This window comes from Schistocerca americana, chromosome 9 (assembly GCF_021461395.2).
Source record: "Schistocerca americana isolate TAMUIC-IGC-003095 chromosome 9, iqSchAmer2.1, whole genome shotgun sequence".
Taxonomy (NCBI): Eukaryota; Metazoa; Arthropoda; class Insecta; order Orthoptera; family Acrididae; genus Schistocerca; species Schistocerca americana.
The window spans coordinates 23,528,153-23,672,331 of record NC_060127.1 but is presented as its reverse complement, the minus strand read 5'-3'; the positions used below and the strand labels follow the sequence as shown (position 1 = coordinate 23,672,331).

Here is a 144,179-nt window from a genome sequence, read left to right as displayed (position 1 = left end):
TTCCTGTAGGCAGTATCTATCTTACCTCTAGTGAGATAAGCCTCTACATCCTTACATTTATCCTCTAGCCATCCCTGCTTAGCCATTTTGCACTTCCTATCGACCTCATTTTTGAGACGTTTGTATTCTTTTTTGCCTGCTTCATTTACTGCATTTTTATATTTTCTCCTTTCATCAATTAAATTCAATATTTCTTCTGTTACCCAAGGGTTTCTACTAGCCCTCGTCTTTTTACCTACTTGATCCTCTGCTGCCTTCACTACTTCATCCTTCAAAGCTACCCATTCTTCTTCTACTGTATTTCTTTCCCCCATTCCTGCCATTTGTTCCCTTACGCTCTCCCTGAAACACTGTACAACCTCTGGTTTAGTCAGTTTATCCAGGTCCCATATCCTTAAATTCCCACCCTTTTGAGACATAGCCTAACACAAATACACACTTAAGAGTAAAAAAAAAAACTGGTACACCTGCCTAATATCGTGTAGAGACCCCGCGAGCACGCAGATGTGCCACAACACGACGTGGCATGCACTTGACTTGTCTGAAGTAGTGCTTGATGGAATTGACACCATGGATCCTGCAGGGCTGTCCATTAGCCCGTAAGAGTAAGAGGGGGTGGACACCCCTTCTGAACAGCACGTTGCAAGGCATCCCATATATGCTCAATAATGTTCATGTCTTGGAAGTTTGATGGTCAGTGAAAGTTTTTAAACTCAGAAGAGTGTTCATAGAGCCACTCTAGTAATTCTGGACGTGTGGGGTGTCTCATTTACCTACTGGAACTCCCCAAGTGTGTCACAATGTACAGTAGACATGAATAGATGCAGGTAATCAGACAGGATGCTTACGTACGTGTCATCTGACAGAGTCGTATCTAGATCAGGGGTTCCATATCACTCTAACTGCACACGCCCCACACCATTACAGAGCGTCCACCAGCTTGAACAGTCTCCTGCTGACATGCAGGTTGCATGATTCATGAGGTTGTCTCCATACCGCTACAAGTCCACCCGCTCGATACAATTTGAAACGAGGCTCGACAGACCAGGTAATATATTTCCTGTCATCAACAGTCCAATGTCGGTGCTGACGGGCCCAGGCGAGGAGTAGAGCTTTGTATAGTGCAGTCATCAGCGGTACACGAGTGGGACTTCGGCTCCGAAATCCCGTATCGATGATGTTTCGTTGAATGGTTCGCATACTGACACTTGTTGGTGTCCCATCGTTGAATTTGTGGAAGGGTTGCACTTCTGTCACGTTGAACGATTCTCGTCAGTCGTCGGTTGTCCCGTTATTGGAAAATCTTTTTCCGGCCGCAGCGATGTCGGGGATTTGATATTTTACCGAATTCCTGATATTCACGGTACACTCGTGAAATGGTCGTACGGGAAAATCCACTCTTCATCACTACCTCGGAGATGCTATGTCCCATCGCTCGTGCGCCGACTGTAACACCATGTTCAAACTCAGCTAAATCTTGATAACCTGCGATTGTAGCAGATTGTAACCGATCTAACTGCTGCGCCCGACACTTGTTGTCTTATATGGACGTTGCCTACCGCAGCGCAGCATTCTGTCTGTTTACATATGTCTGTATTTGAATACGTATGGCTATGCTAGTTTCTTTTGCGCTTCAGTGTGGTTTCCTTACAATAAGAGATGTAGCCACTCAAAATGAAGATACTGAAAATTAAGAACATTCTAAATTTTGTGGTGTGGACGGCACAGATTTAGTTCCGTTTCCTCTTAGACCAAAACAAGTGGAAAAATGACGCTAATAAAAACGTTTGTTGCCCCCGGTGACTTCATTATTAAGTTTCGTTTTCCACTGTACAGCATCAACGACGAAGGAGTTGCGACATTGTAGCTGCCCGATGCAACATTTAAACATGAAGGTCTCTAGAATTCAGCCTTACGAAGTGTTGTTACTTCCGTGTGTCGTTTCTACCATAAAGCAGCCGATCGTTAGGCGTACAATAAGTTTGTTGCAATGTCAGAGACAAAGGAAAATCTTTTCTCATTTGTGTATTTACTTCTTTTTACCTCTCTTTTGTGCGCATCTACGGTAAATTTCGTTTCTAATTGTAGAAGTTTCATTAGTCTCCTTGTATAATTAATTTTAAAACTCGGTATCGTACTTCCATTTTCGATGCTCACGTATTAATATTATGATCGTTGAATAAGACAGATGCATTATCATTATGAATGTTCACATTGCTATTACTTCCTCTATACAAAAATTGTGGGTCTAGCTCAGCATCTTTCACTCTGACCCTTTAGCATTCTCCTTTCAGGTATCCCATAATACAAATATAGTTTCCACATAATAAAGAACGTCATAAATCGTAGTTATTCAAAATGTAGAAATTAAAAATTAGGAACTTACTTCAAATTTTCTGGTAGCGCCAGAAAATGACCATACAGTTACACCAGCAGAAAAATAAGCAAAATAAGGACGCCAATATACAAAGTTATTTACAGACTTCGTAACTTCGATATGTTGATTTTCACTGCTGACAACATCGTCGAAGTAGCGCTTGTCGCATTGTACCTATCCGGTATGCATGTTTCACAGCAAGTGAACCATGTAAACATGAAAGCCACTAGAATGCGATCTCAAGAAATGTTACTTTAGTATGTAATTTATATCATAGTACCTAATCGATGCGCAGGGCAGAGGTTGGTAGCTCTTTAATTTTCGATGTTCAGGTATTGGAGATCATGGGAAGACTTTGGAAACAGGTTGGAGACTATGGGTCAAGCTGCTGGAAAACCATTCTGGAGTGTAATTAGCAGTCTTCGAAAGGGAGGTAAGAAGGAAATGACAAGTATTTTGGACAGGTCAGGAAAACTGCTGGTGAATCCTGTGGATGCCTTGGGCATATGGAGGGAATATTTTGAAGAGTTGCTCAATGTAGGTGAAAATGCGATCAGTAATGTTTCAGATTTCGAGGTAGAATGGGATAGGAATGATGATGGAAATAGGATTACATTTGAGGAAGTGGAAAAAATGGTCAATAGATTGCAGTGCAATAAAGCGGCTGGGGTGGATGAAATTAAGTCGGAACTCATCAAATACAGTGGAATGTCAGGTCTTAAATGGCTACACAGGATAATTGAAATGGCCTGGGAGTCGGGACAGGTTCCATCAGACTGGACAAAAGCAGTAATCACACCAATATTTAAACATGGAAACAGAAAAGATTGTAACAACTACAGAGGTATCTCTTTAATCAGCGTTGTGGGTAAAATCTTCTCAGGTATTGTTGAAAGGAAAGTGCGAGTATTAGTTGAGGACCATTTGGATGAAAATCAGTGTGGGTTTAGGCCTCTTAGAGGCTGTCAGGACCAAATCTTTAGCTTACGGCAAATAATGGAGAAGTGTTATGAGTGGAACAGGGAATTGTATCTATGCTTTATAGATCTAGAAAAGGCATATGACCGGGTTCCTAGGAGGAAGTTATTGTCTGTTCTACAAGATTATGGAATAGGAGGCAAACTTTTGCAAGCAATTAAAGGTCTTTACATGGATAGTCAGGCAGCAGTTAGAGTTGACGGTAAATTGAGTTCATGGTTCAGAGTAGTTTCAGGGGTAAGACAAGGCTGCAACCTGTCTCCACTGTTGTTCATATTATTTATGGATCATATGTTGAAAACAATAGACTGGCTGGGTGACATTAAGATATGTGAACACAAAATAAGCAGTCTTGCATATGCAGATGACTTAGTTGTGATGGCAGATTCGATTGAAAGTTTGCAAAGTAATATTTCAGAACTAGATCAGAAATGTAAGGACTATGGTATGAAGATTAGCATCTTCAAAACGAAAGTAATGTCAGTGGGAAAGAAATATAAACGGATTGAGTGCCAACCAGGAGGAACAAAGTTAGAACAGGTGGACGGTTTCAAGCCCTTAGGATGCATATTCTCACAGGATGGCAACATAGAGAAGGAAGTGGAAGCGAGGTGTAGCAAAGCTAATGCAGTGAGCGCTCAGCTACGCTCTACTCTCTTCTGCAAGAAGGAAGTCAGTACCAAGACTAAGTTATCTGTGCACCGTTCAATCTTTCGACCAACTTTGTTGTATGGGAGCAAAAGCTGGGTGGATTCAGGTTACCTTATCAACAAGGTTGAAGTTACGGATATGAAAGTAGCTAGGATGATTGCAGGTACTAGTAGATGGGAACAATGGCAGGAGGGTGTCCACAATGAGGAAATCAAAGAAAAACTGGGAATGAACTCTATAGATGTAGCAGTCAGGGCGAACAGGCTTAGATGGTGGGGTCATGTTACACGCATGGGAGAAGCAAGGTTACCCAAGAGACTCATGGATTCAGCAGTAGAGGGTAAGAGGAGTCGGGGCAGACCGAGGAGAAGTTACCTGGATTCGGTTATGAATGAATTTGAAGTAATAGGTTTAACATCAGAAGAGGCACCAATTTTAGCACTGAATAGGGATCATGGGGGAACTGTATAAGGGGGCTATGCTCCAGACTGAACGCTGAAAGGCATAATCAGTCTTAAATGATGATGATGATGATGATGATGATGATGAGGTATTGGAGATTTTAATGCGAGATAGAGAATGTGACATCAGCGTTATGAATGCGAAAGCTTCTACTTCCTTTTACCACTCTTAATGGCTACATACACACATTATTTTTTCTTTGTGTACATCTATGGCAAAGGTCCTGTCGAATTATACAAGGATCATTGGCTTTCTTGCTCAATTAATATTAAAAACCGTGTTCACGTGCAAATATTATGATACCAGCCACCTAACGCATAACGCGGCCATAAACACATCGAGTAAACATGTATATTTACATATATACTCGGCAAACCTTTGTGGAGTGCATGGCGGAGAGTATGTTTCACTGTACTACACTCATGCTCATAAAATAAGGATAATTACAGAATGTGGTGCCACACAACGTGGCACTACACAGAACTGGCGCTAATAGCATAGGCACATAGGGAACACACAGGACACAGATCTGTAAGTCCACGGTATTGGTGATAACTTGAGAAAACCGTCATGAAACACATGTGCTACAAAACGCACATGTACACAGGCCGAACAACGGGTTGGCATACTCTGGATCAGGTGGTCGAGCAGCTGCTGGGGTATAGCCTTCCATTCTCGCACCAGTGCCTGTCGGAGTTCCTCAAGTGTCCTAGGGGTTTGAAGACGTGCAGCGATACGTCGACCGAGAGCATCCCAGACGTGCTCGATGGGGTTTAGATCTGGAGGACAGGCAGGCCACTCCATTCGCCTGATATTTTCTGTTTCACGGTACTCCTCCACGATGGCAACTCGGTGGGGCCGTACATTATCATCCATCAGGAGGCAGATGGGACCCACTGCACCCCTGAAAAGTCGGATATACTGGTGCAAAATGACGTCCTCATACACCTGACCTGTTACAGTTCTTCTGTCAAAGACATGCAGGGGTGTACGTGCACCAATCACAATCCCACTCCACACCATCAAACCACAACCTCCACACAGGTCCCTTTCAAGGAAATTAAGGGGTTGGTATCTGGTTCCTGGTTCACGCCAGATGAAAACCCGGCGAGAATCACTTTTCAGACTATAGCTGGACTCGTCCGTGAACATAACCTGGGACCACTGTTCCAATGACCATGGGCTGTTTTCTTGACACCAGGCTTTAGGGTCTCTCCTGTGACCAGGAGTCAGTGGAATGTACCTTGCAGGTCTCCGGGCGAATAAACCATGTCTGCAGCGCCTGGACACGTTTCCTGTCTGCTGTAATCGTTGCCATAATCTTGAGATCACACTTTGTGGCACGCGGAGGGCCAGTGCTACGACCTGCTGTGTTTGACCAGCCTCCAGTCGCCCTAGTATTCTACCCCTCATACCATCGTCAATATGTGTTCTCTGAGCCATTTTCAACCCACAGTCACCATTAGCACGTCTGAAAACGTCTGCACACTTGCTCGCTGCACCGCACTCTGACATGCACCAACACACCTCTGCGTAGTGGACTGCTGCCAGCGCCACCATGCGACAACCGTAGGTCAAATGCACCTCATGGTCATACCCCGAGGTGATTTAAACCTGCAAACCGCCCACCAGAGCGTTGTTTCACCATCTATGAGCATTATCCTAAATTCATGAGCATGAATGTAGTTATCGGAGGCTCCTCCCGTTCCATTCACGTAAGGGTGGTGGGGAAAATGATTGCTTAAACACTTCTGTGGGTGCTGTAACTAGTCTTTCTGTCCCTACGAGACTCATACGTAGGAGGTTGTAACGTGTTCCTAATCACTTAAATTTCGTTCTAGAAACTTTCTAAATATGTTTTCACGGGATAGTTTGCGTTTATGTAGAAGTATCTTCCAGTTCAGTTGTTTCAGCATTTCCCTTGGGTCGAATAAACAAGTGACCGTCTATGCTGCCCTTCCCTGTGCCGTTCAATATCCCCTGTTGGTTCTATTTGGCGTGGGTCCCACCCACACTTGAGAAATAATCTAAGATGAGCTGCACGAGCGTTTTGTATGCAGTCTCCTTTGTGGACAGATTTCATTTCTGTAGCACCCTTTAAATGAACCAAATGTGCCACCTGGTTTACCAAAGAATGAATCGTTGCGATCGTTCCATTTGATGTCCCTACAAATTGTTATACCCTGTATTTGTATGAGTTGACTGATTCTGCAACTCACTGATGTTACCGTAATACGACGTTCCGCTTTGTGAAGTGCACACTATTACATTTCTGAACATTTTTTGCACTACTTTGAATTCTTATCGAGGCCTGACGGAACATTTGCGCGGATTCTTTCAGACAACACTTCATTACAGATATCTGCACCATTTGTAAAAAGTCTGTTGTTACTATTAATATTGTCTGCAAGGGCATTAATACACGACGTGAGCAGTTATGGTTCCCACACACGTCCCTGGGGCACAGCTGAAGTTACTGTCACATCTGTCGATGACTCTCTATCCTAGATAACGTGCTGGCTCCACCCTACCATTAAATCTTCAATCCAGTCAGAAATTTCACTTGCTACCCGCTACGATCGTACTTTTGATATTAAGCGTAAACGTGGCACTGTGTCAAATGATTTTTGGAAATAGAAGGATAATGCATTTACCTGACCGCCTTGATACACAGTTTTCAGTACGGTGCGTCACGTGAGAAACGTGCAAGTTGGTCTTCACATCATCTATTTTTCGCAATTCAAGCTGCTTGGCTTGGATGAGATAATTCAGTTCGAAATACCTCATTACGTTTTACCTCAGAATAAGTTCTAAGAATACTAAATTCAACACCTTCCTCTATCAAAATACTAAATTAATTAATATTATTCCATGACATAAAAAATATTTTAACCGTATGGTCCTTTCGTACTAATATGGGTTAATGGAAATGCCGTGTGAGTAGGGCCTTCCGTCGGGTAGACCGTCCACCTGGTGCGAGTCTTTCGAGGTGAAGCCACTTCGGTGACTTGCGTGTCGATGGGTATGAAATGATGATGATTAGGACAACATAACACCCAGTCCATGAGCGGAGAAAATGTCCGACACAGCTGGAAATCAAACCCGGGACGTTAGGTATGACATTCCGTCGCGCTGACCACTCAGCTGCCAGGGGCAGACACACGGGTCTGGGATAGAAACCGACCTGGCTCATGCCGGTCTGAACTCAGACCATGTAAGAATTTAAAGGTCGAACAGACCCAATCATTGAGCTCCTGCACCCAAAATTTTTCTTAATCCAACATCGAGGTCCCAATCTGCTTTGTCGATATGAGCTCTCGAAAACAATTACGCTGTTATCCCTGAGGTAATTTAATCTTATGATCATAAATTATGGATCAAAACAACAAACATAAATCAATGATATATTAATATTCAACTGTGTGTGAGTTCCTAAGGGACCAAACTGCTTAGGTCATCGGTCCCTAGACATACACACTACTTAAACTAACTTATTCTAAAGACAACACACAGCCATGCCCGTGTAATAATGAAGAGTTTATTTATTCTTCATTGCACCCCAATAAAACATTATCATTAAATATAGAAATACCAACAAAAAGCTATACAAAAGTGGAATGTTAGGCTCTATAGGGCCTCGTCCTAAAGATAAATTTAAGCCTTTTGACTTAAAAGTTAAATTCAAAAATTTATTAAGAGACAGTTGATTTTTTGTCAAGCCATTTATTCCAGCCACTAATTAAAAGAATAATGACTGTGCTACATTTGCACGGTCAAAATATCGCAGATCTTTAAAAATTCGCTCAGTGAGCAGGCCAGACCTCAAAATATTTTCAAGAGGACATGTTCTTAATCAACAGGCGGAAATCAATTTTGCCTAGTTTCTTATAATAAGTTAACAAGGTAAAATTTTTATACAAATAAATATACTAATTTTATCATTATTACAAAGATTATTAAATTAAATCAAGAATCTTAATATAAAACCTAAAATTATTATAAAATCAAAATACAAAATAATGAACTAAAACATAATCTTAATGATATCTGGTTTAAACCTACTATTATATTTCAAAAAGCAAATTATAGGTTAATAAAAAATTAATTCTACCACGGATGGGTCTCAAGGATATTGAACGGTAGTTTTGTGGATCTCTTCTGTTACCCTTCTTGTAGACAGGTGTGACCTGCGTCAGTATCCCCAAAAGTATATGTTTAATTTTGAACAAAGTTTTCACAACATACTTTCTTTCACTGCCCGCGTTCTGTTTACTGCACAAACTTCCTATAGCGGCCCTAAACTGAGTGCGCAACAGGCAGTGACGTCACAGCCACAGTCTCGGCGGAGACGGCTCATTGAGCAGTCGGCTGCGTGTCTAAAAACTACAATGAAGTGAAAGAAGTCAGGGATAGCGATAAGCACATATACAAGTGGCGGTAGTATTACGTACACAAGCTATAAAGGGGCAGTGCGTTGGCAAAGCTCTTTGTACTCTGACAAGGTTTCCTACGTGATTAGGCCAACATGTCTGGAATTAACCGACTTTGAACGAAGAATGGTAGTTGGAGCTAAACGCATAGGACATTTAGTTTCGGAAATCGTTAGGTAATTCAATATTACGAGATCCACAGTGTCAAGAGCGTCCCGAGAATACCAAATTCCCGCATTACTTCTCAACATTGATATTAAAATCCATCGAGAATAACACTGTAATTCTGTCAGAGACAGCAAAGGACTTGGAAAAGCAGTTGAACGGAATGGACAGTGTCTTGAAAGGAGGGTATAAGATGAATATCAACAAATGCAAAACGAGGATAATGGAATGTATTCGAAATAAGTCGGGTGATGCTGAGGGGATTAGATTAGGAAATGAGACACTTAAAGTAGTAAAGGAGTTTTGCTATTTGGGGAGCAAAATAAGTGATGATGGTCGGATATAAAAGTAGACTGGCAATGGCAAGGAAAGCGTTTATGAAGAAGAGAAATTTGTTAACATCAAGTCTAGATTTATGTGTCAGGAAGTCGTTTCTGAAAGTATTTGTATGGAGCGTAGCCATGTATGGAAGTGAAACGTTTCAGATTTTTACTTCAAGTGGCAAATGTGAACACCATGAGCTTTAATTGACGATCGACGCTAGTATTACGCAAAAATGGGGTGTAACAGATGAGACTTCTGCAGTTCTGAGTGAAGCTTTATGCGCTGTTATGCGGCATCGCGTGCGTTCATTACCTGGTCGGTGTTCGTCGGGGGGCGCCGGGCAGCACAGCTCCGCTCACCTCGCCGTCTCGGAAGCAACTCTCTCCTAACTTCTCCTTACTACAATTTACCGCAGTTGCTTTAAAAAAACTATCTGGCTGTATTTTCGTCTGACCAATCAGGGTCTCAATGTTAACCTTAAGATCCGCCTACAAAAATTCTGTCTATCCAATGAGAAACGTTATACTTTTTGTGGTGGGGCAATGTTTTTAAAGATTGCAACGTAACGGAGACGTGAAAAAGTCTCACGCTAAAACTTGCGGCTAGGGTGGCCCTTTTTGTGTTATCGTAAGATCTATACTGTTCTTCTGGAGGGCTCTAGCTTTTAACATGGGCTGGGGGGTGGTCCTAGCGGTTAACTGGCGACGTGGGTGTCCGTTCCTTATTGTAGGGCCTTCTCACTCAACACGGTTCTGCTCTCGGCTTCTGTTCTCGTTTCTCCCCTCGGAACCGCGTCTGTCTAACGGTGGGAAGGTATGACATGCATTTAGGCATTCTTGTGTTAGTCTGTGGTATTCCATTTGCTCACTCGTTACTCCTATTACTTTGGTTGATTTAATGTCACGATTTATTCGGACCTATGTGACATACTACTGATTTGCTTATCATTTCAGGGTTTTCATGGAAGGTGTTGGATTTGCCTGACACCTTACATATCACCACTCTTCGAACTTAATTTTTGCACTGAAGTTAGGAAATAATTGAATCGTTGTCTAAGTCAGTCAAAAATTATTCTGTTATCTAAATTTTGTTGCCTACTGTTCAGCCACGTTACTCTGGTTCTATGCTAGTTTGTATCACTAATTTATATTTTTATATTCTTCCACATTATTCTCAAAAATGACAAGAGAAGAATATTTTTATGCTATTGTTAATTTTTAATTATTTTCTTTCTTTATTTAAGTGTGAAGTTTTTTTTTTTTTTGAAAAGTTTCTTATCGAAAGTGAGGAGTCTTTCACATCGGTTTTCTTAGAAATATATTTTTTATAAATGTAGTAATTAAGTAAAATCTATTCCTAACACATTTTCTAAATATCATGTACAAGTAAAATGTTTTTGGTTCTAGACACTCATTTCAACATTGTTACACTAACAAATCAGAATTATTTCCAAGAACTGCTTTGACAAAGAAATATACATACACAAGTATTGAGATATTATCCTAACAAATGGTACAAATGTCAAAAAAAAGGGGGAAACATCCAACAAGATAATTTTTTATTCTTTGTTTTTATAAGGAGAAAACAAGTAAAATATAGTTATTCTTTTATTTTTATGAGGAGAAATTAAGTGGCATATAGTTTTAGTGTTTATTATGCCTTACTTTTGTTCTTTATATACTGTTCATTTCAGAACTAGTGACTTATTTTTATCGATAGTCTATTTTTTACTTAAGTCCATAGTCAATGACTGTTATTTTGTAGTTTATTAGCTGTCTGGTGTGCTTAACTTATTTAGTTTTTCACACGTTTCTTTTGCACAATTCCTACATCACATAATTTGATTTCGCACATTCACACAATCCTATGAATGTTTAAGCATGAGGTTGGCGAATGTTTTTTGCATGAAGGTGATGGACTTGAGCGAGATGGATGTGGGCAAGTGTTTGATGTACAGCTTCGTTCGTCGTTCCTTGTTGGCTTTGCGAGTGTGTGTTGCTGTTGTGGAGGTCCCATAATGGAATGGAGCTGTGAGTGCAGAATCTCGTGGTTTACTGGCTTTGTATGCGTGAAGGCCATCGTTATGTGTCGCTGAAAGCAGTCGTTTTTCGTTGTAATACTTTGCAGACGACTAGTTTACAATAGCATAGGGATTTGGGAAGGTATGTTGCCTATTCTTCACCCATCTTCTTTCTTGGTCTCAATCTTGCGAATCTTCAACTTCTCCTCCTCCAGCTTTTTCTCTGCTTCTTACTTGCTTCTTGGTTCTTCTCTGGGCAGGATATGGAAATATTTATTGATTATTAGTCGCTTTGAAGTTCTCCTCTTAGTAACAGTTTGATAAATGGTTTGGACATGTCATTTCTACTTTGTGGACGTTTTCTTCAGTTTCGTGCATCAGCTTGCTGTTTAATAGCAGTAGTGTGACTTTTACACATTTTTTTTTTTTTTTTGCCAGTGGTGGCTTGCAGAAGCGGTCTTCTCGTCAAGTCGTTTTTTGCTCGATCCGCCCAGTCAGGGCGCTCGGAGGCTTACGAGCGGTGAAAGTCCGGTGATTGCTTGTCAGTCCCTACACCGTTCCCTTCTGGCATTTGGTGTCCTGTCGTGTCTCTGCAGGATTCCGTGTTCTGTCCCAGCAGATAAACAGCCCACTTCAGCTACAAGGGCCTTCTGTTGGTCTCACTGCCCTTTCCCTTCTCTCGACGCTTCTGCCTTGTAGTAATCGTGTCTTGCTAATTACGTCCTTTTCTTTCCTGATACTTCTCACGTTGCAACTTGTGGGTCGTTGCATCTCGTCCTTGCTGGAGTTTTTACAATGGTTCTTACAAAAAGTTTTACTTATAATCATCTAACATATGTCTAGCACCTACATTCTTTTACTCCTTCTTAAAAAGCTTTACAAATTTCGGCGCCCTTTCCATGTTACAATTCTAAGATATTTTGAGTCTTAACTTCATATGAAACCCCAAATTCGTTTTTTATTTTTGTGTAGTGTTGTGGTGTATAGCATTTTAGTATTTCATGCTGTTAGACTATCTACGTTTTACCCCTTCACCTTTATCTATGGTACTATTGGTGTTATTTTTGTTTTTGTTTTTATTGAAACTACTTTCTTTTTCCCACCTTCCTCTCTCTTCATTCTTCTTTCTCCTGACGATCTTATGTGCAACATAATCTTGAAATATTGTGCTGATTATTTACCAGTAATAAAATTAATCTTCAAACTTGTACTGAAAGTGTTTAATACTGCAAGTCTTAGGTAAAAATACCTCCGCTTTATCTCGTAAAAAACCCTCTAATCCTCTTTTACTGTGTTCTGAAATCCTCCACTGAATCATACATTAGCCTTTTTAGGAACGTCCCTTGTGAATTCGAACTTTCTGTAGGATAAGCTTCGACTGCTACTTCTGTCTCTTTTATTTCCTCTTCTCTATTTCTTCCTTCATTTACACTTTCTTCAACATCCTCTACTTTTTCCTCATCCTCGTCTATCTTCTCCTTCTTCGTCGCTACTTCCACATAATCGCATCTAAATGCTCCAATTATCGCTTCATAACTTCCTTCATTATATACGTTGGGTTGTGTGCCCACTCGTAACTTATTTTCAACTTCTGTCGACTGTGCATTATCCTCACTGAATTCGCTTTTCCTGGTTTCCATCTCAAATAGCTCTGCAATACTCATTACTTCGTCCTTTACTCCTACATTCGTTGTGCATGCCTCTGGTAATTCATCTTCCTCGTCAGTATTCACCCAATTAATTTTGTCCCAACACGATATTGTTATTTTCTTGTCTTTGTTTTCATCTGGTCCCTGCGGATTTGTTTCTTCCTTCTTCTCTTCTCGTGATAAGGTATTTACTTCTCTGTTCAAGGTGCTGCAATTGTCCTGGGTCGGTACGTCATTCTCTTTGGCATGGGCGCTTAGCTGTCAATTCGAACGTTTATCGGGTTTTGGTGGTCTTACCTCCAACTCTTCTATCTGTATTCTTTTTTCTTGTTCAGCTTGTTGATAGTGGTTTCTTTGTTGATAATTTGTCGGTCTATTGGTTCTCCAGTACCCGTTCCGGTTGTCGTTATTTCCTCTGTAATAGTTGTTGCCGTTCCTGGGTGAATTATAGTTATTGCCATATTCTCTTCTAAATCCATAACCGGTTCTGTGTTGAAATCTATTGTCGTTTCTTGGTGCGAAGTTATCACATGGTTCGTAATTATTGTTTCTTCGTACTGTGTCTTGTGGATTCCACAGCTTTTTGCTTTCGTTTTCACGTGCGCTTCGTCTTTTTCTTGCATCATCTTTCGAAAATATGAACTCTAGTTCCATTAGAATACCTTTAAATGCTTCGACGTCATTGCCTCCGCGACCTACTAATGATTGCTGGTATTTCAATGGTAGCTTCATCGCGCATAATTTAATCAACTCTCCGTCACTGTATGGTACATCCAAGCATTGAACCATACCCTAAGCGACAGATGGAAAAAAGTACGCAAACTGTTATTTCAAAGTAACTGCCATAGCATAACATTTATCCCACTGTGTGACAAGACGGCTGATGTGTGTCTGGGAAAACGTGTTAGGTTTCCTACGGAACCACGGTTGTACCTAGGCAGGCACCTCTTCGTCCCGACCAAATCGTCGGCCACGAATGTCTTTCTTCAGGGCTCCAAAATATAGAAATCGGATTGGGGAGGGGGGGGCGGGGGGGATCGGGACCGTATGGATAACGTGTAAGGGCTTCCCAGCGAAACTTCTGCGGCCCAGTCGAAACAACCTCGGTCACATTGTCCTTCAACAGATGAATGACAATAACAAATACATCAATTTTAGAAATTCAGTAAATGGGTAATGCAGACCGTGCAACAAAATGTCATTCAGAATTTACTAATCCATTGAAGAGCTATGTAGAAACTTTTTCTAAACTAATTGAACTACTATAAAAGCCTATTCTATAAATCTGGTGTCTTCATATTCTATCGTGTTGATGTTGCTCGTTCCGGCGGTTCCTGTGGCCTTATTTCGAGCTGTTTCCGCAGCAGCCGAGCGTAAGTTTTTATTTAGACTTCTGCGACGGCCGGCCGGGGTGGCCGAGAGGTTCTACTCGCTATAGTCAGGAACAGCGCACCTGCTACGGACGCAGGTTCGAATCCTGCCTCGGGCATGGATGTGTGTGATGTCCTTAGGTTAGTTATGTTTAAGGAGTTCTAAGTTCTAGGGGACTGATGACCTCAGAAGTTAAGTCCCATACTGCTCAGAGCCATTTGAACCACTTTGAACTTCTACGACGTTTCCCCTGTGAAGGGTTGAGTGGCCTAGGCTGGATGTGATTATCGTGTTGGTTTTGTTGCTAACATCGACTGTTGTTCTCCCAGTTGTTTCTTTCCTACTGTGGTTCTCCAGTATCCCTCTAGAACTGCTTTGGATTTCGTTTTTCGCTCCAGTTCCCATTTTACCATTCGATGTAATTATCGCTGTAATTTGCTCCTCTATTTCTCTTCTCTCGCGGTGACTGGCTACTCCCTCTATAGTTCGAGTTGTTTTCCCAGTGATCTATAATTTCCCCCATTTCGTCTGCTCATTCCTTTCTGACGACCCTTGCCAACTGCGTTCATTGTTTCTGTTTCTCTCTCTTGCGTTTTGTATTTCTTTGAAATAGTCCAATCATGATTCAATGGAGTCGTTGCACCTTCCGATGAGGAGCCGTTGGTAGCGCAGAGCTAGTTTGACGCAAAATGGCTCATAATTTCCTCGAGACTTTACGTCTTGCCCGAAAACCAATTCTTCTTAACCAGCGACTCAAAGAGCTTCCCCGGACAACGGAATCCTGACACTTCTAGAGCCTTGTCCGGCATAAGCTCCCGCCTGATACTTTACTGCATGTCTTGCGGCCAGTATGTGTTGAGGAACGTGTCTCTGAACTCTTTATATGAGCGACGGTTCTCAGCAACATTGCGCGTATGTCCCTCGTTCGACCCCTGTAAAAGTCCGCAGCTAAATGGCAGCTTGTATTTCTGTGGCCATGATTCCGGTAGCACTGTATCGTACTGAGCTATCCAACTTTTTGGATGTAATGTATTGTTATTCTCTTTGTACACTCGCAAATTTTGAATGGATAACCATTGTACTACAACCTCCGGCGTAGAGGTAGCATTTTTGATTGACAACGATATATGTACACTACTGGCCATTAAAATTGCTACACCACGAAGATGACGTGCTACAGACGCGAAATTTAACCGACAGGAAGAAGATGCTGTGATATGCAAATGATTAGCTTTTTAGAGCATTCACACAAGGTTGGCGCCGGTGGCGACACCTACAACTTGCTGACATGAGGAAAGTTTCCAACCGATTTCTCATACACAAACAGCAGTTGACCGGCGTTACCTGGTGAAACGTTGTTGTGATGCCTCGTGTAAGGAGGAGAAATGCGATCATGTTTCCGACTTTCATAATGGTCGGATTCTAGCCCATCGCGATTGCGGTTTATAGTATCGCGACATTGCTGCTCGGGTTGGTCGAGATCCAATGACTCTTAGCAGAATATGGAATTGGTGGGTTCAGAAGGGTAATACGGAACGCCGTGCTGGATACCAACGGCCTCGTATCGCTAGCAGTCGAGATGACAAGTATTTTATCTGCATGACTGTAACGGATCGTGGAGCCACGTCTCGATCCCTGAGTCAACAGATGGGGACGTTTGCAAGACAACAACCATCTACACGAACAGTTTGATGACGTTTGCAGCAGCATGGACTATCAGCTCGGAGACCGTGGCTGTGGTTACCCTTGACGCTGCATCACAGAAAGGAGCGCCTCAACGACGAACCTGGGTGCACGAATGGCAAAACGTCATTTTTTCGGATGAATCCAGGCTCTGTTTACAGCATCATGATGGTCACATCCGTGTTTGGGGACATCGCGGTGAACGCACATTGGAAGCGTGTATTCGTCATCGCCATACTGGCGTACCACCCGGCGTGATGGTATGGGGTGCCATTGGCTACACGTCTCGGTCACCTCTCATTCACATTGACGGCACTTTGAACAGTGGACGTTACATTTCAGATGTGTTACGACGCATGGATCTACCCTTCATTCGATCCGTGCGAAACCCCACATTTCAGCAGGATAATGCACGACCGCGTGTTGCAGGTCCTGTACAGGACTTTCTGGATACAGAAAATGTTCGACTGCTGCCCTGGCCAGCACATTCTCCAGATCTCTCAGCAACTGAAAACGTCTGGTCACTGGTGGCCGAGCAACTAGCTCGTCACAATACGCCCGTCACTACTCTTGATGAACTGTTGTATCGTGTTGAAGCTGCATGGGCAGCTGTACCTGTACACGCCATCCAAGCTCTGTTTGTTCAATGCCCATGCGTATCAAGGCCGTTTTTACGGCCAGAGGTGGTTGTTCTGGGTTCTGATTTCTGAGAAGTTTCCACAGTGTCGCTTCAACAACATGTGCAGAGGCAACTGCGAGAGAAGTCTGAAACAGTATTCCATTAAGTGACGAACTGAGGAAAACTAAAGTCAGTAGCTTATGAAAAAACACATCCTCGGTGTAAAAAAACGTGTAATGACTTCACTTATGTTGTTCCAAGACCCGCAACTCGTTTCACCATCTATCGGTGGCCCTTAAAAATTACATTATTTCATCGGAAAAGCCTGTAGTTAGCGGAATAACACATTAGATAATGAAGTTTTGCATAATAACCATACAGAAAAATATTCTCCTCTTTGCGTGCTATCATTTGCCAAAATCTCATTTCGATATCTCGAACTGTTTTTGAAATATGAGGAATATTGTGGATATTTCACTCTGGCCTTATCACTGGCGCGGTGCGATCGCAAATGAATGCGCTACGTTAGATCATTTTTTTCGAGACTGGTGACAGATACAGGCCTCCAACCAAGTCTAAAGAAACATTCGGTATAAATTTCATATCCAGCAACATATTATGTAATATGCACCAGACGCAAAATCATAGTGACCTCAACTTCCGTTTGTAATTTTTTTCGAATTTCGCGAAGTATCTTCCTTCCATGCAAATATCCCAGTAACCATGACCGTTAACGAAATCTACATCTACATCTACATGGATACTCCGCAAATCACATTTAAGTGCCTGACAGTGGGTTCATCGAACCACCTTCACATTTCTCTATTACTCCAATCTCGTATAGCCCGTGAAAAGAATGAACACCTATATCTTTCCGTACGAGCTCTGATTTTAGTATTTTATCGTGGTGATCGTTCCTCCCTATGTAGGTCAGTGTCAACAAAATATTTTCACATTCGGAGGAGAAAGTTGGTGATTGGAATTTCGTGAGAAGATTGCGTCGCAACGAAAAACGCCTTTCTTTTAATGATGTCCAGCCCAAATCCTGTATCATTTCTGTGACACTCTCTCCCATATTTCCCGATAATACAAAACGTGCTGCCTTTCTTTGAACTTTTTCCAATTACTCCGTCAGTCCTATCTGGTAAAGATCCCACACCGCGCAGCGGTATTCTACAAGAGGACGGCCGAGCGTAGTGTAGGCAGTCTCCTTAGTAGGTCTGTTACATTTTCTAAGTGTCCTGCCAAAGAAACGCAGTCTTTGGTTAGCCTTCCCCACAAAATTTTCTGTGTGTTCCTTCCAGTTTAAAATGTTCGTAATTGTAATACCTAGGTATTTAGTTAAATTTACGGCTTTTAGATTAGACTGATTTATCGTGTAACCGAAGTTTAATGAATTCCTTTTAGCACTCATGTGGATGACGTCTCACTTTTCGTTATTTAGGGTCAACTGCCACTTTTCGCACCATTCAGATATCTTTCCTAAATCGCTTTGCAGTTTGTTTTGATCTTCTGATGACTTTATTAGTCGATAAACGACAGCAAAGAACCGAAGACGGCTGCTCAGATTGTCTCCCATATCGTTTATATAGATAAGGAACAGCAAAGGGCCTATACCACTACCTTGGGGAACGCCAGAAATCACTTCTGTTTTACTCGATAACTTTCCGTCAGTTACTACGAATTGTGACCTCTCTGACAGGAAATCACAGATCCAGTCAGATAACTGAGGCGATATTCGATGAGCACGCAATTTCACTAGGAGCCGCTTGTGTGGTACAGTGTCAAAAGCCTTCCGTAAATCCAGAAATACGTAATCGATCTGAAATCCCTTGTCAATAGCACTCAACACTTCATGTGAATAAAGACCTAGTTGTGTTTCACAGGAACGATGTTTTCTAAACCCATGACTGTGTGTCAATAGATCGTTTTCTTCTAGGTAATTCATAATGTTCGAACACAATATATGTTCCAAAATCTTGCTGCATATCGACGTTAACGATATGGGCCTGTAATTTAGTGGATTACTCCTACTAACTTTCTTGAATATTGGTGTGACCTGTGCAACTTTCCAGTCTTTGGGTACTAATCTTTCGTCGAGCGAACGTTTGTATATGATTATTAAGTATGGAGTTAATGCATCAGCATACTCCGAAACGAATCTAATTTGTATACAGCCTGGATTTAAGTTGCTTCACTACTCCGAGGATATTTACTTCTACGTTACTCATGTTGGCAGCTGTTCTCGATTCGAATTCTGGAATATTTACTTCGTCTTCTTTTGTGAAGGCTTTTCGAAATGCTGTGTTTAGTAACTCTGCTTTGGCAGCACTGTCTTCGATAGTATCTCCATTGCTAGCGCGCAGAGAGGGCATTGATTGTTTTTTGGCGCTAACATACTTCACATGCGATCAGAATCTCTTTGGATTTTCTGCCAGGTTTCGAGACAAAGTTTCGTTGTGGAAACTGTTGCAAGCATCTCGCATTGAAGTCCGTGCTAAATTTGGAGCTTCTGTAAAAGATCGCCAATCTTGGGGATTTTGCGTCTATTTAAATTTGGCATGTTTGTTTCGTTGTTTCTGCAACAGTGTTCTAACCCGTTTTGTGTACCAAGGAGGATCAGCTTCTAATGATTATAAAGAAACCGCCTCGACTGCAAACAGAAACCGGAGGCGGATTCTTTATAATCATTAAATTATTCACGATTGCTGACGCGCTGCAATAAAGTTCTCAGGATCAGCTTCCTTCGTTTGTTAATCTATTTGGTATAAATCTCTCAATTGCTGCCGATACTATTTCTTTCAATCGAAGCCACATCTGGCCTACTCTTATATTATTAATTTGGAATGAGTGGAGATTGTCTCTCAGGAAGGCGTCAAGTGAATTTTTATCTGCTTTTTACGTAGGTATATTTTTCGCTTATTTTTGGAGGATTTGGGGATTACAATATTCAATCTCGCTACGACAACCCTGTGTTCACTAATCCCGGAATCGGTTTTGACGCTCGTTATTAACTCAGGATTATTTGTTGCTAAGAGGTCTAAAGGGTCAAGAGGTCGAGTGATCGTCAGGTCATAATGAACCTGACATATAAAGCTACAAGTAACGCAAAAATGATCTTTTCTACCGAATCGTTTCTGTAAAATCCTGCGCGTCGATTCTGTCATCGCCGACCGGCCGATAGGCGGCAAACGGTTGTTGGGCTCCCCTTCTGAACAAACGAATGAGCTCGCCCAGTTCTTTGGACGAAAACTTGTCTCTCCACATCGGCCACCTTATCGTGCGCGACCTATTACCAACAATTGTTCGCTCGCTACCACTCGCGATAATAATATCTCGGACTCAGAGTTTATGACTGCACGCGACAACAGAATCAGTGGTCAACTTTCCAAAAAAAGAGTATGAATGTCCGACTTTCAAGTCTTGTGTGGTAAGGATCCCACACAGCGCAGCATACTCCAGAAAAGAACGGAAAAGCGTAGTTCAAGCAATCTCTTTAGTAGGTTTACTGCCTGTTTTAATTTTTCTGCTGGGCACACGCAGTCTTTGGTTCGCCTTCCCCAAAACGATTTCTTTATGACGGTTCCTGTTTAAGCAGTTTCTAATTGTAATCCACCACAACATGACTCCAGAGCCTGCTTTATACCAGTTCCTCAGCCACCCCGCTGGGTTTGTGCATAAAACGAGTTGGGAGGGCCGTGTGTATGTGCTCTGAACCCACCTCCTGAGTGTTGAGCCGACTCTTCGAACTACACTCATGCTCATAAATTAAGGATAATGCTGATACATGGTGAAACAACGCTCTGGTGAGCGGTCTGCGGGTTTAAATCACCTCGGGGTATTACCATGCGGCGCATTTGACCTGCGGTCGTCGCACGGTGGCGGTGGGAGCAGTCCGCATACGCAGCGGTGTGTTGGTGCATGTCAGAGTACGGTGCAGCGAGTAAGTGTGCAGACGTTTTCAGACGTGCTAATGTGACTGTGTGTTGAAAATGGCTAAAGAACACATATTGATGACGTTATAAGGGGTAGAGTACTAGGGCGACTGGAGGCTGGTCAAACACAGCACGGGCCATCCGTGTGCCACAAAGTGTGATCTCAAGAGTATGGCAACGATTCCAGCAGACAGGAAACTTGTCCAGGCGCTACAGTACGGAACGTCCAAAGTGTACAACACAACGAGAAGACAGATATCTCACCATCAGTGCCCGCAGACGGCCACGGAGTACTGCAGGTAGCCTTGCTCGGGACCTTACTGCAGACACTGAAACAGTTGTCTCCGGAGACACAGACTGAACAGACATGGTCTATTCACCCAGACACCTGCAAGGTGCATTTCAATGACCCCTGGTGACAAAAGAGCCCGTAAAGCCTGGTGTCAAGAACACAGTACATGGTCATTGGAACAGTGGTCTCAGGTTATGTTCACAGATGAGTCCAGGTATAGTCTGAACAGGAGTTTTCATCTGGCGTGAACTAGGAACCAGATACCAACCACTTAACGTCCTTGAAAGGGACCTGTTTGGAGGTTGTGGTTTGATGGTGTGGGGTGGGATTATGATTGGTGCAGGTACAACCCTGCATGTCTTTGACAGAGGAACTGTAACAGAACAGGTGTATGAGGACGTCATTTTGCACCAGTATGTCCACCTTTTCATGGGTGCAGTCGGTCGCACCTTCCTCCTGATGGATGATAATGTACGGCCCCACCGAGTTGCCATCGTGGAGGAGTACCGTGAAACAGAAGATATCGGGCGAATGGAGTGGCCTGCCTGTCCTCCAGATCTAAACCCCATCGAGCACGTTTGGGATACTCTGGGTCGACGTATCGCTGCACAACCCCTAGGACACTTGAGGAACTCCGAGAGGCACTGGTGCAAGAATGGAAGGCTATACCCCAGCAGCTGCTCGACCACCTGATCCAGAGTATGCCAACCCGTTGTGCGGCCTGTGTACATGTGGACGGTGATCATATCCCATATTGATGTCAGGGTACATGCTCAGGAAACAGTGGCGTTTTGTAGTGTTTCACGACGGTTTTCTCAACTTATCACCAATACCGCGGACTTACAGATCTGTGTCGTGTGTGTTCCCTATGTGCCTACGGTATTAGTGCCAGTTTTGTGTAGTGCCACGTTGTGTGGTACCACATTCCGCAATTACCCTTAATTTATGAGCATGAGTGTAGTACGGCGACACGCGCCAGTGGCCGCTCCCTGCGGTTTGCCTGAGGGCAGTCGGAGCGGGACATTTCGATGAAAGCCTGTCGATGTGAGGACGGTGCGATGCCTTCAGCGAGGAACGGTATCACGGCTGCTCAGACAATCAGTTCTTCACGTGCAACGAGTCTCGAACTCCGAACACTGGTCTGAAGCAAAACGACTCCAACGACTCGGTCCACCATTCTCTTTATTAACGGAAGAGAGGATAAAAAAATTACGAGGAACGCGAGCTGAAAATTTCTCAGTTTCTCAACTTAAAATAGTGCTATCGGGCGAAAATTTCCTCATTTTTCAACGTAGTCACCTTTAAGGTCAATTCACCCTGTCCACAGTTTTTTCAGTGAGTAAATGACATACTCGAAGCTTTCGATCAAGGCAACCAGGTAGACGCAGTGTTCCTTGATTTCCGAAAAGTATTTGACTCAGTACCACACCAATGCTTATTGTCAAAAGTACGATTATACGGGGTATCAACTGAAATTTGTGACTTTTTGGTAGGGAGGACACAGCTTGTTATTTTTGATGGTGAGTCATTGTCAGATGTAGATGTAACTTCGAGTGTGCCCCAGAGAAGTGTGTTCGGACTCTTGTGGTCATGTTGTGTACTAATGAGCTTGCAGACAATAGCAACAGCAAAATCGGGCTTTTTGCAGATGATGCGGTTGTCTATAATGAAGTACTATCTGAGAGAAGCTGCATAAATATTCAGTCAGATCCTGATACGATTTCAACGTGGTCAGAGATTGCCAACTTGGTCTACATGTTCAGAAACGTAAAATTTTACACCTCACAAAATGAAAAGTGTAGTATCCTGTGACTATAATATCAATGAGTCACTGTTGGAATACCGAGCGAGGTGGCGCAGTGGTTAGACACTGGACTCGGATTCGGGAGGACGACGGTTCAATCCCGCGTCCGGCCATCCTGATTTAGGTTTTCCGTGATTTCCCTAAATCGCTCCAGGCAAATGCCGGGATGGTTCCTTTCAAGGGGCACGGCCGATTTCCTTCCCCGTCCTTCCCTAATCCGATGAGACCGTTGACCTCGCTGCCTGGTCTCCTTCCCCAAAACAACCAACCAACCAACTGTTGGAATCGGCCAATTCATACAAGTACTTGAGTGTAACACGTTGTAGGTATATGAAATGGAATGATCACATAGGTTCAGTGCTGGGTAAAGAATGTGGTAGACCGGTTTATTGGTAGAATACTGGGAAAGTGCACAAAAGAGATTGCCTACATGTCACTCGTGCGACCCATCTTAGAATATTGCTCAAGTATGTGAAACCCATACCAGATAGGACTAACAGGGGATATTGAACGTCTACAGAGAAGGGCAGCACGAATGCTCACAGATTTGTTTAATCCGTTGGAGAGTGTCACAGAAATATTGAAGCAACTGAACTGGCAGACTATTGAAGACGGACGTAAACAATCCCGAGAAAGTCTTTTAACAAAGTTTCAAGAACCGTCTTTAAAAGATTACTCTAGGGATATACTACAGCCCCCTACGTATCGCTCACAGGGGGATCGTGAGAATAAGACTTATATAATTATTGCACGCACAGAGGCATTCAAACAATCATTCTCCCGCGCTCCATACGTGAATGGAACAGGAAGAAACCCTAATAACTGGTAAAATGGGACGTATTCTTTGCTGTGCACCTCTCGGAGGTTTGCAGAGTGTAGATGTAGATCCGCTCCTGAGGCGACAACAGATCACAAGTAAAGGGTGAAACGCGCTTCAGTGTAACTGTAGTTTCGTTCAATCTTTTCCATGCCCCTTGGTCCATAACTGCGACCTCTCGCTATAAAGTTGAACTTCTCTGAATTACGGTATTGTATTACAGTTTTTTAGTCTAAAAAATATGCCTGCACACGACCATTTACACGATTAGCTACTTGTTTCTAGTTTTCACATGATTAATATTGAAATATGTTCAGTCTCTCTCTCTCTCTCTCTCTCTCTCTCTCTCTCTCTCTCTCTTAAAAAACAACAGATACGAGTCCAGGGAGACGGTACGAGCGGCGAGGTTCATTGGGGTCATCATGGACCCTTCAGAGCCCCCCCCCCCTACATTTATTATTTAAACAAATAATACACTGAAGCGCCAAAGAAACTGGTTGTTGTTGTTGTTGTTGTGGTCTTCAGTCCAGAGACTGATTTCATGCAGCTCTCCATGCTACTCTATCCTGTGCAAGCTTCTTCATCTCCCAGTACTTACTGCAACCTACATCCTTCTGAATCTGCTTAGTGTATTCATCTCTTGGTCTCCCTCTATGATTTTTACTCTCCACTCTTCCCTCCAGTACTAACTTTGTGATCCCTTGATGCCTCAGAACGTGTCCTTCCAACTGATCCCTTCTTCTAGTCAAGTTGTGCCACAAACTCCTCTTCTCCCCAATTCTATTCAATACCTCTTCATTAATTATGTGAACTACCCATCTAATCTTCAGCATTCTTCTGTAGCACCACATTTCGAAAGCTTCTATTCTTTTCTTGTCTAAACTATTTGTCGTCCATGCTTCGCTTCCATACATGGATACACTCCATATAACACTTTCAGAAAAGACTCCCAGACACTTAAATCTATAATCGATGTTAACAAATTTCTCTTCTTCAGAAAGGTTTTACTTGCCAGAGCCACTCTACATTTTATATCCTCTCTACTTCGACCATCATCAGTTATTTTGCTTCCCATATAGCAAAACTCCTTTACTACTTTAAGTGTCTCATTTCCTAATCTAATACCCTCAACATCACCCGACTTAATTCGACTACATTCCATTATCCTCGTTTTGCTTTTGTTGATGTTCATCTCATATCCTCCTTTCAAGACACTGTACATTCAGTTCAACTGCTCTTCCAAGTCCTTTCCCGTCTCTGACAGTACTACAATGTAATCGGCAAACCTCACATTTTTTATTTTTTCTCCGTGAATTTTAATTCCTATATCAATTTTTTCTTTTGCTTTCTTTGCTGCTTGCTCAATATACAGATTGAAAAACATCAGGGATAGGGTACAACCCTGTCTCATTTCCTTTTCAATCACCCTTTCATACCCCTCGACTTTTATAACTACCATCTGGTTTCTGTACAAGTTGTAAATAGCCTTCCGCTCCCTGTATTTTACCCTCGTCACCTTCAGAATTAGAAAGAGAGTATTCCAGTGAACATTGTCAAAAGCTTTCTCTAAGTCTACAAATGCTAGAAACGTAGGTTTGCGTTTCCTTAATCTATCTTCTGAGATAAGTCAGTATTGTGTCGCGTGTTCCAACATTTCTACGAAGTCCAAACTGATCTTCCCCGAGGTTGGCTTCTACCAGTTTTTCCATTCGTCTGCAAAGAATTCGCGTAAGAATTTTGCAGCCATGACTTATTAAGCTGATAGTTCTGTAATTTTCACACCTGTCGACACCTGCTTTCTTTGGGATTGGAATTATTATATTCTTCTTGAAGTCTGAGGGTATTTCATCTGTCTCATACATCTTGCTCACTAGATGGTGGAGTTTTGTCATGGCTGGCACTCCCAAGGCTACTCCCGCGGCATTTTTTTGTTTTATATCTTTCAGCGCTCTTCCAAATTCTTCACGCATTATCATATCTCCTATTTCATCTTCATCTACGTCCTCTTCTATTTCCAAAACATCGTCCTCAAGTACATTACCCTCGTATAGACAGACCATCTATATACTCCTTCCACCTTTCTGCTTTCCTTCTTTGCAGATGTCCAATGCGTGTTCAGCTGGCCAGCGATCTGCTGATCTTGCTGGCCAGGACAGTTATGGTGTGATCCCCGGTCATGATGGGATTTCGGGAAATGAACGATCTGACCATTTGGCCAAGCTGGCAAACAGTATGCTGATTCTGGAAAAGGGCCCACAGAACTAGACCTTCAGTCGTTTATACGCCATCGATTGCTGAAGTCTGGAACTCAAAATTTTCCATCTGCGGTCATGATACTCATACAGGTGGTTCTCTTTTCTCCAAACTTATCTTTAATTTCCTATAGGCAGTATCTATCTTATCCCTAGTGATATATGCCTCTACAAACTTATATTTGTCTTCTAGCCATCCTTTGTTAGCTATTTTGCATTTCCCAACGATCTCGTTTTTAGGACGTTTTTATTCCTTTTCGCCTGCTTCATTTACTGAATTTTTGTATTTTCTCCTTTCATCAACTAAATTCTCTTCTGTTACCCAAGGATTCCTACTAGCCCTCGTCTTTTTACCTACTTGATCCTCTGCTGTCTTCGCTATTTTATCTTACAAAGCTACCCAGTCTTCTTCTATTGTATTCCTTTCCCCTGTATTTCTCAATCGTTTCCTAATGCTCTCTCCGAAACACTCTACAACCTCCGATTCTTTCAGTTTATCCAGGTACCATCTTCTTAAATTCCTGCCTTTTTGCAGTTTCTTCGGTTTTAATCTACAGTTCATAACCAATAAATTGTGGTCAGAGTCCGCATCTGCCCCTGGAAATGTCTTACAATTTAAAACCTGGTTCCTAGTGGTGAGACAAGCTATGTTCTGGTCCATTTGTTGAGGCATGTTGCCTCCATCAGGGGCAAGTATGCACTCAGGGGCAAACCTATTGTTCTCCTTTGATTGACAGGTATGCAACCTGTTGTTCTCCTTTGATTGACAGGTCCTTAACGCATTGTTCTGCTAAAAGGTTCCTTCATTTTCATTGAAAGGCACTTAATCTATTGTTCCCCACCCCGTCACACTCCCCTCCCCCCTCAGAAATCTCCCCACTCACTGCTACAGGTACACTTTCAGGTCTGAGTTATTGGAATAACTCCTCTCACTCTTATCAATTTGATTGAATACTTAATGAAATTGAGCGATTAATTAACCTCTCCCCCCTCTGGTAAATCCCATCCCCTCCCCCCTCCCCTCCCCTCCCTTAGAAAATGGTGGAAGTTCAAATTCCATCAGGAGAATGCAATGCACCACGGCTACCTTCACTAACTTAAGAAAATGGGGGAAAGAGGGCACTTGGGATACCTCCACTAACCTAAGTCACCCTACCACCACCTCTTCCTAGGAACTGGCTGGAGGAGGACTCAGGCTGTGCTGGACATAAGTGTTAATTTTCAGTCTTTATTTAAACAATTAAAGGCAGCACCACCATCAAGTGTGTCCAACTGACCTAGTACACAGTACTGCCACCAGAGGGCGCTTTTGTCCCTTCTATGACATAATCCAAGAAGGCAATCTGGCGGTGGAGGGGAAGGTTCTCACAACAGGAAATTCAAGGATATATAGTTTATTTATAAAAAATTCAGTTTGTGGGGGTTGGATTTCTCTTGCTCATCATTCTCTGTAGTTTGGAAACATGTAGCTCTTGTAAGAAGTAATTACATGTGGCAAACATGTTGAATAACCTAATGTTGGGCACTGTACTCTGGGTGTCTTAATCTAATGTTTGGCTCTTTGTTGGCACTTAACCTATTGTTCTATTAAGTGGTTTCCCATGTCACCCCCATTTCCTTAAACTATTGTACCGCCTTTGATACCAAATTAGGTAATTATTTATTTCCTTCTACCATTTTCTGGTACACTTTTGGAATTTCACATGCTTTTGAACGCCATTTCTGGTGGATTCTTCTTCGTCACCCACCCCCCTTAAACTACTGTACTGCATATTAAATAAAAATTCTGCAAATTAACCTAGTGTTTTGCACTTAACCTGCTGGTCTGCTCTATGTCACTCACTTACACCCACGCACCCCTTAACTATTTTACTGCTAACACCATGTTGATATAACAAATTTATGCAAATTAATTAATTTGATATTGTTCACATGTATGGGCTAGTTTCTTTTTAATTTGCAGATGCCTATTGGTCGGTGAAATAGATGTAATGTACTTTAAAAACAAAGATCGCTAATAAAAAACACATCGTGCCACTCGACCCCAAATGCGAACGCCACCAACTCCTCACATGCCCCCAGGAGTTGGGATGCACTGGCAGTCCTTGCGAAGTGATGACGTGGCCGTAAGCCGCCAAACAGCGTGTAGGTGTCAGTTCAGGCCCTGCAAGGATGAGGTAGTGGCATCTCTTTCATACATGACACCCAAGAAATACGTGTCAAAACATTTGTTCAGCTAGGCAGCGTTGCTGGTGCCATGACGCATAGCTGCGATGCGGGTCCAGTGCCAAGAGAGACGTTGCAGTGTGCTTCCCAGAATAGCACAGGCTGCATTCTTCCTAGCAATCTTAATGGGACACACCATTCATCACTGAGTTTATCCATCAAACTGCTGCTTTTGCCAGTGTGGGAGCACTGCCTGGCCTTTTTCTTTCTGCAGGCGATTCTTTCAGCAGCAAAAAACTATTTTATACACATCGCCATATTATGATGTTTTCTTGGAGCCACGCTTGAATGCTAACTCAGGTCTACAGCACCCCAACTCTGCAGGCACGTGCGGAGTCGGCGGTGTCAGCTGTCGGGTGGTGGGATGTGTTTTTTACTAGCGATATTTTGTCTAAACTATATTTCATCGATTTTACCAACAAATAGGATGCTGCAAATTAAAGAAACTACCCCATACATGTGAAGAATATCGATTTAATTAATTTTCATAAATTTTGTTTATCAACATGGTGTTAGTGGTACAATAGTTGAGGGGGGGGGGGGGTGATTGGGTGACATGAAGCAGAACAGCAGGTAGTGCAGAATACTAGGTTAATTTGCATAATTTTTATGTAAAACACAGTGCATTAGTTTAAGGTGGTGGGTGACAAAGAAGAATGCAGCAGAAATGGCGTTCAAAAGCATGTGAAATTCGAAAAGAGTACTAGAAAATGGTGGGAGGACATAACTAATTACTTAATTTGGTATCAAAGGCGGTACGATAGTTTAAGGAAATGGGGGTGACATGGAAAACCACTTAACAGAACAATAGGTTAGGTGCCAACAAAGGGCCGAACATTAGCTTAAGACGCCCAGAGTACAGTGCCCAACAGCAGATTATGCAACATGTTTGCCCCATGTAATTACTTCTTACAACACCTACATGTTTCCAATCAGCACAGAATGATGAGCAAGAGAAATCCAACCCCCACAAAGTGAATTTTTTATAAATAAACAATGTACCCTAGAATTTCCTGTTATGAGATTCTTCCACTCCACCAAGGAGCCACCAATTTCTATATATTCCATACAGTGCCTTGAACCCCAAAATTGTTTAAATAAACTGTATTACACACCTTGTCTAAATTGTTTAAACAATATTCCATACATAGCAATCGATTTCCAGACAAATTCTTTAACGAATAAATAAACTATATTCCATACACTGTCATAAATAATTAAATAATATTCTATACATTGTCTGCAACCGAATTCCCTCCAAATGACCAATCAACTGAGTCTTTTTCCTACCAATTGCCAGGATGGATGGTGGTAGGTGAAGGGGTTCACCAGAGGGGGAGAGGTTAATTAATTGATCAATTTAATGAAATAGTCAATCAAATTGATAAGAGTGAGAGGGGCTATTAAAATGACTCAGACCTGAAAGTGTACCTGTAGCTGTGAGGGGGGAGGTTTCCTGAGGGGTGGGGGGATGGAGAGGGGGCAGGGGAACAGTAGGTTAAGTGGCTGTCAATCAAAAGGAATGATACTTTTAGCAGAACAATAGGTTAGGTAACTGTCAATCAAAGGAGATCAATAGGTTAAGTGTACACCCTTGGTAGCTGAGTGGTCAGCACGATGGAATGTCATACCTAAAGGCCCGGGTTCGATTCCCGGCTGGGTCAGAGATTTTCTCCACTCAGGGACTGGATGTTGTGTTGGCCTTATCATCGTCATTTCATCCCCATCGACACGAAAGTCACCGAAATGGCATTAACTCGAAAGACTTGCACCAGGCGAACAGTCTACCAGACAGGAGACCCTAGCCACACGGCATTTCCATTTCCAATAGGTTACGTATCTGTCAATCAAAGGAGAACAATAGGTTAAATATCTGTCAATCAAAGGACAACAGTAGGTTTGCCCCTGAGTACATACCTGCCCCTGATGTGGGCAACCCACAGCACCAAAATAGGCCAGTTCTCTCTTTGGTCTACTATTAATGATCGCAGGACATCTCTGAGATTCATTTACTGTTTCTGTTTGGATAAATTCAAATCGTGGATATAGTCTTGGACGGAATGAAACCATTCGATTAACTGTAACAAACTTCATTACTTTTTTCTTAACAAAAGACATAGTACAATAGGTGCACAGCAAATCGAAACAGATAAAAGCATTAGATATGTTGCGATTTTTAGTTCACAGATAGTTTTGAGTATATGCTGTGATAAAAAAAGTGATTTTTCGTCGTTTTATGTATTGTGCATTTTCTCTGAATCAGTAGTTTCGTCCTCACAGTACTTTTTGCATATAAAATAACCGCAAGGCAGAAATAAGCACCGCGTGAGTTGCAAGTGCACCTCTTCCTTCTGACGCTGTCTGCATTTCTTCATCAAATTTTCAACTTTTTGATTGGTTGCACTAGTGCCGATTTCCCTCCTTTCCCCATCAGTTTTTATAATTTCCCCAAGGCTAGAGGACAAAGATAAAGGAATACCTGGGTTTACAATTTACCTTCTAACAGTATTATCCAGTCAGTCATTAATTTATAATGTTTTTGCTTTTAAAGAGTAATACGCAAAGATTATTTGGAAAGTATGATACATGTGATGTTAGAATGCTTTGCTAACGTCTGTTTGTAACTTGTGTAAAGAAATATGTGAAATGTACAATTTACTCAATAATATTTTGATATGGATTAATGAAGTGAAAGCGTTCGTGTATGTAATTTTATATATTTGGCAAGTTGTCATTTGTATCAAATGGTGCACGCTTAGGGATGTGTAGGATGTGTGATATGTAAAAGATGGTGTGCTTTTGTACTGTACAGGAATTCCTGTGGGAAGCGTAAATCGTGATTTAGGTTTTGGTGCGCTACCTATAGAGCGAGAGGGGACTAGAAGGCACAGTCTCTAGGCAGCAGAGAAAGAGAAATCACTCGGACTGAGCAGGTAATGCCTTGCCTGGAAATTATTGCACAGTAGCCTCAGATGGCGACTACTGAGTTATTACGGCGTTGGTACTAATTGTTGGGCTAAGTTATGGACGTTAAAACGACGCTCAGAATAATTAATTAGTCCCTACTTCGTAACATGTGTAGTTTAACCGCCACTAGTACCCTCCACACCCGACGCCTACAGCCAACAGGTTACGAACTGTGTGATTAGAATTAACCAATAATTCAAAGGCAACTTTTTTAGAATAATTATTGTGTTAAACAACCAGTGAAGGAAATAAAAGAAAAATTCGGAGTAGGTATTAAAATCCATGGAGAAGAAATAAAAACTTTGAGGTTCGCCGATGACATTGTAATTCTGTCAAAGACAGCAAAGGACTTGGAAGAGTAGTTGAACGGGGTGGACAGTGTCTTGAAAGGAGGGTATAAGATGAACATCAACAAAAGCAAAACGAGGATAATGGAATGTAGTAGAATTAAGTCGGGTGATGTTGAGGGTATTAGATTAGGAAATGAGACACTTAAAGTTGTAAAGGAGTTTTGCTATTTGGGGAGCAAAATAACTGATGATGGTCGAAGCAGAGAGGATATATAATGTAGACTGGCAATGGGAAGGAAAGCGTTTCTGAAGAAGAGAAAGTTGTTAACATCGAGTATAGATTTAAGTGTCAGGAAGTCGTTTCTGAAAGTATTTGTATGGAGTGTAGCCATGTATGGAACATGGACGATAAATAGTTTAGACAAGAAGGGAATAGAAGCTTTCGAAATGTGGTGCTACAGAAGAATGCTGAAGATTAGATGGGTAGATCAAATAACTAATGAGGAGGTTTTGAATAGGATTGGGGAGAAGAGAAGTTTGTGGTACAACTTGACTAGAAGAAGGGATCGGTTGGTAAAAGAAGGGATTACCAATTTAGTATTAGAGGGCAGCGTGGAGGGTAAAAATCGTAGAGGGAGACCAAGAGATGAATACACCAAGCAGATTCAGAAGGATGTAGGTTGCAGTAGGTACTGGGAGATGAAGAGCTTGCGCAGGATAGAGTAGCTAGGTGGCTTAGCTTTACGCAGTATCCTGGCTGTTTCCATCCTAACTTCATCAGCAGTGTGTGATGGTAACAGCCGAATCCCCGCCTCTATATTAGCTACAATATCCTCCGTTGGAATCTTCGGTGGAGTAACTGCAAAATTACCTCCTTTCGAGAGAACAGAAGTTTCTTCCCTGGATAACTCTTTTCCGGACAAATTTATAACCGTTCGAGAATTGTCTATTACCGGTTATCCAGGGAAGAAACTTCTGTTCTCTCGAAAGGAGGTAATTTTGCAATTACTCCACCGAAGATTCCAACGGAGGATATTGTAGCTAATATAGAGGCGGGGATTCGGCTGTTACCATCACACACTGCTGATGAAGTTAGGATGGAAACAGCCAGGATACTGCGTAAAGCTAAGCCACCTAGCAGTAATCTGTCTCAAGGAGAAAAGAAAGCATTACGGGAGATTAATGCGGACAAGAGTATTATTGTACTTTCTGCTGACAAGGGAAATGCTACCGTGGTGATGAAGAGTGAAGACTACCACAAGAAGATCAGTGACCTTTTGGATCTTACCACTTATAAAAAGTTGAAAAAGGATCCTACAACGAAAGTGTTGACAGTTACCAATCAATTAATAAAAAAGTCTTCTATTCCTTCAGAGGATAAAAAAGATCTTTGTAAAACGGAAGCTTATCCTCCTAGATTATGTGGGCTACCTAAGGTGCATAAACCTAATGTCCCACTTAGACCGATAGTAAGTGCTATTGGATCCCCTACTCAAGAGCTGGCTAGACATCTTGCCACCTTGTTACAACCGTTCATTGGAAAAACTGATCATCATATTAAAAACTCTATGCACTTCATCGAAAAATTGAAGGAGATTACCGTCAGCCCCAGTGATATTCTTGTCAGCTTTGATGTGGTGTCTCTGTTCACCATGGTTCCTGTCAACGAAGCTCTTGCTTGCATATCTGACATATTTCCGACTGGTATAGTAGCTTTGTTTAGACATTGTCTTTCCACGACTTATTTTCAGTATAATAATGAGTTCTATGAACAAATTAATGGAGTGGCAATGGGTAGCCCTCTAAGTCCAGCCGTTGCTAATATTTTTATGGAATTTTTTGAACAGCAAGCACTGCAGTCAGCCAGAAAAAGGCCTTTGAAGTGGTATCGGTATGTGGACGACACTTTTGTCGTATGGAATCACGGTGAAGAAGAACTGAACCGTTTTTTGAAGCATTTGAATAGCATCAATTCAAAAATACAATTTACTATGGAGACAGAAAGTAATGGACAGATAAATTTTTTGGACGTCTCAGTAATTAAACGAGCAGATGGGACTCTGGGTCACAAAGTCTACAGAAAAGATACGCATACCGATCGTTATCTTCATAAGCATTCAAACCATCATCCCAGGCAGAAGAGAGGCATCATCAAGACATTGGTGGACAGGGCTAATAAAATCTGTGAGCCAGCTTATTTGCAAGAGGAACTAAACCACTTGCGAACCGCTTTCCAGAAAAATGGGTACGCTGACAAGGAGATAGATAGAGCACTCCATCCCAGAAGAAAAATGTCCGAAAACGTGCAACAACAACAACCATCGGTGGGGAAAGTTTTTCTTCCATTCATCCACAATATTACGGACCGTATCGGGAAAGTGCTGGCCAAGTTCAGAGTTGATACAATCTTCAGACCCACCAAGAAAATTAGTGAATGCTTAAGATCGGCGAAAGATGCACGACACCCTTTAGCTACTCCTGGTGTCTATAAGATTCCCTGTAGTTGTGGGAAGGTTTACATTGGAACCACGAAAAGAAGTATCAATACTCGCCTAACTGAACATAAAAGGAACTGTCGACTGGGACACACGGACAAATCGGCTGTAGCGGAACATGTTTTTGAAACGGGTGACCATGAAATTAAATTTAGTGAGACGAGCGTGCTAGCTAAGACATCGCATTATTATGCACGTATGTATAGAGAGGCTGTAGAGATTTTTAAACACCACAATAATTTTAACAGGAAAGAAGAAGGCTTGAAGCTAGATAAGATATGGCGATCGACTCTGTACCAAAGATGTGACAATCGATTACCTTCGATCGAGAGTAATGACGCCAGCCAGAGATAGTTTTACTGTTGACAACACGTGACGAGTGGTGGCGCCCTCTACGCGCTCTATATAAACAGGACCTCCACGGCCTAGCAGCCAGTCGTAGACTCACCTCAGATGATGTTGCCCGCAGCTGGCAACGAAACGTCAGGGAGAAGTATTTCTACTATTGGACCACGGCCTCTTAGCCCGGAAGTTTTAATTACTGAAGACGCCGGCCGTGAAAGCCTACACGCTATGAATATTCTTAAGAATTTATTTTATTTACTAGCGATTCATCAAGAACATTAACAAATTTAATCACACTATGAAAGCATGGAAGTAGTTGCCAGGGAGTAGCTGATGAAATCATAACCTAATTCCCTTTAACAAATGAGAATTTTATTTACTCTAATAGTGCCTAAAAGCCTTTTTTAAAAGAAACAGATTTAAAATTATAGTCAGAAAGCACCCTCTAAATATCAAAGTTACAATTTATTCAGAGGTAGAAAGAAACAAGTTTTGACTGTATGAGCTTTTGGGCAGAGAACCTTGCCGCTCCCTTTTGACACGGCCGCAGTTACGACCGCTCACAACAGCCTCTGAACGACTACACTGGTGCAAAGCTGCAACGCACCAGATTAAATTAAGAGTTTTAACAGTTTGCACAAGCACACAAACTATGCACCCCCCAATAGGAGGGATGGAAATGGTACAAAACACTAACAATTAAAATGTTAACCTTGCCACCGAAGGTGCCACTTGATTTTAACTTCTAAGAAAAGTCTTACAGCGTAAAGGTGACAACTTTATATACTAAAATGATCATTTAAATAAAAGCCCATGAAATGCAATCTTATATAAAATTCTACAGGGTTAGCCAAACAATAGTTAAGATGCTCTACAGTACACAGATACCGCCTCTCAAGATCGTGGGCAATAATATCAAAGTTTCCAAAGATCAAAACATATTTCAGGTATTAGGCCATTGCACTCCAGGCAATAAATTCGTTAACACACCAAATCCGACAAACATGACAGAGGCAGCTACTAACGTACGGTAGATTGATAGGGAGATTACCGAACAACCCGAACCGCAGGTTGCTCTAACCCGCCCCTACTCCACAAGGGAAAAACAGACCACCCAATTTATAAACACGCACCTTCCCGCGGGTGGGAAAACGGAGAAGAATGGTGGGACGACCCCAAAGCAAAACGGCTGGTGACCTCATCAAGAAAACAAGTAGAAGTTAACAAGAGTAAATCAAACAACGTATCACCAATCACTTAACTTCTAATAAACTGCGATTTCTCGATAAGACCTGGCGCAGACCCCCAAATCGCTCTCCTGAACCGTCCGCTGCCAGCCGCTTCAACGGCCGCAGGAAGGCGCGCCGATCTCCCGTCTCACGGCGTCGCACCTCGCACCGGCCAGACTGATGTTGTGGGTTGACTCCTGTTGCTCTCGTGTCGACCGCGAAGTCACTACCGCTCGCTATACGCCGAGGCCCACTGGACTCAAGTGGCGACCCCACATGCGCCGAGGCTCAAGAGTCAAGACAGACAAGTCATCTTGTGTCTCAGTGCGCGACCGACCAACCGATTGACCCAACCGCCAATGACCACTACCTGAGGAAATTCGAGCAGACTGGCGGCCTAACGCGCAGACTCAGATGCAGGAACTAAGCCCCGACCGGGCGACCACTCGCTGAGTTCTCTTACTGGCAGAGTGGAAAGACTCTCATTTTGCCGGCTTTAAAGGTTAGTCCGAACGACAGACATACTAGCACTCTGAACGACAGACAGACTCTAACTGCCTAACAAATTCGGACGAGAGACAGACTAGGAAGATGGGGACGAGAAACTGACCCAGACTGACCCACTGACGATCTCATAGCGCCCCTTAAATGCACGTGAACAGGCAACCTTTCCCCTTTCCCACCAGAGGGAGACACCAAAGCTGCGATTGCCACAGCGGCGCCACCGCCAGAAACGGAGGGCGACTGCTTCACACTACGCGCTGTGGCGCGCTCTTCGAAACAGCAATTTTTACCACGGCTCACACGAAACAAGCGTCAAACGAAAAAACTACAAAGAACTAAACTTCTCTAGCTTGAAGGGAGAAACCAGATGGCGCTATGGTTGGCCCACTAGATGGCGCTGTCATAGGTCAAACGGATATCAACTACGTATTTTTAAATAGGAACCCCCATTTTTTATTACAATATTCGTGTAGTACGTAAAGAAATATGAATGTTTTAGTTGGACCACTTTTTCCGCTTTGTGACAGATGGCGCTGTAATAGTCACAAACATATGCCTCACAATTTTAGACGAACATTTGGTACCAGGTAGGTTTTTTAAATTAAAATACCGAACGAAGGTACATGTACCTTTGTGAACTTATCATCTCTGAGTACGCATGCTGTTACTGCGTGATTACCTGTAAATACCACATTAATGCAATAAATGCTCAAAATTGTGTCCGTCAACCTCAATGCGTTTGGCAGTACGTGTAACGACATTCCTCTCAACAGCGAGTAGTTTGGCTTCTGTAATGTTCGCACATGCATTGACAATGCGCTGACCCATGTTGTCAGGCGTTGTCGGTGGAGCACGATAGCAAATATCCTTCAACTTTTCCCACAGAAGGAAATCCGGGGACGTCAGATCCAGTGAACGTGCGGGCCATGGTATAGTGCTTTGGCAACCAATCCACCTGTCATGAAACATGCTATTCAATACCGCTTCAACTGCACGCGAGCTATTTGCCGGACATCCATCATGTTGGAAGTATATCGCCATTCTGTCATGCAGCATACATTGCTCCATTTAGATTGCCATCAATAAAATGAGGGCCAATTATCCTTCCTCCCGTAATGCCGCACCATACATTAACCCATCAAGGTCGCTGATGTTCCACTTGTCGCAGCCATCGTGGATTTTGCGTTGCCCAATAGTGCATATTATACCGGTTTACATTACCGCTGTTGGTGAATGACGCTTCGTCGCTAAATAGAATGCGTGCAAAAAATCTGTCATCGTCCCGTAATTTCTCTTGTGCCCAGTGGCAGAACTGTACACGACGTTCAAAGTCGTCGCCATGCCATTACTGGTGCATAGAAATATGGTACGGGTGCAATCGATGTTGATGTAGCATTCTCAACACCGACGTTTTGGAGATTCCAGATTCTCACGCAATTTGTCTGCTACTGATGTGCGGATTAGCTGCGACAGCAGCTGAAACACCTACTTGGGCATCATCATTTGTTGCTGGTCGTGGTTGACGTTTCACATGTGGCTGAACACGTTCTGTTTCCTTAAATAACATATCCGGCGGACGATCCGGACACTTGGGTGATGTCGTCCAGGATACTGAGCAGCATACATAGCACACGCCCGTTGGGCATTTTGATCACAATAGCCATACATCAACACGATATCGACCTTTTCCACAATTGGTAAACGGTCCATTTTAACACGGGTAATGTATCACGAGGCAAATACCGTCCGATCTGGCGGAATGTTACGTGATACCATGTACTTCTAAGTTTGTGGCTATTACAGCGCCATCCATCACAAAGCGAAAAAAGTGATCCAACTAAAACGTTCTTAATTCTTTACGTGTTACACGAATATGTAATAAAAATGGGGATTCCTATTTAAATAAACGCAGTTGATATCCGTTTGACCTAGGGCAGCGCCATCTAGCGGGCCAACCACAGCGCCATCTGGTTTCCCCCTTCAAACTAGACGAGTTTCGTTCTTTGTAGTTTTTTCGGTTGTTGCTTATGTCGTGAGATATTTGTCCCGGTCACTAACAATGGACCACCCTGTATAGGCTGTCTACTTCTTGCGATGATGCCGAAATATTAATCGTATGCTTATGTAAGAAAGTGGTAAAAATGGAAATGTCGTGTGGCTAGGGCCGTTCGCCTAGTGCAGGTCTTTCGATTTGACGCCACTTCGGCGACCTGCGCGTCGATGGGGATGAAATGATGATGATTAGGACAACACAACACCCAGTCCCTGAGCGGAGAAAATTTCCGACCCAGCCGGGAATCGAACCCGGGCCCTTAGGATTGACAGTCTGTCACGCTGACCACTCAGCTACCGGGGCGGACTAAGAAAGTGGTGATGCTGGAATTTTAATGACTAGAAATGTAGTTGTAGGGATGATATGTGCCACTCATGACAGGGATGTAAGAAAATGTAACACACATAAGAAAGGGGTTATTAAGAAAATAATCACTAGTGTAACCATTCATTAAGTATAGCCCGTCGGCCAGAAATTCTTACCCGCATTGATCCATAGAAGGGATACAGGAGATCCAAAGAACAGCGGTCATTTCGTTACTGTTTAGTAAGGGCGAAGACGACATCTGGATGCTCGTCAAGTCCGCGGCAGGCGCTATAAGAGAGGCATTTGATACTAACTAGTCGTTGCCGGCAGAATTATACCACCGGAAGTGCCTGTAAGTGGCTGTGACATGTGAAGTGCCTCTCTCTTTATGATCTTTGCGTTCGGAAATAAATAGCCATCTAATTGTGACAAGGAAAAATATGGATTTTATTGCCGCTCGTTTCGCTTGCTGCACTTTAAGCTGTCCTGTTAGGTACCTTAATAACCACACACTCGGAAATCGCCATATATTCGAAAATAAACAGCCAAATATTTATTTCGTCATTCGTTTTCCAATTAAATAGTCCAAAGAAACTCATGATCGAGGGGACCCGTATTTATGTGGAAATGACATCAAATATTGCAGAATATATTCACAGGAAAGTCCCACAATGTATTAAAAACGCAAAAACTAAGAATAAATTAATATACAGCAGGGCACGAACCGACCCCCTTGGGCTCCGTCATCCGTATACTTATTCACGAAGTTACATCAAAGACATGCGATTTTCGTCTTGCGTGTCATTCACTGTAGTATCTATTCATGGCTTACATCGTTCACACGTCATTAATTGACATTTAATTATAAGGATGCTGTATTTGTGATAAATCTTCAATGCGCCGTTGCCTTGGAACAGCATACTGCAAGTTATAATACGAAACAGCGAAGTACACAAAAATCAATACGGCGCCTGCGGCATCGAGTGATACGTCACTTTGACGTCACTTCCGTACTGTGTAATAGTCTCTCGCCCTAAACGGAAGTGATATAACACTGCCGTTAGTGTGTACCTTTATAATAGCAAACGTATACTTTAATTCTACGCAGAGGCTTACCGTTGCAATATCGATAGCGTACGTGTCAAGGAAGGTTAACAAAACACTTTACTTTTTGCTTTCAGAGCTCCTATACTGGGTTGTAACAACAGTTCATCCCGTGTACTGCGAACAGAGCAGAAATACATTAAAATCGTTGCGGAGGATGAGCGATGCTTACAAGGGAAACTCCTCAACCCACCCCATTCAGATTTAGTCATAAGAGAGCCCAATGGACAGCTCATTCAAAAACTGAACACAGATCAAGCATGAAAACAGGAAGAAGGCGTACTGAGCAGTTAAAAAAAAGCAAAATAGAAACAGTGAACGCTCCAACGACAAGAAGTGCAATATAGAGGAATACAAAATGGTAACAGCATCATGGTGGAGTGGTCACAGCGTTGAATTGCCGTGCAGGCGATGCGTATTCAAGCCTCCAAATTGCCAGATTTTTTTTTTTCGTTGTTCGCTGTATTCAGACTTGTGTCTATGTCTTGGTGTAACTTACGTTTGCAATATCGAAGTGTAAGGAAGGGACCTACAATGACAGTTGATTCTGTACAACTATTCCGTTAGCAGCCAAAAGGAAGTGGCTTTTGAATGGGAACCGCAACAGTCGACAAGTCCACCGAATCGTCCACCGGAGAACACGTATTGTGTGTCATACACAGCATTAGTGACGGTACGTGTGTCATATCATAGGAATCTCTTATCGACGCACCTAATTTGTACGCCTGGTACGCGAGTGAGATATGCCTGCTTCCCCGAGTTAGGTGTTCGTATGAATTTGAATGTGATCACTCTCAAGGAAATGATGAACACATAACAGTTTATCATAAACTGCAACAAATGAACGCAACAGTTTCACAATCACGTAGTTTCTCTGTGCTCTGTCAAAACAAATGTTTTTAACGTTCTTAAAGTTGCATTTCTTACAATATCACGTTTGTATTTTCTGGAATTTTCGATGTCTGTATAAATACCAGCGTTCTGAAATATTTGATGCTGGTATAAATAACTGCCCACTCCTCCAGCAGATCAGCTCTACATTTAGACGACAAAAGTCATGGGATAGCGAAACCCACATACGAGGCGTGTTTTTTAAGTAAGGTCCGTTTGAACATAAGTACACAACGAAAGGTTATTTCAAAAAAGTAGATTTCTTTTCAGAAAGTACATACTTCACTCTATTTTTCGACATAGTTGCCAAGTTTGTTCAAACACGTATCACATCTCTCAACCAATTTTAAAATACCCTCTTCTTAAAAACTTGTCGCCTGCTCCGACAGCCAAGAGTTCACTGCCGTTTTCCCGTCTCGTCATCATTGTAACGGTTGCCACTGAGGTGTTGTCTGAGGTGGTGGAACAGATGGTAATCGCTCGGCGCAAGATCAGGACTGAGGGGTGGGTGGTATAAAACTTCCCAGCCAAAAATGTCCGATAAAACGCGGGTCCGACCTGCAGTGTGAGGTCATGCATCTTCATGGAGAAGGGCAATTCCCTTTGTCAACACGCCGCGTCTTTTGTTTTGAATCGCTCTGCGTAGCTTTCTCGGGGTTTGGCAGACTGCTTCTGCATTGATAGTGGTTCCTCGTTGCATGAAGTCGATCAACAAAACACCATGCCTACCCCAAAACGCCGACGTCATGATTTTGCGCTGGGACAGAGTCTGCTTGGCCTTCACCTTTACAGGTGAGTGTGTGCGTCATCATTCCGTGCTCTGTTGCTTCGATTCGGGCGTGACAAGCGAAACCCATATTTCATCTCCAGTTATGATCTAACTCAGGAAGCCGTCACCTTCGTCGTGATAACGAGTCAAGAACTTCATCGCACACTTAATCTTTGGTTCCTGTGGTCCTCTGTTAGGAGTTTCGGGACCCAACGGGAGTACAGTTTCCTAAACTTTAGGTGTTCAGAAACAATGTTGTTAAGCACTGATCTCGACACGTCAGGAAATTCGTTTGAGAGACCTGTTATTGTGAAGCGCCTGTTCTCACGAATCCTCGCTTCAACTGAAGCCACCAAATCGTCTGTAATCAAAGAAGGGCTACCGGAGCGGTCTTCATCATGGACGTTGTCACGGCCATCATTGAATTCTCGTACCCACTTACGCACCTTGCTTTCACTCATAACAGTATCACCGTAAACATCGCAAATCTGTCGACGAATTTCTGCAGCAGACAGGTTCCTTGCTGACAAAAACCGTATCACTGAGCGGGCGGGCGAGTTGATAGCCTTAAACATTTTGAAAGCACAGAACAGAATCGTACAGGTTAGCTACAGAACTGAGGACAGTTGTTACCGAGGCTTGCCGCACAATCTCGCCGTATGCGCGCAAACTACTAGTGTCTAAGCTTTCGAAATGTGGCGCTACAGAAGAATGCTGAAGATTAGATGGATAGATCATATAACTAATGAGGAGGTATTGAATAGAATTGGGGAGAAGAGGAGTTTGTGGCACAACTTGACTAGAAGAAGTGATCGGTTGGTAGGACATGTTCTGAGGCATCAAGGGATCACCAATTTAGTATTGGAGGGCAGAGTGGAAGGTAAAAATCGTAGAGAGAGACCAAGAGATGAATACACTAAGCAGATTCAGAAGGATGTTGGCTGCAGTACGTACTGGGAGATGAAGAAGCTTGCACAGGATACAGTAGCATGGAGATCTGCATCAAACCAGTCTCAGGACTGAAGACCACAGCAACAACTAGTGTCTACAACGAAACGGACCTTATTTAAAAAAACACGCCTCGTATCCAAATAAAGATGGTGGTAGTATCGCGTACAAAAGGTATAAAATGGTAGTGCATTGGCGAAGCTGTCATTTGTACCCAGTGAGAAGGAGTCCGAGGTGATTATGGTCGCACGACGGCAATCAACAGACTTTGAAAACGAAATGTCAGTTGGAGCTAGATGCATGGGACACACATCCACAGTGTCAAGTCCATCAACAAAGGAGGTGTCTTACAAAACACTCGTTCGACCTATACTTGAGTATTGCTCATCAGTGTGGGATCCGTACCAGGTCGGGTTGACGGAGGAGATAGAGAAGATCCAAAGAAGAGTGGCGTTTCGTCACAGGGTTATTTGGTAACCGTGACAGCGTTACGGAGATGTTTAGGAAACTCAAGTGGCAGACTCTGCAATAAAGGCGCTCTGCATCGCGGTGTAGCTTGCTGTCCAGGTTTCGAGAGGGTGCGTTTCTGGATGAGGTATCGAATATATTGCTTCCCCCTACTTATACCTCCCGAGGAGATCACGAATGTAAAATGAGAGAGATTCGAGCGCGCACGGAGGCTCTCCGGCAGTCGTTCTTCCCGCGAACCATACGCGACTGGAACAGGAAAGGGAGGTAATGACAGTGGCACGTAAAGTGCCCTCCGCCACACACCGTTGAGTGGCTTGCGGAGTATCAATGTAGATGTAGATGTAGCGTGCCAACTTCCAGGCATCACTTCTCCCCATGTACAATGCAGTGGGCGACGGCTTTCACTTACCGACCGAGAGCAGTGCCTTTTGTGTAGGGTTGTCTGTGCTGACAGACAAGCAACACTGCGTGAAATAACTGCAGAAACCAATGTGGAACGTACGACGAACGCATCCATTAGGACAGTGCGTCGAAATTTGGCGTTATCGGTCTATAGCTGCAGATGGTGACGCGAGAGCCTTCGTTAACAGCAGAACATCGCCTGCAGCGCCTCTCCTGGGTTCGTGACCATATCGGTTGGACCGTAGGCTACTGAAAAACGGTGACCTGGTCAGAAGCGCAGGCCCCGTGAAGCCATGGACCAAAGTTTTCAACAAAGGCAGTGTGCAAAATGGTGGTGGCTCCATAGTGGTGTAGGCTGTGTTTACATGAAATTGACTGGGTCTTCTGGTCAAACTGAACCAACTATTGGATGGAAATGGTTATGTTCGGCTACTTGGACACCACTTTCAGCCATTATGGACTTACAAGGGGAGGCCGCCAATTGTGAAATTCAGATTCGATTCATACTGCGCATAATAAAAGCTCATGGCCAGAGGTGTAATGTGGCAAAGCACCAAGATGCACTTCTCAGCCGTTGTCGAGAAAATCGACAGTTAAAAGAAACCGTTGCGGTGAAATACTCTCTACGATTAATAATTTTCTACAGCGTCGTGGCGCAGCGGTAAGCGCTCGGGTTCGTAATCCGAAGGTCGCCATGCAACCTTTTTTTAGTATTTGTTTTTTGTAATTCAAATATATATATATATATATATATATATATATATATATATATATATATATATATATATATATATAGTTCCCGGCAATCAGTTGCAACAATTACGCATATAATAAGTTGTTGAAAGTCGTTTGTCGTGGAAAAACTGGCGACTATGAACATCATTATGTTTTCCGCAAACAAAGTTGTATTTCACAAATGTTATTAATTGTCTTCATAATGTTAACCACGTATAGTTAACGGAAGACGCAGAAACGGTATTCCGAAACGAATACGTATAGCGTAAGTCAAACGTTCGAATTAGAATAGAGACTCCACGAACACAAATTTGCTGCGGAAGGTATGAAATATAAACTCCGTTACTCGCTCGTTACACTTGAAGGACAGATGTTGAATGGGCCGAAACGAGCCGCCGCATAACTAGCGTAGTTGCCTGCTAACTTCGAAAGAAGGTAGATGCGGTCCCTAGCGCAACTTATAACATCGTCGAAAGTCAGTGCGGACGGAAGAGCTTTGGTACACCCTGTTAAAAAAAACGGAAAAATGGAGGCGGTGCAATTGGAGAGCGATCCGCTTTCACCAACATGCATAAGCAATTAATTAATAGTTTATATATATATATATATATATATATATATATATATATATATATATATAAATTACAAAAAAACTAATAATTAAAAACATTCCATGGCGCGAGATTCGGTCCGGCGACCTTCAGATTACGAACCCGAGCGCTTACCGCTGCGCCACGACGCTGTAGAAAACTATTAATCGTAGAGAGTATTTCACCGCAACGGTTTCTTTTAACTGTCGATTTTCTCGACAACGGCTGAGAAGTGCATCTTGGTGCTTTGCCACATTACACCTCTGGCCATGAGCTCTTGTTATGCGCAGTATGAGTTGAATCTGAATTTCACAATTGGCGGCCTCCCCTTGTTAGTGTTCCCAAGACAAGGCGCATTGTCGCCAGGCCACAAATATTTGAAGAACATTCTGGACAATTACAGTGAATGATTTGACCGCCCAGATCGCTAGACATGAATTCCATAGAACTTCTATGGGACGTAATCGAGAGGTCAATTCGTACACAAAATCCTGCACCAGCTGCAATTTCGCAACAATGGACAGCTATAGAGGTAGCATGGCTCAGTATTTCTGAAGGGGAGTCTGTGCCTTGTTGAAATGCTGCGCTTAGTCCGACACGACGTTAGGAGGTGTGTGTACTGTGTATTAAACGGGGTCCTAGAAACGATGGACAGGCTTTGTCCCGCCGTAGCCCACAGCGGTACACATGCCACACCAGCACACCCACCCACCTCCGCACCACACCGAACCCAACAGCGTTATGGTGTGGTTCAGCCTCCAGTGGACCAACCCCCCCCCACCCCCCCCGCCCCCGCCCCCTGAAACGTCTCATACCAGACGAAGTGTAACCCCCAATGTTTGCATGGCAGAGTAATTTAATTATGGTGTACGTGTACATGCAGACAGTGTTTGCGCAGCAATCGCCGATATAGTGCAACAGAGGTAGGATAAGGGGAACCAGCCCGCATTCGCCGAAGTAGATCGAAACTGCCTTAAAAACCATCCACAGGCTGGTCGGAATACCAGAACTCGACAGAATTTGCAAATACAACAGTCAGGTGACATGATGTGTTTGGCATATCCATACTTTTAGACGCCACAGCCGAGCAACCGTTCGACAACAACGAAGTGAATCTGAACAGTTCGTATGGATTCCAGCCAGTGACGACACTCAATAGGAAGTCCGGTTATCAGAAGAACAATACTGAAAAAGTGGCCCAACGTCATTGTGAAATGATACAGTCATACATATACCGACCGATAGGTCGGAGCACAATAAAGGTGAATATGCTCCTCTTTAAAAATACACTCTGACTGAAAGGTGCGGTAACAGCTGCCTCATTCTATCTTTCTCAGCACCTTTAAAATGTACCCAAAAATTTTGGCATGCAAAAATATTCGTGCTTTTTTGTTCTGAGAAAGAGGCAGTGGCAATGGGAAAGAAATGGAAAAGTTGTAAATAATGGAAGATAGTGAACAGTGACTGTGATGTAGTGCTAGGTAAAGAGTGGAGGAGACAGTGCCAGTGGAAGAGGAGGCAATGGGAGTGGGTGAGCGCCAGGGATGATGAGAGACAGACTTATTTGCTGTGCATAGCCGTCTTGGAACTCGCGTCTGGGATTTCTTACCAAACAGTCATATTTTTAACAATTTTGACGAAATGTACCCGCAAAATTAATGCAAATGCATAATTCAGTCATTCATCGTGAGTATACCCTTAAATTTAAATCAGGGAATATCACACATATAGCCGTCATCATCAGTCAATTTATTTAACAATTTTCCCATGTTATTTTAGTTATACAAGTTGAACCTATGTATCCTGGAAAGGGATAGAGGTATCAAGAAAACGTTCATGGTAGTTCCCCTTGGAATCCGCGGCTCGGATCTGGCCTACTGCTGACGGCGAAAAAATGGTGAACGACGCTTTTTTTTGGGGGGGGGGGGTCCTCGGTAACCGACAACGAATTTACACAATTGCATAATTCATTCATTCACTCACTGATACACCTGTCAGTTTAATTAAAACACGGATTTATCATCGGTATACCCGTCTTCAATCAATCTACCTAACGAATAGGATAACTTTGAACCTCTGTACCTGAGAAGAGAATACAGATATCAGGAAAATTTTCATAGTGAGGACGAGATATTAGGAATACATCGTAAAAATTCCAGCCATTGTCTGTACATTACCGTCTCCGAATCCTTGGCTGGCTTTTGGTCCGGTGGTGACGGCGAAAATATAGTAAAAAACCCTTTTTTGGGGTTTTCCGAGGAACCGTCCATGAAATAATGGTGCCTCCATAAGTCCCATCAAGCCCACCGTTGACCACATCAAATGCAAAGGGGACCAACCGATTTACTCCATTTGTCTAAGCAAGAAGAAGTGTATAATATTCATACTTTGACCCTGTACTGTAGTACAGTGACACTAAGACGATTCTTCTCTTGAGAATACAAATGGTCCCTAGTCCAAAGGCTATAAAAACACTTGACCCTACCTTTTTATCACCAATAGAACGCAAGGTATGGGCACCAAAAAAACCCTATTTTAAGCGCGGCGTTTTGGAACATATTCGTAAGCATGTTGGCGCACTCATACCGACAACGTTTCGTCCCTTTTCACCGTTGTGAATCTGAATATGACAGAAGCCGACAGAACCTAACATTTGATGAAAGGTGTCACAGAAGACATGTACCAAGCTTTTCTGGGACAGGATGCCACAACAACAGAAGAACTCACCAAATAGTGCCACCTTATCGAGGAACTTTAACAGGAAAGAGCCGAACGTCAGAAGAATGGTTAACTCCCGTGTGTGGATCCCAGTCAGACGTGGAAGACCACCCTCACCTCGCCTCTCCCAGAGGCCAGTTTGTAAGAGAAGAGATATCACATTTTATGGCAGCCAAAACTGCGGGACCGAATATACAAGAGATAAAGGCCATGATACTCGATCTCCATACGTCAGGAGGTAACAGCCAGTTCTGAAGAATTGCATCGGTCTTTGGCTCCAACTTCCACCGCTCGTCGGACACGCCACGAAGAATGATATTGGCCAACTCGGACTTACGCCACAGTCATCAAACGACAACCCAGCATTCGACCAACGCAGGTAGAGGTCGCGCAAAATAATGTGGCATACACACACCCAAAGTTTTCAGATTGATTATATTATGGTAATATAGAGATTCTGTAACCAGATTTTAAATTCTAAGACATTTTCAGAACCAGATGTGCACTCTGAGCACAATTTACTGGTTATGAACTCGAGATTAAAACTAAAGAAATTGCAAAAAAAATTAAGAAATTACGGATTTGGGACTTGTATAAGACGAAAAACCAAGGCTCGTTGGGAGTTTCAGAGGGAGCATTAACTAACGATTAAGTAGAACATGAGAAAGGACTACAGTAGAAGACGAATGGGTAGCTTTGAGAGATGAAGTAGTGAACGCAGGATAGGGTCAAATAGGTAAAATACAAGGCCTAGTACAAATCCTATAGTAACACGGCAGATATTGAATTTAATTGACGAAAGGAGAAAATATAAAAATACAGCAAATGAAGCAGGCGAAAGGAATTACAAACGTCTAAAAATGAGACTGACAGGAAGTGCAAAATGGCTAAGCAGGAATGCCTAGAGGGCAAATGTAAGAATTAAGAAGCATATTTCACCAGGGAAAAGGTATATACCGCCTACAGGAAAATTAAAGAGGCATTTGGGGAAAAGAGAGTAGCTGTATGAATATCAAGAGGTCAGATGGTAAACCAATCCTAAGCAAAGAAGAGAAAGCTGAAAGGTGGAAGGAGTATGTAGAGGACCTTTACACGAGAGATGAATTTGAAAGCAATGTTATAGAAAGGGGAGTGCACATAGATGAAGATGAATTGGGAGATGTGATACTGCGAGAAGACAGAGCACTGAAACACCTCAGTCGATACAAGGCTTCAGAAAAGACAACATTCTGTCAGAACTACTGGTAGCCTTGGGAGAGTCAACCATGACAAAACTCTTCCATCTCGTGTGCAAAGATCTATGTGAAATGTGAAATACCCTCAGACTTCAAGAAGAACGTAAAAATTTAAATTCCAGAGCGAACAGGTGCGAATATTACCGAACTAATAGTTTAATAAGTCATTATTGGAAAATACTAAGATTAATTATTTACAAATAATGGAAAAACTGGTAGAATACGACCTCTGTGGAGATCAGTTTGAGTTCCAGAAAATGTTGAAACCTATAACTTCTCTTAGAAGATAGGTTAAGTAAAGGCAGCATGTAGCATGTGTAGACTTAGTTTTGGACAATGTTGACTGGAATAATCTCTTTGAAATTTTGAAGGAAACAGGAGTAAAATACAGGGAGCAAAGGACTATTTACAACTTGTACAGAAACGGGCGGAACCGCGCGACTGCTACGGTCGCAGGTTCGAATCCTGCCTCGGCCATGGATGTGTGTGATGTCCTTAGGTTAGTTAGGTTTACGTAGTTCTAAGTTCTAGGGGACTGATGACCGCAGATGTTAAGTCCCATAGTGCTCAGAACCATTTGAACCATTTTGAACAAAAACAGGATGGCAGTTATAAGAGTCTAGGAGCATGAAAGGGAAGCATTAGTTGAGAAGGGAGTGAGACAGGTCTGTAACCTATCCCCAAAGTTATTCAATCTGTAAAATGAGCAAGCAGCAAAGCAAAACAAAGGATAATCTGGAGTAGGAGTAAGGATAAGAAATAAAAACTTTCAGGTTTGCCGATGACATTGCAATTCTGTCACAGACAGCAAAGGACTTGGAAGAGCAGTTGAATGGAATGGACAGCGTCTTGATATGAAGATACTGAACATCATCAAAAATAGAACAGAAATATTGGAATGTGATCGAATTAAATCAGATGATGGCGAGGGAATTAGATCAGGAAATGAGACACTTAAAGTAATAACGGCCGACGGCCTTGTTGAAGTGGTAACAGTGGTTCCTATCAGGTCATCAGAGATAAATGCTGTCGAGCTTTTCTAACACTTAGATGGGTGACTGTCATGTTCTGCCGAGCGCTGTTGGCTATCTGGGTGCACTCAGCCTGTGTGAGACCAATTGAGGAGCTACTTAAGTGAGAAGTAGCGACTCTGGTCACGAAAACGGCTGGGAGAGCAGTGTGTGAACCACATACCCATCCATGTCCACGTCCAGTGACGCCTGTTGGTGAGGATGACACGGAGATCGGTCGATACCGCTGGGCCTTCCAAGGCCTCTTCGCAGGGAGTTTAGTTTAGTTGAATTATTAGATTATGGCCGAAATAGAGAGGATATAAAATGTAGATTGACAATTGCAAGAAAAGCTTTCTGTAGAAGAGAAATTTCTTAACATCGAATATACACTCCTGGAAATTGAAATAAGAACACCGTGAATTCATTGTCCCAGGAAGGGGAAACTTTATTGACACATTCCTGGGGTCAGATACATCACATGATCACACTGACAGAACCACAGGCACATAGACACAGGCAACAGAGCATGCACAATGTCGGCACTAGTTCAGTGTATATCCACCTTTCGCAGCAATGCAGGCTGCTATTCTCCCATGGAGACGATCGTAGAGATGCTGGATGTAGTCCTGTGGAACAGCTTGCCATGCCATTTCCACCTGGCGCCTCAGTTGGACCAGCGTTCGTGCTGGACGTGCAGACCGCGTGAGACGACGCTTCATCCAGTCCCAAACATGCTCAATGGGGGACAGATCCGGAGATCTTGCTGGCCAGGGTAGTTGACTTACGCCTTCTAGAGCACGTTGGGTGGCACGGGATACATGCGGACGTGCATTGTCCTGTTGGAACAGCAAGTTCCCTTGCCGGTCTAGGAATGGTAGAACAATGGGTTCGATGACGGTTTGGATGTACCGTGCACTATTCAGTGTCCCCTCGACGATCACCAGTGGTGTACGGCCAGTGTAGGAGATCGCTCCCCACACCATGATGCCGGGTGTTGGCCCTGTGTGCATCGGTCGTATGCAGTCCTGATTGTGGCGCTCACCTGCACGGCGCCAAACACGCATACGACCATCAATGGCACCAAGGCAGAAGCGACTCTCATCGCTGAAGACGACACGTCTCCATTCGTTCCTCCTTCGGTAAGCGGATCTAAATCGCCTATTCAGTCACTCGTTGACCACGATGGCACCGAAACAGAGGACGACCGAAGAAAGGCAGAAATACTGAATTCAGTGTTCCGAAACTGTTTCACTGCGGAAAATCGTAACACGGTCCCTGACTTCAGCCGTCGCACGGACGCCAAAATGGAAAATATTGAAATAAACGATATCGGAATTGAAAAACAACTGCTATCACTTAGTAGCGGAAAAGCATCCGGACCAGACGAGATACCCTTAAGATTCTACAGTGATTATGCTAAAGAACTTGCCCCCTTTCTATCAGCAATTTATCGTAGATCGCTGGAAGAACGTAAAGTACCTAGCGACTGGAAGAAAGCGCAGGTCGTTCCCATTTTCAAGAAGGGTCATAAATCAGATGCGAATAATTATAGGCCTATTTCGCTTACGTCAATCTGTTGTAGAATAATGGAACATGTTTTGTGTTCTCGTATTATGACGTTCTTAGATAATACAAATCTCCTTCATCATAACCAACATGGATTCCGCAAACAGAGATCATGTGAAACTCAGCTCGCCCTATTTGCCCAAGAAATTCACAGTGCCGTAGACACTGGCGAGCAGATTGATGCCGTATTCCTGGACTTCAGGAAGGCATTTGATACGGTTCCGCACTTACGTTTAGTGAAAAAAATACAAGCTTACGGAATATCGGACCAGGTTTGTGATTGGATTCAGGATTTCCTAGAAGAAAGAACACAACATGTCATTCTTAACGGTTCAAAATCTGCAGATGTAGAGGTAATTTCGGGAGTACCGCAGGGAAGCGTGATAGGACCTTTATTGTTTACAATATACATAAATGACTTAGTTGACAACATCGGTAGCTCCGTGAGGCTATTTGCAGATGACACGGTTGTCTACAAGAAAGTAGCAACATCAGAAGACTCGTACGTACTCCAGGAGGACCTGCAGAGGATTAATGCATGGTGCGACAGCTGGCAGCTTTCCCTAAACGTAGATAAATGTAATATAATGCGCATACATAGGGGCAGAAATCCATTCCAGTACGATTATGCCATAGGTGGTAAATCATTGGAAGCGGTAACGACCGTAAAATACTTAGGAGTTACTATCCGGAGCGATCTGAAGTGGAATGATCACATAAAACAAATAGTGGGAAAAGCAGGCGCCAGGTTGAGATTCATAGGAAGAATTCTAAGAAAATGTGACTCATCGACGAAAGAAGTAGCTTACAAAACGCTTGTTCGTCCGATTCTTGAGTATTACTCATCAGTATGGGACCCTTACCAGGTTGGATTAATAGAAGAGATAGACATGATCCGGCGAAAAGCAGCGCGATTCGTCATGGGGACATTTAGTCAGCGCGAGAGCGTTACGGAGATGCTGAACAAGCTCCAGTGGCGGACACTTCAAGAAAGGCGTTACGCAATACGGAGAGGTTTATTATCGAAATTACGAGAGAGCACATTCCGGGAAGAGATGGGCAACATATTACTACCGCCCACATATATCTCGCGTAATGATCACAACGAAAAGATCCGAGAAATTAGAGCAAATACGGAGACTTACAAGCAGTCGTTCTTCCCACGCACAATTCGTGAATGGAACAGGGAAGGGGGGATCAGATAGTGGTACAATAAGTACCCTCCGCCACACACCGTAAGGTGGCTCGCGGAGTATAGATGTAGATGTAGATTCACGCCTGTCGCGACACCACTGGAGGCGGGCTGCACGATGTTGGGGCGTGAGCGGAAGACGGCCTAACGGTGTGCGGGACCGTAGCCCAGCTTCATGGAGACGGTTGCGAATGGTCCTCGCCGATACCCCAGGAGCAACAGTGTCCCTAATTTGCTGGGAAGTGGCGGTGCGGTCCCCTACGGCACTGCGTAGGATCCTACGGTCTTGGCGTGCATCCGTGCGCCGCTGCGGTCCGGTCCCAGGTCGACGGGCACGTGCACCTTCCGCCGACCACTGGCGACAACATCGATGTACTGTGGAGACCTCACGCCCCACGTGTTGAGCAATTCGGCGGCACGTCCACCCGGCCTCCCGCATGCCCACTATACGCCCTCGCTCAAAGTCCGTCAACTGCACATACGGTTCACGACCACACTGTCGCGGCATGCTACGAGTGTTAAAGACTGCGATGGAGCTCCGTATGCCATGGCAAACTGGCTCACACTGACGGCGGCGGTGCACAAATGCTGCGCAGCTAGCGCCATTCGACGGCCAACACCGCGGTTCCTGGTGTGTCCGCTGTGCCGTGCGTGTGATCATTGCTTGTACAGCCCTCTCGCAGTGTCCGGAGCAAGTATGGTGGGTCTGACACACCGGTGTCAATGTGTTCTTTTTTCCATTTCCAGGAGTGTACTTTTAAGTGATAGGAAGTCTTTCCTGAAAGTATTTCTGTGAAGTGAAGCTATGTATGGAAGTGAAACATGGATGATAAACAGTTTAGACATGAAGATAGTAGATGCATTTGAAAGGTAGTATTACAAAAGAATGCTGAGAATTAGGTGGGTAGATCACATAACTAATGTGTGGGTGCTGAACAGAACTGGGGAGAAAAGAAATTCGTGGCAGTGAGATAGGAACAAAAGAGTACCTGTAGCCAAACTTATGTAATAGGGACCATAATTATGAAATGTCTCCTTTAAGTCACGTTATTTTCTTTGATTAACAGAACTAGTCACTTTAATGTTAGACATCGTTTATTTGTGTCACGGGAACATTATGTATTAGTCCCGTGGAGCAGAGAACCCTGTAGCAACATTTCCCTCCTCATTCTTCATTCTCTTTATTCTGTGATGGGAAATGTCAATGGCTGTTGATACCTTCAGTAGTACATGGTCCACCACACGGAGGACTGTGATTATGTATTCTTGACACGAGTGCAGTGTGCAGTTACAGAATGTGAATAAGCCGAGCACTTGGGAATTGTACGTCGGCACTGTTTTGGTCATTCATTTCTTTCAGGTGCTACGTACTGTGATGGTTGTGTCGCCATTGCACGATTTTCCATTCTTATGGTGTACTGTTATTCACTCATGTAACAGTTTGTATTCATTTCATGTGCTACTTGTGCTGTAGCGATTTACTACTTCTGTGTACACACTTTATTACAGAGGCATTTGCCTGATTTAAACTACTCAGTGGTATCCAGATTATGTATGTGGTATTATAGATATGTCATTAAAGCATGTACATTGTATGCTTGCTTATTTCTTAGATCGTAATACGCTTGTGCAGGGCGCATGTATCAGTGAAACTCTGTAGTGCTTGTTTCTAACACCAGCATGTTTCAGCTACGCTATGAGATATTGTTTTATCTGTCATATGAAGGAATTCGAGGGCTGGTGATATAACCACTGCACATAACGACGCAGCGCCTCCAACCTAAACAAGCTGTTCAAAAATTGGAGGAACCGTTCCAAATAGTACTTCTACACAGTGTTCACTAGTGGATGCTATAGCAAGCCATTTAGAATTTTTATCTGTGAGTTAAACAGTCTGTAGAGCTCTGTACAATTTACTTTCATCCTTGTAAGGTTTCAGCTGACAGTAAATCTTCCCTTCTTATGCCCCTTAAAGTAATTTAAGAAAATTTTTATTCCTATAGATCTGCTAGGTCCCAGGACAAGTGTCACATTTAGTTTTTTGAGCAATGTTGGAAGTTTGCCTACTTTTGGATTCCTGCAGTGAATAATCATCATGGTTCAGCTTTATTGATTTGCTAAATGTTTGGAGTGTAGGCAAATTTTAAGAGAAGTTGTTGTGTAGAGTACAGGTTGTAAATTACTGAGAATATTAACAAGTGTGCGATGTGTTTATGTAGCTGCGACTCAGCAAGTCATCTCCAACCTTTCTTATCCTATGGCCCCAGGAAATGCTACACCAGTCGCAGCAGCACTATTCCATCGTACTGGAATCGAGCTCTTGGTGTGGTTCCCAAACAGAAATCGATGTGTAATATTGTACACTGACTACCTCTCCTGCTATGCCATCACCAAGGTTGCACCAACTGCTGAACCTCTGGAACTTTGATGGTTTCTTTACAGAAGATATCATTGTGAACTGCAGAGTTTCCCGTGTGATGATCTCTGATCATGGAAATGTTTTCCAGTTGAGACTAGTATCAGAGGTAATTTCATACTGCAGCAGCAACCACAGGATAACAACCTACCACCGCAGAAGAATGGCCTCACAGAACTCATTAGTACAAGAGTATCCAAATTACTCGATCACAAAAGCCACATATCAAGCTGAAGATCTCAGTGAGGTGGCCAGGTAACACATTGCTACAGAAATTAAAGAAGAAAATTATAACCAAATTTATTGTTGGTTGTTACAAACCCAACATTCACTCGAAACATCTGGCAGACTTTATTGCTCTTTAGCACTCTTACTGTGAAGTCATATTTTTATCTTTTGAATCGAAAATTTTCTCAAACTGTGGCTCTAACATGGTTTCTCATATGAGTAAAATATCTCTTAAATGTTTGTTACCCAGGTCACTTCTGTGTTTAGATTTTTGTAAATTTCGGAAAAAACATGTTTATTCACATCTGTATGTAGTGCCTTCATGCAAAATCTTTAATCTTGGGATAGTTTTGTTCTGGAGGAAACTTTAAAATCGAGCAAGGGTTCTTTCTTCACACTGGTCCATGTCATCAACAGTTGAAGATCATTGATTTCCATTTCCAGTGATGAAGAAAGAAAAGGTACTATCCAGAATTGTCCTCCATGCTAACCACCTTACTGTTATGTGGTATGGGAGAACGCTTGGCAAAGATTCCACCTGCAAGTGAAAAGGTACTATCCAGAATTGTCCTCCATGCTAACCACCTTACTGTTATGTGGTATGGGAGAACGCTTGGCAAAGATTCCACCTGCAAGTATCATCACCTGATGTTGTCTCATACAAGTAAATCAGATCTGCTGTTCTTTACTAACTTCGAAATCTGTGTTACCATCTCTAAAACAAGGAACCAGGCTTGAATAGTATCAGAGATGTCTGGAGAGTCATCGAGAAATATAGACCTTTTCTTGTAGTTGATCTGAAAAATTACAAGAAATGTCATCAACACAACATGCCACTGTATTTACTGAAAGAGTAACTGATTTACATAGTTCGGTCTTGTCGGCAGATTCTTCTTAAGCTGAACTGAAAATGAATGTCTTTATGTATTCCCCGCTAGTGAATGGTTGACTAGTTTGGTGATTTCATTGGCAATTTGTAAACTTACTTTCGTAATGGCTTCACTTCCCAGAACATGCTTCCTAAAAATGTTTTATTGCAAAATGTTTTGTAGTTTAAAATGTTAAAGACATTCTTCCTACCTCAGTTATTTTGGGAAATTTCAAAATTTGAGGGCAAAAAAATAGGAAACTGGCAAGACTAGATGACCACCTAAGGCTCCAAATTGTAGGTGCAGCAGTGGGTAGAAACAATTAATTTCAGTTCAAACAGTGAAAAAATTGAGCAAATGAGGAGAGAAAATGGAAAAGTGGAAAAATTAAAATCTCGAACTGTTTCCAAAAGCATACAGAAAAGTTACTTAAGAACTCTTACTTGCTTAGACAAAAGTAATCACGTTGCCTCTACCTATCTCAAAACTGAAGCAGCTGCTACTGAGTAAGAAACACAAATCGCTTAGATCACTGCACCACTGGGGCCGCTAATAAAAGTTGCAGAACTCTCAATAGATAATGCAAACAAAACGTCATTGAATTTTTTTAATCGATTAAAAGTGGATGTTGAAAAAGATGAGATTTATTACTCATTCTAAAAATATGTCAGTTAAAACAGAAATCCATAAACCTAGTTTGATGCTCAACATGTCTCCCATCAATAAAGCATATTTTCTAAATCAAGGACAAATTCATTCATACCACACAATAATTTGCCACCTTTATTAGTTCATTTTCTTGTAATAAAATAAAATATATAATTGATACCTAATCTCATTGCACAGGTATACTCTGTTGAGTTCTAGTTTAAAATGTTCAACACAAATTGAGGGCAAAAAATAACAAACAGATCACTTTTGTTGTCCTTAATCAGTTTTAAGAGAATTGAGGACAAAGAATGAAAATGACCAAGTCTGGTCACCTTAGTTTAATGATGAAAAGATTAATGGCATATTTGTATTGTTGTGCCATTGGATATTGGTGGTGGTGGAGTGGGGAGGGAGGGTATTGGGGAGACTGATTGTAGTAAAAAAGAAAGAGCATCATTTTTCAGTTCTGACCTAAGGCACCAAAATACCTAGCAATGGCACTATAAACTGTGCACCTTGCTTTTTTTTCATAGTGACAACGAATATTCTCTTCCTTAAGAACAGTATAACTTCGTTACATATACCACAAATAGGTTTCTTCCCTTCTCTACAGCAAAATAATTCACAGCAAGTTGTACAAAAGATACGACACTCATTATCGACTTTTCTCTTTCTGGCTTGAACTGACAAATTGCTCATGTATTCTAACGAAAAAAGTGAAATTACAACACCACAAACACAGTCAGGAAGTCACATACAGTTGCAGGCAGAGGGCACATTGCTGGATCTCTGTTATTTATAAAGAAGTGAAGCAGATTTTATGTGCTTTCAGCTGTGCAGTGTTATCAGCGGCCTCTATAAATAAGTGAGGAGAATAGCGCATTACTTTAAGAAAAAACTTGCCCTACTGCATGGGCTGGATTAAATCTCTTCATTGAATGGATGCAGCCTGTTGGTCGTATTTTGGAGACACCTTTTTAGTAAGATGTTGCCAGATGTATTCATAATATATGTTGATGTCACACAAAGAGACTGGAAAATAATACTGTACATCAAGGCATTCGCACACAACACAGTGAAGCAAAACACAAAGCTTCACACCATTCTTTCTACTGTGTGCCCAAGGGGCTGAAACCACAATGGATACACCGTTCCCATTCCAACTGGACAATGCTCAGCACAACTACATGAAAGACCTCATCACCAGCAACAAAGAAACATCGCAGCTGGCTCACATACTGCTACATCCCCAGCTACCAGCGATAAATGCATATTCAGCTTGTTGCTGAAGCTCTGGCCTGATGGCAATGTTACCTCAGGAGGACCAAACATAAACATTCTGGAGAAAAATGTCAGTATACCAGTTTGTTGTCGAGGGAAATCCAGCAGCTGTCACAGAACCATGTGGGGATAGTTTTGCCACGAACGCACCAGCCTCATCACCAGTGAAGCAAATATCACCATCAAAAATGTTGCATTCACAGGCAATACTTTCATCTATGAATCACGTCCCCTCCAAGTGCCAAGTGGATACACTTTCGCCAGCGTGTGTTTAGGACATCATCCAGCTGCTGTGAAGTCAGTGCAGTTCGTGGAGCCAAACAAGGGTCTTAACACATTTTCCAAACAGTTCCAGCCACCACAACAACCTGAAACTTGCGCCTCTGCAACCACTACGAGGTCCCAGCCACAGTCTCCAACCCTCTGTCTCTCTGACATTGGCCTCCAGCGTACTCTGGGCTTCAGTAATTGGCATCCATGTTTTTACTGACTATTGTTACTGTGTACGAGGACTGCCATCAGATATTTGGTCCATTTCGGCATAGCCTTGTACTATTGTACTATCTGAAGTGACTGAAGTCAGACCTGCCTATATTTACTTCAAGTTTAGTGTGTTTGACACAAACTAAAGGAGGCAACTATTCAGTACCAAATATCAATCAAGACCATCATCTATTTGTATCCAACTAATCTAGTAAATTGCTGCATCTGTGGACATGAGTTGAGAATCCAAAATTTTATGGTTTGATGCAGCTCTCCATGCTACTCTATCCTGTGCAAGTTTCTTCATCTCCCAGTACCTACTGCAACCTACATCCTTCTGAATCTGCTTATTGTATTCATCTCTTGGTCCCCCTCTACTATTTTTACACTCCACGCTGGTCTCCAATACTGAATTGGTGATCCCTCGATGTCTCAGAAAATGTCCTACCAACCGATCCCTTCTTCTAGTCAAGCTGTGCCACAAGCTCCACTTCTCCCCCATTCTATTCAATACCTTCTCATTAGTTATGTGGTCTACCCATCTAATCTTCAGCATTCTTCTGTAGCACCACATTTCGAAAGCTTCTATTCTCTTCTTGTCTAAACTATTTATCATCCTCGTTTCACTTCCAATGGCTACACTCCATATAAATACTTTCAGAAACGACTTCCTGACACTTAAATCTATACTCAATGTTAACAAATTTTCCTTCTTCAGAAACGCTTCCCTTGCCATTGCCAGTCTACATTTTATATCCTCTCTACTTCGACCATCATCAGTTATTTTGCTCCCCAAATAACAAAACTCCTTTACTACTTTAAGTGTCTCATTTCCTAATCTAATTACCTCACCATCACCCGACTTAATTCGACTACATTCCATTATCCTCGTTTTGCTTTTGTTGATGTTCATCTTATACTCTCCTTTCAAGACTCTGTCCATTCCGTTCAACTGCTCTTCCAAGTCCTTTGCTGTCTCTGACAGAATTACAATGTATTGGCGAACCTCAAAGTTTTTATTTCTTCTCCATGGATTTTAATACCTACTCCAAACTTTTCATTTGTTTCCTTTATTCCTTGCTCAATATACAGATTGAATAACATCGGGGATAGGCTACAACCCTGTCTCACTCCCTTCCCAACCACTGCTTCCCTTTCATACCCCTCGACTCTTACGCCATCTGGTTTCTGTACAAATTGTAAATAGCTTTTCACTCCCTGTATTTTACCCCTGCCACCTTCAGAATTTGAAAGAGAGTATTCCAATCAACATTGTCAAAAGCCTTCTCTAAGTCTACAAATGCTAGAAACATAGATTTGCGTTTCCTTAATCTTTCTTCTAAGATACGTCGTAGGGTCAGTATTGCCTCACGTATTCCAACATTTCTATGGAATCCAAACTGATCTTCCCTGAGGTCAGCTTCTATCAGTTTTTCCATTCGTCTCTAAAGAATTCGCGTTAGTATTTTGCAGCTGTGACTTATTAAACTGATAGTTCGGTAATTTTCACATCTGTCAACACGTGCTTTCTTTGGGATTGGAATTATTATATTCTTTCTCAAGTCTGAGGGTATTTCATCTGTCTCATACATCTTGCTCACCAGATGGTAGAGTTTTGTCAGGACTGGCTCTCCCAAGGCTGTCAGTAGTTCTAATGGAATTTTGTCTACTCTGGGGGCCTTGTTTCAAGTCAGGTCTTTCAGTGATCTGTCAAACTCTTCACGCAGTATCATATCTTCCATTTCATCTTCATCTACATCTTCTTCCATTTCCATAATATTGTCTTTAAGTACATCGCCCTTGTATAGACCCTCTATATACTCCTTCCACCTTTCTGCTTTCCCTTCTTTGCTAAGAACTGGGTTTCCATCAAAGCTCTTGATATTCATGCAAGTGGTTCTCCTTTCTCCAAAGGTCTCTTTAATTTTCCTGTAGGCGGTATCTATCTTACCCCTAGTGAGATAAGCCTCTACATCCTTACATTTTTAATAATTAAAAAAAGGCGTAAATCGTTATGACTATATGGATTCTGAAGAAAATCCCCCAAAAGCTGAAATACCTTAAAGAGAACGTTTCATTCAAGGTTTAATAAAGTTGATATATCTGTTGAAGATTATAATAGAGCAACAAAACTTTGGACAAAATTAAATACAAAACATTTACATGAACACACAAAATTATATATTACATATTGAAAATTTTAGAGATACACCTTACAAAGTCGATCCATCTTGGTGTTTTACAGCACCAGGATTATCTTGGGTTTCTATGTTAAAAATAATAAAACTTGGTTAGACTTATTAAACGATATTGTTATGATTTTATTTCTTGAGAAAGGAATTCAAAACATAATTTCTCAAAGTATTAAAAGATATGCTAATCAAATAATAAATACATGAAAAATTTTAAGTCATCAGAACACTGAAATTATATTGCATATTTCGGCGCAAATAATTTATATGGTTTGGCAATGTCCCAGTTTTTAACATTTAAAGACTTTGGGTTGTTAGAACCAGCATGTTTTAATGCTGAAGAAATACTTAAAATACCATATGGTAATTAATATATTTATATTTTAAGACGATTAGGAATATCCTAAAAATACATGATATATATCAAGACTTTTCCAATAGCACCAGATGGAAGAAATAAATTATTAACAACATCAATTAATAAGGAAAAACATGTTTTGCATTATAGGAATCTTAAAGAATGTTTAAATCTTACATTAAAATTAAAAGAAATTCATAGAATCTTATGTTTTGAACAGTCACACTGAATGGAGAAATACATTAATTTTAATACAGAAATGAGAAAAAAGGCAGCTAACGATTTTCAAAAAGATTTCTACAAGACATTGAATAGTTCACTATTTGTGAACACAATGGAAAAAAACTAGAAATAGACAAAATATAAAAATAATAACAAATCCAAGAAAATACATGAATCATATTTCAAAACCGAATTATGAACATACTACTCTATTTTGAGAAAATCTAGTAGTAGTTTGCATGAAAAAGAGAAAAATTGTCTTCAATGAACCAATGTATACTGAAACAAGTATTATAGACATTTCGAAAATGAATATGTATAGTTGTCACTGTACTGTTATGAAGCCAAAAGACAGCGATAATAGTAACTTCTGTTATTTGGAAAATGATTCTTTCATTTTTGATATAAGAACTAAAGGCTTCTATGAATAGTTAAAATCGATTACTTGGCAACACATGATTATTCAAAAGATAATATATATGAAATTCTGCATGCAAATGAGAAAGTTTTAGGAAAAATGTTAATGATAAAGAAGGGAAAAAATCTAAAAGTTTTAAGAAATAAGTCGTGAAAAATGAAATTACTACTGATGATTATGAAATGTATTTAACTGACAATCAATATAAAAAAATAATTTGATTACATCATTAAAACATCAACTCTACACAGCTGAATGTAATTGTAATCAAACGTGTTATATTACAAGGTGGAGTTAATATATTACCATATGGTCATTCTAAGCCAAAATAAAACAAAAGGTGAAAGTGGTGACTTTTTACAAGAATTAAACAGTTGCCCACAATGATAAATTAATCAGTTTTTAATATTATTTCAGGATATGGTAATTGTAGATCTGTTCCCAAATATATTTGCAAATAAATTTTCCACAAAACCATTCAATATTTGATAATCTCTGTCTTCATCTTTTTGATAAGTAAGAGCTATGTTCTTATATTTTTATTGATCTCAGTTATGAATTATTAAGAAGAATTTTTAAATTCATTTTTACATAAATGTTTTTGTTCTATTTATCAACATGTTATTTAATAAGCTCATATTTATTTTTCCTATTAATTTTTCTTGCTTTTTATACACTCAATACAAACAATTCTTGAAGACATATTCTGGTTTGTTATTTATATTTATTTAAGAATTTCTTTTTCTTGATTGCATGATGAACAAATCATTTTATTTATGCTCTCCAACTTTCAACAAAAATATATTGGCATTAAAAAATAAAAATTTATTTAATTTTACTGTATATGAATTATGTCAACTGTGAACCTAAAGAACAATAAACTTATATATAAAGATAAAATTAGATAATAATTGTTTATGAAAATAATAACCTATAGTTTACAGCCAAGGATGTGGCTAACTTTTTAGAATATACAGACATAACTTAAGCAATTAGAACAAATATTGACAAAAATGAGACTATGGTATTAACAAATTTTAAATTTGTTTTTAAGTCCCCCTTAACAGGAAATGAAAAATCCACCAATTTTATTACTGGAACTGGATGCTGTACTTTGAAATTAAAATTAAAAAAATGAAACCAAACTATTTAAAAATGGGTTACTAATGTTGTAATACCATGAGTTCGAAAACATGGCGAACATAAAATAAAGACTAATGTAAAATGGTTCTACAAAGGACAGATAAATCATTTAAAATAACTGGATAAAATCAAGAATAATTATATAAAAATGTCAGATCAACAATTTTATAGAGCTATAGACATTTTATGTGAAGGAAATGAATCAATAAATAGTTTATTACCACATGTTATCACTCAATTAGGTGAATGAAATTTAATAGCAACTTTTGTTGCTTTAAGATTATTTGCTTTTATTTATGGATATTGCATTATTCGAGCACAATTTAAAAATTTACAGTAGCAAATAGATTTTATCAGAAATAGGCATCTAAATTGTGAAAAATTTTTAAGAATTAATTATGAATCCAATTCAATAAATTTATATTCACGAATGAAATAAGTTTTTAGGATTATTTGCCACCGAAATTATTTTAATACCTTGGATAATTACTCATGAAAACAACTACGTGATAACATAACTAATCTAATGACAGTTACTTAGAATATAAAAGTAAATTCGAAAGTACTTTCCTCACGATCATATTTTAAATAACATTTAGACAAATTTTTATGTATATCAAATACGCAAAAGTCATTAAAAGTATGTGATTCCAACAACTCAAACTTTAAAACCTTCACATGTTTTTGACATAAAATCGTTTTGTTCATCTATATTTGAATATCAAAATATGCTCCATCTTCCTTAATGAAACAGTAAGCATAAAGAATATTAGCTTCAATATCAAACATGTTTAAGCTATCAATAACCCTCACCATTTATATATACAAAGTTTTATTAACATTTTAAAAATTACATCAGTTTTATTTACCGAAGCATTGTGCAAATTCTCGAAACCTAACCATTTAATGTATACTTTATTACCTTATTAATTTAAAGCTCTTTCAACAAGATAAATGACCAGAAAATTCGTTTTAGTAGTTCTTGTTTATAAAAATTTACTTTCGTTTCTTTGCTGCCTGAATATTTCAACTTATATATGATGGATTAGAACGAACTTCTTTATTTTCAAAAATTTCTGTTGATATTATGGCAATATATCCTTTTTCAAAAATTCCTTTTTACTTTATCACACATTTTATATTTAGGTTCCATATCTACCTTTTGGCATCATTTGCATTGTTGATAGATTTGCATTATTATATTCACCACCTAATTTCTAAACTAAGTAGACCCATTTACAATTTTATTGACAAGCATATTTCCTCCACATATTTTCTTTCAATGTTCTATTAAATAATACTACAACAGATGCTTTCCATTTACTAAAAATTGAATAATGATGAACATTAAATTTTTTCATTACTTCCTGAATTCATAATTATAAAATTCTTTACCATTATCTGTTTTTCAAATTTATTGTGATCTAGTGATGCACACCTTTTTGGAAGAATCAACTATAATCTAACTTGTTTTATCATTGACTGGAATAGCCCAAGAAAATTTTGTCAAAATATGTATAACATTATTAAATATTTACATCCCGTATTTATTTTTGAAATTCCATTCAGGTTACTTGAATCCATTTCGACTAAATGAGCTGGACATAAATCATCTATTCCAAAACAAATTACATTTATTACTTTTAAATTTTTTTCATTTGTTTATGTAATTCATTAATAATTTCTTCACTGATATTTAGATCATCACCTACAAAATTTTTTCAACGAATATACTCTTTTTACTTTTACATACTAGACGAAGGCCTTCTCTCCTCTGTTTCCTGATTTTAGTTTCTAATCTATGAGGATTATGTATTTCAGTAAACGTTTTGCACACCTACAGTAAATGTGATTGACATTCCTCATTTATTTAGAATAAAAAAATTACATTATTTTATCAAATGCAATTATCTTTACATAAACTGGTACAGTTTTAACAGAATGTTTTAATGAGACAGTTAGAAAATTTTGCTTGTGTACTATTTTTACCGACTGGACACGAGGAGTTATTTGGTACATATTGTCAAGAACACTCATCCAAATATCAAAATCATTAAATGTTAAATCACTTTTCAAAAATAAAATCATATTCACTGAAATAGTGAATTTTTCGCTCACCTCCAGTCATAAAGATAAATTCAATAACTTATTTATAGTATAATTTTGACAAAAATTTCTTAGTTCATTTAAGTATGAGATAAAATCTGTTCTTGAAATTACGACTTCAGTTTCCTTTTTTGTAAAGTATTTACTTAGTTCTGGTTAGTAATACAATTATTCAACTGTGTTAGAGTACTTGTGCATTTGGATTTTGTAACAAGATTGGATAGCTCATTCTGTAAGTATTGTTTGTTCACTACATCTTTTATATCTATTGGATCATTTATATTCCCAATTTTTCTACCTTTATAAGCAATGCTACCTCTAGTTACTTTAAAAATGGCATTTAATTCTTTTTAAAATTGTTTAAATATATTACATATGTTCCAGTCTACTGATGATTCAATATTTTTCATTTTTGATTGAAAATCTTCAGATTATGAAATTAATTTATTATTATTTTTTGGTTGTAATGATTGAAAATCTTTTATTTTTTATAAATCGTTTTTAAGTTTAGCGTATAACATATTTCCAAAAATGTCCATTTATTAAATTTTAATTTCATTTATGAATAAATCGTATATATTTTTAAAACAAATAGACACAAATTTCCACAAATTATATCATCGTTCTTTTGCAAATAACTGAAGTTTTTTATCTGTATTTTTTCTAAATCATTATAAGAAATGTCATGTGCTAGCTTATCTTCCTACTAATTTCAATCCCAAACCAAATAATCCATAACATAGAATGTTCATTTAAAATGGTACTTTTTTAATCAATGTATTATCAAATCCTTTTCCATATTTTCACTTTTCGAAAACGTATGTGGTAAATTATTAAAAATTCTGATTCAATATGCAATTCCTTCTGGATCATTAATAATAAAATTACTAAATTTATTAGTTAACATTTGAATTATTTCAACATTTTCATTATGATAATTTTAATATCCAGCTAATTCTTCATCATGAAATACTGCTAATCTATTGATTACATCTCTAACATCATTCATCCAAACATATTCACCTGGTTTCTCTGAACATTTCTTTACTAAACCTTTACCTAATTTCTTTTTGGGGCTTCTTGATTTCTTATTTTCTGCCATTTGGTGTGATTATTCTATCATATTTTGCACCTATACTTGATTTAGGTTGATTAGTATGAGGATCATTATTATAAAAAATAGCATTTATTGGTACTATTGTATCTTTATCTATTATATTTATCTAAATCTTCCTCATAATATTCGTCTCCAACTTCATTTTTAGTCAACAGTTTAATTAAATGATCACTTGCTGTGTAATTTTTATCCATGATAAAATGTTATCATTGTTAAATTTAACTTCAGTTTACCATATTGAAATGCAAACCAAAAAGTTTGTCATACAAACCCAATATACTTTGATATTCTTAGACTAATATATGCACTTTTAGGTAAAATATGTTTCTCTTCTTCCTTTTCTTCTACCTTTTCCTACAGTTCTTGGAGTTATTTTCGTCTTTGTGGTGATGGCCTTTCAGTATGAAATAAACTTTCCTCAAACAAAGATTCTAACAGTGTTGATGGAATAGCAAACAAATCATCATATTTTTCTTTATAACGAACCATTTTTTTAACATATCTATTTTCTTTAATTGCTTTTAAATTATGTTCTCCTAAGCCATCAATTCTATAACTGGTTGATCTTCTTTATTTAAATTTGTCATATTCTGTTCTTGGCTCTATCCATTTCTTAAACACTTCTTTTAATTGTTCCTTTACCCTTGTATTTCATCTGGCGCTTTTAACAACTTCTGGATTGTATTTGGCAAACATTTTTTAACAATAATAACTATGATAATCATTTACATTTTACGTTCAACATTTATGTACAATGCTTATGTTCAGTATTTACATTCAGCGTTTTTATGTTTAACTTTTTTATGTTCACAATTTAAAAATATTAAATCTTCTATGGATATTTACAATCATCAAAATTTCTTGTCATATCTAACATAATAAAACCAAAATCATCTTTATTCAAACATTTACTATACAATTCTTTAAATTCATTAAAATTTAAATCTCACCCAACAAATTCATGATAAATATGATTTCAATTTGCATCATCGTTTCACAAAATATTTAAATAATTAAAATTATCTCTAACTAATTGTTTTGATACTTTTCACTAAATTTTACTTACATAAGAACAGTCTACTCCTTTATATTTACCTCTAGCAAAATATTCTCTAATTATATTTTGGTTTTTTGAGGAGAACTTATCAAAACGGCAGCTGAATTTTTTTCACATTCATCTAATGGAATTATTTTATCATTATTTTCAATAAAAGCAGCACCGTCTTCATTAATTTCACCTTCAATGTTTTCACACCTCTTTATAATTTCTTGATTGCTCTAAACTCTTAGAATGACTGCATAAATGATTAATTTTATTCCAGTTCAACCTTCCTGGAGCTAGAATATAATCATCAATCATTCAAGTCTCTCTTCCACAACTACTTGGTCCTATGATTACTCATCAAATAGAATTTGGCAAAAGTTTATCATGACTATTTTTTTTAATTTCTTTTCTGGAATTCCTAATTTTGGTTACAAATCCGTCATTTATTTACACAATTTTTACAAATGTAAATGAGTAGATTACTACAACTGAGTGATAATTCATCTGTTCTGACAAAAAGATAACTTTTCCAATAAGATAAATTTATAAAGGTGTTTCTCTAACTGGGTTTTATTCAACCCTCTTAACTCCAAATATTACATCAAAAAATAATAAATTATATACTAATGCACAAAGGATAGAAATTACTGTAGGTCACTTAAGTTTGAAAAATTTAGAAAAATTTATTCAATCGAAAAAACCTAATATAAGCATTAATGAAGATAAAATTTTAGACAGATTTCTTGCTGAAAGTTATGATAAATTATTTATGAATAAAAAAGATTGCATTAGTCAAGTTTTAGAATTTAATAATCAAATTTTGGAAAGTAATGAAAAATTGTTTCTAATGATGTTCTTAAAATTATTCCATTTGAATTAATTAATGTAAATTTTAATTTGGCTGATGGGATGTTTGATGAACTTAATGATCACATTCATTGAGAAACCGATATAATTACTTTGTTTGACCCTAATGATAAATCTGCTGGGTCAAAGATTTATGAACCAAATCATCATATATATATTCCACTTTTTGGTACTATTCAGAATATAGAAATAACTGTCACTGATGAAAATTATAATTTGATTAACTTCAATGGTGCTTATGTTTTATCCCAAAATGAATTAATAAATTTTTCCCTTAATAAGTCATGCAACCAAAATCTAAAGTTATGAATTTTTTCTCATTTCCTGTTAATGAGAAAGCAAAAAATCTAACAAGGAAACAGAAATTAATATTAATATTGGTGAGGGTTGGATTCATCCTAACTGTATTACTTTGAGTTCTAGAAAAGATCAAAAAGATTCTATTCTTCATTCGGTTGCTGAAAATAATAATAGTACACTTCCAAAAGAAGGTAAAATTGTCGTTAAAAGTAAAGAAATTTGTGTTCTTGTTTCAATATGAACCTGAATATTCACTTGAACGAGAAGGATTTAAAAATCCAAAAACTCCAATTTCTTTCTTTGAACTACAAACAATTGAATTTGCTGGCTTAAATAAAAATTGAACTAGATATTACTAAGTATTATAATTCTGCCGAATTTGATATACCTTACTTTATTTTCACTGTTTTCCAAACTAATAAAAAAAATCTGTTCAATAATGATGTAAATATAAGTTCATTCAATTTTATTCAAAATTATCCTATGTAGATCATAATTATGTCTAGAAGAATGAATGTTGTAAATAATCAAAAAACAACAATGAAATTATGTGCAACCATAATGAAAGTATACCTAATGATACAATTGCATATGTATGGTAAAAAGAACATATATTGAAAAATTTTAATTACACAAATAAACGAAAAATTAGAAACAATTAAAGAAGTTTTAACTTCATGTTTTCATTTCCTTTTGAAATATTTTCATAAAACTAGATAATATAAAAACTGAAAACTATAATTTTCAAAAATTAAAACATATTCCAAATGTTTGAAAAACGTTTTAATGTTTGAAAATTTTGAAGTCTTTCTATATAAGCAAAAATGAACATGAATGGTAGTATTAAAAATCTATTAAGAGAACTTAGTAATTATAGTAATGGTTGTGCAGAAGTGTTCACTAAATATCAGAGCTGAAAAACATAAATCTTACATCATTTCAAAAGTTGAAATTTTATCTACTAAATTTGATGAAAAAGTTTCATTACTCTTAGATGATAAATTTAAAATTACTCTTCCTGAACATTACAAATGACGATGATAAATTAGAAAAAAGTGTTGGATTATATTATATTTATTGAGGTAAAAAAGAAAATGAAGATTGTCCTATTGACGTTATTGAATTTTAAATAAATTTTAAATTTTTTGCTCTTTTTTATATTTTACAAAATTTTGTATAGAGTATTACAGTCTTGATCTTCATTTCAGTATTGCTCTAGTATTCATTTTAAAGTCCTGTGTCTTATATTTACATTCATGGCAGACACTACACTTTTTAAGTAATGATTAATGCAATATAATGGTTTTTAATCATTTCAACCCTCACCTGTGAAGAGGGTCCAACACCAAAACCGGTAGATATTTGGGTTTAAAATAAAAACAACCAATGGTTCAAATATGCGTTTTATATCATACTATTTTTCTCTTTGTAGATCTGCTCCAGGTGTTTCTGTCCATGCGTGCTCCAGTTTTTTCAGCCATACATAGGCCATTCATGTCAGCATCTGAAGGTTTTTCCCAAGGTCAGTTCGAAGAACTTGGGAGCAGAGACAGAGGTGTGAGGCAACATCTATGACAATCCCAGAGTGCCTCCTCTGTGAGAACATCCTGTCAGCTCCACAGTTTCCATCATCATAATAATGATGTTGTCCATCGCCATTGGAAGGGAGTGAGAAGGTAGCTAAGTTATCACCTGACACAAAGACGGCTCTGCCATCTCTTTTCTTAGAGGGGGGATAGGGAGAGAGGCCACATTCTCACACTATCGCTTATGATGGCAGCTTCCAGCAATACAGGCATGTGGGTAGCCAAAGCTCCAGCCCACTGGCGACCTTACTTCAGGAAGATCGAACATAAACATTCCAGCCAAAAGCATCAACATATCAGTTTATTGATGTAAACTCCAGCACATACCGCGGAAATGTGCAGCACTAGCTTAACTACGAGACGCGCCGACCGCGGCATCTGCAGTGCGAGTATCACTGGCAGCAACATTGCGGTCTCAGCCTCTACTTTGCCTCCGAAGCGCCAAGCAGACAACCATCTGCCTGACATGTATTTAGGACGCCATGTGGCTGCTATGAAGTCAGTTCAGTTCGTTGAGACAATAAAGGATGCAGGTCCAGTCACAACGCCAACCTGGAGGTTATGAGTCTGCAGCCACTACTAGTGGCCAGCCATCATCTCCGAGCCTGTACCTCTCTGACACTGATCTCCTGTGGGCTCTGGGTATTAGCACCTGGTATCCACTAGTTGATATTGACATTTGTGATTGTGTTCAAGGACTACCATCAAACATTTCATCAGTCTGGACTTAGCCTTGTACTACTATACACATTGCAATGATTGACATCTAGTTCAGACAAGTGTTAGTGTATTTCATACAGACTGTAGGAGACAATCATTAAGTATCAATAAAGAATATCGTTATTAGTGCCCAGCTAATATTCTAAGTTGCTACATTTATGGACATTAATTGTGTATCATAAATTTTATGCTTATTAAAATAAAGTGCTTTGTCTCTGTCTGGGAATGTTGCCTATAATGTTTAGCTCCTGTAATTTCTAACACATACGATCCATGGACACCCAATTAGATACAGCCCAGGAGACTTGGTATGGATTTTTACGCCTCTGCAGAAAGTGGGAGAATTGTAAAAGCTACTAATGTGGCACTTTGACCCATATCGTATTGCTCATCTCTTGTCTGACTTCACATACTAAGTCGAGAACTACGATCCTTCATCAAGATGACAAAACTGCAGAGATGTCGACCATGTCCTCCACACTAAACCCCACTACAATCCTGATGCACAAATCGACAATGAGGCTTTCTCGTTCAGCGAAACTAGAGACCCGCTTGATGCAGGATAAGCTTCAGTGGGAGAGGCTGTCTTCAATGCCCACCGTAGTGAAGAGGATGTGACAACAAGATCACAATGCGAGAATCCGCCCATGCGGCCATTCACAGGGCCACTGGCAAGATCTAGATCCAAGGTGCTGAAATCGACACCAGTGAGAAATTCTGGAACAGTAGGTAGCAATTTCTCCAGGAGAGGAACCAATTCCGCCACCTGTGCCGTACACAGCGTGGTGTAGTGCTTAGTGTCACTGGCTCATGTACTGTATGTCACCTGTTCAATCCCAACTACTAACTGTATTTGTTATTTGAAATTTCTAGAAGTTTCTTAACATTGTGGAATATTCAGTGTTTCCATAAATAGTTGTATTCTGCATCCAGGAGATTAGTTCAGTTCTGGTTGTAAGCTGTTGTTCGTAATAAAGTGCTGTACTTCATAGACGACCTTGCTTTTGTATTTGGACTTGATTTTGGTCATCTCTTGGCATTACACTGCCTCTCCAAAAAGTTCTGAGACTACTTTTATTCCTGGAGTGTAAGTGATGTTATCACAGTAACTGCAGTCGCAGCTTGAACTGACAGTTGTGTACAAAAGATATGCATTTGCCCAGTCAGTTGTGAGCAGGCAGTGTTCAGTAGTGGGTATGTGGCCATAGTGTGAAAATGATGTGTCACCCTCACAATGAGTCATGGAGCTGAACATCTCTGAATCAAATTCCAAATTTTTGGCAACATTTTCGCGAAGCATCGATCTTTTAATATACATAAAACCAATGAAATAGGTCTAGATTGCTCCGTTTTGGCGACTGAGATCAACTGACTGTTCTACGCTTCATCGACTTCAGCTGATGTGGCTGTCTGAAGATGGCCTAAGCCTAGGTTGAAACTGCTCATTTTAATAAAGTACCATCGCCATCTAGACTGTCTTTTCACTGATTTTGTCTAAATCAGATGTTCAAGACATAAAGAATACATATTTCTTCAGTGCATCTTTTTGGGTGGAGGGGAGGAATGGAAGGGAGGTTGTCATCTGACTTCTGACTTGTTCATTGGGACCTGCCGTGAATATCTATCTGTTGCTAATTATTTCATCTCAGAATAGCACTTGCATCAAATGCTGTCAGCTATTTGTTAGATATATTCTAGTCTTTGTCTTCTCCTACCGATTTTCCCCCCTACAGTACAAAACCAATGATTACTGTGCTGGTTCAATTCAGTATTAATAAGACTACAATTCAAAATGGCACCAACAAATACAGAGGATCCAGCAAGAAGAATCATGAGCCATATGGTTTGGGTTTAATTTTGATGTTATCTGTGGACTTGTAGATTGTAGACAGCGCTCGTTATTTTCTCAACCTCTGTGAGGCCTGTTGGCTCCATCCAACACAGTTGCCTGTGCAGCAACCTGACCCAGACTGATGGGCAGTCAGTGTCAGTTGGCCTTTTATAATGTTGCATCCTTGAGCTGCTGGTTCTCGATGTATGGTCAGTGAACTCAGCTGATGCTATCAATCACATGACATAGGGACTCAAAAACGCAAAATTTTATAAGTCCAAATCCTTATCCCAGCAGTGTGTTGTAGTCTTATTAATGCTGAAATGAACCAGCATGGTAATGGTTGGTTTTGTGCCACATTAATACGCTCTGTAGATATTAAAACTTTTGATGGTCTCCTACGGGTTCAATCCAACTGACCAAGTGATCGATATCTTCTGATGCCATGCAATAAAAAGATTCAAAATTTGCATCACCTCTTTTTGGTAGGGGGAATGAGAGGGGGGAAGATTGTCATCTGACTTCTGACTTGTTTAACGTGGCCTGCCATGAATATCTATCCAGTGCCAATTAATTCATCTCAGAATAGCACTTGTACCCAACACCCTCAGCTATATGTTGAACACATTCCAATCTTTGTCTTCCCCTCCTGATTTTCTCCTCTACAGCTCCCTGCAGTGCCATGGAAGTTATTCTCTGATGTCCTAACAAGTCCTATATTCTTGTCCCTTCTTCTTATCAGTGTTTTTACATGTTTCTCTCCTCGGCAATTTTGCAGTGAACCTCCTCATTCCTTGCCTTATCAGTCCACCTAACCTTCAACGTCCTTCTATAGTACCACATCTCAAACCCTTCAATTATCTTCTTTTCTCATGTTCCCACAAGTCCATGATTCACTCTGATGCAACACTGTGCACCAAACTCGCATTCTCACAAATTTCTTCCTTGTTTGAAACTACAGCCCATGCAGGATATGGTGGCTGATGGGCAGTGACCAATTTTCGTCCAAAATGTCCAAAGTGTCTTAAACGTGGCGATGACAGAAACGAGGAGCACGCCCCCCTGCCCTTCTCAGACGATTTTACAGAAACTGTTTGGTAAAAAAAGACCATTTTTGCTTTACTTATAACTTTATATGTCAATTTAATGATGGCATGCCCATCATTTCGTTAATGTTGACAGCCATTGTGATATTTACGTGGAAGTAAGACACTGTGCGAAACCCTAAAATATTTGTAATGAAAAATAGTGGTCGCTATGATTTTGTATTTGGTGCATATTGCATAATATGTTGCAGCGTATGGAATTTAGCTAACATACTGAATTTTTCTATATGTTTGGCTGTTACCTACCACAAATCTTGGGATAAATTGATCTGACACAGCACACTCTTTTGCGATCTCGCCGATAAAGGCAGAATGAAATATCCACAACATTAATCATACATAGACGGTTTGAAATATCGAAATGAGATTTTGGCAAATAATAGCATGCAAAGAGGAGAGTATTTTCCAGTATGGTTACTATGCAAACTTCATTATCTAACATGTGATTCCGCTAACTACAGACTTTTTCGATCAAAGAATGCAAGTTATAAGGACCATCAAGAGCTGGTGAAAAGGGAAATGCTATGTGCTTTGTAACAAAATAAGTGAAGACATTACACGTTTATTTTGTACCGAAAACGTGCTTTCTCATAAGCTACTGACTTTATTTTTCCTGAGTTCCTCACTTAACAAACCGCGTTTTCAGAATTCTTTCGCAATTGCGTCTGCACGAAATGGTAATGAGGTGAGGCTATGTAAACTCCATTGTGTTTTAGCAGCAAATTTTAACATGATAACAAGAGAAATGTCTAAGTTTTACTCAAAATTCGCCATTCATCATGCTTCTCTGAAAGTTACTAATGGTTAACAAGTCAGGAGAAAATAAATCGCTGCATTTTCGGCGAAATTCTTTTTTGAAACTAACCAAAGCAGAGATGATGGTAGACTTTTTTGAATGGCCACCATACAAGTAGGGTGTCGAGGACCCCCACTTAATATTTACACTAAATGTGAGCGTAGGCTTCAGTTTAGAATGGCACTTCCCCTCCAGCATTCAGCATTTCGCCTACAGCGCCTGCCTGTAACCCCCACCATTACTGCTCTTCCCATGTGTGCCTTGTTGTCTGTGCATCTAGCGGCCACAGTATTCTCCGCACACTACAACAGACATCTTCTGGCCAAGAATGACTTCTTCACCTGTGCTAATCTGTCTTCTATGTTCTCCTTGCGTCGTTGGTCACGTTTTATTTTACTTCGAAGGTAGCAGAATCACTTCACTTTGTCTACTTGATCATATTAAGTTTCTCACAAATCTCATTTGTACTAATCCTCATTAGACTCATCAGACTGTTCACTTCATTCAATAGGTCCTATAAGTCTTCATCGTTTTCACTGAGGACAGCACTATCATCTGTAAATCTTACCTATGAAATCCTACTGATCACTACCTACACATAAACCACTTAAAAGACTTTTTCTGCCAGATATCCTTCGACTTTGTAGCACTTGTCACCCACTGACGACATTTTCTATGTTTTTTCCACCTTCAGATGATGATAAACAACTACAAAAAAATTGCAGTTTTCAGTGTTTCATCTTCCAGTTTTACTGTCGCATAGGCGCACTGAAACCATAGTGTGCATCTACGAACACTCCGTTACATTCTGTGCGGGTGTACACCATTTAATGCATGTGGTGCCACCCTTGCACAGATAACATTTTCAACTGTGCATCAGATCAATTTTCCGCAAGTCCTACATTATTTGCGCAGTTTTAAAGAGGACTGAGAAAACTCTAGTGATCAGAACTTTGTGGGTAAACCTTCTCTAGAAACTGTAATAATACTGGAAAGGACTTTTGAAAAAATAATCTACTTCCTGCAGTGGCTGTAAGCTGAAGGCAGCTTCAAGGTATCCATTTTTATGTTCGAAAATGGAGGGTTACATTGCCACCATTTACTTGAGCTTATTTCTCAGGACAACTCTCTTCAATTTCATAAACAGTAATGTGTGTAGCGCAATAATGCATGCAAGGAAAGGCATGAAACCTATCTGTTGCCAGTGCAAAAACTTACTTCGATGCACTTGATCCGACAAGTGTGGAGGTCGACAAGTTTGTTGACATATTGAAGAACAGTTAACACATCTCCTCTGATGGCACAGAAACTTCGTTCTTTCATATTAGAATTATATGGCTGCTTTTTGCGAAGCTGGTGGAATACTGCTGAAAATAGTGTCGACATTGCTAAGCTACAGATAAGTAATTTAAGCAGACCCTTAAAACCTATTCATACATTACACAAATTATTGATTTTATATTTGCTCATCAGATTGCAGAAACATTATTCACACAGGAAAAATAAAAGTGAGTGATAATCATCGTTTGATTTTGAAGCTCTAATAGGAGCTGTATTTGAAGGCTACACTATGGAATTTCAGATTCTGTTATGCAAACAGCAGTTCTTTCCAATACTGAAACATATTTCAGCACCTTTGTGCCAGCTTCAGTGGGTAATTTTATTCAGTTCTGTAAAATGTAAAAACAGTCAAGGATGCATGTTTCGGCTGTGAGAGGGGTGAGGGATTGGTAACAGGTTTCTACTATCTCTCTCCCCCTCCTCCCCCCCCCCCTACCATCAAATATAACTTACCCCCAAACCCACATGTAAGTCCATAACCGACACCTTAGTTGTTAATAACAAGAAAAATGAATTTTATAAAGTGTTGTAATATTGTCATAACAAGCTGTTTATGTCAGTGGTCAGTATAGTATTTTTCTATGTCTTCTTTTTTTTTTTGAGATAAGGATAGGACGCCAAGACTGGCCCCTCTCCTTCTGGATCTGCACCTGTGTAAAAATATTTTAAGTAATAATTTTATAACGAAATAAGTCTAAAACAGTTTTATGTCTATTGTGTTTCTAGATATTAGACTGTTAAGGACCTTCTTTACATTATTCAATAGCTATCCATCAGTAACTATTGAGAGTTTGGTTGTTGAGTTAACGCATCATTTTAATCTATGAACGCAATTTTGTTGCGCGGAAATGTATTGCGGTTACGTAGTTATTTTCGTGGATTTACGCTGCAAAAGGAACTACGTAACCGCGATATACAATTGTGAAATAAAGCAGTTGTTTGTGTTATCTTAACTTCTATAATTTACTCAGTACTCAGGCGAAGACTCCCTTTTTTTTTAATTTTTTGACATGTTCCGTTCGTTCCTTCCTAGTCTATATCGGTTTAACGGTCTTGTTTTTGTGATCGAACACAACAACGTATGTTTATTCTTAAATCATATGAAGTCACATAAAAATTACTAAAAACCATGGGCAACATCATAAACGAAGTTTATGGGGACGTAGCCACCGCGCGTATTCACAGGTCACAGCGGTTTTCAACAACCGCCTAGCTTCCAGCAACGCGAGAAGGAATGCCACCAGGATAGCCAACCTCTGGAAGGCAATCTATAATTCATTAAGTTTTTATTAATTTCAGGCTACTGCCAAAACATAAGACTTAAATTTATGATAAAAAAACAGGAAAAGCTCTGCCTCTTGACCTAATTTGTAATCAACCGCTTTCACCAACATTGATCTTATGTCACCATCCAATAAAAACATATGTTCATCAATAATAAAAAAAGTTTTGCTGCATTTGCCGTTAGCAAATCTGTTCCGTAATTTTGTCAGTACTTCGAAAACGCGCATAGACGTTCTTAAATGATCAAAAGTTTAAAAAAATCATGGTTATATGAAATTTGATGTACCACGCACTGCTAATGAAGTCCTTTATTTCTTTTCTTTATAGTTTTGGCGATTGATTCGCAAAATAGTCGCTCAAAGTCACAAAATTTTGATTTTGTGGTAGCATCAAGCACTTGAAGGATTATCGTCAGCAACACGGGTTGCTATAACATTTATTGGGGCCCAACATTGAAGGAGTTCTAGTAACCATGACAGGTTTATGCGCAAACGGTGGTTGCAGTGGTCAGGGCGGCTGCGAATCGTATTTACAGATAAATTATGAGTTGAAGTGCAGAATGTTCATGGAAGTAGAAGCATATAAGTTAATGAGATCCTGAAATGTGTAATGATGCGCATATGATTACAATGTGTTAAATCCTTGAAAGCACGTTTATTCCTGTTGTTGCTTACATCGATAGGGCGGGTAGCCATTACATGCTGCTCACATGACCCTGTTGTTTGGCCCCGTGATCAGTCGGCACGTTCCTGGCAAATTCAAATTGCTGTGAGGTGTTTACGATGGATATATTCGATCATGATTTGGAGAACAGGTATGTTTATTGACAGGGAGTGATAAGACAGACTAAGGATGGATCTGGGGCGTTATCATCTTCAATCTCCCGCTGAAGGTCACCTTGTGTTGTTTAAAAATGAGTTTTGACATAAATAGTTGGGTGGCCAGTCCTGATAAGCCTGCCTGAGCTGTTTGTTGATAGTACTACGTAATTTCCTCCATGAGCTTCATACTGTGTTTCAGATATCACTTGAGTCGGAAATTATGAAGTCTGTGTTACGCTTGCGGTAAGATAGCGATAAACGTGTACAAATTTGAGACTCAAATGTGAATTCTTAGGTTAATGGTGCAGTAAGTTATGTGAGCGTATGGCTGATACAATGGAATCTGAAAGATTTCCCCTCATCTTTTTAACTAGTCAGGAGAAGGACGGTGATGGAAGTGAAGACTGTGTAACTGACTCAAAAGATATTATAGCTGCACAGAGTTTGACAATAGTCGAAGAGGATGGATCGCTTGGGTCTGTGGAAGATCAAAGTGCAGTGGCGGAGCTGGCACAAACTCAAGGGCTGTTGGAAGCCGGTGATGAAGAAGTACAATATCAGTTTAGAGCAGCAGATTCAGGTGAGTTAATGTAAAAAGACATAAAAACGTGTTTTACAACAGTAGATACCGGCAGAAATGTGCACAGATAGACGGTCTCTCGTGGATTCAGTTCACACATCATATTAAAGCTGTTACTTCATTATTAATCATGCCTAAAGTATATTTTCTGTTGGATTTAATTTGTTATACTACTTATTTTTGCATCTTAATCAGATGCCAGGGGAATTTTAAGTATAACAGAGTGTATGTGAGAATGTTTCCCTCGCTGATGTGAGTGATGTTGGCAGGTGATAATACTGAATTTGATCCGTGCCAATCTTAGTGGCTGCCTCCAAATGCCACCTCTTGCATTCTCATCAGATGGCCTACCCATTGAACTCTTTCAGAATTCATTATAGTTGTTGTAATTGCATGCGAATTTCTGTGTTGTCTTCATTTGCAGTTGTGCAGTTCATTCTCATAGTGTGGACCAAAGATTTTTTTATAAAACTCTGTTTTTAAAAAATTGGTAACATTCGTCAGTTTTAGTTAAACTCCACGTTTCTCTCTCGTAGGTTAGGACTGGTCTGGTGATTAACTGTATTGAGATATAATTATGCGCTCAGCGAATGATCCTGAGGACCTCTCATGCTGTGTGGTTTTTGAACTGTGTGAAAACCTGTTGTGTAAGCAGATGCAAACACATTGTTTCCTTTTGTATTATGTTAGTACAATTGTCATTAAAGACTAGATGATTACAGTAATAGCCTAAAGAGGGGGCTTTGTTTGGTTTCTTGACAGTGAAATCTCCACTCCCCCCCCCCCCCCTCCCCTTCTTGCCTCACACCTTTCCAGAATGTGTTATACACAGTACGCATTATATTTTGTTGACAGTTTAATGTAACTGAAGTTACAATTCGTCCAAAATGCCCCCTCTCTTGGTAACTGCACTCAATTCTGTAGGCTATGGTAACAATACCTGTTTTAAAATATTTGAATCTTAGTTAGGAAGTGTTTAGAGAATTAAAAAGATGGTAGTGTAGGTTTCGTCAAATCAATTGTCAACAAACTTGATACACACATTTTCTGAGTAGCTGTTTCGTGTATGTATGTGTGGGAACTGGTAACATGTGAAGACGCCACTTCATCCTCTGATCATCAGAAATCTATGTAACTGCCAGAGTTCAGTTTATCCCTTAACTATGGTCAGGTTGTTTGTTTTCCATCGTTTATTCAGTTAAGCTGTTGTAACTGTTGTCAGTGGAATATGATCTTGAAAACGAAACTAGTTTATAGTGAACTCCTTGTGAGATGTAGAGTGAAGTGAACTTCTTCATAGTTTCCTATGTCAGTAGATTAGATACTACAAGTTTTTGTATGGAGTAGTAAGCTCTATTAATATTTTGCACTGTCATTATCACTTCAGCTTGTCTCTGAATTTGTTCACCTATCTTTGCACCCAGGAATTTGAACTGTTCAGTGCTGAAGCTTTGTTCAGCTCTAAATCTCTCTATCAAGAATTTTGTTTCTGATCATTTACTTTAACACAGAGTTTGGAGGTTCATTTTGTGAGTACAAATAATTATATAATCTCTGTTTTACTTTGTACACTTTAACCTTGTCTGGAGAGCCCTAGCAAGTACTAGTTTAGTTCTTAACAACTTTCTCCAAAATATACAAGGGAACAAAGCATCTCCCTGTCTTGGTCCAGTTTTATTCTTAAAATGGTCAGATTTTATTCCATTTAGCAAATCCATTCTTATATTATCACCCATGTACATATCACAAAGATTTATAAGTTTAATTAAAATTACAAATTCCATCATTATGTTGCTAATGTTTGACTGTGAATGGAATGATATGCTTTCATAAAAATCAGTAAACAAGTTATGTATTTTTTGTTTACATTTCCATACTTTTCATTTATTTTTCTGATTATGTAGATTATTGGGGTCGAACACTAATCAGCTACTGAAGCATCTTTATCTTCTATGGGTTGCAGGGGTTATGACCCCTGGGGAGGTGGGTGGGTATTCATGCATGACTGTCTTCACTTACACGTTGTAGCTACGCAAGGCGTCTAAATTTGTTTATATTTAGTTTGCCCCCCACCCAAAACACCCCATTTCCCGCGCTTGTCCCGTTAGTGTCATTAGGCTTCTTGTGGAAAGTGTGTGTGTGTGTGTGTGTGTGTGTGTGTGTGTGTTTTTGTTTTTGTTTCCGCCATATTTGTGACATCATGGGTCAAAGCAGACAGGCGGGATAGGACGCTTCCGTATTTCTGATTATTGTCAGTAGTTGATTTTGATAATCCGTGATTATATTTACTGCATATCATTTCACATCATGTAGCAATGAATTGTTAACTGTAAGATATTCTCCGTAGTTTCTTCCCTGTCTTGTTATATGTTGGGGCGATTACTGTTTCTTTCTATTCTGTTAGTGCTGTCTTCTCCAGATAACCTGTATCAAACAAAACAAACATCTATACATTGCTTCCTCTCCGTATTTTTGTACCTAGGTAGCCAGCATCTTTCAAGACTTCTGTGCCATTTCTTAGATGTCTCATGCTTTCCACCTCCTCCCATGTGTGGGTTTTGGTATTTGGTCATTATTAAGGCTGCTGCTGTAATTTGCAATTGGCAATACTGTATCAGAACAATTCAAACAAATTGTTAAAATATTTATTGCTTTTCAATAAACTTTTGTTCTGTTTAGTAATTTCCATCGTTTGGTCAAGAGGAATGTTCGGTATGAGTCGTTGGCTTTGACCTGTGACATAATGTTCATGGCTGCTGTCATGTCAACTTTTAGTGCATATATTCACAGTTTTGTAAGCTGGCAAAGCCAACAAATGTCATAGTAAGAATCCGGTTGTGGCAACAGAATAATCTGTAGCTGTGCCCGAGGTCAAGGTTGTGTTGGATGGTGACAGTTTGGTTGTGGGTTGATAAAGCTTACAAACGGGCATTTTTTTACTAGGAAACATGGTTGTGCTAACAGACTGCTCTGTAGCTTAGCTCATTTGAAAAAAAAAAAATCACCAGTAGCATCACGTTTAAGTCTCCTTATTATTTACAACATTTGTTGTATGTTTCCTGTGTATTTGATCAAAGCCAATGACTCAAACAAACATTTCTCTGTATCCAAAATCCTTGTCCTGAATCATATGGGTTTTATAAAGTGAACCTCTTCTAATTTTGTTGACTGAGCCATGTATTTTCTGAGAGTGTTAATATTTTAATCATATTTGTAAATAAATTAAATCTCATGTTTTAGGTATTCTTCCTTTTTCTTGAGATGTGATGTTTGCTGATAATCAAGTTTTATCTCAGGATTCTCTTTTGCTTTTAATCATTTCCTGCGTAATTTCATACCAGTGTCTCCAGCTACCTCACTTTCTTAATTATCAAACAATTTCTTTCTGTGTTTGTTTACTGTCTTCAGGTTATTGCTTGTACCTGTGAAGATGACTTCTTTTATTCTATTGCAACACTTATTACTGATATATTTTTCTCTCATTTCACTTGAAACAAATTGAAACCCCAACTTTGTATTGTGGTATTTCTTCTGTCCCTATTAAATTTTCCTGATCAAATTGGGTCATTTTTCCAGGTCTGATTTTCATTGTAGATTCTTTCCTCAATTAGATTTTCATTGTGCTTATTACTAGATTGTGGTCTGACCCCATTTCCGCTCCTTGAACAGTCGTACAACATTAATTGCCTTCCTAAATAGACATATGTCTTTTATCCATAGAACAGAGTGACTTTGATTTTGTTATTGCTGTACACACTTCAAAAAATTATGTAGACACTGCTCATGAGTGCATATCACTGATATAGTTACTTTGTCGAACTTGATGTGCTTTCTTGTTGTTGACTCAGTTTGTGAATTGGAGAATGAGAGTTACTTGTAGCAGTAACTTATCTGTTGATTCACTTTTGTCCCTCATAGACAGATTTGTCTGAAGATTTCTTTCCAATGTTTAAGAATCTAACCATGTTATCATTAATTTATAGAAATCACTGAATAATAATTCAGTCACGTGCAAATTCAAAAGGATTTCAGTGCTTAATTCTATTCCCATAATTCAGAAAAACATTTTCATATACAGCACATCTATCCATTGCTCTATGAAACAGTGAGACATCTTACACATAATTTGTGTGACATATAAGAAACTTTTTCAAACTAACAGAGAATTCTGGATTAATTAAAATTACTGTTGCAAAAAATAAGACCACATAAATGTTGTTGAAAAAGTCATGCTTGTAACCATTTTTATGAGCCTGAGATCCTACTTAAAGATAAGTAATGTTTGTTTTTATTTTATTTTAGTGTGAATTTAAATTTGCTGTTAAGGACTGCTTATGCACATTCTATACACACCAGTGTTACAACATTTATATAGACTTGGCAGTGATTACATCGTTACTATCTCAGGTATTTGGTTTTAATCAAACTGTTGTTTAGTTTAACACAAGTGTTGTATGTGAAGGGCCATGTCATGTTGTAAAGTCAATGTTTCGGGCAGTACAACAAAGCCCGCAAATCAGTTTTTATCCACTTAGTAACTGGTCTGCAATGGACAGCTTTGATGATGACCACTGTGTGTATGCCCATAATGTCTGTTTTTTTATCTATTTAGTGACACTTACATTAGAACATGTTGTGGCTCGTTACCCAGAAAAACTTTTTATGTCCACTGACTGACAAGAATATTTACCTGTACCACCATGCAGCATGGGTTATTTACTTGGAAGTACATAAATATTGTATTACATTTTATTTGGGGTAAATATTGGATTTGTGAAAGGTGTGGTTTACAAAAGATCATTGTTACAAGTACATTCATATAAGTATTGCATTTCTCTTCCATAGCCTCTTTAGTTTACCCACATAACATGATCTGTGACATTCCCTCACAACCGACTTCTGTAATCAATTGAGAAAATTATCCTGAACATTATTCTGTAGCTAAGCGGACAGTAAAGGTATAGTATCTCTTACTTGTACTGTCCCATAAAGTGAAACACTCATAGGTCAAAACATTAACAAATAGTAGCATCTAGGAGACGCGTAGATATTTCCTTTGCATCTAAAAACTACAAGTAAGCTAAAAATCATGCATGGATCAAGACTACTTGAACCAAAATCTGCTTTTCTTGGACGGTGCTCTATCAAAATGTTCTGTCTGTGTGAGCACATTTTGCAGTCCAACTTAGAGCTGCAGTTTGTCAATAGCTGCTTTAATGTATCATAAATGTCCATTGTTGTGTATCCTCCATTATAGAATGTTACCGAGAGGGGTGGGTTAGCCTTAGAACTCGACTCTCATCGGCAGGAGATGAGTTCAAACCCACATCCATCTCATTCCAAACTTTTCTTAAGTTGCTAAGGTGAATATTAGAATGATTCCGTGGGAAAGGCCACGGTTTCCTTCTCCTCCCTTGCCCTACCTGCTACAAGTTTCCCTCTTTACTTGTAAGTCAAATGTAGGGTACGTCACAAAGTTTTCCCCTGGTTTGCTGAGGGTATTCCTTAGGTTATTTGGAACAAAAAATGTAAATAAAGTAATGGCATCAGATACATAATTAAGGAGCTACAGTAATTGGAAAAACTCGGGGAAAATGGCAGAAAAAAATCTTTTATTATAAGATTTCACTGTCAAAAATGCACAGAGTGGATTTAAAGCAAGTGTTCAAAATTTCCTACCTGCATTTGAAGGCAAAGATTCGCACGGGAGTGAACCACGGTAGTAGCATTTCGTAATTGCATATACTCATTCCTTATTGACATTGCGGCATTGAAAATGCGTTGTATCAATTCTTCTTATGTTTCCACTTCGTACACAATATATTTCATCCACCCCAGATGCAGTAATGTAGGGATGTTAAATCTGGGGATCTGGCTGGTCAGTTGATGGGTCCCCTGTGACCTATCCATTGATGTGGGAATTGCTGATTAAGATAAGCTGTTACCACATCGCGGAAATGTGCAGGTGACCTGTCATGTTGGACATCCGTGCGGTGTCTTGTTTCCAGAGGAACATCTTCAAGAAGCAGCAGTATGTTTTCTTGTAAAAAGCTACTGTACATCTGACCATTTAAATTTCCCGGGAGAATAAACGGCCCCAGTAATTGGTCACACGCACCATCTCACCAGATGTTGACACTGAATCTGCGTTGAAATTGAGATACTATCGTAGCATGGGGATTTTCGTCTGCCCAGACATGCGTGTTGTTGCCATATCTTGTAAAGGTTACCTTATCACTGAACATTATGAGGCGATACAGCTGCCAATTTCCATTTAACCAATTACAAAAGTGCAAACAGTTGGCACAATCGTGTAGCTCTAAATGGTGAACTTTCTGCACATGAAAAGGAGACAGCCCATTCTCATGAAGAATCCTACATACCTTTGATTGTGAAACATTCAGTCGAGTAGCTAGGCATCTTGTACTTGAACGAGGACTGCGCTCTATTGAATTAAGAATGTTTTCCTCTTTCTGGATGCCACAATGTCTTTTGGAGTGAGTACAAATTCTGGGAAGAGTACCAGTTTCTAGCAATGTTTGATATGTTCCGCTAAATAGTTTGGCACTCAGAATCTTGCTATTAGGATACCGATGGTGATATTCGGCAACAGCAGCTTTTGTGTTACCAATACAGAAGCCCAAAATGTATACCATCTCTCCATACTCCTGCGATGAAAACTTGTACAGTATCAGAAAGTGTATTGTACACAAGAGACAATAACAGTAAGCAGTGACTGCAGTATCAACAGCATGGTTGTTATGCAAACATACCACTCGCTGCAATTGTCTACCTAAGACTGATCGTGTGTCCTGTGTACACATACACCGTGGCATGTTTTGTAACTCCTTAATTATGGATCTGATCACATTACTGTATTTACATTTTTTTGTTCCAAATAACCTAAGGAATAACTTCCAGCAACTGGGGGAAAACCTTATGCCTCAACCTGTACGTAAATACTTCAGTAACATTCTTGAAACGTCCTGTATTATTTGGAAATGATTGAAGGGCAAATACTTAAAACAGGTATCTTCATTCAGCTCAAAAGTTAATTTTTGTATTATTGTATTTCAGCCTGTGGTGTAATGTCTTAATAAGTGACAAAATTTTCATTTAAAGGCATATCTTGACATCAGCATAGACGTCTGCATTATTTTCATAAAGGGTAGATTGCTTTATGGAAGCAGAACATTACAGATAATGAGTGGTGTGTAATGCAGAAAATTTTCTAAATGCAGGTACAGTTACGTACAGAGTGGTCCAGGTGACAGGTGGGGACAGCCCGGAGCACCAGATGCCACAGGTTGTGGCAACTGCAGGGGATGGCACAACGTTTGCTACAGCGGGGCCTGCAACTCCGGGCATCCAAGCTGTGCTGACGAACCCTCTCAATGGTAAGTTGTGTTACTTGGTATATTTGTTATTTCATCACACGATACATAAGTTACATAGTCTATATAAAAACAAGAGGTTATATAAGATGGTCTGTCTGCAACTTCTATGACAAAAATCTCACAAGTACAATGCAGTTAAACCTATTTATAGATATGGGAAGTTCATATTGCACAAAAGGGAAACTGAAAAATTAGAGAGAGACAAAGCAAATGTTCTTCAGGAGCTAAAATTCCAATGCTGCTAAAGGCTACATTTAAAAGTAGAAAACTGATGCCCGCTTATCACCTTTGTATCTCTTCACGCCCACAACAGGTGAATCCCTGTCTCAGTGACCTGCCTCTCCTTCCTAATCTTCCCAGACTGACCTTTCCATCTAGAGGAAGGAACCAATGTCACGTAAAGCTGTAAATAGTGTTATATGCATTCAAATGTGTCTGTTAGTTGGAATGGAATTTTGCCTCTAGTTTGTAAGTGGTGGCCAGCCATTCTCTTTGCCCATAATTCTACATATAAGATAACATGCAAAGATTTAAAGTGCACACTGTACGTTATTAACTTAATTAGCTACATTGGTCTGCTTCAGTTGATCATATTCAGTTTTTCTTTGGAGGTTGCACTGTGCTCATTCGGTTTTGTTCTTTCTCAGAGTATTTTTCTCAATTTATTTGAAATTTCTGTAGTCCTCCTACATGTCATTTCTGCTGAAAATTTGTAATTTATCTTTTTTGCATCTATTATCTGGAGTACATCTGCTTTAAGGGGGGTTTGCAGGGTCTGTGTGGGCAAAGTTAATTTACCCTACTTCATGTACCTTTATCTTTGGAACCAATGAAGATAACACTGTACAATTTTACAGCTGTCTTATCCGTGTTATTTATGTCTGCTGTACCAGAATTAAGAGATGAGGTACAAAAGGAGAGATATATGTATGTATTTTCCATTATTCTATTTTTTATTAGAAATAATTGTAACATAATGCCCTGGATGGCCTTCTATTAAAGTTATTACTATAGTTGTGCTTCAGTACGTACAATATATTATAATGAAATAGGTGCCAAAGTTTTATATAGCTATCACAAGTAGGTTTTGATATAAAGGAACATAAAGCATAAAAAATGTCATTTTGAGAAAATCACATTTAAAGTATAAAGTGATAAAAATTGACTTGTAATTTTAAATTAAGTCTCAAAAACACCCAGCAGCGTGGTCAGCATCACCATCTTTGTGACCTTCCTTCTCCAAAAGCTTCTGTCTTCTGATTGATCTTGCTTCTTTGGTGGTGAACTGAGCTGCATGCTGTGCCTTGGCGAGTCTTATCTTCTCCAATAACTTCAAGCACTTTACAGTATGTGGTAGCCTGGAGTGATGTTAAGGTGTTTTAGAACTCGTATTCTTCCCATATTTCCATCATTAAATGTTCAATACAGCATCACTAACCCCCCCACCCCCCATTTTAGTGTATTGAGCCCTACAAAAACATTTTTGGGCACTCGTGTCCAGATAATGTTGTTGAATGATTCATTAGGATTCTGTGTTTGCCCATGTAGACGCTTTCGGAGGTGGTCTGGCTGTGCTAGGTCCCTATAAATTGGTTTTATTGCTTTCATAACGGCTTGAGGAATAGAGTTCTTGTCCGCAGCTCGTGGTCATGCGGTAGCGTTCTCGCTTTCCACGCCCGGGTTCCCGGGTTCGATTCCCGGCGGGGTCAGGGATTTTCTCTGCCTCGTGATGACTGGGTGTTGTGTGCTGTCCTTAGGTTAGTTAGGTTTAAGTAGTTCTAAGTTCTAGGGGACTGATGACCATAGATGTTAAGTCCCATAGTGCTCAGAGACATTTGAACCATTTGAATAGAGTTCTTGTGTTCAAAAGAAACTCTTGAAACTTCAGCCTTCCGGAATTTACACCACGATTCAGGTCCAGGTGGACAGAGTGCATGTGTCGGTTTTCTGTAGGTTGAAAGTTTGTGGAAGTATGTGGCCCAGACTGCTTTTTCGTACTTTCTATATCCTTTATGATATTTCTGATGGCCATTCCATATTACTTCTGGAGTTGATCTATTGTTTTATCAGTCAGCTGACCTCTAAGTGGCTTGCCATCAGACAGTGTGGTGGTGTGAAGAGATTTTTAATTTTCTGAGATGTGTGCCCATCCTCTTTTGCACATGCCCAACACAATCCAATTTCCTTATCCCAATATTTTCATATGGATTTGCTTCAATAACACACTTATATGCCTTAGAATCTCCGTCCCCAAGTAATTGGATGTATCATACACACCTTTCCTGCAGTGATCTGCTAAACATTTTCATTGCGGCATCAGCTTCCACTCCACCACTAGTTCCTTCATAATTTTTCTGTCAGTTTTCTTGTTCATTTTTTCCATTTTTGTCACAGGAGCTATAGCAATGTTTTGTGCCTCAAAATCAATTACTTTACCTGTGTCTACACTTGTGATTGTGGCAACTGAGTTTTTCAACGTGTGACCACGCTTTTGCCATGTCCCATTAAACGCAACTGGTCTATCATTGTTGCCTTTGTTCACTTCAACAGCTTCATTTGTTGCAGCCTTCATTGACAGGTAAGTGACATATTCAACAGCTTCTTCTTTAACTTCAGTATACCTCTGAATTTTTGTAGGTGGTGGTGGTGGTAGATTCATAACCGAACAGAAAGACTGAGCTGCACTAAGGCCTTTTCTGATAGCTCTCATGGCATAGAAAAGTCTTATATTTACTGTGGTGTCACCGCCAGACACCACACTTGCTAGGTGGTAGCCTTTGAATCGGCCACAGTCTGGTAGTATACGTCGGACCCGCGTGTCACCACTATCAGTGATTGCAGACCGAGCGCCGCCACACGGCAAGTCTAAAGAGACGTCCTAGCATTCGCCCCAGTTGTACAGCCGACTTTGCTAGCGATGGTTCACTGACAAATTACGCTCTCATTTGCCGAGACGATAGTTAGCATAGCCTTCAGCTACGTCATTTGCTACGACCTAGCAAGGTGCCATTATCATTTGATATTTATCTTGTGATGCATGTACCGTCAGACCGATGTTTACCAATTATGGATTATTTTTTTACCAGACTCAACTCCTTTAACTGTTCCAGACCACACGCCAGCCTGCGTGAGCTTAAACGCGTGCCTTTCGGCTATCTCATAGTGGCTTGGCTGTCTTGCCAAGTCACAACATTTACCTCATCAAAATTATTCTTGCGTTCATTTGACATTACAATTTACTTTTTGTTGTCACAGCCAGTGCAGCCCTATTCTTGCAGAAAAATCTCTTCAATAATTACTTTTCCGCCACAAATATTACAGCACAGCGTATCACACATCTGAATTAAAATGTTCATATCGCATAAAACATAGCCCAGACCAGAAGTACTAAATTATTCTGCAGTAATCCTAGTTCCTCGAATTGTTTATGTAAGTTAATTTTACTTGCATTGTGTGAGGTCGCATCTCCCTTGTTCTCTGGTGGCACATCAAGGTTATTTGATTTTACACTGCTTGTAGGTTCCAACTCTTGAACAACACGTGCTTTTACACGTCTAGTGTGTTGGTTTCCACCAAACTTGCATTTCTTGAATAAACTAGCATTTCTAGGCATGTTTATATTATGTCAAACTGCACCAGATTACGTCGAAAGTCACTGTTTCACACAAAACAAACAAACAAACAGTTTCCAAGCAACTGCGAAATAGCAGTGTGACTGACATCGAGCGCCACATGTTTTCTGTCAGGGATGAAAATCACAACCTTCTATAAAATGTAGTTTCCGAGGTATTCGCATATAAACAGATGCACATCCAAAGTGAGGTGATCTCGGAGATACGCATGTAAGACTTCAAAATTAAAAATAAAATACTTCTGAATATCACACACAGATAATTTATGCATTATTTTGAGCAGGAAAGAGTACATAATATTCTAGGTCATGTTTTGTAAAATGTGAAAATTTTCGAATTTTTACGTGCAAGCCCCCCTTAAGATTTTGCTTGATTCCTCAGATCTATTGTCCTCCTGTCTTCTAAGATTTCTTGTCACAACATCCTGTTTTCTTACATGTTAAAGATGTGAAATAAAGATTTTTCTTCTTCATTATTCTGGTTGATTATTAGGCCGATATCTTAATAAGAAGTTTCATAGGGGAGGATTCTCAAGATTCCTTCATGGGTGGTTTTTTTAATGAGTCTTCTGGTTAGTCCTTTTTCAGTCTTGAGGAGCTGGACAGTTCTTTCATTCTGAATTTGGAACAGGGTGTGGCAAGCAAAGTGGCTTCCAGGAGATTTATGGTTTTATAGTGTTAGATCTCGAGTCTGTTGATACAAATTTCTTATTATACAGTGACCATGTTTGGAATTGAGCGTTTTTCATTTTGTTGGTTCTTTTTATCTGTGGTTCTTTCTCATGTAAGTTGTGCTTAATGATCTCTCAAAGATATTTATACTAGAGTACTATTTTAAGTTTGTGATTGCTTATGAAGACTTTACTTATAAACAGGGTTTCTTGGGCACAGTCTGTTTCCCAGAAGGATACTTTTCATCTATTTTAGGTGATATTTTTGTGGACTGGTGATATAGCCACAAAGTTTTTCCAGTTTGACAGTGAAGAGAGCTAAGTAATACACAAACCCTACAGTTTTTTCTTATTGATGACGTTGCTCCAGTTTAAATTTTTGGTGAGTTTTGTTTTTGTCAAATCTTCATGGTGCGATAGAGGGCTGCATTGAAAGGCTATGGGCATAATCCAGCACCATGTCTGATACTAGCTTTTATTGTGACAGCTTTTGAAATTTCTTATATGAATGTTACATTGGAATTTGTGTTGGCTGAAATTAGTTTGATAATTCGCATTAATCTTTGCTGAAGACCATGTGATGTGAGGATTTTTAAAAGTGTGGATGTATGTATGCTATCACATGCTTTTTTTAAATGTATGAAGGAAATGATGAGCTGTTTATTTCCGTACTTGTAATATTCCATTATTAGTATATAATAGGCACGCAAACTGTATTTCAAACAAACGAGGTAGAAAGATTGCTACAGACTTGGTGGTTGGGTGACCTCAAGGGGGCGTAGCGGAGGTGGGGGGGTGTCTACCTGCCTAACTGAAAAAGATTTTCTTCCTCTGGTCACAGTGCCCGTTCCTCACAGTGCTTGGAACTGTGCTTTAAATCTCTCTTTTGTGTGTGTCCATGGCAAGACGGTGCTATCCAAAACTAGCACTGAGAAAACTGTGGTGCACCACAGGCCATGGACGGCCTGATAGCTGCAGGTAACTGTATGGGCAAATGGACATGCAGCTGTGGAGCAACTGTCTGCCCAGGTGAACCAAGGAGCTACCAACAGTGTCTCGTCAACAACTGTTTAGCAAATGTTGCTGCATATAGGCCTCAGCAGCAGGCTCGTGGTTCATGTACACATCCCGACTGCTGTTCACTAGCGATGAACGTTGGAATTTGCGCACCAATACCGCAACTGGACTTCCACTGAGTGGTGGCAGGTGCCTTTCGGATGAATCATATTTTATGCTCCATCAGACAGATGGCTGTTGATAGTTGGAAGGGTCCAAGCCAGAGGAGAGGGCATTATGGTCTGTAGTATGTTTTTGGGACTTTCCCTGGGTGATCTTGCCATTCTGTGATGCATAGTGGATCAATAGACATATGCAGTTAGTTTTTCCTCAGCACGATGACATCTACCAGCCGGGCAATGCAGCATATCTCACAGCTCGCAGGGTACATGTGTGGTTCAAAGAACAGCAGAATGAGTTTACCATACTACCCCGGCCACCAAAGTCCCTGGATTTAAACCCAATCAACTTCTGTGGAACACCTTGATTGGGCAGTGCGCACCGTGGATCCTCAGCCGAGAAACCTAGCACACCTGGAGTTAGCGTGGCTCCACATTCCAGTTGATAGCTTCCAGAAACTCGCTGACTCTCTTCCTGCACATCTTGTAGTGATTCACTTTAAATATGTGGTTATTCAGGCTTTAGACAGATGATCACATTAATGCAACTGGACAGCGTATGACGAGCACCGAATGTTTGTAGGATTGTTAATACTTAACTCTTTGTTGCCTGAACTGTCTAAAACACAGATTTTCCAGTTTTGTTGTGGATCACAGTAGAAAGTAGAAACAAGTCAACATTTTTTTTTTAAATTTTTTCGCCATTTTACAAAGTTGATGCTTCAAAGTATCATCTGGCCCTCCAGTGGCTTGCCGACCAAAGTTCTGAGTACAGCCCTTTTCCTTGGTAATGAGTTAAAATGCATTAGAATGTACTAAGGCTACAACTCAGTTATATTTAGGATGGCAATTACGCAATTACTAAGTGGAATTCAGTAAACATATTTTTATTTTCTTTGCAGCTGAAAAATACTCCATAAAATAACCATTTTGAATTTTGTCTAGACTGAACCTTGATTGAAATTCATGCCTCATATCCTTCTGTTCACTGTAAAAGTGACCAAATGATCTCTCTATTTCCTAATCTTACATCCTTTGTGACTGATCTCTCCCTTTTGTTGTTTTCTGTGAACACAGCCTTGGAGCTCTGGTACTGGTGTGCTTTGCATTTGTCCTAACCAGCAGTCCTGGGCAACATTTCTGCTAAACTCCAGAAGCTTAATCATTCCATACAGCTCACAACACAGTTCATATTGTTTTACAAATACTTTTTGGTTCTCCTTTCTATCCCATGATCATATTTAAGTCTGCTGGCGTGGTTCATAACTCCCGTATTACAACTCTAGTCCTTTGCTGCAGAAGAGCACTGAATGTTGATTTTAGTGCTGTGCTTCTGCTTTCTGCACATAAATGTTACTTCTATTCCATGGTAATTGGAAACAAGGCACATTGTTTAGTTGACTTTCCAGAAAAATATCCCAGTTTCAGAGGTTGAGGTTGACATTCTATAATCAGTCATTTCTTTAGAAAGTGAATGGCCCACTGTGAAACCTTTCCTCTTTATCATCATTACACCACGAGCCAAGGTTTTCTCTGATTTTAGTCTTGAGGCAGGGCAAAGTAAGTAGTCGACGAAGTACAGTCTCTCTCTCTCTCTCTCTCTCTCTCTCTCTCTCTCTCTCTCTCTCTTTCTTTTCCCTCCTCCTCCCCCCTCCTCCCCCCTCCTCCTCCTCCTCCTCCTCCTCCTCCCCCCCCCCCCCCAACCCAAAAAAAGTTTCTTTGATAAATCTGAAACAATCTTTCCTCCTAAAACATAGTTTTCAGATTCCCTTTCCAGATTGACTTGTCCCTCGATATATGTGAAAGGCGTGAATGTGACCTTCTCTGCAATACACAACAGTTTGTACCCATGTTATAAAGATTTCATTAGATTGTATGGTTTGTATGGACTTCTCCCACTGAAGAATATGATTGAGTTATCTTAGTTTACTTCACCTTCTGTCAGTTTCGATCTATAGCATCTTTATACGTATTTGAGGGTATTCATGTAAGTAATCATTTATCTCTCGTTTTTTGCATTTTCATTCAGTTTCAGGTAAACTGATTTTGCTCTAAAATTGGTGCATATTTTGTCGTGTCTTTTTCAAAAACGGCATCAAAACCTGAAGCTGTTACAAAAATTGCATCAAACCTCAAGCTGCAACATTACTAGCATCACTGGCTTCAGCAGTTATCATCTTCGTTGTCCTCTACTTCCATAACGTAATTCCTGTGGCAAACCTTCAAGAAGAGCTGCAACAATTTCATCATCTGTTAGTATTGTCGATACATGAAAATGTGTGCTTTTCTGTGATATATCATTTCCAGTGATGAGAATCATCCGAAGACTAAACGGAGCCAAACCTGTACACAAGATCGACGAAGCTAGTAAAATGTAGTGGAAAACTTCAAAGAAAGCAACAAACTATGCTTGTGTAGAGTGTATACAAAAAGTGCGCACATGGTCAGATGGTACTGTAAAGTGCCACGCGGTTTTCACTTTATTTCTAAATAAGTAGAGACATAGGGCCGAATGCTTTCTTGTACTTAGGTCTCCAAAAATATTACAGTTAAAATAGTAAACTTGAGACTATTATGTACAACATAATGATTGATATTCTGTGAAATTTTTGTTTGAAAATGCGTATCGACGTATATTTTATAATGATTTTAATTTTGTTATCATCATTGTTTCCGTAAAATGAGAATTTCAAAGTTTACTTCTGCATAAGAGGACAATAAAATGTGTGGAACAGATTTTTGTTTAAAGTCATAGTTGCTTTGAAATTAATTCTTAAGTCCTTATTATCCGGGATTGCTTCTTTTTTCCGCAAATTTTAAAGAAGAACTTTTCTCAGAGAAAATATAACGGAAAAGTGCTGCACGGGATTATTCAGTAACGCTCAAGAAGTGCCAAATTTCAGGATGTTAGCTGGTATAGTTCCTGAGAAAAGTCAGTTTACAACAGTTAAGCAATGGAAAATCCAGGCTGGAATGTCACAGTATTCTGAAAAGAAACATTGCTACTCACCATATAGCGAAGATGCTCAGTAGCAGGTAGCCAACATCTGCATTTTTTCTTCTGCTCACTGAACTTCTCCAGTAGCACTTCATTGGTGCTTATGAGTATCTTCATAGTGAATGCCACTGGATGGAAGCCTAGTCTCTGCAGGCACTTAATCCTACCTACATTTCCACTACTGAACAATTGACAGGCATCACATGCAGCTATCTTCACAACAATTGAGGACACAATTACTATTTTTGTACAATGCATCCACATAAGGTGAGCGTGTGTGCGTGTTTTCTGTGTATACATTTTTTCAGCAGTTTGGGATTGGCTAGGTACCTGAAAGTTGGTTTTGTAAGATCTAAAATGGCAAGCAGCAAACCATGTTTGTAGGTGTATGGCTTTCCACTTGCTACTGCCTGAAGATATTTGCAACACAATATGTCACAAAGGGAATGTTGAGGTCATATATGGAAAATTTGTAAAAGAACATTGCCCTCATGGCTTGCTGCATTGTTTTCACAGTATGTAAGTTATCCCCGATAGTTTTCCGTAATGTATTTGTGAATTGTGAATTTCCATACCTGCCAGTGTGGTAACGCATCACAGTGGCTTTTCATCCTCTGATTTTTTCCTTTGATTTCATTCTTCAATCTGAGAAGTCTACCTCCCATTCACTTTTGAACATGCCCCACATATTCCAGTTTTTCAATTTTAGTTTGTGAGCCATAAGTATTGCTCTCTGTGAAACAGTCTTAAAAGCACTGAAATATCCATCACCTAGATACTTCACGTACCTAACACCACATTGTTGAGCTGACATTCGGAATATTAGTTTCATCCCATCAGCTTCCAGCCCACCACTTTACCACTGTAATTCCTTCTGTACACTTCCTTGTTTTCCTACTACCACCTTCCTTCTTCACTGCCATCACTGTCCTTCCTTGTGTCACACCAAGAGCAATATTTGCTCATTACTTGAAGTATAAGATTTACCCTGTATCCACACTAATGACAGGTGATACACCATGAAGTGATGTATGGCCCCTCTTCATCCAGGTTCCATCACAAGAGACACACCGATCTGCCTTCACTACACAGTGTCCTTCTTCTCCTTCATTGTTAATATCTACAGCTTCCTCAGCAGCTGTTTTCACTTCTCCTCGCACTTAACTTCAAGAGGACTGAGGAGTGTTCTGTTGTAATCACTGAATTGGGCGTGTTTATCAAGCCACAAAACAAATTTGTGCCTTCTCTGCCCAGACCTAAGCATCTCATGGCATAACACAATCTTGTATTCACCTGAAACATCTTCCCATGGAGAGCAGAAGTCTTGAACTGAACACCATATTTACAAACTTTACACAAAATATGTATATTACTTAACAATGCAAATTCTGTCACTGTCATCGTACAGTCAAGGGTCCTTTGGCCCGCAGTTACCACATGCAAGTATTTTTGTCAGTCAATTTAAATCCACCGGAAGACTTGTCTTCGGCACTGTACGCGGCATCCTCCATTCCTTCACTAATTTTCTTCTTTAATGAGCTCGGTGACTTTGTCAAAAATTGTTTTTCACACTTAGGAGCACCATCCGTAACATTATTTAAATTTCCTGTACCTTGTACATATGACATTTGATATTTCCTCTTTTTTTTTTTTTTTAAATATGCGTCCACTCATACGACCCATTTTGAGCAAAACGGGTTGATGAATGTAAAACTAAAAACTTACTTAAGTTTGTAGTACACATTTTTTTTAAATGTTGTAAACAAAGGAACAAGCATAAATAATCTTTCTTGCAGCCTTTTAGACTCGTCTGCAATTTGTTTCGGTGGTCTGAACGAAAAATTAATGCACGAAAAATTTCTAGTGTAGAGAAAGTGTGGATCACAGCCTAGAGAGAGAGGATCTGGTAGGTGCAGACAAACTAACTTTTTAAAAATGTATTTCTAGCCAGAATTAGATTATGAAACTTTGTGATGTTATTCTGAAAGCATGAATAATTTTTTTCAGAACTTTGTCTTACATCTGCCCTTAACAAAAGAAGTGCACGAGATGAAAATACGGCCTAATCTTCCTCATAAATATACTAGTAAACACAAAAATTGGTAACAGTGGTGTAACACTACACAAAAAAATATGGTATCTTCAAAGCAGATCTTCAGTTATCATCAGAGACAATACTAACATTCTTTTTGAACAGCAAAAAATATGTAAAAGGCAGTGAAGTATTTCTAACCCAAGATAAACATGTACTTAAATCTACCATTATCCCAGGATGTGGGAAATGTGTGTGCAGTCAGAATAAACAGGGATCAAAAGGGATGGTACTGTACTTAGAAGTACCAACAGGCAACAAAGTGTTTATGAAATTAATTATAATTAACTTCATATCTAGAACTGTCGGTTTTTGTTTCATAAATGTGCAGTGAGTTAGTGTCAGTTTTAGCCAGCCACTTCTTAAATTTATTTCTGCAGAATTTTACTGACAGTTTTCAATTAATACTGTCGGCATACATTCATAATTACTACCCTGCTGCATACTAGTATAAAATGCTTCGATAACAATGTTTGCATTCTTGACATATGCCAGTGTTTGGAACATTTGCGTAAGGGGACTAAGTTTGTGCGAGTTCTGTTTGAGTTTTATCTCCTTAATATTATAAAAATTATAGTGGCTACTCACCCTATTCCTTGGCATGATTAATTAATGTTGAGCTTTTCGATGTTCAACTGATTCATTGATTGTATTTTTCTGCTTGATATTTCGGTGACCAGCTCAGTCAACTTTTTCACTTGCTGCAAGCTGTGTTCCTAGGTTTACTCCAGTCTGGTTTGAGTCCGTGGAGTACCTGAAGATCACTGGGTCATTGGTTGAAATACCAGGCAGAAAAATAGAATCAACAACTTTTCTGATCTTTATTTAACAAAGAAATTCCCCAAACTGCTGTGCAAATTGAAAAGTTCTTGTATTTTATTTTCGCTGCCAGTTTTGCCAATTCATTATACCATCTTCAGGACCCATATGCACCTCTCAAAAATAATAGATACTGCCATACTGGTTCCATATGTTTCCGTATGTCGTGAATTATTAAGTGCTTTCTTCTAAAACTTGATTGCTTCAGCACCTGAAAATTCATGACATCCAGGAACACATGGCTCCAGTATGCCAGTGTCAATTATTTTTTAGAGGCGCATGTGGGGCCTGAGGATGGCATAATAAATTACCGAAACAGGTAACAAAAATAAAATAACTTCCCAATTTGCACCACCGTTTGGCGAATTTCTTTGTTGCTGCTATCCCACATCAACAATGGATCAATTGACTTACTGATCAGCAGAAAGCACACATTTGATTTACATCTGTTAGTAATTCAGATTTCAGGTCCTTTGTAAACGAGTCTCAGCACTGGACATGACATTACATAATGTACACTTCCTCCATTAGCTACTACCATGCCTTGTACTGAAGCCACTGAGAATTCCCTGTCCACCCCTGTTATCTGAGTGTCAGCGCGGCAGGAAGCCACGCCAAGGAGTCCGGGTTCGGTTCCCGGCTGGGGCAGGAGATTTTCTCTGCTCAGGGACTGGGTGTTGTGTTGTCCTCATTATTTCATCCCCATCTCCAACGTGCAAGTCGCCCAATGTGGCATCGAATGCAATAAGTACTTGCCCTCGGCAGCTGAACTTCCCCAAATGGGTAACTCCTGGCCCAATATGCTGTATGCTCATTTCTACTGAGAATTCCCTCAAATTCAGCACTAAATTGCAGTTAAAACTTTCCCTTACACACAGGGAAACTCCAGTGACATACGAGGACTGTTCAAAAAGTGAGGTGACTTCAAATTGCTCTCTCTCTCTCTCTCTCTCTCTCTCTCTCTCTCTCTCTCTCTCTCTCTCTCTTTTTTACACGTCCTGGAAATATGTTCACAGTTTAAGGTGTACAGCATACGTCGTTTGTTTTTGGCAGATAAAAAGGTTAGACACGTTTCAATGTGCTCGGCGATTTTCAATTATAAAAGATAGAGCAAAGAATTTGATCGAAGTTTGTGTGAAAAATGGAATCAAGTGCTCTAAAACACCTGAAATGGTGAACACTTGAAATGGTGACAGTGGCATACGCTTAGTCTACTCTAAGCAAAAAAAAAGTCATAACTGGTGACGAAACATGGATTTATGGTTATGACGGTGAAACCAAAGCCCAGTTGTCCAAATGGAAGCATCGCGGAGAGCAAAGACTGAAAAAAGCATGCCAAGTTAAATCAAATGTCAAAGTTTTGCACACTTTCTTCTTCTTCTTCTTCCCCCCCCCCCCCCCCCCCCCCCCCCCTGACATTATGCGCCATTTGTGAGAAGCAATACGCAAAAATGTCCAGGATTGTGGACAAACAATTCATGGCTTCTGCATTGTGACAATGCACCTACTCATTCATCGTTGCTTGTGAGGGTGGTGGTTTTTTTTTTTTTTTTTTTTTTTTTTTTTTTTTTTTTTTTTTTTTTTTTTTTTTGTGCTAAAAACAACACGAAAATCATGCCTCAGCTATCGTATTCACCAGATTTGGTGACTTCCTGTTCCCAAAACTGAAGAGACCTATGAAAGAACACACATTTTCAGCAATTGAGGAAATAAAAACTGCAACGCTGCAACTAGTTGAGACTGTACCAGGAAGTTCTTATGAGAAGTGTTTCCAAGATTGGAATAAACATTGGCACAAGTGTATTGTATCTGTGGGGTGATTGCATTGAAGGGAACAACATGAATATTGATGAATAAATAAATATTCTTTAATAAAAATACAAAGTCACCTTACTTTTTTTGAACACACGTTGTACACTGCCAGTGTGCCATTCTTGATTCCATTGGTTGAATTTATAAGATGCAGCCTTCGAAACCACTTTCCAAACGAGTTTGTGAGTGTTGTCAGGCAGCTAGAAAATTAAATGACTTAGACTAGCACAATCTCTTTGTCTATGCAAAATAGTCTTCACTAGATTTCACTTATGTAACACGGTGGAATCACAATAAGAAATACCGGAGCTGTAGACGGGTGCTCAGAGTTGATTCTTGATGCTACATGTGATTAAAAGCCGTTATGTTTTATAAATGGTTTATGAACAAATTATTGGCATATCTCCGATCAAAAGTTTGGTTATTGCGATGGTCAGTGGTAGCACCCACTTCATACTAATATCCATCTGAGACATCAAAGGTGCTCTCTGTAAATATTAGGAAGTATGGCGTCATTTCTGATGTATTTTGTTATGGATGTATTTAGATCATGGACAGCAGGTTTTATCGGATTAGTGATTAAACTTTTAAGTAATGTGTATGTTGTTAATACATTCTGTGGTTAACCATCCAATTTGAATCCATACAGTAACAACATGGATTATTGCTGTTCCTGAGTCTCCACAAATCCTCGTACTTAAGGAAATACAGAGTCTGCCAGAAAAATGTATACACACTTCAAGGAACAAAAAGTGTTTATTTTACATTTAGTGATTGATGACACATGTTGTACAATCTTCAGTTTAGCACATCATTACTTTAAATGTTTAAAATGATGGGTGGTCACCACAACTATGTCAGTCATTGTTACAGTGGCGATTGCTGCACATTTCGCTGTAATCTCCCAGGAAAGTTCCTCTAGCTTTCACAGTTCCCCACAAGTAAAAGTCCATAGGTATTAGATCCGGCGAGCGTGGAGGGAACTCAATGAGCCCTCGTTGCCTAATCCAATGTCCCGGAAAATCGCCATCCAGGAAAGCTTGTACGGCTAGGTGGTAGTGTGGTAGCACCCCGTACTGTTGATAGAATACCTCTTCATCAGCTCCATAAAGTGCATGTATACCTGGCAAAATTGATGTGTGTAACATTTCCAGGTACATTTCTCCCAGTGACAGTAGCATCAAAGAAAAAGGGTCGTCCTAAGAGCCTAGATGATGGTCCACTCAATACATGAGCCCCTGGTAGATTGACCGCTTTATCTACATAAACATGCGGATTTTCCAGTGCACAGTACTCACAGTTATGCTGATTCACGGTTCCATTAAGTTTAAATTGTGCCTCACCACTCCACACTACTTTCATCACAAATTATTCGTCATCAGTTACCATTTGCTGATACCATTTGTAAAATTGTATTCAGTGATCAGGATTGTCACGATTAATCGCCTGCAGTAATCGTGGAATGTCAACTTTCCACTTCACAGCTTTCAGAATTCTTCGTACACTTGTACTGCTAACCCCCACTTCACGTGCACATTGTGTAGCAGACTTCTGTGGAGAATTACCAAAAGTTTCCAACACGAGAGCAGGACTAGTAGCTAGCTGTGTGCTGTCTCCCTGATCTTACTTTGTGAATATCACAAATTGTTCCATGCAATTCAAACTTGTCAATGATGCCTATAATTGTTAGGCTGGTTGGTGGTTTTGTTTCAAACTCCCACCTGCGCTGACAGTGCACTTCAACAGCATCATCAAACTTTAAAACCACTTCACAATACATTTTTGTTGCTCAAATGTTAAGTGTGCTCCAGCTATCTTGTTTTCTTAATACTGAGATGAAAGTACCAACATCTGTTGAGCCAAAGCCCATATTAGGACACACCCGTAACTGAAATCATATGACAATATCGATATCTCAATAGAGCCTGACAAAGAGTGTATACATTTTTCTGTCAAACTCTGTAGATGAAATCACAAAATGGCATGATTAAGGGTGCAATCAAAATTAATTAGTTGCCACCCTATTACTTATGACTCACTCCCACTCCTGGTTGATACTGTAAATGGGCACAAATGTGAATTTGAGTAACAGTTTGAATGCAGATAAAAAATTACGTAAAGAAAATTATAAGTAATTTGAAAACTGAAATTATTATGTACAGTACTCGTCTCAACTGCTCGAATCTAAGCAGGACATGTATTCCTGCTGCTCACAATATTAACTTTTGTTTCCTCATTGCAGGCCAAGTATATGTGATTGGCAGCACACCTGAGGTATTCACCACACAAACAGCAAGGCCTGTGGCTACACGAACATCTGAATCAAGTTTGGGAAGGGGGATAGTGCCCACGGTATGTAGTTTTGTAAGCGACTGTTCATTGGTGATAAAGATAATTTGTCTGTGTATGTAAGCGTGGCTGTGAACTGATTTTTTAAGTTGGTAGGCTGTATTTTCATGTTAGTGTGAATGTCTTAAAGGTAAGATCTTTCACTGGTAAAAATAATTACTAAATGCTGTGTACAGCAGCATTACTGATATTATAGTGATAATATACTTCTCATAACTTTAATCCTTGATGTTATTGTGGCCCTCAGTCTGAAGACGTGTTTGATGCATTTCTTCATGCTAATACATACTGCACAGGTACCCTCATCTCTGCATAACTACTGCAACATTCATCGGTTTGAACTTCCTTACTGTAGTCAACCTCTAGTCCCCCCCACACACACACCCCTCTCTCTCTCTCTCTCTCTCTCTCTCTCTCTCTCTCTCTCTCCCTCTCCCCCTCCCTCCCTCCCTCCCTCCCTCCCTCCCTCCCTCCCTCCCCCTCTCCCCCCCTCTCCCCCCCTCCCCCCCTCCCCCCCCCCTCCTCTGCCCCCCCCCCCCCCCCCCAAATTACAAAATTAATGATTCCTACATAACTCAGGAAGTTCCCCATTAACCCTCCAGAAAAGAGTTCCTAATGTATAAATTTATGTTTAATTTTAAGACTCACCTTTTCAGAAATACTTTTCTTGCTGTCTCCAATCTGCATTTTATATCTTCTCTACTTAGATCATCATCAGGTAGTTTGCTGCCCAAGTAGCAAAACACATCTGCTACTTTAAGTGCCTTGTTTTCTAGTCTAGTTTCCTTGGCTTCACCCGATTTAATTCGACTACATTCAGTTATCCATGTTTTGCTTTTTTTATATTCGTCTTCTGTCATTCTTTCAAGACACTGTCCATTCAGTCCAACTGCGCTTCCAAGTCCGTTGCTGTCTCTGGAATTATAGTATCATTGGCAAACCTCAGTTTTCTTTTCTTCTCTCTGAACTTCAATTGCTACTCCATTTGTGTGTGTGTGTGTGTGTGTGTGTGTGTGTGTGTGCATATTGAATAGCATCGTGAGTAGGCTACAACCTGTCTCTCTCCCTTTTCATCCACTGCCTCCCTTTCATGCCCCTAAACGCTTATAACTGCCATCTGGTTTCTGTTCAAGTTGTAAATAACTTTTCATTCCCTGTATTTTTACCGCGGCTATCCTCAGAATTTCAAAATCTCAACTATTGCTTCCCTTTTGTGTCTTTCCACCCTCATAATAGCTATCATTTTCTGTAAGATAGTAAATAACCTGCTGCTCCCTATATTTATCCCTACTGCCTTCAGAACTTTAAAGAGTGTGTTCTTTTCATAAATGTGCGAATGTAAGTTTGCCTTTTTTGAACAAGATAAGTCACAGGTTCAATATTGCCCTGGGTGTTTCCACATTTCTCCAGAACCCAAACTGATCTGACCAAATGTCAGAATCTATCAGTTTTTCCATTCTTTGTTAATGGACTTGTATCAAAATTTTACATCCTTGATTTATTAAGCTGATTGTTCAGTAATATTAACGACACCTGTGAGCACCTCGCTATTTTGCAACTATAGTTCCTTCATTCTTCTTGAAGTCTGAGGGTAATTTTACATGTCTCATATCTTGGGCACCAAGTGGATTGGTTTTTTCAAGGTAAATTCTTCCAAGAATGTTAATAATTCTGATGGAATGTCTTGTATTCCAGAGGCCTTGTTTTAACTTACATGTTTCAGTACACTGTCAAATTTCTGGCTGCAAAGGGAATGCCACAGTTGTTCTTAGTACCACTGAATATCACTGAAAATTGGTATTGTTGTTGAAAGATAGCATGTACAAGTACTCAAATATGCCATGCAGCAGAAAAAATGGTTGAGCTACTCTAGAACTCTAGTCTACCAGAGGGTGTCATCTAAAATCTTGGAGTGTGAGCTCCTATATCTCCAAGGCTGGACAGATTGCCTGAATTCCACAAGAAGGGTACTCTGTTGAGACTAAAGAGCTGGCCATATATTTAACTAAGCTGATGACTCAGATAGTTGGCCGCAAACTTCACATCAGAAACTCTCAGAAGTTCATCGAGAAAAGTAAAGAGTTGGTCCAAACAATATTTTAGTCAGCCGGGGATGTGGTCTCACTATCTACTAAAGTTCCTGTGGAGGACAGAGTAAAACTGTTGTCAGAGCATTTTCCGCCTGATACGATAAAGTTGTTCAGACATGGGATGACGAATGCTTACTTCTTGTGTAGTGGTAAATTTTATGAAATGGTGGATGGAATGTATATGGGTTCTCCATTGTCTCCTGCAGTGAGCAACTTTTTTATGGAATATTTTCAGGAATGTGCGTCAAATATGTTTGACTCCCCTATGTCCATTTTTGTTTTATTGTTCCATTGACAATATGTCTATGGTCTGGCCACCTGATGGAGACGCCCTTGAGCATTTTGTTGAACATATGAACAGTATGCACAAACATGTGCCATTTTTAAATTTGTTGGTACAATGAAAATTGGATGTACATCTTTGCCACTCGGTGTACAAGTCGACACACACAGATCTATATCGTAGTGCTCAGAGTTTTCATCATCCAGTCCAGAAGAGAGCAATTGTAAATATGTGGGTACACATGCAGAAACTGTTTCAGCTGAGGACCACTTGGATTCCGAAATCAACCATCTGAACTACATGTGAAAAATGTTAAAACATTCACATGATGAGCTACGGACTGTATTCCTTCCATTTTACGGTGCTACATTGAGCAAAACAGGCAGGATCGTGGGAAGATGAGGTACGAGACTTATTTTTTTACCACCTATGAAGATAGAGATCCTGCGATCTGTTAATGATATTCTCAGCTTCAGGATCCCTGGGATTTGTAACATTCATTGTGAGCGTGGTAGCAATTAAATCAGTCAGTTTATCCAAACCATTTCTGACCACTGTTCAGTACATTAATGGCTTATTAAAAAGTGAAAACTGGAGAAATTTGCAATTGCTGGGCACAGCCTCGCAGAAAATGCAAAATACTGTTTGACAAAACAAAGGTTTTGTCCTATGCTTTTACATTCTGGGATTCTGTAATTAAGGAGGCTGTAGAAATAAGAATGTAGGACAGGATCTTCAACCGTGACAGTGGATGCAATCTTAGTGGTGCATGGAAGCGAGCTCTTGATGCAGAGAAGAGGCAGAGATAATAGTCGCAATGTTTACGGTATTACGGGAGCAGTGGCACGAAAGGTGCTTACTTTGATACCATTTGTGGCAGCACTATGTAATTATCTATCAATTGGAAGCCCTCTATGGACTATATAAAGCCACCTCAGCAGCAGTGTAGTCAGTCAGTGGCACCTGACAAAGGTGATGAGGCAATCATCAAAAGCTTGAGGTTTTATCCTAAATTGACACTGCAAGAAGTCCAGTACCATCATGAAAGATGTTCTCATATATTATTTCCCATTTCATCTTCCTCTTTCCTTTCTATAATATTCCCTTCAAGTATGTTGGCTTTGTATAACCCTCCTGTATATTCCTTTAACCTTTCCGCTGTTGGTTGGTACTGGAATATGATCTAGTCTCTTGATATCCAAACTGGTGTTTCTCCAAAAATTTCTTCTTACCAAAGTCTTGCATACATCTGCAGTTCAACATTCGTCCTGTAGCTATTTTTACTAAGCCATTTTGTACTTCTTGTCAGTGTTATTTTTTCGAGGTCTGTGTTCCCTTTCTTGTGCCCTCTTCATTTGCTACATTTTTATATTTTCTACTTTTGTTATTTAAGTTCAATGATTTGTACATTGTTCAAGTATTACCTCCAGGCCTTGTCTTTTTGCCTGTTCAATCCTCTGATGTCTTCATTATTTCATCTCTCAAGACCACTCATTCACCTTCTAATGCATTCTTTTCCTGTTTTAATCGTTGCCTAAAAGTCACTTTGAAAACATCAACGAACTCTGGCTCATTTAACTTAACCAGGCCCCATCTCCTTAATGGAGAGGTACAAAACTCATCTGTTGTTGACCATAAGTTCATGACAGTATGACTTTAGACTTAATATACTCAAACTGTTACAAAATTTTTAAACACTTTTCTCTTTGTGACAATTTAGTTCTGAATGAACGTTTGCAACTATGGAATAAAAATTCCTTCAGTATTATAAAGCCCTTACTTAGAAACACCTAAAATTGACTCGTCTTTTTAGTCAGAGCGGACTTTAAAATACTGCCTTCCTCTCTCCCTTTTATTTATTACATTGTAATCATTTTCATACAAAATGTATAGAATAATTGCTATGGATTGCCTGTATAAATTTCAATTTGCATATTACTGGCAATTGACTTGTGAGATAAACTTCTGTATATTGTTTATTTTTTAAATTTCGGCAGCTGATTTCTTAAACTGTTAATAGATGGCACAACATGTTTTGTGACCACATTGTGGCAGCTTCAGCTAGTGAGACTCTGTCTGATGTCACATCCAGTGCCTGTTTCCTCTTACAGCCCTTAGTGGTGTATGGTGTGCTATGCCATGTAGCTATAACTGTACTGACAATTACCAAGTTTTTGTCTGTTCCAGTGTATGCAGTTCAGATATTATCTTGTTTTGATGTATTTTATATGATGAGAGCTTTTTGTTCTTAATCTGTTCTATATGTTAGTATAGTCTTCTCATAAATTTGTTCAGTATAACAACACTCTATTCTTGGTTTTCTCTGTGTTAATGGTTTTGTAATCGTTTTTAGGCAATTGTTTGAATTTTCTGATAGACACTCATAGTGGGTGTCGAAACCAGGTTAAAGTGAAATTTTGTTACAACCAGTTGGCTGTATTATACAAATCATATCTATGTAATTCCCCTTAAAGATATTGCAAATTTAAGTGCTTCTCAAATGTAAATATTTTAAAAATTGTACTGTTCATGTTGATATTTTTAAGTAAATGATCAGTGTGTGTTTCAGCGTGATGACAGGAGAAGAGCAACGCATAATGAAGTTGAGAGGAGGCGCAGGGATAAAATAAACAACTGGATTGGGAAACTCAGCAAGATTATACCGAACTGCTCGCCTGAATCTACAAAAACTGGTCAGGTAAGAAACGTGTACTTTTAACTTTGTAAGATGTAGTGGGTAACTGTGCTGTAGTTGACAGTCTTAACAACATGAGTTGCCAACATATACTGTTTACAGCACAAATAGTATGAGACATACAGGAATTGGATATGGAAAGTCTATACCGAAAATGTATAAGGTGGCATCTCTTCCCTTGTATGCTGTAGTACTATCCGGCTGTCCATTATCCATAGTTACCAACTATTGTTGACTGTCAGTGTTGACTTTTCGTCTCTCAGATTTCTTTGTTTTCATCGAGACGCCTTAATTTTGTTATTGTATTTACATGTCTAGCTCCATAGTACCAAATTGAGAAGCGAATCTCCAAGGTTATGGAACGTGTCAGTACATAAAACTAAAACATAAAAATAATAACAGATAAAATAAAATGTGTATGAACCCATAAGAAGTCAAGCCATAAGTTTGAGTAAACGCAGTCAACAATATAACATAGGAATCGGCTTAATTTTTCCTCCTTGGCAGAATAGGAGTGGCCCATGAGGGGACTCTTCAGTTCACAGGAATTACTGCAAAGATTATTGAATTCTTGTGGTAGCTTATTGAAAATGGATGCAACAGTATACTGTACAAGAGTTAAGGAAGAGCGATTCAAATACAAACTGGATTTCTGCATCAGTATTAACTGAGTGACACCTGCTAATTCTTGGGAATGAACTGATATTTATTGTTAACAGGGAATGACTGAAACATTCCTTGTGGGGAAAAATGTATCTAAAAACAAAGATGATGTAACTTACCAAACGAAAGCGTTGGTGTGTGTGTGTGTGTGTGTATATATATATATATATATATATATATATATATATATATATATATATATATATAAACAAAGATGAGGTGACTTACCGAACAAAAGCGCTGGCGGGTTTTAAGGGAGAGGGTAAGGAGTCATTCCAATCCCGGGAGCGGAAAGACTTACCTTAGGGGGAAAAAAGGACAGGTATACACTCGCACACACGCACATATCCATCCACACATACAGACACAAGCAGACATATTTGGTCTTTAAATATGTCTGCTTGTGTCTGTAGGTGTGGATGGATATGTGCGTGTGTGCGAGTGTATACCTGTCCTTTTTTCCCCCTAAGGTAAGTCTTTCCGCTCCCGGGATTGGAATGACTCCTTACCCTCTCCCTTAAAACCCACTTCCTTTCGTCTTCCCCTCTCCTTCCCTCTTTCCTGATGAGGCAACAGTTTGTTGCGAAAGCTTGAATTTTGTGTGTATGTTTGTGTTTGTTTGTGTTTGTTTGTGTGTCTATCGACCTGCCAGCGCTTTTGTTCGGTAAGTCACCTCATCTTTGTTTTTTTTTTATATATATATATATATACCAACAAGCAACAGTACCTCCATTATGACAGCTGCTACCCATTCCATATCAAACGGTCCCTTCCCTACAGCCTAGGTCTTCGTGGCAAACGAATCTGCTCCAGTCCGGTATCCCTGAACCATTACATCAACAACCTGACAACAGCTTTCGCATCCCGCAACTACCCTCCCGACCTGGTACAGAAGCAAATAACCAGAGCCACTTCCTCATCCCCTCAAACCCAGAATCCCCCACAGAAGAACCACAAAAGTGCCCCACTTGTGACAGGATACTTTCCGGGACTGGATCAGACTCTGAATGTGGCTCTCCAGCAGGGATACGACTTCCTCAAATCCTGCCCTGAAATGAGATCCATCCTTCATGAAATCCTCCCCACTCCACCAAGAGTGTCTTTCCGCCGTCCACTTAACCTTCGTAACCTGTTAGTTCATCCCTATGAAATCCCCAAACCACCTTCCCTACCCTCTGGCTCCTACCCTTGTAACCGCCCCCGGTGTAAAACCTGTCCCATGCACCCTCCCACCACCACCTACTCCAGTCCTGTAACCCGGAAGGTGTACACGATCAAAGGCAGAGCCACATGTGAAAGCACCCACGTGATTTACCAACTGACCTGCCTACACTGTGAAGCTTTCTATGTGGGAATGACCAGCAACAAACTGTCCATTCGCATGAATGGACACAGGCAGACAGTGTTTGTTGGTAATGAGGATCACCCTGTGTCTAAACATGCCTTGGTGCACGGCCAGCACATCTTGGCACAGTGTTACAAAGTCCGGGTTATCTGGATACTTCCCACTAACACCAACCTATCCGAACTCCGGAGATGGGAACTTGCTCTTCAATATATCCTCTCTTCCTGTTACCCACCAGGCCTCAATCTCCGCTAATTTCAAGTTGCCGCCACTCATACCTCACCTGTCATTGAACATCATATTTGCCTCTGCACTTCCGCCTCGACTGACATCTCTGCCCAAACTCTTTGTCTTTAAATATGTCTGCTTGTGTCTGTATATGTGTGGATGGATATGTGTGTGTGTGTGTGTGTGAGAGTGTATACCCGTCCTTTTTTCCCCCTAAGGTAAGTCTTTCCGCTCCCGGGATTGGAATGAGAAATGGCAGCATTAAGTCTTTGAACAGGATCCTGAATGTGTGCTTTCCATGACAGTTTGCTATCTGTCTGAACACCTAGAAATTTAAACTGTTCAGTTTCACTAATCAAATGCTCATTGTGTGAAATGAAGACATCAGATTTTGTTGAATTGTGTGTTAGAAACTGTAAAAACTAAGTCTTACTGTGATTTAGCCATAGTTTATTTTCTACAAGCCATGAACTGCACTATTGGAAACAGAGCCAATGTTGTACACAGCATCCTTTACTACTGGAATATGGTTCACAAAAGGTTCTGTTTGATAATGTTGAAACACAATTAGTATAGAAAGAGTGATTATTTTTCAAAGATAATTACACTAAACTCTTCACATGCAACTGTCTACTAGGTGTAATGATTATTATATTAACTTTCGCACTGAAATTTTGTATTTAATCACACTAAACTAATGCATTTCCATCCATTCTACCTGTGTGGTTTAGCTTTTAGGCATTTCTAACTCCAAATTGAGCCTCAGAAAACCGATAGTTATCATATCCGCAAATACACCAGATGTCAGTGTTACACGAAAGCCCACCAACAACCTTGCACACAGACCAAAAACCGCTTGCAACCTAAATGTCACAATGTATCTATAATTGTGTGGCAGAGAAGTTTCTCTCTTCTTCCACTCGCGTGAAGGTCAGTATTAAAAGTCCTGATGGAAAGAATAAATAAAAGAATGTTTAGAAAATAAATATATTTACAATGCCCATGTTTGACATCAACTTGCATAATCTCTCAGGCAGCAAATGGTAGCACTAGCAGTAGAGGGTATAGAAAGCATGGCAGGGGATGCAGAAAACAGTGTAGTTGTTTGCTTATTTAAGGCATGCTGCTCATAGGAGTTTGATTGTGTCAGTCAGTAGCAATGGTCGCAGAACTAAGATCAGAGAGGGCACTTCTTGCCCACTGTATACTTTGCTGTGATTTCTGGCACCAATTTATAAGAATAATTACCATTAATAGCAAGGTTTGTGGGTTGAAAATGGTTGTCAGCCCTAATCTGAGAACTACTATAGCTGAATTTTATTTCTGTGCAACTGAAATGGACGAAATTTTAAAAAGAAATCATTCGATTTCCTCAGTACAGTCGTTGTCGTTATACAGAAACGGTGAGTTATCTGATGTCCAAAAGAGCATGATCATTGGCTTTTGGGCCAAGGGTGGAAGCATTCCTGAAATGGCTGAGTTTGTAAACTGATCATATGTCACTGTGTGTGGCAAAATGGCACTAAAAAAAAAACTGGCACCGAGGTGACTGTAGTGCACTACAGACCATAGATGACAGGGATGAATTATGACTGTGGAGATGTGTACGGGCAAATAGATTTGCAACAGTTGAGCAACTGACTACCCAGATGAACCAAGGGGCTACCAACACTGTGTCTTTCACGACTGTTCGGCAAATGTTGCTGCATGTGGGCCTCCCCTGCAGGCATCTGGTTCATGCACCCATGCTGACTGTTGTTCATTGATCACAAAGATTGGAATTTGCATGCCAACATCACAACTGGTCTTTTCAGATGAATTGTGTTTTGTGCTCCATCACACAGGTGGCCGTTGGCATGTACGGTGTAAAACATCTGAAAACAAGCACCGAGCAACAATCATCAGAAGGGTTCAGGCATTCGCTGGGTGATGTCATTCTGGAAAGCATAGTGGATCGACTCAAGCATGCCACTGTCTTTGGGGCCGTGTCCAACCCTACATTTAATTTGTTTTTCCTCAGCACGATGGCAATGTTCCACACAGCTCAGAGTGTACGTGCATGGGTCGAAGAACACCAGGACGAGTTGACCGTAATCCCCTGGCCACCAAACTCCTCAGATTTAAACCCAATCGAGAATGTGTGGGACTACTTCGATTGGGCTGTTCACATCATTGATCCTCCACTGATAAACCTAGTGCAGCTGGGCATGGCCCTGGGGTTGGCATGGTTCCTCGTTGACTCTCATACTACTAGTCTCACAGCAGTCTGCACTGCAAAAAGTTGTTATTCAGGTTGTTCGTGGGAAGAACGACTGCCGGAAAGCCTCCATGCGCACTCGAATCTGTCTAATTCTACATTCGTGATCTCCTCTGGAAGTATAAGTAGGGGGAAGCAACATATTTGGTACCTCATCCAGAAACGCACCCTCTCGAAACCTGGACAGCAAGCTACACCATGATGCAGAGTGCCTCTCTTGCAGAGTCTGCCACTTGAGTTTGCTAAACATTTCCGTAATGCTATCACGATTACCAAATAACCCTGTGACGAAACACGCCACTCTTCTTTGGATCTTTCCTATCTCCTCTGTCAACCCGACCTGGTACGGATCCAACACTGACGACCTATACTCATGTATAGGTCGAACGAGTGTTTTGTAAGCCACCTCCTTTGTTGATGGACTAAATTTTCTGAGGACTCCCAATGAATCTCAACCTGGCACATGCCCTACCAACAATTAATTTTGTATGATCATTTCAGTTCAAATCGTTCAGTACGCATACTCTCAGATATTTTACAGAAGTAACTGCTACCAGTGTTTGTTCTGCTATCATATAATCCTACAATAAAGGATCCTTCTTTCTATGTATTCGCAATACATTACATTGGTCTATGTTAAGGGTCAGTTGCCACTCCCTGCAGCAAATGCCTATCCGCTGCAGATCTTCCTGCATTTAGCTGCAATTTTCTAGTGCTGCAACTTCTCTGTATACTACAGCATCATCCGCGAAAATCCGCTTAACTGTTGTCAATATATATTCACCAAGGACTTAGGTCTCATCCAAAGTAATGATAAGAACTTTTTTTATATTCATGTCTTTGTGGGTGCTTTCTCTCTGGAACTTACTGTATTTTGCCATCCCTTCTTGAAGATACATGTCATATCTCTGCATGATTCTCCATGTGCAAGCAAAAATAACAGGTCCACACAATATTTGTGCACTTCTTAAAATAACTTCTAAGGCTTTCATTTGCGAGTATTACTTGTCATTAAGAATATGTAGGGACACACATCACTCCTATTTAGTGGTACATATTGCCACATACCATGTTTGACCGAAAATGGACATTACTTCGTTAACCCTACATTTACTATTCTCAGACCTTACTAAAGTTTATGCAGTTAAAAGTTCTCACCACATGGCAAACTTTCTACTACACACTGACTCTTTCCAAAAAGAAGTAACAATCCTCAGCCCTATTAGTGTTTCATCATTTATATCTTCTCTGTATTAATTGGTCATTGATCTGTCAATAGGCTGCACACACTAACTAAAAGGGCCAGTGTGCTGGCTGGCCTGGGTATTGATTTTAGGTAGTTTCCCAAATCAAACTAAGTGAATACCGGGCTGGTACCCACAGTATGCCTCAGTTAAATGATATGCAAACATTTAGAAAACTTGTTCACACTTTCACGTGGGGTAGCAATAAATGAAGAATGATGGAATGCACGAATTCCAACAGAGGCATCTGGCCACCGTGTAACGCTAACATTGCCACATCCAGAATAACATGCCGACCCCATGAAGACACAAGACAGGACCAGGAAAAACAAGAAGGTAGCTGGAAATTGCCCATGTTGCTCATAGCACATCACTCTGTGGATATTATCTGGTGCCATAAAAATGCCTAAAAGTCATTCATACAGGCTTCACTCGCACTTTAATTATTAGGTTGCAGGGCTGTCAGACTGATCATACCTGAATAAATAAAAAAAATTTTTAAACAGTGACTAAAACATTGAAAAATCAAACATTAACCTTCTTAACATTGCGAGTTGTATGCTTTTTATTATTTTGACAGAAACTTAAAATTCCAGATATACTCAGGCAACTTTGGAAAGAATAGCTCACTATAGGCATTTCAGTGCTCATAGTTTAATGTTCAGCTACTGGAGAACATCCAGTATTATGTTTGTAGCCTGACTGCTATGTTTTGTTTGAGGTATTTGCCACCAAAAATGTAGTTTTTACTGTGTGAAACTATGGATACCCTACAACAAAAGTTGCGCTTTCAGCCTGTGTCCTATATTGTTGTTTAGGCAGTGCTTGTGAGCTTTCCAGTGAATTTAGCAGTGCAGAAAGTTAAGAAGAAAGTGATTTTACAAGTCACGACAGTACATCAGTTCACTGACAACTGTTCACCAGTGGTAAAAAATACACACATCCACTTTTCTCTACCCAGGTCCTCAAAGATTTGTATTCACAGGAAATCATTGTGAAATATATGGTATGACTTCATATCTACCCAGAAACTAAAATTTATTTAGTTTCAGGATATTTTGGTTAAAATCCAGTGGACAAGTATACTTGGATTTTATTAATGGTGATCTTCAAAACTTCGTAACTCATCATTTTGAGCTTTTAAAAACTATCCTTCTATGTCTCTATGTAATGTCATTCATTATAGGACGTAGTACATTAACATTTTTTGGAACATAATTTGAAGAGAAATAACATGTTAAGGGGTTAAAGAGCACACGTCTCAGAATAATTTGTAATGCTGTAATAGTTTATCTTTGCCATGTTATTAATAATAATTTCTCTGGCCCCCTACCACTTGACTTGCTGAAACATCAATCGCAGAGTGGTTTCAATCAGAGTTTAGCAATAAAACTCAACGAAACAAACAACATACAGCTCCATACTGCTGTGGAGATTGTTATTTAACATCGTCAGCAGGTACAGATAGTGTTGATGTGGTCTTCAGTGTGAAGACTGGATTGATGCAGTGCTAGTGTGTCCTGTCATGCAAGCCTCTTTGTCTCAAATTACTGCAGCCTACATCCATTTGACCCTACTTACTGTACCCATCCCTCAATCTCTATACAATTTTCGATCCTCCAATACCAAATTGACAAGTCCTTGATGTCTTGGGATGTGTCCTGTCATGCAGTGCCATCATTTAGTTAAGTTATGCCTCAAATTTCTTTTGCCATCAATTCTTCAATAGCTCCTCATTAGTTAATGTTACCCATCTAATCTTCCGCGTTCTTCTGTAGTGCCATATTGCAAGATCTTCTATTCTCTGTGTGTCTGAACTGCTTGTCATCCATGTTTTCACTTCCATTCAAGGCTACACCCTGGACAGATAACTTGGGAAGAGTCTTCTCAAACACTAAATTTGTATCAGATGTTAAGAATTACTTTTCTTCCCCCCAGAAATACTTCCATGCTATAGGCAATCTGCACTTTATTGCAAATCTCATCTCTTTCCTAATCTACCTATCTCAAAATTGCCTGATTTGACTATACTCCTTACCCTTGTTCTGCTTTTTTAGATGCTCATCTTGTAACCCCTTTTCAAGACACTGATCATTTTGTTAGACCGTTCTTTCAGATCCTTGGCTGTCTCCAACGCTTGCTCCTGACAATGTAATTCTGTCAAAGATTTTATTTCTTCTCCGTGATCTTCAATTTCTTCTCCAAATTGTTCTTCGGTTTCCTTTACTGCTTTTTCATGTACAGATTGAACAATATCAGGAATAGGCTGCAACAGTGTTTCACTGCCTTCCAACCACTGTTTGCCTTCCATGTCCTTGGACTCCTGTAACTGTGGTCTTGTTTATGTGTAAGCTGTATATAACCTTTTGCTCCCTGTATTGTATCCTTGTTCTGTCCAGAATTTCAAAAAAGAAATGAGATGCAGAAAGGTTATGCCATTCTTTAGCCAATGTACACTATTAATTTGTCATCATAGCTGGAAATATAAGTGATTCTCTAGTAACAGGAAGCACTTTATAGTTTTCCAGTGATTCAGTTAATTTCTGAAGTAGGCAAAATTAGTTACTAACAATTTATCATTAGCTACTGTGAGTTACTCAGACTCTGATGACACAGAACATCCTGTTGTAGGCCAGAGACACGAAAAGATCAGTTTTGCGTAACCATCCGTTATTGATACTTTCAAGTCTAAATGTCGAGTGTACATATACTGAGTACTAAATGACAGGATGAGTGGAATTCTATTTGTAATAACTGTCATAAGGCGGGACAACAAATTTGTTGTTTATTCATCCACAGATCATTTTACAATAATGTTAGACATTTTAGTTAATAAAACAACAAAAAATTATTAAAAGCTAGCAAACATGCAGGGGTGTAATTACTTGCCACATCAATTTACTTGCAAAACTAATATTGCACTACTTGTTCACACCTCATCATGAATCACTGCACATACATCTTTTTGGCTGAAATCAGGATCGTGAGACTATCCAGGGCTAGCAGACTAATCAAAGGTACAAACTCAACGTGTGCCAGAAACAACTCAGATGATAGCTGAGCAGATCTACTAGTGGTTCACAGCCAAGTGTTTAAACCGTAATTTTCCAAAGACTCAGATTTGCAATTTCAGACATCTACATCTACATTGATACTCCGCAAGCCACCCAACGGTGTGTGGCGGAGGGCACTTTACGCGCCACCGTCATCACCTCCCTTTCCCGTTCCAGTCGCGTATGGTTCGCGGGAAGAACGACTGTCTGAAAGCCTCCATGCGCGCTCTAATCTCTCTAATTTTACATTCGTGATATCCTCGGGAGGTATAAGTAGGGGGAAGCAATATATTCGATACCTCATCCAGAAACGCACCCTCTCGAAACCTGGCGAGCAAGCTACACCGCGATGCAGAGCGCCTCTCTTGCAGAGTCTGCCACTTGAGTTTCTTAAACATCTCCGTAACGCTATCACGGTTACCAAATAACCCTGTGACGAAACGCGCCGCTCTTCTTTGGATCTTCTCTATCTCCTCCGTCAGACCGATCTGGTACGGATCCCACACTGATGAGCAATACTCAAGTATAGGTCGAACGAGTGTTTTGTAAGCCACCTCCTTTGTTTTTGGACTACATTTTCTAAGCACTCTCCCAATGAATCTCAACCTGGTACCCGCCTTACCAACAATTAATTTTATATGATCATTCCACTTCAAATCGTTCCGCACGCATACTCCCAGATATTTTACAGAAGTAACTGCTACCAGTGTTTGTTCCGCTATCATATAATCATACAATAAAGGATTCTTCTTTCTATGTATTCGCAATACATTACATTTGTCTATGTTAAGGGTCAGTTGCCACTCCCTGCACCAAGTGCCTATCTGCTGCAGATCTTCCTGTAACAGTAATCTGCCAGCACCAGAAGTAGACATTAATGATTATTTAAAATTCCTTGGTGTCCATTTGGATAACAAGTTACAACTTAGCAGAAACATAAAGTAACCAGAATGAAAACTGCTTTTATCATAGCACAAAAAAGGTGAACATGTCCTCGGCAGAGTTAGGGATATGAAAGAAGGGAACTAGCTTTTTGACTTACATGGTAGCTTCAAAGACACATTTGCACTTTTTTTACAAGTTAACCTCTCAGCTGCAAGATGTTGGTACACCTAACGTCCCTGATCCTGTGCCCAAAATCCTGAAAATTCCCCAGCTGTAGTAAACAGTGTATAATATTTTATTGTGGTTCCCAACTTTTACTGTACCATAATTTTGATATTAGCCCACCATAGCTTTGCAACCAATGTTGTTTTTTGTTCATTCAGATGACAATCAATCGGGTACAAGTCTTTAATTGTCTTTTGGACCATGTTGCTTGAGCTGGGCATTGTTACTTTGACGTCTCTACAGTTACCTGCCTGCTATAGCTGAAGCTGTCCAGTATAGCTTAATGTGTCCTCAGAGCACACGAGCTTTACTCCCTCGTCAAGGTCACATGCCTGCAGGAGGTTTTGTGTTTTAGTTTCAATTTTTTAAATTTTGTTCTTTTTCTTTACACACATTTTAGTCATATACATATGAGACTGTATACACAAACATATCAAAAATAACCATAAATTCTTTATACAGTGCACACAAAAAAGCAAACTTAAATGCTGAGAAAAGAACTGTGAAGCAATTTTTGGGTTAGTTCAATTTTATGCCTGGTCATTGATAAAGGTTTAAATGCTCCGTTAAACAATATATCTTTTTGTAGAGGGCCGGGCATAAGTCTGGTTTGGTTGAACATGCAAAACAGTGCTTGTACATTTTATCAGTTATTTTTAGCCACTGGTGAATAAAATCTTAAACATATAAGAAGTGAAATGATAATCAACTGTAATAATTAAAAACCGGTTATGTCCAAATGCAACTCTTAAAATGCAATGTATTTCTATGAAACACTGTTTCATGTGCAGATGCATGCTTTTTCGCGCATAAAACCTGAGTGATGAAAGATTATTGCAAATGCTTCTTTAATTATTGTAAGAATACATTTTTTTATCATCATGTGTGTTGCTTTAAAACTTCTCAGCATGTGAGATTAGCACGAAACTGGATTTTACATACATTTTATGTGCAACTTTAGATTGTCATATTGTTGTGACAGATAAAGCTTTCACAGTGCAGGACAGCCATTAATTACATGTGTTTGTCTAACTTCTTACAAAATTTGAACTGATTCACACAGGTTTAAGGCATAGAAGTGGTGTGTGTAAAGAACCTCTCAAAAAACGTAGTTTTTGCACATGAAACCCAAAAGAAGCCAGATTTTTCAAACAATTTAAACTTTTCTTAGACCAAGGTCGGATACACCGTTGGACCAAATTTGAACCAGCAGTTGAGGAGTTCTTTGTTGGCACCAGCTCCAGTTTGACATTAAAACGTTGCTTAATATACTGTAATATAGCTACAGTCAGATATCAGAATGGCTATACAAATGGCTGCTGGTATGGACTAAAACAAAACTTTTCCGTCCAATGTTCCTAGCTTAAATGGAACCAAGCACCAAAATCATTGTGCTCATCGAAGGACAAGATGTTGGCTTATGTTGCATACTTTTACTATTTTCCATATGAAATCATCATGTGAGGCAGTACATGCAAAGTAAATATAGTATTAATAATTCAGTGGCAGTGAGCAATAACAGTATGGCGTGAGGTAGATAACTGTACATATTTCAGGGTTCTTTCTAAGGATCTTGTAACACTCTCTCTCTCTCTCTCTCTCTCTCTCTCTCTCTCTCTCTCTCTCTCTCCATTTACTCTTCCTTTTTGCAGTATAAACCATTTTCACAGGAGCTGTGACCTACACAACCACAATACAAAACAAATTAATGTACACTTGACTTCCTTGTCTAGATCTTAGAGTTGTGTTACCGACTTCGATACAGTTGTATCCAACAAGCTCCCATCTAACAAAAAACATGAAATAGGAATTTTAAACAGGTTCAAAGCAAAATTACAAATGTGCCTCGATAGTAATGCTTTCAACATACTGAGTGTCTACATTCAAGAATTGAAAAGTCCTGTTACCTACATGGTAGGTAGCGGGTGTGTAACTAGCAGTAATGTCCCAAATTCCATTCCCAAATTCCATTTGAGGACAAGACACACAATATTTGGTTCATTAATTTCTGAATAAATTGTAGCTAACAGATGTAGCAGAGGTGCTCCTACTACTCTTTGGTTTTAATGGTTGGCTTTTCTAAAATTACATGGGAAGAGATACTACACAATAAACTCAGTTTCGATGTGGGCAACGGGAGGCTAGGACCACTGTTGTTTTGTCACCTTAGTTACATCAAAATCAAACGTTCTGTTAACAGGGCTCAGAATTTTATTTGAAAAATACCAGTGCAGTCAAGTAAATCTTTATCACCAACAACAGAGAAGAAAAAATAGCTATTCATTATAACTGGCAAGCCAGCACCTTTGTGTCATTCCCCTTCCCCTCCCCCTCCCTACCTACACACACACACACACACACACACACACACACACACACACACAGACTTTGCCATTGTGGGGTGGCTTGTGTGCTTCAACAATATATATAACTCATAAATATACCGTAGGTGCAACCACACTGGTGAGGTATCTGTAGAGAGGGCAGGCTAACTTATGATTTCTGAAGTGGAGCTGTGGTAGGTGCAGTAATATTTCACAAGGACACACTGTGTACTTTAGGATGATGGCGTTCTCACGGGTAAAACATTTAGAGGGTAAAATAGTTACCCTATTGGATTTCCAGGCAAAAGCTCCTCGGGAGGAAGTAGTCATCAGAAAAAAATTGGTCTTCTGCAGGTTAGAGTTAGGAATGTTGGCTCCATTAATTGAGTGAATAGGTTAGAAAATTTGAAAAGAAAAATGCGTAGGTTTAAGTTGGATACAGTGGGAATTACTGAAGTTCAGTGGCAGGAGAAAATAGGGATATCAATACAAAATGGTGTAGGACTATAATTAAACAAACTAGAGATGCAGGTTGACTACTATAAACAGCATAGTGATTTCATTATCGTAGTCAAGATAGAGAAGAAGGCAAGAGCTCTCACAGAACTAGTAGGTCCCTACTAGCTCTGCGGGTGAAGAAACTGAAAAATGTATGATGGGATAAGAGCAATTATTCAGTGCATTAAGGGACACAAAAGTCGAATTGTGATTGGAGGTGTGAATTTGTTAGTATGAAAAAGAAGAGGGAAAAAAAGACTAGGATAGTATGCATTTGGTGAGATAAAGGAGAACATGCCGGAGAGAATTTTGCACTTTGCAGGTCATTCCAAGCAATGGTGGTATATGTGAATGAATGAGACAGAAGATATCGAAAGGTTTTGAATAGATTACATATCCATAGGCAGCTGTGGAATCTGACAAGAATGGGATTGAGGTATTGCCGACTGCTGACAGTAAGTCTGAGCCAGCACAAGTTGCCCTGCCTGTTGGAACCTTGGCCGACCTTCCGGAGATATCCAGATAAATGCAGAGGGTGGGATTGCTTGTCATTGGGATCTGCAATGTTAGGCAGGTGACGGAGCCCCTCAGGGAAATAGCCAACACATCGGGAAAGAGGCCAGTATCCACTGTAATTGCTGGGGGATATTGTCAGAGGTGTGAAAGAGGCTCTGCTGGCAGTGATTGAGTGCACTGGGTGCACTTGGCTGCAAGTTGGGGCTCATGACAGCATGAATGTCTACCAGTTGGGTTCACAGGCCATCTTCAGTTCCTACAGGTGGCCAGCTGATTTGGTTAAGAGAACTAGCCTCACTTGCAGAGAGTAGAAGCAGAACTATCATGGTGGAGGCATGCTTATAGAAGTAAACAAAATATAATATCTACTGAGATTACTACAGATTCAGAATGTGAAATAATTTGTGTGAAGACAAGTGTTAAAGATGAATCAGATATGGTCAATGGATGTGTTTATAGACCCACATCTCAGCAGCAGTATTGACAAACCTGTTGAGGGGAAGCTTGGAGAATGTTTCACTTACATTTCTTGGTCAAGTTTTACTAACAGGCAGAGATTAGCACAGGAAGTAGGGACATTGTAATGTGCGAAATTGCTCTAAGTGCCTTATCCGAAAAGTTAATCAGTTGCGGGTATTCAGAGAACCGACTTGTGAAGGTATCATCTTAGATCAGCTGCTACACGGACCCAAATTTTCGACTCTGCATGAAAGCTGATCATAGGGCCCTATCAACATCATTGAATAAAGTTGTAAATAGGAATACAGTGAGAGGCAGGAAGATTTTTCTGTTTAGCAAGAGTGACTGGAGACAGATTACCTGAACATTGCATTCCAGCACTAACAATGTTGAGCATCAGTGGGCAAAGTTAAAGAGCATTATACAGTACGCTTTAGACTGGTATGTGCGGAGCAAAGTTGTGAGGGATGCAAAAGACCTACCATGGTTCAACATTAGAAAGCTGCTATGAAAGCAAAGATGCTCACAAGTTGTTGCCTAGTCAGAAACCCTGCATTCTACCATCTGGCAGCCTGCCCAGCTAGCTGTGCGGTATAACACTCTGCGTCCTGAGCAGGAAGGCGTGCCGGTCCCCGGTACAAATTCACCTGGTGGTCCGGTGTGCTAGCCAGCCTGTGGATGGCTTTTAAGGCAAATGCAGTGTGGTTCTCCTTATTCCGCCTCAGTTACACTATGTCGGCAATTGCTGTGCAAACATTGTCTCCGTGTGCGCATACACCATAATTACTCTACCACGCGAACATTGTGGTTACACTAGTCTGGAATGAGACATTCCCGGAATGGGTCCACTGGCGGCCAAACCGCACAATAACCCTGGGTTTGGTGTGGGGCAGCAGTGGGGTCAGTGGACTGCTGCACCCTTTTGTGGGGTTGTGCACCACTGTGGGCTACAGCGGAGATGAAACATCTCCATTGTTTCTAGGTCCCCAGTTCGGTACATACATACATACATACATACATACATACCAACCATTTGGCACCTTCAGTATTGTTCTCGCTATGTCTTGTCCACAAAGGACATCGCCATGCAGACGTGCAACCTCAAATTCAGCACCGTGGTTGTGAAATCACCCAGCCTCAAGGTAGTGCCCCTGTCTCCTCCTCCAGACGTGGAGCATGCCACCGGGCTGTCGCTTCATGGGGCGAAGTCACCATCTACATAACCAGCAGACCATTTCGACAGAAGGGATACTCTCGTGAAGACTTCCTACGTCCCTCCAGCCAACTAACATCTGAGTCTTCTACTAACCAGAAGGGCTCCAAGAAATCAAACAAGGGCGAAGAGTCATCTCCTTCGCAGACTCAAAGATCCTCTTAGACAGGGTTGCCATGTAATACCCTCACCCAGCTGACCTCTTTGTCACCGTTGCGCATAACCAACCATTTTTCTACCCTAGAGTTTGCAGGCGGACAGGAGAATGCTGACGCTTCTGTAGACCTCATCGAGCAGTATCTTCTTCCCTCTGTGCCCTGTAGCAGCGAGTCTTCAAAGGCTTGTTCTTGGCAGCCACTCAGGTAACATCTCTTCATTTTTTCCTCATCATGATTCTCCTTCAGTGGAATGTTCGTGGTCTTTGATCCAACAAAGATAATTCATGGCTGCTCTTAGAATCACAGCATCCATTTGTTCCCTGCTTTCAGGAAACAAAATTGCATCCTCACGATTGCTTTGAGCTCTCGCATTTCTTCCCGGTCCGTTTTGACCTTCCCTGAGGATGGCATTCCAACTCGTGGGGGGTTCATGGTGCTGATATGGGATGACATTCATAGTCAACCCATCTCCCTGACTGCCCGCCTTCTAGCTGTTGCAGTTAGCATTTTGCTTCCTCACTTGACCTTTGTACCACTTACATCACTCCATCATTCAATGTCACCAGGGCTGACTTCCTCCAGCTTATTGGGCAGCTGCTTCACCCCTTTCTGCACTGCTCGGTGACTTTACGCGTACCATCCCATTTGGGATTCTCCCAGCATCTGTCAGAGAGGTGCCCTCTTGGCTGATCTTCTTAATCACCTTAACCTCTTCTGCCTTAACACAAGAGCATCCACATTCCTTTCAGACTCCATGCACACCCATTCCCATTTGGACTTGTCCTTCTGCTCTGCCCAGCTTGCCCTTCGTCTCGAGTGGTCCTTTCTCTCTGACACATACTTGAGCGACCATTTCCCGTGTGCTATCCATTTGCTGACACCTATTCCACCTACATGCACACCCAAAAGGCAGCTTACTAATGCCGATTGGATGCTTTACTTCTCTCTGGCAACCTTTGACAAACATCATTTCCCCAATTGTGATGACCAGGTAGAATATCTTACAAACATTATCATTACCGCCGCAGAACATTCCATTCCTTGGACTTCCTCTTTACCGCACAGTGTCCGGTTTCTTGGGTGACTTAGGCATGCTGCAACGCAATTCACATGCGGAGATGTGCTCTCCGCATTTTTAACTATCGTCCCACTATCTTCCCAACATCGTCCATTGGAAACGATTGGAGGAGGCTCGGGCAGCACCCTTCTCTTCTCAGAATCGTGAGTGCTACAATGCTGTCTTTACTATGAGGGAGCTAGATCCCACTCTCACTTCATCCCAGTCCTCCTTCCCAGGGTGAAATGATGATGTTAACATTCAGATGTTGCAGAGCACTTTCTGCTTAACACATACAACCGCATCTGGGCAGAGGGCACATTTCCTTGTCTTTGTCGTGATGCCACTGTCATACCCATACCTAAGCCCCATAAGAACAAAAACCTTCCTTCTAGCTACCACCCCATCTCTCTCACCAGCAGTGTTTGCAAGGTGACTGAACGTATGATTCATGCCTGACTGGTATGGTGGCTCAAGTCTTGCAATTTACTAACGAATGCACAGTGTGGATTTAGAGTGCGGCGTTCTGTAGACAATCTTGTTACTTTGTCCACACATGTCATGAATGGTTTTCTGTGGAAATCCCAGCATGTGGCTGTGTTTTTCGATTTGGAGAAGGCCTCGGACACCTGCTGGAGAACTGGTATTGTCGTACTCTTTATATGTGGGCCTTCCATGGCCGCCTGCCCTGGTTCCTTCAGGAACTTTTAAAAGACATGCATTTTCAAGATGAGTGTGGGTTCTGCCTTGTCGGACACCTTGATCCTGGAAAACGGTGTGTCTCAGTGTTCCGTCCTGAGCGTCGTCCTCTTTGCTGTTGCCATTAATCCTATAATGGCCTGTCTCCTGCCAGGCATCTCCAGCTCCCTTTTTTGTTGACTATTTTGCCACCTGTTGCAGTTCTCCACGGATCTGTCTCACTGAGCGGTGTTTTCAGCGATGTCTTGAACGTCTTTACTCCTGAAGCATCGACAATGGCTGTAGTTTTTCCACTGACAAAACCGTCAGTATGAATTTCTGGTGGCACAAATGGTTTCTCCCACCATCTTTACAACTTTGGCCTGTTGCCCTTCCATTAGTTGAAACTAAGAGATTCCTGGGACTCGTGCTTGATGGGAAACACTCTTGGTCTTCCCATGTGTCTTACATGCCAGCCCACTGTGCACGGTTCCTCAATGTTCTACATGTCCTCTAGGGTACTTCCTGGAGTGCCAATTGAACCACTCTCCTCCTTTTGTATGGGTATCTGGTCCCTTCGAAACTCAACTGTGGGTGCTTTGTTTATGCGTCTGCACGTCCATCCCTCTTATGCCATCCCAACACTATCCACCATCGTGGCATCTGTTTGGCCACTGGCACTTTTTTCACCATCCCAGTTCAGAGTCTGTATGCCAAAGCTGCTGAACTACCGCCGTGACTTTCTCTTCGGCAGGTATGCACCACATTTGTCTGCCATGCGTGGCCACCCATCCTGTGCCGCCTCCTTTGACGATTCCTTTACTCACCAATACGGGGCACGTCCCTCTTCTCAGTTACCTCCTGGAGTCCGCTTTCGGCACATGCTACGGCAGCTTAACTTCACGCTCCCTCCAACTTTCCCTGTGGGTGTGAACCCTTCACCATCTTGACTACTTGAAGCGGCCCATGTTAACCTTGGCCTTCATTCTCTTCCTAAGGACACTACTCCAAGCCTCGCTCTATTACCTTCAGTTTCATGACCTTCACATGGAACTCCGCGATGGTACCTTGTATACACTAATGGCTCTGGGACTGCTGTGAGGTCGGGTGTGCCTTCGTCATTAGCACCTGTGTCTTTCAATATCGGCTACTGGTACACTGCTCAGTATTTGCAACTGAACTCTTTGCCCTGTCAGGCCACGGAGTACATCTGGTGACACACATTTTTTTCAATTGTGTCCTCTGCTCACTCTCACTGAGTGTCCTTCAAAGTCTGTGCACTGTACACTGCCCATCCTTTAGTGCAATGGGTCCAAGAAAAATGTCACTTGCTCACTCTCGATGGAGCCACTGTGATGTTTATGTGGGTTCCTGGTCATGTCTGCCTGCCAGGAAATGAGGCTGCTGCCAAGGCTGCAGTCCTCAAATCTCAGCCCGCTGGTTCTTACCTTCCTTCCGATGATCTCTGTGTTGCTGTCTGCCAGCAAGTGATGTCACTTTGGCATCACCACTCGTACTCCTTTCATGGGAACAAGTTCTGTGGAATTAAGCCTCTCCCATCAGCTTGGACAACCTCCTCTCGCCGCGAGGAGATCATTTTAGCTAGGTTGCCTATTGGGCACTGTCTTTCGAGCCACAGCCATTTGGTAAGTGGTGCTCCCCCACCACTTTGTGCACATTGTGCTCAGCTTTTGACAGTTCACCATTCTGCAGTTTCCTCGCAGAATGACCCTTTTTTTTTTTAACCACGTATGTTCTCAATTGTGATTGCCGTCTGAGTTATCGGCCATTTTAGCAAATGACGTGCAGGCCGTTGACCACGTTTTACTTTTTATCTATTGTAGCAATATGGTGAAGGCCACTTAATTTTTAGTTCTGGACCTCCATTTCTCTAGGGTGTATTTTATAGATCTTTCTCCATGTCCTTGTTTTCAGCTGTCTTCTCTTCCATTGATTGGGATTGATGTGTAGTCATTTTTAATTCCTCTTCATTTTCTCCAGTTTGAGATGGCCATGTGTTTTGCACACTAAAACAAAACAAAGCCAAGAGAGCTGTACTGCAAATTTAAACATAACCGAAAGACACAGACAAACAAAAAGCAAATGAAGCCAAAATTAGCATAAGGAGGGCCATGCATGAACTGTTCAGTTAATTCAAAAGTAAAACACTCTTTGCAAACTTGACAGAGAGGCCTAAGAAGTTTGGTCTTACGAAGAAGTTTGGTCTTGTGTTAAATCGGTAAACAGTTTAAACCCATCTGTTCAGACACTTTGACTGTTAGAGATTTGGAGGATAATACAGAAAAGACGGAAATACTAAATATCTATTCCAAAATCATTTTACAGAGGAGAAGCGTAATGTAGTTTCTCCTTTAAATCTTCACACAAATGACAAAAAGACAGATGTTGAAATAAGTGACCAAGGGATATAAAAGCAACAAAAACCGTTCAACAGAGGAAAGGCCACTGGGTGTGACAGGATACCAGTTACATTCTACAAAGGGTATGTGAAAGAACTTTCTCCTTTCATAGCAGCAATGTACCTTGGGGCTCTAGAAAAGCATAGCATTCCTAAGAATTGGAAAAAACACAGGTCAGTTTATTTTCAAAAATTATCATCAAAAAGGTACACAAAACTATAGGCTTTCTTATCTGAAGGGCATCTGTTTAAAATTTTGGAACCTGTTTCATGCTTGTGTATTATGACATTTCTGAAGACCCAAGTATCAGTGCAGGTGCCTAAGTAGATAGCATGTACCTTGACTTTCAGAAAGATTTGGATACAGTCTGGCACTGCAGCCCAATGGACAAAATAAGAGAAATGAGAATATCAGACAAACTGTGCGACTGAACTTGAGAGATTCTAGAAAACGGAACGAAGCATGTAATCCTCACTGGAAAAAATTCTTCAGACATAAAAGTAAATTTGGATGTGCCCCAGGGGAGTGTTACAGGATCGTTATTTTCATTATATATATATATATATATATATATATATAAATAAAAAACAAAGATGATGTGACTTACCATACGAAAACGCTGGCAGGTCGATAGAAACACAAACAGACACATACATACACACAAAATTCAAGCTTTTGGCAACAAACTGTTGGCTCATCAGGAAAGAGGAAAGGAGAGGGAAAGACGAAAGGAAGTGGGTTTTAAGGGAGAGGGTAAGGAGTCATTCCAATCCCGGGAGCGGAAAGACTTACCTTGGGGGAAAAAAGGACAGGTATACACTCGCTCGCTCGCTGGCTCGCGCGCGCGCGCGCGCGCGCGCGCACACACACACACACACACACACACACACACACACACATAGCCATCCACACATATACAGACACAAGCAGACATATTTAAAGACTCTTTGCCTTTTAATATGTCTGCTTGTGTCTGTATATGTGTGGATGGATATGTGTGTGTGTGTGCGCGCGCGAGTGTATACCCGTCCTTTTTTCCCCCTGAGGTAAGTCTTTCCGCTCCTGGAATTGGAATGACTCCTTACCCTCTCCTTTAAAACCCACATCCTTTCGTCTTTCCCTCTCCTTCCCTCTTTCCTGATGAAGCAACCGTTGGTTGCGAAAGCTAGAATTTTGTGTGTATATTTGTGTTTGTGTGTCTATCGACGTGCCAGCGCTTTCGTTTGGTAAGTCACATCATCTTTGTTTTTTAGATATATTTTTTCCCACGTGGAATGTTTCCTTCTATTATAGTCATATGTATATATATGGGAAACGTTCCATGTGGGAAAAATATATCTAAAAAAAAAAAGATGATGTGACTTACCAAACGAAAGTGCTGGCACGTCGATAGGCACACAAATATACACACAAAATTCTAGCTTTCGCAACCAACCGACGGTTGCTTCGTCAGGAAAGAGGGAAGGAGAGGGAAAGACGAAAGGACACACACACACACACACACACACACACACACACACACACACACGGCCTAGTCCGTATCACCGGAAATACAATGAGGCGTTGCACAGATGATGCTGTTGTATACAGAGAAGTCGAAACGTTAGAAAATTGTAGCAAAATACAGTGAGACCTGCTGACAATTGGCACTTGCTGCAGGGAGAGACAATTGACTGTCAACATAAAAAAATGTAATGTATTAAGAGTACATATACACAAAGACTTGTGATTAATGAAAACGCAATAGCAGAACAACCACTAGAAGGGGGTCTCTTCCATAAAATACCTAAGAGTATGCATACGGAGCGATTTGAAGTGGAATGACTACATGAAATTGCAGGTGCAGCAGGTGTCAGACTGAGATTCATTGGAAGAATCCTCAGGAAATGTACTCCATCAACAAAGAAAGTAGCTCACTGGAAACACTGCTTGTCAAACTGAGATCCATACCACATAGGATTGATGGAGGATACAGAGAAGATCCAAAGAAGAGCCGCACAATTTGTTTAGGTTAATTTAGTAAGCCCAAAAACATCACAGAGGAGCTTACCCAACTCCAGCGCAGATGCTGCAAGAGACACATTCTGCATCACAATTTGGTTTCCTTTTTAAAGTTCAGAGAGTGTAAGGTCCTGAAAGAGTTAGCCAATATGTTGTTTTCTTGTATGTATATCGCAGAAACACTGTGGAGATAAAATTAGAGAGCTTAGAGCCCACACAGGCTTGCCAGCAATCCTTCTTCCTGCGAACCATCTGCAGCTGGAACAGGGAAAGGGAAGTGACACTGGTACAGAAAAGTATCTTCCACCAGACACTGTGAAGTGTCATGCGGAGTATTGATGGAGCTGTAGATAATTTCCAACATTGGAGATACACGTATCTCAAGCTCTGCCTATTTTGGTTATTTCTTCTCTCTTATGTGTTACAAAATTAGGTTTTGGAGTGACTCACCAGCATAAAAAAGTATTTATTGAACATAAGGGGCTTACCAGAATAGTGTGGTGTGCCTTAAAAAATTTCCTGCTACAGTCTGCTCAGTCATGAACTTCATAATTGGGAACCATTCTCACCATGAAAGAAATGAAACATTCCACAGAATGAATGGCATTACTGGCTGGATTCCATTTGCAGTTATTCGGTCACAAGATTATAGCCTCTATTTGATGCAACGTCAGTGACTTGCATATTGATGTGAAATGGGGAGGATAACACAAACATTCAGTTCCCGAGCAAAGAAAATCTCTTAAAATCTAGAGACTCCACGATCTAGAGGCAGAGACGCTAACCACCAGACTAAAAGCTGTAGATGTCATAATACTAGAAGGAAATGTGACCTGCACTGTGACTTCAACTTAGTTCAAAAACGTGTGAAATACAGTAGCACCAAATTCTATAACTCAATTCAAATTGGTACAAGCCCTAGGAGGTAATAAATTGTTGACAAGTTCGTTAAGAGTTTGGGCTTGAAAACACCTCATATCGTATAGGCAGGTGATTTTCTTATTTAAAGTGAGACAGGTACGTATTTTTCACATTTGCGTTCACTGTTCCTGTGCTAGTTGCATGTAGTGTATCAAACACTTTGTTTACGTTCTACAACACGTACTACTACCACAATCTGTAACATCATGATGAATGTAAAATTTGTTTCTTTTATTGCAGTCTGCGGTGACAAAAATTATCAGAGTATAATTCTGCTTAGTGGTGAAAATATTCAGATCTGTTTAAAATAAGACAGCTATTCTAAAAGAAGGAACAGATTTCAAACATTCATTGCTTCCAGCCTACAGAAGATAGAAACACAATCCAATATTCCTGGAAAGAGAAAAGTTCAAATTTTTATGTATTCAATGTGAGCACCATATGTTACACAACAGATGTCAAAATGGTGGATCATTTCCTGCCACACACGGAGCATTTGGTCTCACTGAATTCACAGCTTCAACAATGTAGTGCCATAGATTTTCAAGAGTGGTATGACTGAGGAGGATAAAAATGCAGTCTTTTACATAACCCCACAGGTAAGTCACAAGGTGTGAGTTCTGGAGAGCTCACACCGTGTTACTTCTATCTGTGGGGTTACATAAAAGACTGTGTTTTTATTCCCTCATTCCTGACAATAAAGTCTGCGACATTGCATTGTTGAACATACGAATACAATAACAAGAGATCAGCTGCTTTGCGTGTGGCTGGATTTGAGCCATTATTTCGACATATGTCGAGTAACACATGGTGCTCACACTGAATGCATAAAAATTTGAACTTTTCTCTTCCCAGGAATGTTGGATTGTGTTCCTATTTTCTGTAGTTTGGAAGCAATAAATGTTTGAAATCTGTTCCTTCTTCTTGAATTATTTCTTTTGCCTTACTGTACATTTCTCTAATCTCTTCATCATCTGCATAGCTAGTTGACATATAAACTTGTACTACTATGGCAAGTGTTGGCTTTGTTTCTGTCTTGTCTAGAATAATGTGTTCTCTAAATTGCCCGTAGTAGCTTACCCGCACTCCTATTTTCTTATTCTTTATTACCCCTATTTGATTTTGTATTTACAACCATGTATTCACCTGGCCTGCCTTCCACTGAACTTCACTAATTCCTCCTAAATCTTGCAGTGGAAACCCCAATTAGGAATACCAGAAATGTGGCAAAAGATAGATTGCTACTTACTGTAAAGATTACACATTAAGTTGTTGCAGGCACAATTAAGACTTCTGATGGTGCCTGTCTGCAACTTGATCTTTCAGCAAGTAGCAATCTGTCTTTTCCTATATTGTTAAAATATACCCTAATATAACAAAGCCACGGTGGCATAATCAAGATACACAAACAAAATTAACTAGCTGTTGGACAGTGTTTATATAATTTTGTTTCTCTCTCTTGACAGTGCCACTTTGGATTTATTATATTAGGATATGTCATTTATAGATCTAAAGATAATAAACTATATGGACACACACACACACACACACACATTTTTACAAAGCAATGTATATTTTAGACAGCCATATTCTAGTAGTACATATGTAACTATTTGTTACTATACGAAAACACAAGTGATCATCCTAACTACTGCTAAATTGAGATTAGCACTTTCTTCTACCAGTCTCTTAAGTTCAACATACTATTGGAGAAATCTTTATGTAATTACTTAATGATATTCTGCAGCACATATTTAGATCCCTTTTATCTTTGTGTGAATGATAGACAGTTTGCATGTATCACAATATGTGATATCTATATTAATGATATATAAATGACATGCAGGAATAAAATACGTGTTTTGACTTGTTCTGCATCCTTGCATCTGTGGATTTATGAAATATGCATGAAGAATAAAATTGTTCTGCTTATACTAAATTTATGATTCCTGTATTGTCTATCAGAGCAAAGGTGGAATTCTGGCGAAGGCCTGCGAGTACATAAATGAGCTGCGCGAAGCCAACATCCACATGACAGACACTGCACGTCATCGTGAAAAGGAACTGGAACAGTTGAGAAGGCAGAATGAAGAGCTGAAACGGGAAAATGCAGCACTGAGGGCACGATTGGCACAGGTGGGGGAAGGTGCAGCAGCTACATGAGGTGTCGGAAGTGTAAATCCTCGAAGGGGAAGGAGCGGAGGTAGTCATTGGCTTCGATGAACCCATTGGCACTGGGTCACTAAGCACTGTGGACTCAGAGGGTGTGTTCCTGAAATTTGTACACCCCCTTCTTCCTCCAACAACACGTTAATTTGAATGCTGTGCTGTTAAGAGCACTCTTGTCAGTCACTTGTTGGGATTTACTTAAGTAAAACGGTTTCTGTGACGGTTGTACATATGTCGTTATAACTATAGCATGATATGTATAAAAGTTGTTAGTTTTGATTGTGGCTGTGCCTAGTGATTAAGGATGGAGATTGAAGCACCTATAGCTATGTTGCAAATGAAATTCTGAAAAGACCTGTTCTCTCTGTCACTGCATGTAAAAAAATAAAATATTTGTTCAGGAGATTAGTGTAATTCTTACAGTTGAACATTTTTTGCTAAAGTGAAACTGTCTGCATTTTTTGTGTCTAATTACATGTTACTGTTTTCCTGGAAATGTGTGACTGTTCCCTCATTAGGTAATCATTTACATTTTAAGGCTCCTAGTGTGATGCACGGGGAAGAAAAGCAATGTTTCCCTTCATTTGTTCCTCAGTAGTAATCTGTGAACTGTAGTTTATAGTATATGTATAAATCTTAAGATTTGAAAATGTACTCTAGAAGCAGCATTAGCGGATGCTTAATCGTACAGCTCCATAGATGGTTTAACTATGTGTGTGTGCTGCCCTGTTCATTATTATCTCAATTACTGCCACGCATTACGCAACAGTTTCCACAGATTATAACTTCCATTATGCCAATAGCTTTGACTTTGACCGCTATGCATTTTTTATCATTTGTGGTTTGCAGAAATCTAATATAAAGTGTGCAAGCTGTTTTTCAGGAGATTTCGTTGACTATTACACAATTCAGTGGCTAAGAATTGTCTAATGAGTTTGATAATGAAAAGAGGAGAAAGTCTCTGATTTGAAGATTGTCACTTTATTGCTCTGTTACTTTTGCTGCTGACAAACCAATTTTCCAGACAACATATTTTTCACATTTGCCATCAGTAATGACTAAAATACTACCTGCACTTCTGTTGAGAATCGTAACCCTTTTTGTTCGTGTGGAAACAGCTATGATTGACTGTAAGTAGCCTGTAAAGTTGTTACTAAAAAGTAGAAATAATGTTCTGAAAAAAACTGAACTCTGTATTCCACTGCTGTGATTTCCCCCATCCATCATATCCCTGTGTGTAACAGTTACTGACCTGTACGGTGACAGAGAGGAATGACATATTGTCAGACTTAACCACCAAACTATGTGGTACTGCTGTATCAAATTATGTGCTGCATTAGAAATACAGTAGATTACAGAGATTTTTAAATTAGAAGTGAGTAGTTTTTATGAATTTCAACCCTATGCAATTCATTCAGAATGTACTGTCTTTAAACTTTAACCAGTTTCTTTTAGGAATAGTGAAATGATGCGAGATGTACCTAAGCAAAACTATGTCCAGTGAGAAAGGAATCCTGTATTCACCCATGCAAAAGTGGTTGTACTGATAAGAGAAAGACATTAAGTGTACTTGAAATAGTCACTTTTAATAATCTGTTTTATGGTTTTTTACAAGCTTTATTGGTATGACATGCAGTCAGTTTAGCCTTTCAAAATAAATAAGTCTTCTGCTGATTCAGTTGACATCTATTTTGAATTTTGAGTTCATATGTAAATTATGGAACTTTACATATTTTTGAGGTTCATGTCCCACAAAACATTTGATGTACAGAATTTGTGCTTAGCAGATAATGTAAATAAGAGAAAAATTATATATACATTTATTAATGTATGTAAATATGCAGAGTACTTCCCTCCCCACCAAGAAAAAAAAAAGAAAACAGATATACCGAGCCTGATCAGTGTGTAACATCATAAATATTTTATAATAATTTGTATGTAGTATTTACACAGACAGTTTCAGACTTTTTTTTTGCAAAGTGGTTGCACTGTTTCGTGCTCTGTATATTTTGTGATGTTCAATTATGTTGCATGTTTGGAGTACATGAGGTTATGAAGTGTTTCCCCTATCTACATGTGTGAATGTTACTTCAGGCCTAACAATGACAAGTTAAATTTGACTATACTGCTTCACAGAATAAAAGACAAGATTACGTGATAGAATGTAATATGTTTAATAGTCAGTTTTAACTCTTTCAGAGAGGTTTAAATTGAAATCCCCAGTTGAGAACTGTATGTAGCTAATTGATGTGTGCAATTATATGAAATTGTGTGTTCCTTACTGCTAAAAATCTACTTTTGTTTCATATTACTATGGGTCTTGTGAGAACAGTGTTTACCTGCTTGATCATATGTACCCCAGCCAATGCCTAAACCTAAAAGCTAGTGTAATGTATCAAATGTTTAAGCATATTTGTTATGTGTTCTTGTTATAGTTAATTGAATCACAAATTGTTTATAGACTTGAAATTCCTGCAACACTTACCACACAATACAGTTGTATTGTTGGAGTTGTTCTGTATGCAGTGCATATATTATGTTAAATAAATTTATTGGGATAACGACAAGAATTCTTAATTAGAAGAATTAAAGTAATTTGTTTTGCTAGCCTAAGTTATTGACTGCTTCAACAACAAGTAATATAATAGTAAACCTTTGTCTAGCATTATTTGGGTGAGTGAACTAAGAAAGCCGTTCTGGTTCTACTGCAGGAATAAAGACATAACACTATGACACTATCATCAAAAGAATAAAAAGATGGAGGATGTGATACATGTAGTATTGTTAGGGACATTAAAAAATCAGTTATTTTATGGCTGATTTCAGTGTTACCTTCTTTTCCCCCACAATCAGATGCGCTCTCTCTCTCTCTCTCTCTCTCTCTCTCTCTCTCTCTCTCGATCTCTCTCCCTCCGCCCCACCCCTACTTGATGTTTTTGCCAAGTTTACATAATTTTTGTACCAATTTTGGTGCTATTTTTGTCATTGCATCAAAATTCATTATGTGGGGAGCGCACTATCATTTTAAGATTATACACGAACCTTACACTTGAGGAGATTTGAAGTCCAAATACAGTTTTAACATTCAATAATTATCAGTTGTGAATTTTAGTAAGTGCCATCCTCAGATTTGTATCACTTTGCTACAGCAAAATTATAAATTTCGCATTTTCATTAAAAATCACCCATTTTTGCTAAAAACAGATAATTTTTTTTTCTTTTTCTTTCTTTTTTGATGAAATTTTTCCGTCCTCAGGTGATGTGGAAGCTATTTGCCTGTGAGTCTATGTTTTCAGATTTCCTAAAATTAATTAAGATAAATCTATATGATACTTATAAGTTGTTCTTTCCATTGAAATATAGCACTATAAATCTTTGCACTCCATCAATCATAGGGTAGAAGACAGTCGCGCAGTATAGACGAATTATTGAACAATAGGAAGGCACATAAACAAGGTGATCAATATAGATCCCAGCTTTTTGGCCTGCCTCTCCATCCCAACTCCCCCTCCGCACTGTAACCCAATTGTGTGATCATTTTGATGGCCTTATGTAGTTAGACAACAGGTAGGAGCTGGCTGAGGAAACACAGGCGAGAGATCTCTTCTGTCTTCAACCTTTCACTGCTTATTTACGTATTAGTCTTCCAAGCATAATGTTATGCCATCACTTACCCTCATCCATGTGTGCAACATGCTAATATCTTCTGATACAGCAGGATGAGCTTTTTATCCTTCTATTTGTATATACTCCACAATTGCCCCATTTGCTGTGTTTGTGAAGACTAGAGATTGTCCACAATAAGACGACTCAGCATTGATGCTGTCTGTAGCTTAGAATATTTACGCAAGTTGGGTTATGTCGGCCTGTATTTACTTGGTTTTAATTGGTGCCAATGTCAGTTTGTACACTGTGTGGTAGAACTGCAGTAATCATAGCGTGTTTATTATGTACTGCTAAAAGCTTACATTTTTGTGGCTTAATCTTTATCAAATTCTGGAATGAATTGAGATACCTTCTGTGATCTATACTGAGGTTTGTCAGCTTGGCCAATGACATTTCTGTGGAAGCACAGAACACAAATAATGACGACGGCACAGAGTGAGTCGATGTTCCATCTGTCTCTGTTCCTCATCTGTCTGAGGCTTTCATCCTTCTGGTCTGGAATCCCACTGCAAGTCGTATACGGGATGTACTGTACTACATTTTTACCACATGAGAAATAGGTGTGTCACTGTCATCATCTTTTGTGGTTTATAGCTTCCTCACAGCTATAACCAAAGTTAAGACAGACAAAATTCAGATAGATCTCTTCATTCACCTTTAATTATGCCAATTCCATACAGGGATGTATCTTCAAATCGTCGTGTAAATGAATGTGGGAATAAGTGTATAAAAAAATAGTTCTGTGGGGACCATGAGAGCCAAAGCTACTTGATCATGGAATGAGGCAGTACATAATTTACAGATTGTTAATTGGAAAATCTGTGAACAAAGAATCAATAAAACATAATGAACAAAATAAACAACACACACAGAGCGATTTCTTAACTACTGTGAGCAACTCCTGTATAGAGTAGGTGTGTGCCATAAGTAAACCTTTCAACTTCAATTTGGATACTTTGGGTTTATCAGTCAGTATTTTCAGTTCTGCTGGCAACATACTGAAAATGATATGAACTACATAGTGTGCAGCTTTCTGTGCAATGTTTAAGATCATTGGTTTTTACACCTACTGTTCACAGAATGAGCCGTTCCTTCTGAATGTGAGAATAGTCAACAACAAATTCCATGATGCAACGTTAGAATTCAGGTTAGCAATGTGGTTGTGAAGTGGAAAAGTGAAAGAACAATCACAGCTGAACTGAGCCCAGGCAGACCTCATTGACTGGCAAACAGTTATAGTCAAGCATTGCAGAGGGAGGTTGTAAAAGAATTGCATGAAATTAGCAGAAGGAATCATTCGTGACTTCCAAAGTGCTGCCTGCAGACAAGCTAGCAAAGTAACCACACGTACCGATTTCAACAGAATGGTGTACAGTGGTCGAGCAACTTCTCATAAGCAACGTGCCTGTAGACAGTGCCAAGTGATGCTTCAGGCGGTGTAAACAGCAATGCCACTGGACAGTGGATAACTGAAATGAGTGATTTGGAGTGACGATCATGCTATACCCTGTGGCAGTTTGACGGGAGGATATGGGTTTGGCGAATGCCTGGAGAATGTTACCTACCATTAAGTGTAGTGCCAACAGTGAAGTAAGGAGCAGGTGGTGATATGGTATGGTGTGTTTTTCATGGTTAGGATCTCATACCCTTATTGCCCCTAAGAAAATGCTAAATATGGAAGGATAAGAACACATTTTACAACATTGTGTAATGCATACAGTATAGGAACACTTCAGAGATAATAGATTGTATCAGCATGACCATGCACTCTACCATAACACGGCTTCTGGGAGACAATGGTTTGTGGACAATAACTTTCCTGAAATGGATGGCCTGCCCTGACCTGAACTCAGTGGAACGCCATTAGCATGAATTACAATTTCGACATCGCTCCAAATTCCAGCACTCAATATAACTACCTTTTCTGGTTTCAGCTTTTGAGGAAGAATGGGCTGCCATTCCTCCACAGACATTAAGTCACATCATTGAAAGTATCACCAGCAGAGTTAAACTGCCATAGAGACAAAAGGTGAACACGCCCCATATTAATGTCTACTAATAGGTATCATAGTGTATTAGCAGATTCAAGATGGGGGTATCTGACCAACAGATACATCCCACAAGAAGCTGCCCCAGCCTGTTGTAATCTTTATACCCCTCCTTACAGACAGTCCTATCCTGTCAGTGTCCCACACTAGGTGTTACGCGGAAAGCTTTGCATCTGGCTTAGTCATTCTGTAAAATCCTAGATAATACTGTCCAAACAGTGAAATAGTTTTAACATTACTGTGAGTTTTAATTGAATGAAAATAATGTTTTAGTACTCTTCTTATTAAAAAGCCAATTGCTGGCCGTGTATGGTAGTTGGGGGCTTCTGGTCCTGTGCAGAGTATGTGCTTTCTGCCACAAGGTGAGCTGTGATGGAGCTCTAATTGTTCCCCACTGACATCTGTATTTCTAAATGGTCATGTGATACCCATAACCATTTACAAATACAGATGTCAGTGAGGAACAAGAGTTGCAGGTTGCATTTCTGATGACTTCTATAGGCAACTAAATTTGATTTTCAGTACTTTATATGATTATAGACTGGATTTAAAAATTTAAAAGGCTGTCATAATCTACTCATTAAGAGGTGTAATCTTACGTTAAAGGTTGACCACAGAAAGTCAAGTACAAGGTTATTATAAATGGCTGGAGTGATTTCACAGATCTGCTGTGGCTATATTTGAAATATTCTCACAATACTTTGCACGTGCGCACGCACACACACACACACACACACACACACACACACACACTCAGAAAAACTCAAAAAGTTTATCGAGTTCTTCCCGCATTCTGTGCAACAAGACCCTATCAATCTGTTCAAAAGCAATTTTGATGTGAGCTTGCAGTTCTGGTGCATTTGTAGGTAGAGGTGGTGTCGCCACTGAATTTTTCACATAACCCCACACAAAAAAATCACATGGTGTTAGGTCAGGAAATTGAAGAGGCTATGATGTGAATTGCTGATCAACACCTCCACGACCGATCCATTCTCAATTTCCTTTTCTAAAAACTCATGCAGATCATGGTGGGAGTGGGGTGGAGCACCATCCTGTTGGTGGATGAGATCCATACTGTCAGTCACAATATCCGGCATGAGCCGATTTTCTAGCATGTCCAGATACTCATGTCCCGTAACAGCCTGTTTGCAGAAGGAAAAGGACTTTATACTGTAAACCATGAGACTGCACAGAACACATTAATTTTAAGTGAATCTTGAATGTGCTGCATGATAGCTTGGGGATTTTCTGACCTCCAGATATGCATATTGTGCCTGTTCAGTGCACCATTCACAAAAAATGTTGCTTCACCATTGAAGATGAGTTTCTCACAAAACCCATCCTCTTCCATTAACTGTTGTAACTGTGGTGAAAATTCAAAATATCATCTGGATCCGGGCTTGTAGCAGCTGCAAATGGTAAGGCATCAGCTTCAGTCATTTCCTTAATGTGTTACGTTCCCACACTCTGGTTCCTCTATTCATAAATTTATGTGGGCTATGTGCAAAACTTTCCCACACAAGGTCAACTGTTGGCCAAGCTGTTGATTTCCCATTGCAGAAACATCCCGAAACTTTAAACTGCTGCCAAATGGGTTTCTCAGTTGGTGGGTCTTTGTTGGACTTCATTCTGAAGTGTTTTGCACTGGTACGGCAGACAGATGTCAATGCATTTTGAGCATAACCTATGCTTTCTTGGCACCTGTCGCTGTCTTTCTGACTGCTCACTGCTTCGCTCTCAGGGAAGAAATTAGAAACATGGCTGCAACAATATAAAACTTTTTTAATTTTTCTATAAGATTTGTTGAGCTTGTTACGGTAAATGAATTAATGTAGTTGCAGGAATCCATGAAATCTCTTCAGTCACTTATAATAATTTTGTATTAAAGTTATAAACTGTGTCTATGCCTTGAGACAGGAAACTCAAAGCATGCAAATTACCCAGACTATATTCATCCAGTATTTGAGAATGAGAATACTTAGTGACTTCCAAGCAACTTTACACGTAATTACGAACCTTCCTGAAATTTTTTGTCACTGGCACTGCCCACAAAATAATGAAATGAAGAAAGTTTATTGCTTACTATATTTTCACTGTTCATGCACCAAAATTCCAGCATCAGGTATGACATTTTAATTATGACTTATTTGCTACTACGTCCAGTCATAACACATTTTTTGCAGACCGTATCCAATTATACCACCATCGAAGATGTACCTGTAAAATTATACCGTTCTATGAGTCCCTGTTCAGGAATTATGACACCATAAACATTAAGATGCATGAAAAACTACCTTTTCTTAAAATAGAGTGTAAGTTATCCAGGATATACTTACCAAGTGTTCGATACTGAGAGCACTTTGTGACTTCAACAAATTTTAAACATAATTTCAAACCTTTTCTAAACTATTTCTCACCTGCCGCCCCACAAAATAATGAAAGGAAAACAGTTTATCACTTACCGAATACTCGTCGTTTATGCGATGAAACAGCATCAAGCATATTGTTTTCTTTAGCTCTGTACCACTAACTCTTTTCACTATCCATTTTGCAGACAGCGTCCACATATACCACTGAAGACACCTACAAAACTTTCATTAGTGTGTGAGTGAATAATACAAAACTGATAAGACCAACATAATTAGGGTTTTGTATTTTCAATGATAAACCTTTACATACTTAATGTCAAATTTTAACACATTAATTCACTTGCAAAATAATCAGATGTCTGAAGATGTATTATGTGTAGGAGTTCGATTCCTTATATTAGACATACAACTACACTTCTGTCATTTTTTCTTGAAGTTTGAGGCTCTGTTGTGAAAAATCTACAACAGTTTGACTCAAAGGCCAGCCACTACTTTCTCCAATCTCATGCAACATACCAGTCCCACAGTGGAGGAACTCTAGGTGTCTTTTGAAGAGATCCATCCATGAATCAATTCAATTTTGCACTTGTTCACGTGACCAGAAGTGGCAATCAGCCAAGCCACGTGCAATTGATCAAAAAAGGTGGCCTTCAGAGGGAGCAATGTCTGGAGAACACAGGGGGTGGGCTAGGGCTTCCCATTCCAATGTTTCCTTGTGTGTTTTGACAGTTTTTGTGATATGGATTCAAGCATTACCATGTTGCAAAATTGCCTGTCATATCTATCTGTGTATTGTGGCCACTTGTCTTTCAGTGCTCGGCTCAGGCACATCAATTGCTTTCGATAATGACCTTGTGTGATTGTTTCCATTGGTTTCAGTAACTTCAAAAATCTTCTCTCTTACTCTGGTCGAGCAGGGTGGCACAGTGGACTCTCATTCGGGAGGATGATGGTTAAAACCTGCATCCGGCCATCCTGATTTAGGTTTTCTGTGATTTCTCTGAATCGCTCCAAGCAAATGCTGGGATGGTTTCTTTGAAAGGGCACAGCCGCTTTCCTTCTCTATCCTTCTGTAATCTGAGCTTGTGTTCCATCTCTATTGACCTCGTTGTTGACGGGGCGTTAAACACTAATCTCCTCCTCCTCCTCCTCCTCCTCCTCGTCTTCTCCTCCTCTTCCGTCGCCATGCTTGTCTTTGATGTCAAAATCACCCTTCTTGAAGAACTGAAAACATTATCAGCATGTTCTTTCACAAATAGATACTCACTGTAAGTGTTACCCAGCATTTTATGAGCCTTGTCCATAGATTTCTTCATATTGAAACATAAAGTTAAAACTTCTCACAAATGACGAGAACTGAGCTCATAAGTTGCCATACTCAGTTCAGAATATTTTTATGATGCAATTACAAATCAACTAATATTTTGATGGTGTTATGTTTAAAAATGCCTGAGCTTATTATATGATATGACCTACCATCTGCATCACCACTTGCCGCTACTGCTATCTATTACAAAATGTTGGAAGCAAAGTCGTAGAACTATTAGAATCAACGGTGGGTTGGTTACCGGTCTACTCTACCCTCTTACAATTTATCCCCTCATTTTCTAAAAATTTTATTCTTAACACTATTTATGGCTGCACTGTGCCAGTTTTCTTTTATCCCTCTTTGTTTGTAGTTTAAAACTGAATGGTTTTTCCTATGATTCTTACATACCCAGTATGGAGGGAGTAATGACCGTAGCCATTTGGTTCCTTAAAACCTCATAATCGATTTAGAGGGAGACTGGATATTCTGTGGCTTTACTCTCCACTGCCACCCCCTCCCCAAGGGCTGGACATCTCGTAAGTGACCTGTCTGACACATTTATCGAACATTTTTATAAAGTGTGAGTAAGAAAGGTTAATTTAATTTACAGATGTTTCAGTTTATGGCAGTAAGAATACCATCTTCTCCATTAGAGAAGTAGTGACAAAGTGTAAAACCAGGCTCTTTGTTATATAGCTTTCCACAATTTGTGAGCCATTCTTCCTTCCAAAATACTAAATTCATTGCTGTGTTGCATAATAAAATAAGGTGGAAAACTAAACTACTCTTCTGTGCCATGCTGGCTTCCTTTATTGTTGTCTTTGACAATATGTATATAGCTCTTTTATGTTTATTTCTACACTGTACAGTCAATTGTGTGTGACAGTATATGGGGTAGAGTGTACTGTATCTCTAGCTGCAGTTGCCAACACTAGCCAAATGTGGTTGAATAGGAGGGAACCTGGCAATTAGTATACCATAAGTGATGGTATGTGCAGATGTGAACTGCAGTGGTGGAAGCCTTTCTCCAAACTGGTTGTGTGTCAGATGCTCCATGGGTATTGTGATGGAACAGTAATGGTCACCGTTTGGCTATCCCCAAGAAGCACAGTATTCTCAGCTGGGTGAGGCTGTACAGGACCATTGGTAGTGTTTTTACAAGGCCAGGGAAGAACTGTTTGAACATGTGGGAACCTGGAACAAGTGTGCATATACTTGAACACACACTCAGATAGAATTTGAAGGAAAATCTATCCACTATTTGGCCGTGGTGCACACGACATGCCATGGAGTCGCCAGTCACCACACACTCAAATGTTCAGTATGGTGACACGCACATACAAGTGTCACCACGTTCGCCGGGCTACTTACTAGATGATTTGAAGTTTCCACAGAAACTGCTTGTGATTCAAGAGTTGAGGGCTATTGACAGGCAAAACATACTCACCAACTGCATTGATGTATCACAATGATTAATCAAAACAGCTGCGCTTCTAAAACAAATACTGATATCCAATGAAGCCAACTTCAAACTGGATACAAGCAAAACATCTGGTATTTGTCTCAGGAAAATCCATAATATTTATGTGAGAAGCCCCAATTGAATCCAAAAGCTGCAACAGTTGGCAGCTGTAGGATAAAGAGCCCCTATTTATTGAGGATGACACTGGATGTGTAGCAATGGTGAATACTGACTGGTACTTCAAAATGTTGCAGAATTTCCTCATTCCATGATTTCAGGAAAGAGGGTTGCTGAATGATATTTGGTTTCTGTAGGATGGTACAATGGCTCGTACAGCTCACCGAAGTATGGCTGCACTCCAACAAAAATTTCCAAATGGTATCATATCCCACTTTGGCGATGTGATGTGACCATCCCACTCCCCAGATTTAACAGCTCTGGAGCATTTCTTGTAGGGTTATGTGGAGGAATGCACCTCGGCATTTGCAGACAATTAACAAAGTTATGGCTGTCATTTGCCATGAAACAAGCACTGTTCCACGAGATACGTTAAGATGTGTTATGAAGGTCTTCCTGCGATGCCTTCAATGCATCCAGATGAATGGGAGACATTTGGAAAAAGTTATTTTTGTGGTGTTGTGAGATCAGCTGATATGTGTTACATGGTAAAGTAATTTCCAATTTATGTACTTGTATTTCATCTCTGTATTAAATTGCTATTTGCACTCATGATGTTACTGTTGTCATTTGAAGATGGTAGATATAATACTCACCACCCAGTACATCACTTAATCCTACATGATTTTCTAATGTGTGGGTTGTTTAGTATGCACATATTTTTTATATTCAGTTATATATTCTACAAAATAAAACAATCTGTCAAAACTACTATTTCATGGCCCACTTATGTGCCTTCAAGAAAATTGACAAGAATATGGAGTACTTTTTGTTATAGGTGCAGGAACCCAACAACTGGATTCTCAGGAAAGGGAAGAACAATGCTTGAATTGTCAAATAATGGTATTCGTTGGTACATGTTGCTGGCAGGCTACAAGTGCATCATAAACCACAGGCCAATAAGGCACTTTTCGAGTAGGTGAGCAAGGTATTCTCATATCAAGAACGTTCACACAGAATGAAATGAAAGCCTGATGAGCTTACCATAGTCTCTTGGCTGTAAACAACACAGGAAACTACTGTCTGGTAGCATGCACATCCACACCTACCTACAGCAGACCACAGGGGACCTGCACATTCAGCAAGACAATGCACAATCACACAACATCTGAGTTTCATCATTGTGGTATGGGGAACTCTCCACAGATGTGACAGAGCATTGGTGGCAAACCTGATCATTTGAGGTGGCAGTGTATTGTAAACAGACTTGTTACAGGTTTTCATGGGTCAAAAAATGATAGATCTCTATCCCCCAGAAAAACAGAATATCCACATGAAAGATTTAACAAGAAAGTCAGCAAACAAAGCAAAGATAGGTACTCATTGAAGCACTCCATTATTTTACGCAGTTCCATCAGATTGTTCAGTTCCTACGCGATAAGTCAACAGAACTGGAAATGATGCCTGCAGACAAGTCAGCTGAGGCTTTTGTACTGTGTCTGAATGAGCAATGCGTAAGAGGGGATGCATTACAAACAGTGAACATAACAAACTATTAATTGGCAGCATACACTTGTAGAAAAACTCTCCCATATGATGGAAACAGTGTTTTTGTCAAAAAAGGAGTAGCTTACAAATACCTAGCACAATGTAAGACAGTGAACAGCATTTTGAAATAGCCACAGAATTGCCATCACTCAGAACATTTGTAGAAGCCCCTACTTTCTTCAGCACATGGAAAATACATTAATTCAAACTAAAAAATAAGCAAACCATCCTCGTCTGTGATATTTTCAACATAGACTTGTGGTAAACTCTGCAACAAGAAACGATATCGCTGGTGATCAACTGTGACCACACACGAGTCGTCTTTGACTGACAGTTTGCTTAATACTTCTGAGTGTACTGAAACCCCGTTAAGTAAGAACAAGTTACTGCATCTCTTAGACTCTTGTAATTTGGAAATCACAATGCATTTCCCCACAGGAGAAACTTGTAGCATAAAATTCAAAATAGGTCAAATAATTATTAACTCTAATCAAGAACATTACAAAGTGAAAACTTGATAGTGGAGAAAAAGTTACTGACATTTGCCTCAACATGTCTAAGGGCTTCGAAATCATAGAGCATATCCTATTGCTGCAGAAACTTGAGAATATTGTTATCTGAGGTACACCTAACAACTGGTTTAGATTACGCAAGCAAGTAGTAGGAATACCATTTCAAGAAGACAGTAACTCAAATCACGCACTGTTCTGAGTACAAAGAAATAAAGTAGTTACAGTGAAGAAATGCTGAGATGGAAGAAATTAAGGCAAGGAGGGTGGTGAGAACCAAGGATATGTTGTAGTGGTAGTTGCCACCTGTGGAGCGAAGTGTCCTTCAATATTTCTTGGCTAAAGGGCATAAACCAATTGAAATTCACAGGGACATGTATGACATATATGGAGATGATGGGATGACTGTATGGACCATAGCAATGTATCCATGTCATGTGCATTCTTCCGAGAGGGCCGAGTGAACCATAGTGATTCACTAAGCTCCAGGTGGCCAGTAACAACAGCAACTCCACAGAATGTTGGCGCCACTAAGGCAGTAATTTTGAACATCTGGCATGTGCAACTGCAAACCTTTGTGCAGTAGTTCAACACTTTTTATAATGTGGTGTATCATACTGTTGATGACACATAGAAATTTTGTCAAGTTTGTGCTCACTTTGTGCCTAAGAACCTGACAGACAACGACAAGAGCCGGTGAATGGTGACAAGCTAGAATCACTTAACGTCTTACACCACCGAGGCGCATGACTTTCTGAAAGTAATTATCACTGGTGATGAGACCTGGGCATATCACTACACAGCCAAAACCAAGCAGGCCTCTATGGAGTGGAAACGTGCTGATTCCCCAATACAAAAATGTTCAAAGTGACTCAGTCTGCAAGGAAAGTTTTGTGACACTGTTCTGAGATATGCATGGTGTATTACTGGTGTACTTTGCTGAACAAGGTACTACTGTGAATGCTGCAGCCTACATTAAAACTTTGGTTAAGTTGTGTCATGCCCATCATAACAAACACCATAACATTAATGCTGATTGTGTAAAACTTCTTCGTGATAATGCTTGCCCCCATGTTACTGCCTCTCTGCATGAGAAAATTACCAGATTTGGGTGGGAGGTGCTCCAGCATCCACCATACAGTCCGAACCTTACACAGTTGGACTTTCCTCTGTTTTGTTCCATGAA

At 40.0% G+C, this 144,179-nt stretch overlaps 1 protein-coding gene across 3 annotated transcripts; it reads left to right on the top strand.

Annotated features, from left to right (window-relative positions):
• Positions 1 to 76,718: 76,718 nt before the first annotated feature.
• Positions 76,719 to 131,860, top strand: LOC124550861 (upstream stimulatory factor 2). 3 transcript variants are annotated; one of them, XM_047125601.1, is made up of 6 exons: positions 76,719 to 77,052; positions 77,434 to 77,639; positions 84,881 to 85,036; positions 100,477 to 100,586; positions 105,526 to 105,654; positions 129,762 to 131,860. In XM_047125601.1, exons 1-6 carry the CDS (start codon positions 77,021 to 77,023, stop codon positions 129,957 to 129,959), a joined length of 831 nt encoding a protein of 276 aa, XP_046981557.1. In that variant the 5' UTR covers positions 76,719 to 77,020; the 3' UTR covers positions 129,960 to 131,860. The 3 variants fall into 3 exon arrangements, with proteins under 3 accessions (XP_046981557.1, XP_046981558.1, XP_046981556.1); XM_047125602.1 differs by having other exon boundaries at positions 76,719 to 77,302; XM_047125600.1 differs by having other exon boundaries at positions 76,719 to 77,639.
• The last annotated feature ends 12,319 nt before the right edge of the window (positions 131,861 to 144,179 follow it).

Excerpts from the sequence above, each read along its gene's own strand:
- LOC124550861 (XM_047125600.1), top strand. The coding sequence starts at position 77,384 with ATGGCTGATACAATGGAATCTGAAAGATTTCCCCTCATCTTTTTAACT. Across the intron at positions 77,640-84,880 it reads GTTTAGAGCAGCAGATTCAG|GTACAGTTACGTACAGAGTG; the intron begins GTGAGTTAATGT and ends TTCTAAATGCAG. Across the intron at positions 100,587-105,525 it reads GAAGGGGGATAGTGCCCACG|CGTGATGACAGGAGAAGAGC; the intron begins GTATGTAGTTTT and ends TGTGTGTTTCAG.